The 121896-nt window shown below is 40.1% G+C and overlaps 3 protein-coding genes across 4 annotated transcripts; 1 reads left to right on the top strand and 2 right to left on the bottom strand.

The window, feature by feature from the left end:
• Nucleotides 1-1382: 1382 nt before the first annotated feature.
• Nucleotides 1383-6687, bottom strand: EXOC8 (exocyst complex component 8). Its single transcript, XM_003267260.3, has one exon. It carries the CDS (start codon nucleotides 6564-6566, stop codon nucleotides 4389-4391), a length of 2178 nt encoding a protein of 725 aa, XP_003267308.2. The 5' UTR covers nucleotides 6567-6687; the 3' UTR covers nucleotides 1383-4388.
• A 118-nt stretch (nucleotides 6688-6805) lies between these two features.
• Nucleotides 6806-24332, top strand: SPRTN (SprT-like N-terminal domain). Its single transcript, XM_012506610.2, has 5 exons — nucleotides 6806-7423; nucleotides 8592-8691; nucleotides 17101-17229; nucleotides 20599-20866; nucleotides 21915-24332. The coding sequence occupies exons 1-5, from the start codon at nucleotides 7203-7205 to the stop codon at nucleotides 22646-22648; spliced, it is 1452 nt and encodes a 483-aa protein (XP_012362064.1). The 5' UTR covers nucleotides 6806-7202; the 3' UTR covers nucleotides 22649-24332.
• Nucleotides 24333-33011: 8679 nt separating this feature from the next.
• Nucleotides 33012-91856, bottom strand: EGLN1 (egl-9 family hypoxia inducible factor 1). 2 transcript variants are annotated; one of them, XM_030812688.1, is made up of 6 exons: nucleotides 90545-91856; nucleotides 43255-43374; nucleotides 39886-40022; nucleotides 36832-36899; nucleotides 35642-35741; nucleotides 33012-33719 (listed from the first exon to the last, which is right to left on the bottom strand). In XM_030812688.1, the coding sequence occupies exons 1-5, from the start codon at nucleotides 91433-91435 to the stop codon at nucleotides 35677-35679; spliced, it is 1281 nt and encodes a 426-aa protein (XP_030668548.1). In that variant the 5' UTR covers nucleotides 91436-91856; the 3' UTR covers nucleotides 33012-33719; nucleotides 35642-35676. The 2 variants fall into 2 exon arrangements, with proteins under 2 accessions (XP_030668548.1, XP_030668549.1); XM_030812689.1 differs by lacking the exon at nucleotides 39886-40022 and having other exon boundaries at nucleotides 33012-35741.
• Between the last annotated feature and the right edge of the window lie 30040 nt (nucleotides 91857-121896).

Here is a 121896-nt window from a genome sequence, read left to right as displayed (position 1 = left end):
CCTATACTGTTGGAGAGAACTTAAAATGATATAACCCTCCTGATGAGCAATTGGTAATGCTTAAATTTAAAATGTAATTTGGCAGAGCAATTTCTAAAAATACATCCCATAGATATATTCGCATAAGCAAATATGAGGATGTGCATAGGTTTTCAGAATTTTTTTTTTGTAATCACCAAAACTTGAAGCCAACCAAGTAATTGGAAAACGCAAAATTATGATATATTCATTCACTGTGATTGACAACTACCCAATCACAGAAGAAAAACCCAGTGAGGTACAGCTAGAGGTACTGATGTGAGATGTCTTAAAAACACTGAACTGCTAAGTGACTAAAATCAAGATGCAGAACTGTATGCAGAGTATGATCCAATTTCTGGAAAAATATGTACATAAAATTCTTACTAGTGGTTATCTCTAGTGAGTGGGATTGTTGGGAGATAAGGACTTTGACTTTTTACTTTAACTCTTCTGCACATTGCATATGGATTGAAGCTTCCTCTGTAGGCAAGTGTGGCTTATTTACGCTTTTCCAAACTCTGCAATCTATCCAGGAAGGTATCTTCCTGTGACACCCACATTCCCACTTCTATGCCTTGGGCTCAGGTCCTACTCTTCCTTTTTCTTTGCACATTTAAGTCTTGTCCATTCTTCTAGGACCAGTTCAAATGCCAACAATTCCATGAGAACTTTCTTAACTCCTTAAAAGTACACTGCTCTCCTCCTTCTTGGTATTCCCACTGTACACAGCTGTGCATTTAATTATTCTCTCACTTATATTTGTTGACTTTTTCCAATTTCTAAGCATCTTAAGAGGACAAAGTATGTTTAAAATTATTAAAATTCTTCTGCACTCCCACATTACAGTCAATATGAAGCATAGCGTTCAATACTTTTAAATATGTGGTAGTTTCCTCAGTATATACATATTACTTTCAAAAGGGCAAGCCTGGCCAGGCATGGTGGCTTACACCTGTAATCTCAGCACTTTGGGAGGCCGAGGCGGGTGGATCACCCGAGGTCAGGAGTTCAAGACCAGCCTGGCCAACATGGTGAAACCCCATCTCTACTAAAAATAAAAAAATTAGCCGGGCATGGTGGTGGGCCCCTGTAATCCCAGCTACTCAGGAGGCTGAGACAGGAGAATGGCTTGAACCCAGGAGGCAGAGATTGTAGCGAGCAGAGATTGCACCACTGCACTCCAGCTTGGGCGATATGGGAAGACTCCCTCTCAAAAAAAAAAAAGCCGAGCCTTGTCATTTAGTTCCTAGGTCTTGTGGCCTACATTTTATTTTCTTTATTTAGAGATGTGCAGATGGTATAAAATCTACTTTTTAGAATAAATTCCCATTTTGTACCTCTGAAATTTTCATTCAAGAGAATTTTTAAAAATTGAGATCTGATTTATTCACAATTCTGACAGTAAGCAGAACAATTACTTAATTTAGCAAACAGCTTCCTAAGTATCCTCCCCATATAAATAAAACAAAAAACTAGGGTCTTCAAAGAATATTTCAGTAACAAGAATATAAAAATATTGAATACCAACTAAAGAGCAATAGATATAATATCGTAATATCACTTTTATCCAGTGTAAGACAATTTTTAAGCTTTATTTTTATGAAACATTTCAGATTCCCTCATATCACAGCACATCAATAAGCCATATGTACATAGACTGACTTTTATAGTACATGTCATGTCCCAAATTCCCAATCCTAGGTAAGATATCAAGTTACAAAATACAAGTGCCGATAATTAAACTATAGGTAGTATATTAAAGTGAGTTTTTAGCAATTATGTGAAATGAGGCTTTAATCAAAGTGAGACTTAGTGCCACAAGGTATCTTTTTTCCCAAGAGTAATTAATTCAGTCAAGCCCATGATTCCAAGCTCAAGTGACAAGTTTTATATTCTTGAAGCAAACAAGAAAAGGCAATCAATGCTTAAGTGGTATATTTTAGTATATATTATATTTTGGGACAATCTCTCGTTGCATTCAATTTTTAGAACTTGTCGTGGGTCTAATAGAACAAAAGAATTAGAGAAGAAAGCCCACTCCACTTTGAGGAATGGAACATAATTGTTTTGTCTGGGTACAAAGGTACGTTACAACACTGGGGGTCTTTAGTCAACTTCCCATACTAATTGACTCACCAAAAGCATACTTCCTTCAGCTACAACTGTAATTGGAACACACAGATTTTACCTGAAGAAAATCCTGTACTTCCAGTTTTAAAAAGCAGACAATTCTATGAAGAAGCAACCATTTAAATATCTAACTATAGACATGAAGTTTTTACAACTTCATGCCTTATGAGGAATTTTGATTTCAGAAGTATCATTTCACAGACTCAGCATTATATATTTATACATATTTCATACAGTATAGTATTAGAAACTGTAAATGGCACAGAATAATCATAATTATCACAAAATTTTAACAATTTCCAGTGATCTTAAAAAGACAAATTATAACCGCCTTTGCTCAGCTAAGATATCCAGTTATGGTTATAACTTTCGAAAATCCTAAAGTTATGTGAAAAAATTAGTCAAAGAAAATCTGTAAATCTGATACTTTCCAATATTTTAAATATGCATAGCTAAAGAGAAAATAAAGGGGTTGATCTGGCACATGAATAATTAAGTCAATGAATTTTACAACCCTGAGCCACTTTGGCAACTATTTTAGGTTTCACATATTTTTCACAGTCTTAGTACCACCACTTTCATTCAGATAAAAGAAATGACCTTTTGAAATCATGGGCATCAAATTTGGTGCTTATGGACAAGAACCACCACTAGAAGCTGGAGACAAAATGGATCACAGCAAGCAGTTTCTCTCAAAGTATAAGGAACGTTATAGAATATACAATAGAAGTGATAGTTTAGAAACCTTGGGAAGCTCGTATTTCTTTAGTTATTTTGTTTTACTAAACAATTTGAAGTAAGCATTATATTCATGTTTAAAAACAAAGCAAGGAAAAACAAAAAATGAAACAAAAATGCAGCATGGAACATTTTAGGAGTCACAGAAGGTTCTCTTCTTCCCTTTGTTTTGGGCACATTGTCTCACCTGTTTTCACTTTGTTACAAAAAGAAACAAAACCAAATCTCTGCTCAGAGTAGTCATAGTGAGAACACTGAGATTTGCATATGTTTTTCTGATTTCCCATCCATCTAGACCCTGAAATCTAAATATTTCAGTTAAAACCTTTTTTCCATTTGCATGAAATCTGGGTCACTATATATCCTACCCTGAATGGGGGAGGATGGGACAGCTATATCTTATACTGAAGCGGTGGGAGCTAAAACCTGGCAACTGCTGCCAGAGTCCCCAATGTGTCTTGCTTATTATTTTTTAAAATGTGACAAAGACAAAAGCTACAGCTGGAAACTCACACAATTTAGAAATATGTTGAAAAATTTTATTATAGTCCTTAGGATTTCCAAGTAAATGCTCCGAAATCAAGTATTACAAAGCTGCTAATTAGCAACTGAAAATTAGCCATTCAAATTATATTAGAAATATTTGCTGAATTGTTTTTATGAAAGCTTCCTCTTGGATTCTGTCAGGATCAGAGTATCTGAATCCACACACCAGCTAGTTTCAAGAAAGAATTCTTTTGACTAAAACTTACCCTAAAACCAATTTTCCCAATGCTTTTCCTTTTCCCAAATAGTCCAACGTTTTGAGGAGAAATATATGAGGCAGGGTGTTTTATAACCCATTAGGAAACCTAACATTTTAGTTAACTGGGAAACTTTCCACAACATACTTAAACTCTATGTATTTATAGATATTATGACTCTGCTGTATAATATATACTGTGGGAAAAAAAAGAAAAGACTAGCCTGGGCAACATGGTGAAACCCCATCTCTACAAAAAATACAAAAATTAGCTGGGTATGGTGGTGCCTGTCTGTGGTTCCTGCTACATGGGAGGCTGAGGTGGGAGGATTGCCTGGGCCCGGGAGGTCAAGGCTGCAATGAGTCGAGACTTTGCCAGTGCACTTCAGCCTGCGCAACAGGGTGAGACCCTGTCTCAAAAAAAAAAAAAAGAAAAGAAAAGAAAAGTGTTTTATCAAAGGATAAAACTGAAATGCTATAGTGTATAGTGTGACCATAATTTCAAAAGAGAATTAGCATAATTTAAAAGGATAGCTAGCATACTATATGTTTTAATAATTCCAGTATTTTTGTTATTTGGGCTTAATTTAACTTCTTTTCCTCTTTTTGATTTTTGTATTTTTAAGAGGACACTTTTAATTTTCAAGTTGTGTTTGAAACTATAAAGAGTATGCTAATACAACTTAATATAAATATAAATAATATATAAGCTCTCTCTCTCTCTATATATATATATACATATAAACAGACCCAGGCATTAGACCACTGATGCTGTACTTTCAGGATTCACACGAATAAGTCTAGATGCATTCCTCAGATCTTGGAGTTGCTTGGCAGGTTTCCCCACACCTTCTTCAAACCTTTTCTCCACCACAGGGAGGACTGTTTCATATAAAAAGGATGCATTCTGTCTGATAAAAGCTTTCTTCTCTGGATCCTGCTCACATCGAAGACTATAATCCACATGCTGAACAGCAACCAAAATGATTTCCACCAGGCTCTCCAAAAGTACCATGTGCAGCTCTGGGAAATACAGCTTCAGGGCCTCTTCTAAGAAGCCCATGGTCTGTTTGGTGAAAGCAACCACTGTGTAACTTAGGTTCACCCAGCAGTCATCCCCTGTGTACTGCTCAAAGTTACTTACCCCACAACTTTTCATCTCTTCTTTGAGCTTACCCAGGGCTTCTGGCGTCATCAAGTTCATCCTCCTCCACATCTCTTCAGAGTTGCGATGTTTAGTGGCTTCAATGATGATTTCTTTGTAACTGTGCAAGGCCCCTTGGATGTCTTTCACCAGAAGGGCATGGATGATGAAGGTGAGGTCCAGTCCGATATCACCCAGTTGCTGGCAATGCTCCTTAGCCACTTTTACACACTCAGCTGCTGTAGAGAGGCTCTCCTTACTATCAAACACCTGCTTGCTAAAAGCATCCACGAACATGCCCATGGCTGATCTTGCCCAGACCACAAAGGCAGAGTAGCAGCCGCTGTCAGTGCCTGCAAAATCGATCTCAAATTCTCTTGCAGTCTCGAGAAGGCTGGTAAAGAAGACATGGCACAGCTTATGAATATAGAGTAAAGTGGCACCTTCAATGCGAAGCTGACGAATTGCAGTATGAACAGCGGCTGCCCTGTTTCTCAAAAATAGCTCACAGGCCTTCGTGCACTGGCCCAGCCGGATCAGTTGGGAAACTGCTCTGCGAGTAGCCTTCGGTCCACCTCTCAGGGAACGATCTGGGGAGAGTTCGAAAACTAGCACCTCAGTGAGCTGTCGAACGCGCTCCTCCACTTTGGCCCTTAGTTCTTTTACAGGAGGTGGGCTAGGCTTATCTTCCAGGTAATGGTTCAATTTATCCAGCAGGTCAACGGCCCCTTCAAAGTCTCTCTGCGCAATGCAGACATCCAGGTCTTCCGGTAACTCCTGGATCCATTCCATGGAGAGGTCCACCTTCTCTTCCTCTACCTCAGGAACAGCTGGTTCTTCTTCTTCGTCATCCTCAAATGGGTTAGTGGCCTTGGAAGTCACTTGGGGTGGCCCTCGAGGGGCCGCTGCCTCCTCCTGCTCCCTTCGCCTTTTCTCACTGAGGGCTCTCTTGGTGTCCTCCAGCACTTCCAGCCACTCTCGTTTGATTTTAGCATTTTCGGCCTGGAAAATACGGCTCTCGGGGAACATAAGCAGCTTGAACATGTCCTTCATGGGCGGGTTGTCCTTGACATTGACTACGGCCAAACCATCTAGGGAATAGAGAGCGTTGTAGCGATACATCCCCCGCCGCTGAGGCAGCCAGGTAGCCACCAACAAACAATCGTTCATGAGAAAGCCGTGCACCCGCTGCAGTTGGGCCATGTGGTCCGCATCGTATTCCACTAGGTCCCCATTGTACACCAGGTACTGTCCCGGCGTCTCCAGCAGATGCCTGCAGCCTTCCACCTTCTCAAGCAGGGTGGTGAGAGTGCGCTGCTTTCCTTCCTCGCCCGGACCGGAGCCGTCGCGGGAGGCGCCCCCGGGGGTGGAGAAAAAGCCAGCCTGGCCTCGGAGGTGGTCTCGGCCCCCCGCCCCACCGACTCCCTCCTCCCCTCCAGAGGCGGCGGCGGCTCCGGCGGCAGCTGCGGCAGGCAGCAACGTAAGCGGGATGCTCTCCAGGCTGCTTTTCTGCTCGGTCAGCAAGTGGCTGAGCTGGTACATCTCGCTCTCCAGGTAGGAGATCTCGCGGGCCGTCTCTATGAACTGCCGGTAGTTCTGGTAAACGTTGCGCTTCAGGTTCTGCGCCGTCTCCTCCGCCAGCGCCTGGATGCGCTGCCGGTGCTCCTGGAGGTCCCGGTCCCCATCCGACTGCTGCGAGAGCTGCTTCACGTACAGCCGCGCCTCAAAACCCCCTGACTCCAGCTGCCGACGCAGGCGGCTCGCCCCACTGTCCGACATCGCCATCGCCATTTCCGTCCGGGTCTCACGCACTCACTGTCAGTATCGACGCCGCAGCCGCCGAGGCTGTCTAGACCCACCCAAGGCCAGCCGAGCTCCTGGGCTGAGGAAGCAGGAATGGGAACGAGACGAGTACGCCTGCGCCGGGTCTGAGCGCCAGACACTGCGCCTGCGCAAATAGGCCCAGCGCAGACATTGCGCCTGCGCAGGAATGCCATCGGTTAAAGCGCATGCGCAAGATGAGCTATTGCGGAAGTGGGAGGGAGAGGCCGAGAGAAATTTCGGTACTGCGCATGCACTGAGCGTGACGTTGAGGTTTGAAATAACCGGCAAAGAGTAAAGGTTGGAACTAGCTTCCTGAAAGCTTCGTAGGGCCCGAGCCCTGTGAGCCCAGGTTCGGCGCCCACTGGGAGGTGTCGTGCTGGCTGCTTTTTTTTAAAGCCCTAGAATCTTGGCTTCGGCGTTTGGGGTAAGCTCCGTTCTCGTTCTCAAGCGCGTTTCCGCGAACTATCGCGGGATTGACTGGCCGTCTCGAGAGCCGGCATCTCCTAGGAGTTAGTCCTGGTCCTCGGCTAGGCGGCTTGGGGTCGCGGCCTACCTCGGGAGCCAGCCTGACGCCGGCGGACCCCGCCTGTGATCCTGGCAACGATGGATGATGACCTGATGTTGGCACTGCGGCTTCAGGAGGAGTGGAACTTGCAGGAGGCGGAGCGCGATCATGCCCAGGAGTCCCTGTCGCTAGTGGATGCGTCGTGGGAGTTGGTGGACCCCACACCGGACTTGCAGGCACTGTTTGTTCAGTTTAACGACCAATTCTTCTGGGGCCAGCTGGAGGCCGTCGAGGTGAAGTGGAGCGTGCGAATGACCCTGTGAGTTCCGAGCCCCGCTGGGGAAAGAGGCGGGACTGGCAGCGGTCCTGCAGCCCCCGGCCCTGGTCTTCTCTCCTTTCTATAGTCCGACGGTCCCAGGGGGCGTTAAATGAGGGGGGTCTGGTTTTGGACCTGGCAGTTCCTGCCTTGGCGTTATTTCTGTCTTCCTTACCTTTTCTCCCACTCTAACAATAAGAAAGCTGTGTAGACCACACCACCACGGTTGGACTCAGGGCCATAACAAGAAAAGAGATTTTTATTTGAATCTCACTAAACTTGAAAATTACAAGTTCCTGATTTGCCTTATGATAGTGCTGAAGGACCCAGAAGGGAGAAGCAACCAAATCTGCATCTTAGAAAGTGCTGAGGACGCAGAGTAACCTCCAAAGGATGTGTGTTCTCCTCCTCTATTCCCGTTAGGAACCCACTTTAGTGAGCTCGTGTGTTGCATTGGGGATCTTCAGTGATGCTTTTAAAACGATTCTTTTTCTATACGCTAAATTTGAGAAATCCCTATTTGAAATAATAATCTACTCCTGCACGTGAACAGGGTTAAGTTTAAGATACAGTTGTATCCCAGCATGCTTGTTTTTGAGTTGATGGGAAACAACCTACAGTCAAACAAATTAAGATATGATATTAAATTGTGTTTAAAGTACCAATCTCCTTTATACAGGCGTCTGTTATGATTTTGGAGATATGCTACTGGAGATATCTGCTTGTTAATAACACCAAACTGTAATTTGTGGAAGGAGACTGGGAGTAGCAGAATAGGATTGCCTTTGAGCTGTTGCAGCCCAGCTAAGGCAAGGGGAGCTGCAGTTGGGCCATGTGGTCCGCATCGTATTCCACTAGGTCCCCGTTGTACACCAGGTACTGTCCTGGCGTCTCTAGCAGGTGCCTGCAGCCTTCCACCTTCTCAAGCAGGGTGGTAAGAGCGCGCTGCTTTCCTTCCTCGCCCGGCGGGGATCAGAGCCCTCGCGGGAGTCGCCCGCAGGGGTTGTAACTAATTAATTAGGTGAAATACAAGTATCTGCTAACCAAGGGGGTATACTTTCAAGAAAGCCATCTGCCAACTGAGTTCTCTTAGTGTAAACTGCCCAAGAATGTGTAAGGACTTGGGCATATTTGGTCAATGTAACACATTTTTATGGTGATTGTTTTCTAGGTGTGCTGGGATATGCAGCTATGAAGGGAAGGGTGGAATGTGTTCCATCCGTCTCAGCGAACCCCTTTTGAAGTTGAGACCAAGAAAGGATCTTGTAGAGGTATTTTTCATGTAAACTTGCTTCCCAGCTCAGTCATTTACAAATACTTGTCATTGATTTAGACTGCTGTGAATTCGCCTTTATGTATCTTTAAAAAAAGTCACTTTGCCCTCAGTGCAAACTTGAATTATGGGGCAAACAATAATGAACACCTTATGTTTTTTACAGTGCTTCATAGTTTTAAAAAAAAAAAAAAAATGGCTTCTAGGGGCCGGGCGCAGTGGCTCACACCTGTAATCCCAGCACTTTGGGAGGCCGAGGCGGGTGGATCACGAGGTCAGAAGACAGAGAACATCCTAGCCAACACGGTGAAACCCCGTCTCTACTAAAAAAAAAAAATACAAAAAATTAGCCGGGTGTGGTGGCGGGTGCCTGTAGTCCCAGCTACTCAGGAGGCTGAGGCAGCAGAATGGCATGAACGGAGGAGGCAGAGCTTGCAATGAGCCACGATTGCACCACTGCACACCAGCCTGGGTGACAGAGTGAGACTCTGTCTCAAAAAAAAAAAAAAAGTCTTCTAGGTATATTATCTGTTTTGATTTTACAACAGCCCTGTTTATGTTCATGTGTTGCTGTTTTCATTTTTATGAGTAAAGAAATTAAGGTTCAGAGAGGTTAAGTAACTGGATTAAGTTACTTATTTATAAGCAGAGAAAACAGGATCCAGATGTTCCTGTTGAGAAACACAAATTTTGATTCTCCTCAGTTGGGCTGCAACACTGCTGTGCTCTCAGGACACCTAGCTGAGCTGGCAGCAGAAACCAGTGTGAGGGCATGCTTCACATTTAGAGCTGGTACTTAACTTCTGCTAGCAGAATGGAGCAGTGGGAGCTGAGGCAGGAGAATCTCTTGAACCCGGGAGAGGGAGGTTGCAGTGAGCCAAGACTGTGCCATTCCATTCCAGCCTGGGCAACAAGAGCGAAACTCTGTCTCAAAAAAAAAAAAAAAAAGAAAGAAAGAATTATCTGTACAAAAGAGCACAGTGGTAGTTTCTCAGCATGGGGTGGGAAGCATGTTAAAGCATGCTTGGAGATGAGAGATGCTGTTTTTAAGGATAATAAAAGGCAATGGATTACATAACAGTGTGAATATACTCAACACTGAACTGTACACATAAAAATGGGTAAGATGGGGAATCTTGTGAATTTTTTTACCACAGTTTAAAAAGTAGCTACTAAATGTAAAATGGTACAGTAGAAATACTTGATTAATGAAAAAGAACAAAGCTCAGATGATAAAGAGAAAGGTAGGTGTAAACAAAATATCAATAAATGTAAATGGACTAAACACTCCATTAAATACATGGAATGGCATGCTAGATTAAAAGAGACATGCTTACAGTAAAGACACACTTATTTTAAGTTTAAAAGAATGAGGAAAAGTAATCATCCAGACACTTAACAGCAGAAAACTATTGCAGCTATAAGGTTGAGTACTCATTATCCAAAGTAGGACCAGAAGTGTTTCAGATTTCAGATTTTTTTTTTTAATTTGGAATATTTGCATTATACTTACTGGTTGAGCTTCCCTAATCCAAAAGTCCCGAATCTGAAATGGCTTTAGTAAGCATTTCCTTAGAACATAACCTTTAAGCATCTTGTAAATGCTCAAAAAGTTTTGGATTTTCGAGCATTTCAGATTTTGGATTGTCAAATTAGGGATGTTCAACCAATATTAGTATCAGAATAAAGACTTCAAGGGAAGAAGTTTTACTAGAGGAAAAGTGGGATATTTTATAATAATAAAATAATCTATTAAACAACAATACATAATGTCCCTAAAAGTAATAACATAACTTTAAATTTTATGAGGCATAAATTAGCAGAAGCAAAAAGAATGTACAATCAGGCTGGGTGCGGTGGCTCACGCCCATAATCCCAGCACTTTGGGAAGCTGAGACAGGTGGATCACTTGAGGTCAGGAGTTCGAGACCAGCCTGACCAACATGGTGAAACCCCGTCACTACTAAAAATACAAAAATTAGCTGGGTGTGGTGACACACACCTGTAGTCCCAGCTACTCAGGAGGCTGACACACAAGAATCGCATGAACTCATGAGGTGGAGGTTACAGTGAGCCGAGATCACACCACGGCACTACAGCCTGGGGTGACAGAGCAAGACCCTGTCTCACTACAGCCTCAACCTCCTGGGCCCAAGCAGTCCTCCCACCTCAGCCTCCCAAAGTGCTGGGATTACAGGTGTCAGCCACGATGCCCAGCCTCATACTTGCAGAATGTTAACACAACCTTCTTAGTAACCCAATGAATAAGCAGAAAAAAAAATACACATTTTAAAAAGTTGAACAGCATGATTAACCAAATCAGCCTCACAAGGAGCCCTAACTGGAAGAGTTGCTTAATGAATATTTATTGGGTAAATGATTACATAAACACATGAGAAAAAAATGTTTTTAAGTAGTGGGTGAGAAGAGAATGGGGAATGTATAATGGTATCAAGTGAGCGTTTCCTGTTGGCAGAAAGTTACAAAATGACGTTTTCGTCAATGACGGGCCCCATATATAACAGTGGTCCCATAAGATTGTAAGACCATGTTTTTATTTATTTATTTTTATTTTTTGTTTTTTGAGATGGAGTTTTGCTCTTGTTGCCCAGGCTGGAGTGCAATGACATGATCTGGGCTCACTGCAGCCTCTGCCTCCCTGGTTCAAGGGATCCTCCTACCTCAGCCTCCCAAGTAGCTGCAGTTAAAGGTTTGCGCCACCACACCCGGCTAATTTTTGTATTTTTAGTAGAGGCAGGGTTTCACCATGTTGGCCAGGCTGTTCTCAAACTCTTGACCCCAGGTGATCCTTCTGCCTCAGCCTCCCAAAGTGAATGGGATTACAGGTATGAGCCACCGCGCCCAGCCAAGACCATATTTTTATTTTATTTTATTTTATTTTATTTTATTTTTTTGAGACGGAGTCTCGCTCTGTTGCCCAGGCTGGAGTGCAGTGGCGCATCTCCACTCACTGCAAGCTCTGCCTCCCGGGTTCAGGCCATTCTCCTGCATCAGCCTCCCGCATAGCTGGGACTACAGGTGCCCACCACCACGTGCCAGGCCAATTTTTTGTATTTTTTTAGTAGAGACGGGGTTTCTTCGTGTTAGCCAGGATGGTCTCGATCTCCTGACCTCGTGATCCGCCCGCCTTGGCCTCCCAAAGTGCTGGGATTACAGGCGTGAGCCACCATGCCTGGCCAAGACCATATTTTTATTGTACCTTTTTTCTTCTTTATATTTAGTTGCACAAATATTTACCATTGTGTTGCACTTGCCTACGGCATTCAGTACAGTAACATCCTGTACAGGTTTGTTGCCTAGGAGCAGCAGGCTCTACTCTCTAGTCTAGGTACATATACTCTATAGCCTAGGTGTGCGTGTGTATATATATAGCATAGGCTATACCATCTAGCTTTGTGTAAGTACACTCTTAAGATGTTTGCACAATGACAAAATTGCCTAACAATGGATTTTTCAGAACATATCACTGTCAAGTGAGGCACGACTGTAGTTAACTAAATCATAGTGAAGGGGGTTCAGAAAAGAAACAGACTTTATCTGGTTGAGGAGGTCAAGAAAAGCTTTATAACTGTACGTTTTGTTACTACTATCACCACTCCTACTGCTCACTATTGAGCACCTATTGTGTGTCAGACTTTGGACTAAACGTAGTCTTTACCACAGCCATGCAAAATGAGGATATCCCATTTTAGGGATGAGGAGCCATTTGGAACCTGTCCCAGGTCTCATGCATATGATCGTGGGTTTAGGTTCCAGTTTCCCTGACTCTAAGGCTCTTGTTCTGTCCCCTTTACCATTCAACTCATCACTCCTGCTGATTAAAACATGCAGAGGTGAGCATTAAAGGACGAATTGTACCTTTGACAAGCAGAGATAGGAAAGGAGGCTACTCTTGGCAGAAAGAGTGGGAATAATGTGAACAAAAGTGAGTTCAGACAACTGGGGGCATATTTAGGACTAGAGGTAGTTCATTTTGACCAGATAGAACAGTCATGGAAAACAGAGGTATTTTGGGACTGTGTTGTATAGATCCTTGAATTAAGACTAAATGTGGAAAAAGATTTAAAAAAATGTTCAGTACCATTTTCAAGATGTTTTTAATGTTTAATTAAATTGAACCAGAAATCAGGAACCTAAATTTGTTTCTCCTTTATGAGAATAGTTCTTTTTTTTTTTTTTTTTTTTTTTTGAGACAGAGTCTCACTCTGTCACCCAGGTTGGAGTGCAGTGGCGCAATCTCGGCTCACTGCAAGCTCCGCCTCCTGGGTTCACGCCATTCTCCTGCCTCAGCCTCTCCGAGTAGCTGGGACTACAGGCGCCCGCCACCACGCCCGGCTAATTTTTTATATTTTTAGTAGAGACGGGGTTTCACCGTGGTCTCGATCTCCTGACCTCGTGATCCGCCCGCCTCGGCCTCCCAAAGTGCTAGGATTACAAGCGTGAGCCACCGCGCCTGTCCAAGAATAGTTCTTTATCATTACTCTGATTTAGAATGTTGAGAAACATTTGCAGTACCTTTCTTGAATTTGAGTCTTCTTCGTTGAGTGGCATTTACTTGAAAAATAAAGTTCTGGCTGGGTACAGTGGCTCATGCATGTAATCAGATAGATAGATTGCTTGAGCCCAGGAGCTGACCTGTCTGGGTAAGATGGTGAGACCTTGTCTGTACAAAAAATTGAAAAAAATTAGCCAGGTGTGGTGGTATGTGCCTGTAATCCCAGCTGCTCAGGAGGCTGAGATAGAGGGATCACTTGATGCCAGGAATTTGAGGCTGCAGTGAAATATAATCGTGCCACTGCACTCCAGTCTGGGTGAAAAAGTGAGACCCCGTCTCTGAGAAATAATAAGATAAATAAATAAAGTTCCTTTTAAGAGATACAGTTGATAATTTTTAGAGGGATATATGAATGACCAAGTTAAAATGTTTGATTCTCTCATTTTTCTGTTCAGCATAATTTTATAAGACTAAAATTCATTAATGACAATCTAGTTCTTCTGATGGAAATTCTTTTTTAAAAAAATTATGGAGGATCATGAAAAAGGTATGTCTTTGAAGATCTTTATGATTTTGGCTTAAAAAAATTATATTTTTTAGAGCAAAAACCCCAGCAATCTTTTTTTTTTTTGTTTTGTTGAGACGGAGTCTCACTCTGTCGCCCAGGCTTGAGTGCAGTGGCGCGATCTCGGCTCACTGCAAGCTCCGCCTCCCAGGTTCACGCCATTCTGCCTCAGCCTTTCCAAGTAGCTGGGACTACAGGCGCCCACCACCACGCCCAGCTAATTTTTTGTATGTTTAGTAGAGACGGGGTTTCACCATGGTCTTGATCTCCTGACCTCGTGATCCGCCCGCCTCGGCCTCCCAAAGTGCTGGGATTACAAGCGTGAGCCACCGCGCCCGGCCCAAACCCCAGCAATCTTAAATGCTTTTGTTAATTTTGCACAGAAACTTGTGCATCTTTGGTGTGGAATGAGCAGTAGGTATTAGTGTTTGTTTTAAAGTTTTCATGATCTCTGAATCAAAACCCAAAAACTGTAGAAAGCTATACACAAAGATGTCTTGTTCAATGTCCTCCTCTATCTTGAACTCCTTACTTGCTGTAGGAACTGTTAGTTTCTTTTTACTCTTTCATTCTTCTGTTTTGCAAATATTTCTATTCATTTTTATTCCTCCTCCCCACCACACAAAATTTTTCTTACACAAAATATTATGTACACTCTTCTGTACTTTGCCTTTTTCTTTTCTTTCTTTTTTGTTGTTGTTGTTGTTGCCCAGGCTGGAGTGCAATGGCATGATCTTGGCTCACTGCAACCTCTGCCTCCCAGGTTCAGGTGATTCTCCTGCCTCTGCCTCAGCCTCCTGAGTAGCTGGGATTACAGGCGCCTGCCACCATGCCTGGCTAATTTTTGTGTATTTAGTAGAGATGGGGTTTTAACCATGTTGACCAGGCTGGTCTTGAACTCCTGACCTCGGGTGATCCGCCTGCCTTGGCCTCCCAAAGTGCGGGGATTACAGGCGTGAGCCACCGTGCCTGGCCCCCTGTCTTTTTCATGAATATGCTGTATAGCTTTCTCCAAATCATTTCATATAGATCCTTCTCATTCTTTTTTATGGCTGCATAGAATTCCATTATATGGATGTATAAAACACTGGAGTTATTTCTCATCTTTTGCTATTATAAGCAGTGTCACAGTGAATACACCTTGTACATATGACCTTGCATGCTAGTCTAGGTATTGCTCTCTCAGAAGACAAATGCATTTGTAATTTTGTTAGATGCTACCAAATTTTCCATAGGAGAATTGCACTCCCACCAACAGTATATAGGAATGTTTATTTTCCCTTAGCTTTACTAATGGTGTCAAACTTTAGGAGTTTTACCAATCTTGATAAGCAATCAATAACATCCTAGTGTAGTGTTGGGTTTTTGTGGGTTTTTTTTTTTTTTTTCGAGACAGGGTCTTGCTGGGTTGTCCAGGCTGGAGGTAATCATAGCTGACTGCAACCTTGAATTTGTGGCCTCAAGCGATCCTCCCATCTCCGCCTCCTGAGTAGCTAGGACTACAGATGCACAGCTAATTGTTTTATTTTTATTTTTATTTTTTTGTAGAGACAAGGTCTCACTATGTTACCAGGCTGGTTTTGAACTCCTGGCCTCAAGCAATCCTCCCACCTCAGCCTCCCAAAGTGCTGGGATTACAGGCATGAGCCACCACGCCTGACCATCCTAGTGTAGTATTAATTCGCATTTCTCTTTTTATAAATAAATTTGGGCATTTTTTCTTTTCTTTTTTTTTTTTGAGACGGAATCTTGCTCTGTCATCAAGCTGGAGTGCAGTGGTGCATTCTCGGCTCACTGCAACCTCTGCCTCCCAGATTCAAGCAATTCCCCTGCCTCAGCCTCCTGAGTATACTGCTCGGACTACAGGCGGGCACAACTATGCCCGGCTAATTTTTTTTTTTTTTTTTTTTTTGTATTTAGTAGAGACAGGGTTTCACCATGTTGAGCAGGATGGTCTCAATCTCTTGACCTCGTGATCCGGAAGTTGGGCGTTTTTTCATTTGTTTGTGGGTCATTTATACGTCTGTGAACTCCATGGTCTTTGCCCATTTTGAAATTGGGTTGTCATTCCCTGTTGACATTACCTTGTATATTAGGAATAGCCTGTGATAAGAGTTATACATACATTTTTCTGAGTTTATCTTTTTACTTGGTGTTTTTTTCCTATAGAATTTTAAAGTTTTATCTGGGTGCAGTGGCTGATGCCTATAATCCCAGCACTTTGGGAGGCTGAGGCGGGCAGATTGCTTGAGGTCAGGAGTTTAAGACCATCCTGGCCAATATGGCCAAACCCCATCTCTACTAAAATACAAAAGTTAGCCAGGCATGGTGGCACGTGCCTGTAATGCCAGCTACTCAGGAGGCTGAGGCACGAGAATCACGTGGACCCAGGAGGCAGAGGTTGCCGTGAGCAGAGATTGAGTCACTGTACTCCAGCCTGGGCGACAGAGTAAGATCCTGTCTCAAAAAAAAAAAAAAAAGAATTTTAAAGTTTTTATGTAGTTCAATTCATTGAGTTTTATGGATTTTGATTTATAGTTTAAAAGGTCTTCCTAGAACAGGGAGTTCTTAACCTGTGATTTTCAGAGCTTCAGATGTTACGCAAATTTGAGTACCCCTTCTCTGAAATGCCTGGGACTAGAAGTGTCTTGGATTTCAGGTTTATTTGGATTTTGGAATATTTGTGTTATTCTTACAGGTGGAGCATCCCAAATCTGAAAATTCGCAATGCTCCAATGAGCATTTCCTTTTGAGTGTCATGTCATTGCTGAAAAGTTTCTGATTTTGGAGCATTTTGGTTTTCAGAGTTGGGACGCTCAACTCGTATGCAATGTTTTGTGAATGTGTGCTTATATAATTTTTATAGAATGAGGTGGGTTTTTTGTTGTTGTTGTTTTGTTTTTGTGAGACAGTGTCTCATTCTGTCACCCAGGCTGGAGTGCAGTGGCACAATCACAGCTGCAGTGGCAGCCTCAGCCTCCCCAGGCTCAGAGGATCCTCCCACCTCAGCCTCCTGAGTGTGGCTGGGATTACAGGCATGCACCACCACACCTGGCTAATTTTTGTATTTTTTTGTAGAGACAGGGTTTTGCCATGTTGCCCAGGTTGGTCTCGAACCCCTGGGCTCAAGCAATCCTCCCACCTTTGCCTCCCAAAGTGTTGGGATTACAGGTGTGAGCCACTGCACCCGGCCTAGAATGAGTTTTATCAGTTCTGAAGGAAGCCTGTGATACAGAAAAGGTAAGACTCCAGATAGAATAAGAAAATGTATATTTTCCAAAGTGTCATACAAACTCTAAAAATAATTTGATTATTTTATGTTCCAGACCCTCCTGCATGAAATGATACATGCCTATTTATTTGTCACTAATAATGACAAAGATCGAGAAGGGCATGGTCCAGAATTTTGTAAACATATGCATCGCATCAACAGCCTGACTGGAGCCAATATAACGGTATAGAAAGCCATATATATTTATGATATTTAGTAGTTGTTTATTCAATAACTCCTGAGATTTAATTAAAAGTAGAGAACTAGGTAGAAACAAATATCTCTGAGGATTTTCCACAGCGAACGAGAGGCCTAGAGAAGCGAATTGGCTTGTCTGGGACTACATGGTGGAATGGCAGCAGAGCCAGTGATATCCCTGAGGCCTCTGACCTCTTCTGAGTCAACATTTTACACATAGATAATTCAGGCCTGCAGTACCTCTCTTCTGGAATCATAATGATCTCTTAACTTTGTTTCCTTATTATTGTCTTCTTTAGTCCATCCTATATCCTGCTACCATTGCAGATGTCATTCCCTCATCAGAATTCTTCTTTGATTCATATCTCTGTATGGCATTGTAGGAGATGGCAAAGCCTCAGGTTCAAAAAGCTGGAGGTGTCAGGCTGCTTGGATTCAAATCCTGGCTCCACCAATTATTAACTTTTCTATGCCTCATTTTTTACCCATGGCAAATGACAGTAGTAACAATACCTATCTATTGGATCCTTGTGAGGAGAAAGGATTAAAGGAGAAAGCACATCAAAACATTTTAGCCCAATCTGACACTAATTAAATATTCATTTTATTGTATTCGTTTTATTAAATAACGTTGTTCCTTTTTTACTGCCTCCAACTCTGCTGCCTGTGTCCTGTTTCTTTAACTGCACTTTTGACCTCCCCGCCTTTCCTCAGGTGTAGCTTCCCTAAGGCGTGCCACTGCTCTGTTTTGTGTCCGAATGCTTTTCATCGTTCCAGTGGCATCTCATTTCTCCCTCTTTTGAATCCTCAGCAGATATTTAAGCTATTACAATTTTTTATGCTACTTTCATACTTTTGAACGCAGGGTAGGTCTTGCCCATCTTGATAATACATCTGTATAAGATGTATAATGTACTGAATTGAATATTAATAGGATAGATTAAATTATTTCTTATGTTTGGTATTTCCTTCCTTTAAAAGGCAACAAAATCCAGTGTGATAGAAAATGAACAGTGCTCAACCGCCATGTTTTGTTTATTTATTTATTTAAGATAAGGTCTTACTCTGTTGCCCAGGCTGGATGCAGTGGTGCATTCATAGCCCACTGCAGATTCAACCTCCTGGGCTTAAGTGATCCTCCCACCTCAGCCTCCTGAGTAGCTGGGGCTACAGATGTGTGCCACCATATCAAGCTAATTAAAAAAAAAATTTTTTTTTTTTTTTAGAGACAGGGTCTCACCATGTTGCCCAGGCTGGTCTTGAACTCATGGGTTCAAGTGATCCTCCCATCTCAGCCTTCCAAAGTGGTGGGATTATAGACATGAGCTACCATGCCTGGCCTCTCCATGTATTACTACTGTTTTCTAGCTATCAGTTTTAATTTTCTAAAGACCTCATTTCATTATTAGACACAGTTACTTCAACATTAGGAAAATGTCTTGCAGTTTTTAAAAAAATCAGACATAAAATCCAGGTTAGCAAGAGAATTGTAGAGTTGCTTGTATAAAATACATTGTTTCTTAACCAGAACTTATACTTTAAGCAAAGCCCTTGTATACGTCCCATTGTTCAGTTGGAAGAGTATCTGTTCTTTTATCTTAGATATCTGTGTGTTTTTATTTAGGAGAGGTTGTAAGGAGTGAACACTCCTTGCTTTTACAGGTTACATCCTGTTATAAGGAACTCCGCAGGGTATCTACATTGTAGGAGTAATTTTATTTTAGTGACAACATTGTTAAAAGTCACATTCCCAAGCTTTAGGAGTTACAGGAATTGGAAGCAAAACAGATCCAGGCTGGGTGTGGTGGCTCACGCCTGTAATCCCAGCACTTTGGGAGGCCGAAGTGGGAGGATCACTTGAGCCCAGGAGTTTGAGATCAGGCTGGGCAATATAGTGAGACCTTGTTTCCACAAAAAAATTCAAAAATTAGCCAAGCGTGGTAGCTCACGCCTGTAGTCGCGGCTACTCGAGAGGCAGAGGTGGAAGGATCACTTGAGCCTGGGAGGCGGAGGTTGCAGTGAGCCCAGATCATGCCACCTCACTCCAGCCTGGGCAAACAGAGCAAGTCCATGTCACAAAACAAACAAACAAAACAGATCCATTTGCCTGTCTTTTTTGGTAATGAATGAAGTGTTCTGAACATAATAGAGTGCGTGGTTTCCCATGCTGCTTTGCCTTAAAACCTATGTCCTTCAGTCCGTTCTGCATTTAATATAATGTGCATTCTTTGCATGCTTACCAAATAGAGATTTTTTGCTTAGGATGCAGCGATAGTTTAAAACTATCTATAGAGTTATGGAAAGCTTAGCATTCTTTTCCACAAGGGGAATTTATTAGAAAGCTAAATGTCTTTGGTAAAACACCAAAATCTTACATATAGATGCTTCTCACTCTTACACAGAGAGTTCCACTGAGAAGGCAGAAGAATAAAGTGCCCATAGTCATTTAGGAGTCATTTCAAATGGTGCTCTATAGTCCTCAGTGCCACCATGCTGGGAGGGCTGACCCTCTTTTCAGTCAGATCTTTTCCCTTACCTGTTTTCTGCTTGGGTTCTAAATAGGATTTTTGTCTAGAGGGTGAAAAAGAAGGCATCCTACTTAAGGCCTGAAAAGCACACTTCAGATAATTTTATTTGACTCAATGAATGATGCTTTTCTGACTGAGCACCTTCTTGGTGCCAAAAGCACTATATTAGCCACTAGGGACACAAAAAATTAAAACATTCAGATCCTGGAGAACTTTTCAGTCTGGTAATAGAAATATTTATAAACAGATAAAATGGTACCTCATGAGGCTTATTACAGAGACATAAGCACAGAACTTGGAGAATGTGGAGAGCAAGCTTAGCAGAAGCTTCATTGGGTAAGATATTTGTGTTGTTAGGGTCAGGCATTTATAGGGAGTAGTTTAGTCCTTTAGAACCCTTTGCTATTGTTACTTATAGGGAAAACTTCAATTTAGCAGTGGGAATGATTCTTATTTTAGTATGGTATTACATAAAATCTTATCTTTATCCTAATTTTTGATCATTTACAAATTTGATTTCTGAAACTTCTAGTGTTCATGAAGATTTTCTGTGGTTTTGTTTTTAAAAGATTTTTTTGTCCCCTAATCCCACGTGCATCTATCTTTACACAGTTTATGAAGTATTAACTGCTGCTGTTTCCCATTAAAATCAACTTTTGAACAGAAACTAAATATAGTTGCTTTCTCTCCCAAAATAGAACTTTTCAGAAAGCTCTGGGAAACAAAGTTTCAAAAATTAAAAAAAAAAAAAAAGACTGCTTATGTACATTGTTTTCTTGCAGTTGTTAACCTGCTTATTGAATACTAAAAATTCTCTCTCCACTCAGGTATACCATACTTTTCATGATGAGGTAGATGAGTATCGGCGACACTGGTGGCGCTGCAATGGGCCATGCCAGCGCAGGCCACCGTATTACGGCTATGTCAAACGAGCTACTAACAGGGAACCCTCTGCTCATGACTATTGGTGGGCTGAGCACCAGAAAACCTGTGGAGGCACTTACATAAAAATCAAGGAACCAGAGAATTACTCAAAAAAAGGCAAAGGAAAGACAAAACTAGGAAAGCAACCAGTATCAGCCGCAGAGAATAAAGGTACCTTCGTGTATATTCTTCTGATTTTTATGTGACCGTAGCTACCATGTGAAGACAATACTGTCCTTCAGAGAAGTGGTATTAAGATAAACTTAAGGATCGTTTCTGGTGTAAAAGTCTTCAAGTGTAGACTTAAGGAAAAAATCCCATTGTCCATGAAATGATGGTGGGAAAATAGACTTTGCTCTGTACAGAAGTAAGTAAAAGTAGGAATAGTTTCCACTGATATTTTTATTTTTATTAACTTTTTTCAGTTTCTTTTTATTCAAAGAAACAAAACTCAATCTCTGATATTTGAGGTAAAGTTCCTTTCCCTATCTTGACTCACTGAGTTATTAGGAAACAGAAGGCAAAAAGATTGTCAAAATAAAAACAATAATTCAAGTAACAATGCCCGGAATATACGTCCTAACTACACCCCTTCCTATCAGTTGGATTCTATCCAAGTGACTTCTATTGATGTATGTATGTTCATTCAAAGAATGGGAAAAGGATATGACATATACTTGCCAGTACTTCATCTTCAAGATTTACCCTTTTCCTGTGAAGTTCAGAGTTACTGAAGATGCTTCTTCCCTTGGGAAGTTGTTGATTTGATGTGGTAGAACCCAAGAACATAGGTTATATTTCCCAAATCTTTAATTATTGAGTGAAGGAGCTATAGATGAATTGATACGGAAAGACCGTATCTTCATTTTCGTGAGTAGAAGGAAAGATAAGAATGAGGCAGCAGATTTTCCCTCCTGGAATTACACATAAAGGACACTAAGCAATTTTCAAGGTAAATGTTGCCTTGTTACTGGTCTTTGGCATGATAAGATTCTTTATTTAAATATGAGAGAATTTTTTTTTATCCTTTATATTCTCTCAATATCAGAACTCCTGAATTCTGAAGATTGCCCTTCTCCCATTAATAGGATTGCATGGATGTAAGATAGAATAAAATATTATTTCTTCATTTTGAGAAAACTGTACATTAGTTTAATGTTTGTTACTGTATTTCTTTTGAATTGAGGCACTTACATAAAAATCTTTGCTGTTTTTGCAGATAAACGCAGCAGAGGTGAGGCCCAGCTGGTAATCCCTTTTAGTGGGAAAGGATATGTTCTAGGAGAAACAAGCAATTTACCTTCACCTGGGAAACTGATCGCTTCACATGCCATTAATAAAACCCAAGGTCTTTTAAATCAAAACCATTCAGCAAATGCTGTAAGACCTAATTCTAAAATCAAGGTGAAATTTGAACAGAATGGTTCAAGTAAAAATTCTCATCTGGTCTCCCCTGCTGTTAGTAATAGTCACCAAAATGTTCTAAGCGACTATTTTCCCAGAGCATCAGTTGCCAACCAAAAGGCTTTCAGAGGTGTGAATGGATCTCCAAGTGTAACAGCTGGCAACATCCCTAAAAACTCAGTCTCTTCTAGTTCTCAAAGAAGGGTTTCATCTTCTAAGATATCCCTAAGAAATTCTTTAAAAGTAATGGAATCAGCATCTGTGATGCCATCCCGGGATGTGAGTGGGTCTGAAGATACATTCCCAAATAAACGACCGAGGCTAGAAGATAAGACTCTTTTTAACAATTTTTTTATCAAGAGAGAGCAAATGAAAAGCAGTGGTAATGATCCAAAGTGTAGTACAACCACAGCTCAAAATTCCAGCAGTTCATGCAACCAGAGCAAAATGGTTAATTGCCCAGTTTGTCAGAATGAAGTTTTGGAGTCTCAGATTAATGAGCACTTGGACTGGTGCCTTGAAGGTGACAGCATCAAAGTCAAAAGCTGAAGAAAGTCTTTGAAAAAGATTTCAAAGTCTCAAGTACCACCTGTATTACCTCACTAATGTGCTATGTCAGCCAATCAGGAAGTTCTGGTTAATACTAAGATTTGTAGGTTATAATCTAGTTCACATAACCAATAGAAAATGTCCTATTTTATATATACATATATAAGATTGTAATTTTAAGATGTTTTATGTCTCAGGGTGCTACATTCACTCTTGCCTTAGGTATACTGTAACCCAGGTTCTGCCTGTCATGTATAATATTTAGGTACTTTTGTTCTTTCTTGCTCTTAAGGATTTTAAAAATCTGTTAATCTTTTTATTTGTATACTTTCCTAAAAAATATTCATATGGGGAATCCTGTCAGGTATTTGGTTATATTGACTATTTCTTTATTAATAGTATTAGAACTCATTCCCTGAACTGATGTAAATCTTCATAGTGTCAGACATACTGACCAAAACCACAATCTAGACTACAAAGTGTATTGTTTGAGTACTCAAACTGTATTATTTATTAATTTTTTTTGTTTGCAAAATCTTAACAGGAACTGTATTTTCTATATTTTAAATAATTTTATTTGTCCCACTTTTACTAAACGGTGGCAGCAGATTTTAAGTTAAAGAATATAGAATATAGTAAAATAAGTAATTTCTTTTGGAATATTTTTAGTAACCAATAGCCACTATAATTCTGTAGGCCAAATTTTATATTGAGTTTAGCTGTTTTCTCAAAATTTAGCAGAGTGGTTAAAATTCTGTGCTGGTAAGTAACTGATAACGTATAACATAAACATAACAAAGTTGCCTAGTTTATGTAACAGTGGAAAGTTATCTGGAAATAGTATTTTGAACTTTAAGCCAAGTTTAAACCATTATAATACAAGGAATACCATTTGTGCATTTAAAGTAATCTTTTTTAAAAAAAATATTTTCCATGTTATAGGGAAAGGACAAAGAGACTTTTATCAGTTTGCCTTTTGTCTTGTGGCTGTACATGCTGTTGGCATAGCCCTAACACAGTTGTTAACAAGTTTTCTTTTTTCTTGTTGCAGTTTTCCTTCACTTTGTTGTAATACAGGTGCATAACTCTTAAGTGCACAGCTGGGTAAACTTTTACAGTGTTCACCTGTGTAACTACTACCCGGATCAAGTTAGAGAACACTTCCATTGCCATGGAAGGCTTCCTATAGGTGTCTGTTCCCAGTTGATACCCATAACCCTCACCACCTCCAGAGGTCCCCACTGTTTTCACCCCATCATCGCAGATTATTTTTGAATTTTATAAAGTAGTATCTTTGTTCCTATGTGTAGCAGGAGTTCATTTTCATTGCTCTTGCATTTGTATGAATATACTAGAATTTATTCATCCGTTCTAATGTTAATGGACATTTGAATTATTTCCAGTTTGGGGCTGTTAAGCATAATGCTGCTAAGAACATTCGTATCTTTTCTGTTGGGTATATATACAGAAATGGAATTGCTGAGTCATGGGGTATATTTCTGTTTAGCTTTAATAAATTCTGCCAGTTTACTCTCCTGCCAGCAATGTATTAGAGTTTTAGTTGTTCACCATTCATAACACTGTTACCAGCCCTTTTCATTTTAGACTGGTTGGCTGTTCACAAGTTTTGATATTCCTTAAAGCATTAAGTTAAAACATTTTAATAAATATTTATAAATAGGTATTAAAATGTATATTATGTTCAATATATAGTTATATTTTCATAGAGGATCATTTTCTCTAAATAAATGTAACAAATTATGTGTAATTAAATGTTTCCTGAGCCAAAACCACACAAGGTTCTGGGGCTGTGAAGTAGCTAAGATGGTCCATGCCCTCAAGGAGCTTTACAGCATAGTTGGGGAGTAAAACAAATGCACATTAATCTCCTTAGAGTTTGCTGAGTGCTATGACAAGGGTTTTTGCTGGGTGCTGTGGGTAAACTGTAGCAAGAACAATTAGCTCAGCCCAGGACTTTGGGGGATGTTTCTTGGAGGAGACAACATCCAAAGTTGAATCATGTAGAGTGAGTCGAGTTAGCCTGGTTAAAGAAGGGTGGGGAAGAACCTTTCAAGGGGAAGGAGGAACACAAAGTCATGTTCCGAGGGAACTGAATGCTATTCCAAGTGAATACAGTAAAATGTGAGGGGCAAAATGGCCAAAGGAGAGAGGGCAGATAGGACAGATCTAGCCAAGCAGTACAAGTTTGAGGCCAGAAATCTCATGTTCCTCACTTTATGTCTGGTTTGTGTGGTAACTGCTGATAGGCATCTCTTAATTAAGGTGGGGCTTGGAAAGGCTTATAAGCCAGTCGAGGACATGTTGAGAAGTGTTTCCAATGGATTCTTCTGGGGACAGCATAGATGAGGGGGAAGGGTTGTGGCAGGGATGGAGAGGAAGAGACAATTTTTTGAGAAACAGGTAGTAAAGTCAGGAGTTGGTTTCAGGTTCTAGGGAATGATGGAAATAGTTGAGAAAATGGAATTCAATTTGAAATTAAGCCTTACTGCATCTGTTAAACACTTGAGAAAATCTGCACCCTAAGAATTCTGATACTCCCCCAAATATTCATAATAGAGACATAGTTTTGTTTCTGTTTAGGTTTTTCCTTTTAAAGCCAACTTCCCAACTTAGAAGCAGAGCTGGTAATTCTGGCTCAATCCTTAAATGCTATCCCCCTACTGTGGGGACATGGGGTCTAGATTCTGTTTTTATAAAACGGTGGGTTTTGGGTTTTTGTTTTGTTTTTTGAGATGGAATCTTGCTCTGTCGCCCAGGCTGCAGTGCAGTGGCACAATCTCGGCTCACTGCAACCTCCGCCTCCGGGGTTCAAGCAATTCTCCTGCTTCAGCCTCCCAAGTAGCTGGGATTAAAGGTGGGCGCCACCACACCTGGCTAATTTTTGTATTTTTAGTAGAGATGGGGTTTCACCTTGTTGGCCAGGCTGGTCTCGAACTCCTAACCTCAAGTGATCTGTCCCCCCTCGGCCTCTCAAAGTGCTGGGATTACAGGCATGAGCCACCGTGCCCTGCCAAAACAGTGTTTTTTAAAGTCAGTGTTATACGTTACCTAGCCTTAATTTTTACTTTAAAAAATTGTGCTGGGCAGCTGGGCGCGGTGGCTCACGCCTGTAATCCCAGCACTTTGGGAGGCCGAGGCGGGCGGATCACGAGGTCAAGAGATCGAGACCATCCTGGCCAACATGGTGAAACCCTGTCTCTACTAAAAATACAAGAAATTAGCCAGACGTGGTGGCAGGTGCCTGTAATTCCAGCTACTCGGGAGGCTGAGGCAGAAGAATCGCTTGAACCCGGGTAGCAGAGGTTGCAGTGAGCCGAGATTGTGCCATTGCACTCCAGCCTGGGCAAAAAGAGCAAAACTGTGTCAACAAAAGAAGAAAAAAAATTGCGCTGGGCAATGGTGGCTTACGCCTGTAATCCCAGTACTTTGGGAGGCTGAGGTGGGTGGATGACCTGAGATCAGAAGTTCGAGACCAGCCTGGCCAACATGGTGAAACCCCCGTCTTTACTAAAAATACAAAAATTAGCCAGGTGTGGTGGCATGCACCTGTAATCCCAGCTACTCAGGAGGCTGAGGCAGGAGAATCGTTTGAACCCAGGAGGCAGAGGTTGCAGTGAGCTGAGACTGCACCACTGCACTCCAACCTGGGTGACAGAGTGAGACTCTGTCTCAAACAACAACAACAACAAAAAGCTGGGCACGGTGGCTCACACCTGTAATCTCAGCACTTTGGGAGGCCGAGGCGGGCAGATCACGAGATCAAGAGATCAAGACCATCCTGGCCCACATGGTGAAACCCCATCTCTACTAAAAATTAAAAAATAGCCACTCAGGAGGCTGAGGCAGGAGAATTGCTTGAACCCAGGAGGCGGAGGTTGCAGTGAGCTGAGATTGTGCCACCGCACTCCAGCCTGGCGACAGAGCGAGACTCCGTCTCCAAAAAAAAAAAAAAAAGGAAAAATTTTGTTTTGCTTTTTGTAGACTATGGTTATGCATATGCATATCTTAACTGGAAATTCTAAAGTGGAAAGTACTATGACAAAACTTCATACTGTCCCATTGTCTGATAGCTCTGAGATCATACTTTTTTTAAAGCTTACAGGACTTTAAAATACGAACGTCAAAGTGAAACAACTGATGTACCTTCCTGCAAAACTAGCACCTAGCTGGGACCCTTTCTGGGTGCGTGCAGTGTCAGCTCTTTTTATGTTGTGTTTTAATTTTTTTATCCTGGTATTGTATTAATCATGATCCAGTGGTTTCCTTTTATTCTTTGTCTCAATTTTTTTTTTTGTCCTTGAGGCTACTGTGGACATTTTAGCAATTTGTTGTAGTTGTTGACTATTGGCATATTCACCAAAAGAAGTGAAATTCCTCATATGACAATTATAAATTAAAGTGACTAAGGAGTTGAAATTAGAAAAGAATGCAATGTGCAGATTAACTCTGGCTTTTTCCTAGTATCCCATTAGAATGTTAGAAGTTATATGATTACATATTTCATCATCACATATCTTTCGAAATGAAGAGTAGAATCTTAAATGACTCTGGACTGTGTAGTACAGAGGCAAGGTGCCGTTTGCTTTCTTCAGTACTGGTGCTAAATTTACCAAGATTTACCATCTTGCTTAGTGAACACTAGGTGGTGCTCTTGGTAAGCCAAACTTCTGGCTGAGCCAAGCCAAGTGGATAAAAGAAACTTGCCGACAACTGTAACACTAATTACCAGTTGATTCATAGATAGGAAAGAACAGGTGATGATCTCAAGTTCTGTGAGGGGACACAGCAGGCCAAGAATGTGTGCTTGTTCAAACAAAGACTGATCTACAGAACACTTTAGTCTCCCTAAACCTGTTTTCAAGCATTTCACCCTTTCACTCTAAACATGTAACATAGTAGTCTCCTGCAAGAAAGAAACCGGTACCCAGATACGGCAAAACAAGATCATGCTCAACCGGTATCTTCTAGACAAGGCAAGACCTGTAGTTTTGTACGGTTTCTTATAGTACTCTAAACTATGTCTTTGCCTCTACTTGAGAGGTCTGAAAGAGCAAACAGGCAGCTTTTGGATTCTTGGTGTTAAGTGAATGTTAGGGCTGGGTATTCTCACGTTCCACGGTTATACGCCTTTGCAAAAAAAAAAAAAAAAAAAAAAAAACACCTTAATGAACACTGACTCTTCTCTATACTTCTAAAGAATCAAAGTTATAGGCATATTTTCAAGCTAGAATACTCTTGAGACCCAAATCATTTCCAGGTTGTAAGCATTCCTGGTAAACTAAATATATGATAACCTGGATTTGCATGAAAGATGGGAGGGTATTTTTTTTTTAAACAAGATTCCTCATAGTACTCATGTATGTATTTGTATGCCTTTAAAATAATTCAATAGGTAAATATTGGCTGGGCACGGTGGCTCACACCTGTAATCCCAGGTCTTTGGAAGGCCGAGGTGGATGGGTCCCTTGAGGCCAGGAGTTTGAGACCAGCCTGGGCAACATGGTGAAACCCCGTCTCTACTAAAAATACAAAAATTAGCCGGGCGTGGTGGTGGGCACCTGTAATCCCAGGTACTTAGGTGGCTGAGGCATGAGAATTGTTTGAACCTAGGAGGTGGAGGTTGCAGTGAGCCGAGATTGCGTCACTGCACTCCAGCCTGGGCGACAGAGCGAGACTCTGTCTCAAAAAATATATATATATATATGTATATTTGTGTATATATGCATACCTACACACGTCTAAGTGGCTTTTTATGTGGACCCACATAAGTTTGTTGTTTTCTTAACAACAAATATTCAAACAGCCACCTTCATGGGATCCATGCACAGAGGCTGGAGCTCAGCTTCTCCACATGACCAAATTGTTGGGTTTGTAGATTGTTTGGTCTCACTGACGTACGGGATTTCATTGTGCAACTATACCACAAGGGAGCACGTGTGTGTGTCCTACTTTCTAACCCTTCGTAACTGTTCTGTTCTCGGCTGCTTCCCTACCTTTTTTGCAGTACCCTTCATTATATTTCCAGTTGGTCACCTTGTAGCTTAAATTGAGTTAATTCATCTTTTTCAATTTCTTTGCTGAGTTACTTCAACTTTTCTCAGCTTCCTCAGTGTTTTTCCCCCCCTTTGGTCCATTTTTGTTTTGAGATTTAAATTTCTAATTTCACATTAATTTTTATTTCTGCAAAGGCCTATTTAATTCAGACTAGATATTGGTAGTTTTCTTCTGCCTATGGTTGAGAATTTTCATCAGCTGTAATTGATTCTCATTTTTTTCTTCTAGTAGTTTTTATGGATGTTATCTTCCTTTTTCTGCTCACATTAAAAGGTTTTATTTTCCTTGTCTTGCAAAACCAGTTGGTTCTCTGCAGGCAGGGGCAAGGGGTTTATGTGGCCGAGTTCCTTGATTCAAGAATGTTCTGTTGATAGAGTTAAATGGTACCAGTTAAGTGCTGGCAGTACAGGTGCGAGCCACCACACCTGGCCTGTCTTTTCCTTTCTACTGCCATTCTAGGACCCTGCTGCCCCATGTCTTTACCCTCTAGTTTCCACCTGACTCTCGGCCCTCATGAGGGTTCTAACGCTGGCTCTAGTGTCAGATGTGCTTTTCTCTGCCTCCACATAAGTTGAAGTTTTTTGGCCAAGCGTGGTGGCTCAATCCTGTAATCCTAGCAACTTTGGGAGACCGAGGGGGACAGGATTGTTTAAGCCCAGGAGTTCAAGACCGGCCTGGGCAACATAGGGAGACCTCGTCTCTACAAAAAAGCAAAAAAAATTACCTAGGCATGATGACATGTGCCTGTAGTCCCAGCTACTCAGGAGGCTGAAGTGGGAAGATCGTTTGAGCCTGGGAAGTCGAGGCTGCAGTGAGCCCCGATCATGCCATTGTACTCCAGCCTGGGTGACAGAGCAAGACCCTGTCTCAAAAAAAAAAAAAGAAAGACAAAGTTGAATTTTTTTCTGTCTCATAGATATGCTGCAGACACAGATTATGGGTGACTGCTGTCTTTTGTCTTTATGGTTTTTGGAAGACTACGATAGAGCTTTAGATTTAGGAAGCAGCCAATATTCCTTGGAAAACCAGAAACTCAAGTACCTTCCTCTTAAATGTAAACACACAAGCAAAAAGTACCAAACATTTAAGGAAAACTTCTAGCATGAAAGAAAAAAAATTGAAACAGAAAAAAGTGTTAAATACTGTATCAATTAAGAGATTATTACATATTTTTTTTTAAAATTAGAGAACAAAAAAGAGCTCCTGAAACTTAGCAACCTGATAACAGACATGATATACTCACCAGAAGAATGGGAAAACAGATGTCCCCAGTCAAGACAAAGATACACAGTAACTAGAGAAGAAAATAATAGGTTCAAACCAGTAGAGGTCCTGCCCGGACAAACGAGTGCCAGAAAGAGAGAACAGAGAATGGATGGAGAAAGTTTTTTAAATGTCCCCAAATGGTGGGGTGATTTTACAGTCTGCATTCCTAGCACAGAGGTTGACAAATGGCACACATTAAAGCACACTATAAAACTATGGCGCCCTGGGGATAAGAATATTCTATGAGCTTCCACAAAGAAAAAGATTACACATAAAGAATCAGAAATAAGAATGGCTTCAGATTTCTCAGTATCTACACACTGGAACCTAGAACCAGTGAGGCAATGCTTTCAAAATTCTGGAACATGATTTCCAAAGTTACCAATGAAATGTGGTGGTAAAACAAAGATATTGGTCTCAGAAAATTTAACATCCATACATTTCTACAGGAAGTATTAGAGGGCATGCTCCATTCAGTAAACCAAGGAAGATGAAGACACGGGATCCAGGCAACAGGAGAGCTGACAGAAGAGTGGTGAAGGGAATCTCTAGAACACAGGTGAACGGTGACCCAAGAAAGACAGCTGTGCTCTAGGCATTAAGAGCAACCAGTCCAGATTGGTGCAAGTTAGAAGCCACAGGGAACAAACGAAAAATCAAGACATTAAGGGAAAAAGTAAGTTGTGGAAGAAAAGTCAAGTCAACATGATTTACTGTATGTCTCAGCTTTGACTAGCACAGCCGTAACAGGAACACGAACCTGATCTCGGTTACAGCATAATGACAGAAGGAAGACCAGGGGAGATGGATGTCTGCTTGCCTATGTGTGGTAGAGATGGTGGAGGAACCTTGGAGAGAGACCTGCCATGTGGAGAAGTTAGGAGAAAATGCCTAACACTGAAAAAAATAAGAGGCAGCAATCCAATTATATTATTTAAACTAAGGGGCGGGGAGATATCCAAAGAATCATTTAAAACAGTTGACACTTGTTTTCTCAGGGGAAGAATGTGAGGGACTACTTTTTTTTTTTAATTAAGAATTTTTAAAGGCAATAAATTTTTTTTTTTTTTTTTTTTTTTTATTTGAGACAGAGTCTCATTCTGTTGCCCAGGCTGGAGTGCAGTGGCAAAGACTCACTGCAACCTCTGCCTCCCAGGTTCAAGTGATTCTCCTGCCTCAGCCTCCTGAGTAGCTGGGACTACAGGTGTTGTGTCACCACACCCGGCTAATTTTTGTATTTTTGGTAGAGACGATGTTTCACCATGTTGGCCAGGCCGGTCTCGAACTCCTGCCTCAAGTGATCTGCCCACCCTGGCCTCCCAAAGTACTAGGATTACAGGCTGAGCCACCGTGACCAGCTGGGACCACTGTTTTTCTCAACAACCATAGACAAGTTGATTTAGCCACTCGAACAAAATTAAACAAGGAAAGCCCACGCTCAATTCCTGGCTCTCTACCACTTACAAGCTTTGTGACTGTGAGCAAGTCACTTCTCTGATCCTGTTTTAATTACAAATGGAGACAAAATTTGCTTTGCCTACACTTTGCACGTACTAGGAAAAAAAAGTGTATTTTGTAGAAGACATTTGGAATAATTTTGGCAGAAAACATCTTAATCTCAATGAAGACCTTATCCAGTAACTTTCTGACCCCAATGACATCTTGTTCAGAGCAAAAATTATCAATAATTTTTGACAACTGTTTAGCAATTATTCAATAAAAAGAGCTTTAGCTACTTGCAGCTGTTGAGGCTCTCCCCATCTTGTGAAGTGGCTTACATTTAGTGTGTTCTACTTATGAAACTATTTCCAGCTCATGAGGCCATGCCCTTCACACATCTCATTGGTCCCATGGTACATCCTTGAGCATCGCCATGGTTCAGATAAAATTCAAACCAAAAACAGAATCTGGGGGATAAATTCATGACCTGAGAAGTCTAAACAATTATCTTTGAAGCAATGGAGACTAGATAGTTACTTCTGAATATTTATAAACTAATTGAAAAAATCCAACATACAATTATGTTATTAGATATGACATAAATATGTATCATTGCAGTTCATACCCAAATACAGCTCTCTTTCTTGGATCACATGCACTTTGGGAAAATAATCCGACGAAGTGCCTTGCACCAGTGATTTAATTTAAATCTAAGCTATAAAGTAAGACCTGTCATTAATAAGACAACACTCCTGCTTCCAAATGATTCACATTTACAACTGATAAAAACCGTTAGCTATTCAAAGCTCATTAACTCAATTTTCTCTCTCTGCAATTATGCTATCATATTGTTAAAGGAAAGGGGAATAATCCTCGTTGAAGGCCTACTTTGTTGCACGCATTGTAAGGTACTTTGCACACTGTATGTCATTTAGGTCTCATACAACTGTTTAAGGTGGAAGATGTGCTTTTTGTATATAAAAAAGCACATCTCAAACTTCATCTAAACTCATTTGCCCTTCAATCCACCCAGCTATATTTCAGTGTAATTCCCAAATGTTCTAAGAAATGCTGGAAAATAACAAAACACCGTAGTAAATTTTTTTTTAAATAACAGATATATAAACAGGTATTTTGATCTCACCTTAATAAGAGCTCTCATATTTTAGTTATGACCACACAAATTAAACTTTCTTGCATATACACAATGGTACATCTATGACAATTAGAGATAAATGCCTAACCCCACTTCCTTTTGCAGCAGAGGGGTGATACAGATCTGTCAACAGCTATGAATGTTAAAATAATTTTTAAAATCCTATTAAAAGGGCAAGAATTCAAGTGCTAAGAATCCAAACAGAGTTCATGGATCCCACAGACAGTCCAGTGACCCCAGGGATGTTTCTAAAATTGTTGAACTCCTATGTTTACTGTTCTCTTTCCTTCATTATCATTTACAAGAAGTTATACCAAATGTCCTGGACTAAGCCAGAAAAGCTTTATCTGATGAAAGGGATCATTCGGAAAGCCAATGTATGATAAAGGATTAAAAAACAAAAAAGACAGCTGGAAATAACCACCATAATGTTTTCAAGAACATTTATACATCTTTTTAATTAGATTAGCTTTACAAGCAACTCGAGAGCTCTTTCATAATGAAACACTGCTTTTCAAATGACATGACTTTATAGTCTATCTGTATATGAATCCTGAAAATCTTTGCCTACTATTGATAAAGGTCTGTGTTTTACAGCTGGTTAATGTGTTGAATAAAAACAGCATTATGAAGCTTTATCTTTAACCAGGATTAAACACATATAGGCCACAAACAGTTTTAAATTTTGTTTGAAATAGAGTCCTGCTTGGTGACAAGTTAATAGTCCCACTAACATGAAATGAATGGATATTAAAGAAATGGACGTCCTGATTTCTTGATCTTTTCACAATGATTTCTAAGACAGTATATAAACTTTTCCAAAAAATATACAATTTAAGACCTGTCTGGCAAGCACAACCCACAGATAGTAGAATCTGATACTTTTTACAACTGTAGAGGTACACATTTGAATGACAACAGGGGCTCCCAAATTAAAAGGCTGTGGCTGTACATCTTGACAATCAAACAAACCTCCCATCAACATAAAACAATTTCTACTAACCCTAAAAAAGATAATGCTTTTGAGTTGTGGCCTAACGCCGCGCACTGTACTATAGACCAGATGGCAAAGACAACTTGCACTCCTGGGTTGGGCTGGCAGAGGCACTTACTGTAGAGATGTGATGTTATCATCTGGAAGGAAGGGGAGGAAGTAGAACAAAACTGAATATGGGCGAGGAAAAAACAAGAAGAAACTATCACTTTCTCCTGCAAATTCTCCTAAGTGAAATCACTATACTGAACGTTCAATCCCACCCTAAGTCCACACTGTTGGCTTCACTACACAATTTTTTTTTCATGTTTTACATGAATAGCAATGGCAATCTTGTAATAAAAATTACTGAGCTTGCCATAGAAAAGGTCTCTAATTGAATACAAACTATACAGAAGCTAAAAATGTCTGAAGTTGAAATATACAGAAAATTTCTGTATACTCACATTTTGGCAAAGAAGATCAAGGACAGAGATAGAAAACCTAAGTGGGCAAGGTCTTACACCCATAATTCATGCAAAATATGGATACCACCCTTTAGGTTTTGCTAAAAAGCCTAGGAGAGTGAAGTCTAAGACATCCGTCCCAATTCATTCTTTAAATAACAAGTATGGGAGGCCTTGTGTGATTTTGTAATATTCCTTCCTTGTTTAAAAAGTAAGAAAACCCATGAAACAAAATAAAATTATCTGATTTTGCACCTGTTTTGTCTTTTCTAAGCTAAACATCTGTCAGTACAGGTAAGAAGGCTGGCATCACATCTGGGAAATGCCTTAACAGATACATGAGGAGTTACTGCACATTAAGTCAGTAACACCACACACACTTCAGTTTCAATGTGTACATAATCTCCTCTTGATGCTCTGCGACAGAGACAAGGTTCTTGTCTGCATATCAGATAGATCACAGTATTAGGAAAAAAACATAACAGCAAATTTGGAAGTACAATCAATTTAAGGAGAAGCAAAAGGAAAACACTTAGAAATGGGACATTATTGTCTACATCTAGAGGAAACATATACCTGAAAGCTTAAGAAAGCCCTTATCTTAGGAACTTGAAGCTGAGGATAATCTCAAGTTCACTTAGTGCCAGTCACTTTAGTTTTTTAAAAAATTTAACTTAAACCCCAGCCTAGGCAACATGGCAAAACCCCGTGTCTACTAAAAACACAAAAATTAGGCACGGTGGTGTGTGCCTGTAGTCCCAGCTAGTTGGGAGGCTGAGGTGGGAGGATTGCTTGAACCTGGGGGGCGGAGGTTGCAGTGAGCCAAGAATGCACCACTCCACTCCAGCCTGGGTAACAGAGCAAGACCATCTCAAAAAAACAAAACAAAACAAAAAAATTTAAACTCTTCTTACTGTGTCTTTTTCCCTGTAAAACATTAACTAAAAGTTACTGGTAGTAAATTGTGACTGTTTTACAATTAAGTTTCGTTATTGACAATGTCAAAAAAAGCAGCAATCTTTAAGAGTTCAAATTAGTGTAAGATAGGAAGGACTACAAAACAATCTGATTTTTCAGTTGTAATTAAAGTGCTCCTTTTCTTATTTTAAGTAAAATAAAATTAATCATCAGTCACTGGCAACAATCACTAAGCGGTCTTTTAGGGCAAAATTTAATAGTATGAAGAGGTTTACAAAAATAGATTGATGTTATTTTGAGGAATAATACTGTAATTTTTTCTCAATTCAGTTTAGATAAATTGTACCTAATATAGAAAAATTATCCCAAATTCAAACTTGATATAAAAAAGGGAGAGATGAAATGAACTCAGCTAGATAACAGATCTGGCAAAATTTAAGAATGAAAAAAATTCTACACAGGGCACTTATTTCATATCCAGATGTAAAAACCACTTTCAATTAGTAGCTTATCTTCCTCCTGTAAGCAATCACAGATTCGAAGTTGATCATGCAGTACAAAGTCACAGCAGTCAAAATCTTCTGTTTGATGCAACACAAAAAGTTGTTTCTGTTTCCTTATTAAAATGCGAACTGGTTGTCTATTTTTCTTTATCCCATTTATTCGTATTCACAAGTTAACAAATAGTTAACAATTATTGTAGGTGAAGTGGGGTATTGCTGGATCAAAGGCTCTAGAAGACGTCTTTACCGACCGAATCTGAAGGTTTATTGAGTTCAACCCTCACACCTTTTTCACCTGCAAGGTAAAAAAAAAAAAAAATTCATTCATTCACTAAGCACCAGAGAGCTTCTGCTACTGCATTCCACTGAATTCCTAAGAGTATGGACAATATTTCAACTTTGCAAACATCATCTGAAAACTATCACACTTGTACTTCCAAAAACTTCCCTCAGCATTCTATTGTGATGAGGTTTCAAATAGTAAACCTTCAAGGATAAAACCATCCTCTACACAGAGATAATGATTTTGTCTTTTTATTTTAAAAGCCATTTGAATTTCTTCAACAGAGTGTTCAGTGTCTCTGAAAGCACACTGAGCTTCTGCCACAAACAATGGCTTTAAAAACACACAGAAAATGCATGAATATTCCATTTTTATGTAAGGTTGACGTGCAATTAGCAATGGCTCTGGAAAATACAGCTAATCAGTAATGTGAATACTCAGTGGATTTTTAGAGACAGAAAGTAGAGTTAAAGAAAAGAAGGTAAGTGGTCCATCAGATGGGAAACAGACCCCCTGCTCTTGGAGAGGCAGTCCATAAGTGGAAGAGAAGGGGAACTGGCATAATTGAAGGATCTTCAGGTTCAGTACAAGAGTGCTGACCTATGTACACCATTAGCAGATATGGAATCCACATGTCTGTGTCATTTACTGATTTTGGCATTTCAATTCACCTTCTTTGTATTAATTTTCTTCATGTCTATATTTAACATGGAAGACCTAGAGTACTGTTTAGAGCACATCCATTTGAAAAGGAAAGGGTATTAATTTAAGGAGTAAATGAGAGGAAACCATATGGCCGTTACCCAGTTAAGTGGCCTTTGACTGAAAAGGATAATCACAGAAAACTCAGTTTGTATTTGAATAATTTACTCAGACTTCTTTGCCTTAAATTTTCTGCATCCTTTGACAATTTTTTTGGTTAAAGATAACAATGAAGATGACTTATGTCTTCTTAAAAAATAAGGCAAATAAGAAATCTGATAAAAAAACAAGAAGTAAGCATTTGTGGTGTTAACAAAGACTATGCTTGAGTTTCCTGAAAGCATCACCTGATTGCAGGGTATTTCTGTACCAATATATCCTGGCCCCAAATGACGTTTACCTGTTAGATATTTTACTTTAGCTCGTGCTCTCTCATCTGCATCAAAATACCAAACAGTTATTGCGTACCTAAAAGAAAATTTAGAATAGGATAAGAATGATCACACTGAGGGGAAAAAGTGGTATTTTGCTGCAATGGTATATTAAAACTTGTAATGCCAAAATTATGCCTAAACTGGAATGATATCAAAGGATAAATTTAACAGCTTATTCATACAGTAACCTCGGTGCTAAAGAGTATAGCTGAGAACCAGGGGAGACTAAAATTGATGTCTGAAGTTCATGAGTTTTTGTGACTTTCTTAACACTTATTTCAACTACTTATTTTTTACAAGAGAACTGCAGATCAGAAAGAGACAATAGGCTGGGCACGGTGGCTCACGCCTGTAATCCCAGCACTTTGGGAGGCCGAAGTGGGTGGATCATGAGGTCAGGACTTCAAGACCAACCTGGCTAACAGGATGAAACCCCATCTCTACTAAAAAAAAAAAAAAAAAAAAAAAATTAGCCGTGCGTGGTGGCAAGCGCCTGTAGCCCCAGCTACTCAGGAGGCTGAGGCAGAAGAATCGCTTGAACCCGGGAGGCGGAGGTTGCAGTGAGCCAAGATCATGCCACTGCACTCCAGCCAAGGTGACAGAGTGAGCCTCCCTCTAAAAAAAAAAAAAAGAGAGAGAGAGACAGACAATAAAAGGGTAAAAGAATGGCTGTTACAGAAAAAGCATATTATCAATAGCCTAAGTACTAAAAAGAACAGAAAAGAAACATATAAAAGGACTCAGGGCATTGCAGGCTAACAGTTTCAACAGTCTCTAGGACATCACTACATTATAGCAAAGAGTAATGATGGATGTTTACAATTATAACCTTGACATTTAAATTACACTAAGAATTTTTAAGGATTTTAATCAAAACAATTATACTGTGTTTTGTGTTTCAACTTTGTCTAAACTTCATTTTTCTGAAAATCTGACTTACTTCGAATATTTCATTCCACCAATAAGTAAGGCATCTCTAGTTTATTAAGTACTACAAAAGGCATAGTTATACCTTTTGATACAAATAATGGGGAAAATGTACAAACGCTATAGGAAGTGAAAGTATGCCACAAATCACCAGTTCCTGGGCAGAATATAGCAATTAGTTCAAATATATTGTGGATTGTGACCAGTGGACACAGGGGAAAAAGCAACATTTATCAGATATAGAGCCAGTAAATATGACAGAATGAAAAATCACATAATATATTTTGAAGTAAAGAGTCTGGGAGTTTGGACAACTGGGAGCCTGAGGTGTACAGACCCCACCGCTGGTGAATCACAGAGCTGAAGTCTAAGGAGGCCTGCTGACTTCCAGACCAGACTCTGCTCTTTCCAGAGTTCCACTAACTTTCTTATCATGTGGCTTCTACTTTTGGGTGGCCTTGGAAATAGGAAAGGGCTCAGATACATAATTTTATGTATCTTTTGCCCATGCCCTAAACTTTTAGTCACTTAGCAATCAGAATTCTAATATCTGGATCAACAACTTACCTTATGTCATTCTAACTTTCCAGCCTTATCACCCATTCTAGATAAGATCAGAATAGGATTCTACTTCAAGAATCCTTTTCCTCGCATGATTTTGTGCCTTAACTTGAACAACTATGCCTTTTCCCCCAGAACTTTACTAACACGACTGCACCCCTTGCCTCTCCTCACCTAGGCCAGCTGAGCCTCTCCCTTCAAAGCGCACTTGCCCATCTCTCCAATGTAGCACCACCTTCGTTCCTCTTACCTCCTGTAGCACTTAGCCTCCATGCCATCTGGCACTTATTTACTATAAACTCCCAAATATCTGTTATTTATTCATCTAAAAAGGACATAACCAAACCAAACTCAAGATTTCATAAAAAGGAAGGTCTATGAGGCAGTTACTGCGTCAGAAAAATCTTTACAGAAGCAGCAGAGGGCAAAGACAGCACTGGGATGCCACTGGGAAGCCACTGGGAAGAGACATGGGATTGAAAAGGGCACATTATGTGATGTGACAGTCTTTCTTTGATTTCCATTCAGGATTTCTTACAATCTCTGGCTACAACCTGCTTAGCTTGCTACTCACTATGTGAATTAGGATGCAGGCAACACACCTCAGAAGGCAGGAAGAAAAAAGGCACAGCTGATAATCACGTCGTTAGAGTCAACCATCATTACTAAAGCCAACTCTCCACCCAGCACATCTAAGCCTGCACCTCTTCTCATCACCCTAGCATCTCCTAAGCCAGATACAGCAAATGAATGCCAGGAGCTCACTATCAGAATGTTCCAAGACCTTTCCATAATAAAAAATAAGTATTTTTTTAAAAATGTGCTATTTTTCTACAAATATTTACTTTCATGATAATGTCTACAATGTCTTGTTTTGACAGCCAGAGCATTTTAATTGAGTCAGGATAAATGGTTTTTAAAAAAGCATTTAAAATGAAGCACTAAGCATAATAGGTTGCAAATACCGTGTAGAAAAAGTATAATGAAACAGATGCTCATTATTTGTAAAGCTAATAGGATCATTTTTCTAACATTAACTCCCACACATGGTAACCTGTTCTCTACTTCTCTTTCTTCTGTTTTTCTCTTCACTTCTACTCTCTGGTTACCTCTGATTTTTCTAATCTGTATCCATTTTCCTATGTTGTCCCTCACCACCTTTTAAAAAACCCCTTTCCTTCTTGATCTTTCTCTCTCCCAAGTAAAATACTCTTACAAAAATCAAAGAATGGATAGCAGTTAAGAGGTGCACAAAGCAAGGAGAGAGTGCTAGAAAGATGGGAGGGCCTGTGCTTCCCTTTCTTCAGAGTGGCTGTGCAAAGAAAGACACATTTAGTACTAACTGTTAATGAGTCTTATATAATTATTTGAATTCAGAAGACTGTGCAACATAAATCTTATACAATTATTCAAATTAAAATGACTGTGAAAAGTACCTGGCAGGAAAATACTCATTAGAAAGCTTTCACGTTTACAGATTCCCTCCTGTCCTACCATACTCTAAACCAATTTTTTCTGAAAAGGAATACTACCTTGTAGCATATGCTGGTTGTACTTCATGAGGGTTGCGACGGTCAGACCAGAAAAACAGCAGTCTATCAAATTTGGGTTCAATGTCAGCAAACTGGGCTTTGCCTTCTGGAAAAATTCGAAGTATACCTCCACTTACCTAGGAAAAGAGCCAAATATGTAAGTAGGAGTAACCAAAAATGCTACCAGATTAAATTTAGGGGGAAAAAAAAGAGACAATTTCAATGTCTTAATTGGATTATTCACAAATATATCTCAATAAAGTATGAAGATGAGCTGCAATTTTAAAAGTATATGCACTGATGCAAGGACAAATTTAGTTCTTATTTTAGGGATATTTATTTATTTATTGAGATGGAGTCTCACTGTCACCCAGGCTGGAGTGCAGTGGCACAATCTCAGCTCACTGCAACCTCCGCCTCCTAGGTTCAAGCAATTCTCCTGCCTCAGCATCCCAAGTAGCTGGGATTACAGGCATGCGCCACCATGTCTGGCTATTTTTTGCATTTTTAGTAGAGATGGGTTTTCACCATGTTGGCCAGGCTGGACTCGAACTCCTGACCTCAGGTGATCTGCCCACATCGGCCTCCCAAAGTGCTGGGATTACAGGTGTGAGCCACCGTGCCCAGCCATTTTAGGGATTTTTATAAATATCTGATGAAACACAAGAATGTTATCTGAATTTAAAAGTCTTAAAATGATGCTTGAAAGTTTTTAAAACTACTAAACATTTATTTTTGTAGGCTAATGATTTGCTTAATCCACCCTTCAAATAGATAGATTTCAATAAATTTTGACAAAATTATTATTAGAAATAGATTATGTCAAATAAATAGTTTACCATACTTTAAAGTTCAATAAACAATAGGATAGTCACAAATACCTCTTATTTAAATAATTCAGTATATCAGTAGAAAGTGTCATCATTTATTATGACCATCACCATCACCATCAGCATATAGTTCATTAGAACCTGTGGCTCTCCCTTTCCAGACTGGGCTTGATGCACAGATGACTACCTGCTTGTGAAACTTGATTCTATCCATAAAGGATTATTATTTACCTAAACACCAACTAGGCATCAAATCGCACTGGGAACTGTGGTGGGCTCTGGGTGCAGAGTAGGGAATAATGCAGACAGACTTTGTCCTTGTGGTGTTTACGATCTCAGGATAGGCAAAACCCAACCAACCAAGTAGCTCCTTACTCTTGAATAACTACACTCCTAAGCAGGTAGACTCTTAAAATTTAAAGAAACTCTTAACACCTGGTCAGGACAGCATGGAGTTTGAGCCTAAACCTAGAATCTATAGTTAAAGAAAAGGTTTATCAGGCTCACTGTCAGGTAAGTTAAATTCTAGCTACTTTGATACCCTTGCCAACCTTCCTCAGGTTCCAGTGTTATTCAGAGTGATTCCCCAGGCTACTATGCAAACATCTAAAGAACCTCCAAACTGAGAACACGTCTTCTTTCCTTTTTTCCTGCTCCCTTCCCTTTGACTCAAGTCACTGGGAGTACCACAGGTGACCTGCTGAAAATGTTTTAAGTGAAATGGCTACGTGACACTTCCACTCTTCCTCCTCTGAATTCGGTGGCCCTCCTGTGTGCTCCATAGCAATCTGTCTTGACACTTTGCATAACTATCTGTAACTGTCAATCTTTCTGATCTGTATCCTCCAACAGTTCCTAAGCTCTGCCAGGGCTAATTCCATTTCTGCTATATCCCTAGCATCCAGAACATCTGACACACTACATATTGAGTGCAATCTTGCATGGAAAATTTCTACTCTACACATAAAAACACTAGGGACGTTTCTCTGCCTATGTCCTAATTTAAAACCTACACATTAATGACCCTAAGTCTTATAGAAATTATAAGATCAGCCTAGAAAAAGCCTAACAAAATCTAGAAGTTAGAAGCTGATGAAACACAGTTCTAGATTTCTAGCTATTTGCAAAATCTGAAAAAAAGTCAATTTTTAAATTTTAACTAAAGTTACACCAATCTGTTTTGTGCCTTGGGCTCAAATTCAATTACAAAATTTATTTCTCTACTTCAAACTTTGAAAGCCGTAACAGAAAAAACCATGCTTGTTGACATAATGCCTCAATATATACTCAGCAGAAAGGTTAGCTCCATTTTGAACCTGGACTAGGGCAGAGAAAACTCTTTAAATCAGTGTGTTTTAGAAAGATTACTGGAGCACTGTCAGCATATTCTAAACTTAAAACACTTTTTTGGTTGGATTAGGTTTTTGCACATTTAAGACTCAGGCAGTTTCCATTTGTGTGTTTTGGGGGATGCAGAGAAAGAGGTTTTTTAAAGGTTATTTGACTTAAAAACAACAAAAAAAGGCACCCTGGCTACACAGGTATGTTTACAAGCCACTTTTCTATTTGAATGTTATACTTAAGATTTAAAAAAATCAACCAAAAAATCAGTCTGTACAGTCTCTAGTGTAGTAATATATGACATATTTTTTAAAAATCATTTAAATTTAATGAGACTCAGGCTAATATTAAGGAAATATATATTTAAAATGAGAGATTAAATATACTGTACATTCTAATTGGTTTTACAGGGCTTGTCAGTACTGATAAACTTCCAGTTTTTTAATAATCAGGGAAAGACTGAATCCTGCCTCCAATATTCAATTAAACAACTTGATGCCATATAATATTTTTTAAAAAAGGAAAGAATAACATAGCAAATAATCCTTAACAATTCTCTATAGATAATCTCCCCCAAAAGCCATTATAAAACAACTGTTCTCAGAAATGTTTTTCTAAAAACTATTAAAAGGAAAATATTTTAATAAAGGTCACCTTTCTAAAAAAGTTAGATTTTAGATAAATGCTCTAACATCTGAAAATACATGAATCCACTTTTTAAGATATATCGGTACTTTTTTATATGGTTTTACTGAGGTATAACTGATACACAAAAATGCATATCTTTAACATTTACAATTTGATGAGTTTGGATATATATGCACACCCTCATGACACACCACAACCAAGGTAATAAACCTATCCATCACCTCTCAAAGTTCCGTTTCCCTTCCCTTAACCTCGCGCGTGTGTGTGTGTGTGTGTGTGTGTTCAGAACACTGAACATGGAATCTACCCTCTTAAATTTTTAAGTGCACAACACTATATTGTTAACTACAGGTATTATGTTGTATAACATAGAGTAGTATTTGTTTCATTTTACAAAAATCCACTCCTATTACCTGAGACTGAAACAAATTTAAGAGGAAAATTTTTAACTGTGTCTATGACAGTCTCATCTATCAGAAGTATGAAACTTAATGCTTTTGAGAAAAAGACACCTGTAAGAAAATAATAAATGCTCAATTAAGTTGCATACCTTGGCATCCCAGTCTTTATTAAGATAATATATACATGTCACACATCTTCCATCTCCATTTGGATTATCAACATGACGTACATAACCCGTCCCATTGCCCGGATAACAAGCAACCATGGCCTGTAATAATGATAATAATGATTATTAAAGTCCATGTATAAGGAAAAAGAGAGAACAGCTAATAAATCAGATCTTTGATTTTTGGCTACTGATTTACACTTAGATTCTTCTAATAAAAATAATATTTTATAGATAAGAAAGATAAGGCTATTCTACATTAATATTTATAGGGAACACAAGATAGGCTGATGAACAATTCAAGGACTGGTGAATTCTGCTTCACAGTGATAACTCCAAAGATCAGAAAAATTTCACGGTCCTACTTTCACAATCTTTATAAATACAGATAATCAAGATCCAGTAAGTTTTTGTCCTGCTCCATGGGAAATTTCTCTCTTCCTGGAGCTCACCTCAGAACACCTACTTTGCCATCTGATAGGTGAACCAACCCAGTCAAACACCCCATCTGACACTGTCTCTGAATGGTACCAATTTTTTTTTTTTTGAGACAGGGTCTGGCTCTGTTGCTCAGGTTGGAGTGCAGTGGTGCAATCATGGCTCACTGCGGCCTCAACCTCCTGGGCTCAGGTGATTCTCCCACCTCAGCCTCGTAAGTAGCTAGGACTATAAGCGCATGTCACCAGGCTGGTTAATTTTTGTATTTTTTGTAGATATGGTGTCTTACTATGTTGTAATAGGGATAATTCAGGAGGTCAACTCAACCCCAAACATTAACTCATTTAACGTCAGTGGTTTTTTTTTTTTAAAAGGACTAAACAAATCAGCTTATGTTTACCCTCTTTGAATCAGAAAGAAAATTATTTGCTCAGATTATAACAAGATATGGTTCAGAAGATTGCTGGATGTTAAGCTTAAAGGTAGAAAAGACGCCCAAAATAAAAAGCACAAAATAACTTCCATATTCCAGGTGTACACGATAATCAACTGAAATTGGTAATGGTATTTTTTTTTAAATTCTCAGGAATTATGAAGAAAACAAAGACGTTCAAGGTTATGAGCTATTCTTGTTTTTGTTTGTTTTTTTACGGAGTCGTGCTCCGTCGCCCACGCTGGAGTGCAGTGGCACGATCTCAGCTCACTGCCTCCACCTTCCAGGTTCAAGTGATTCTCCTGCCTCGGCCTCCCGAGTAGCTGGGATTACACGTGCATGCTGCCATGCCCGGCTAATTTTTGTATTTTTAGTAGATACGGGGTTTCACCATGTTGGTCAGGCTGGTCTTAAACTCCTGACCTCAAGTGATCCTCCCGCCTCAGCCTCCCAAAGTGCTGGAATTACAGGCATGAGCCACCACGCCACCCGGTTTGTTATGAGCTATTCTTGAAGTCCTTTATTTCTTCATATAATAAAGTCAATGAATTAGTATAAAGTTATCAAACAGTAACCGAATTGTTCTACTATCATATTAAAGAAAAATGCTAATTTTTAAAACTCACTTCCCATCCCTAAGAAACTAAGAGGCATCTTAAACCTAAATCCTTATTTAAAAATCCTGTTTTCCTAGACACTCTGAATTCACTGCTCTTTTTAAGAAGCAGAATTTCTGGAGAACATTATATATGTCTCTGTTTTTCCTGACTCCAGACAGACTTAACAAGTTCCTTCTTTCAGCACTGGAGGTTGGTAACAACCAGCAGTGTGGCATGGGCTTAGTGGGTTTAAGTGCTCAATAAATGATGAGCCCAAATGATTTTCTTGTCACTAGCTACCAGGGAAAGAAGTTTACCTTGAATAGTAACTGTAAGAGGGTACTAATTTAACAACGCAATTACTCCATTTGTGGTTAACTGAGGTAATTATGATGAATTACACGATATATTGTTATTCATGGGAAAGAAGGGGGAAACCTGAACTCTGCATCTCAAAAAAAGTTAATTTGGGCCTTTCCAACTATCTGGTAACTGCAGCATCTCTTGTGCAAAGAAGGAAGAGGAAAATATTTGTCATTCACTCACCCCATCGCATCCCATATATCTATTTAACAAATACCTCTTGAGCATCTACTATGTATATGAAAGGCACTGGGGCTAAAATGATGAACCAAAGAGACAAGGTCCCTGGAACTCATTTACAGTAGTCCCTCCTTCTAAGAAGTTTTGCTTTCTGTGATTTCAGTTACCTTCGGTCAACTTAGTCCAAAAAATTAAATGGAAAATTCCAGAAATAAAGAGTTCATAAATTGCACACCGTTCTGAGTAGTGCACTGGAATACCTTGCAGTCCTGCCCCGTTTTGCCTGGGATGAATCACCCCTTTGTCCAGCATATCCACACTGTAGATGCTATCCACCCATTAGTCATTTGGTAGCCTTCTAGGTCATCAGAGCAATCGTTGTGGTACTTGTGTTCAAGGAAACTTTATTTTATTTAATAACAGCCCCAAAGTGCAAAGTAGCAATGTTGGCATACTGTTATAATTGTTCTATTTTACTGTTGTTGTTAATCTCTTACTTTATAAATTAAGCTTTATTATAGGTATGGATGTACAGGAAAAAACATAGTATATATAGGACTTGGTACTATCCAAAGTTTCAGGCATCCACTTTGCTCTCGGAAGGTACTGCCCTCAGATAAGAGGGGACTACTGTACTATGAAATCTGGTCTAACGGCATAATTAGCCAATAAACATATATAATGTAATGTTAGGTAGTGAAGTAGTGAAAAGTTATATTTTCTTAAGATATGAAAAAAATTAAGTATATAGAGAACGATGACATGATATTCTTGAACAGTGGCTGACATTTGGGTTTAGACTTAAATGAAGGGAGCGGCAAGTTGGGCGAATCTCTGAAGGGAGAGCAATGGGGCAGAGGGAAAACGAGAGCTCAAAGGCTGAACAAGGCAGGAAAGAGCAGCAGGCCAGTGTGGCTGGAACACACCGAGCACAGGCCAATGTGATCAGAGAGGAACCAGGTAACCTAGAGCTGCAGGGCCTGGTAAGCCACAGGAAGGCCTTTGGATATTGTGCTAAGAAGGGACAGGAAGCCAATAGAGAATGTATCTGACTAATGTTTTAAGAGTATCAGTTTCAAGTCTGTATGAATCAAAACAATCACAACAACCTCAATATTGCTTACCATCTAACATTTATTGGACATTTACTGTTTGCCATGTCCTAAGTAATTTGTGCATAACAAGTTGTCTGACACAACCACGTGAGGTAAACAGTATCATTGTTCTCATCCTCATTCCTCTAAACTGAGGTTTAGAAAGGCTAATTAGTATTCGCAAAGTCACATGACAGGGAATCTGGTTCCAGAACCCAGATTAACCACTACAGTTTCTGGGCAAGAAACCAAAGAGGCTGAGCTCAGAGTAGCAAAGTGGGGTGTATTCTGAAGGCAGAAAACAAACATGATTTGCTAATGGGGGGAGAGTAAGAAGAGTCAAGAATGACTTTGGGGTTTTCAGTCCAGGTAAGTAAATGAATGGAGTCACTTGTACATGAAAATGGAAACACCAGGTGAAAGAGCGGTTTTAATTACAAGCATCGGGTAGGAGAGTATATCGGTAATTGTCAAAATGAGCCAGACATCCCGGAATAGAACAAAACTGAGGGCACCAGAATTATCCCCCAACAGGGGATCTGTTTGTATTAGTCACTTCTAAACTCTTTCCTTAGAGCCCTGGAGCCCTAGGGAGGTATCTAGGGGTAGGGGACTAATGGGGAATGAAGTGATATGAGAAGAGGCCAAACAAGCAGGTTTTACCCCAGTCTTCAACTAGCGGCAGTGCTTAGCTGTTTCCTATACAGTATTTGAATTCCAAGTTAGGATTGTTTGAAAAAATAAAAGGCACAATAAAGAAAAGTTTTAAATCTCACGTTTTGAAGAACAGTTTTAATAAATTTAATGTAATTGTGTTAAGTTCTACAATCCCCAGTATAGCTCAATTATCACCATCTAAATGTATTATTTAAAAGTGGCCATTATCACTTTAGTCTTATTTGGCATTCCCTAGGTCCCTTGTACTCTGCTCTGGTGACAGGAATACTGCAAAATGAGGAGAAAGGAAGAAGGGAGAGGGGATGAGTGCTCCACAGGGCCTGCATGGATCTGCCAACTCAATTAACTTGCCAATAACAGCCCCGGGAAAGGCAGCAGTTCATGATTATAATTGTAAAAAGGTAACATGAAAAACACCAACATAACCGTATAAACCAGAAAGCCTGAAAAAGAAACAATGCAATCCACCACTATATAATTCTGAGGTAAATTCCTAATTTGCCACCTTACAGAGACACCAACTTTAAATGTTTCAATTTCCCATCAAGAAAAATCTATTTATACCTAAAACAAAACAATACTATTCTTTTCTTTTCTGATATAAAAATAAATAGGATTTAGGATGTTCTTTTTTATGTTTTCAGAGACAAGGTCTCACTATGTTGCCCATGCTGGTCTTACCCTCCTGGGCTCAAGCAATCTGTCTGCCTCAGCCTCCCAAAGTGCTACGACTACAGGTGTGAGCCACCATGCCTGGCTGATTGAGAATGTTCTTAAGATAGGAAACAGCATAAATTTGTTTTTCACTCTGAGAATAAAAGGAAGGAAGAGGTCTGCAATGCCTCTGAGGAATCTGGAGACATTTATTTCTAGCATTAGAAGGCTTCAATATGAAGTTGAACCAGGAAACTTATTTTTCTTTTTTGAGTTGAATTATTTTAAAACAGGGATACAAAGATGAGAGAACTAAACTTGGATGGATTATAGAACTACTATTTTTACCCTGAATGAAGGGAAAAGGTTTACTATCTGAAAATTTATCCTATTAAACTATATTATCAAAGCACTATGCTTTGACATACCACTATGCCTTTTGTAGAGGCCGACAGCTAACATTTACTAATCACTTATAGGCCAGGCATGGGTTACCTCGGTCATTCTTTACAGCAAACCTTAGGTAGGCACAATTTCTCCCCCCTTTTTAGAGACCAGAAAACTAAACTAGAATGAAAAGAAAAAAATTGCCAAAGGTCAGTGACTGTAAATGGCAGAGGCAGGATATGAACTGAGGCAGAGAAAAACAACTTCCTTCTGTATTCTTCTTCAATTCCTTGCTCCAGTAAGGCATGTATATAGTCTGCCCAAGAGTTCAGATGAAATTGGTAATCCAGACTCCTAAGCGGCCCACCATCTGCTGCAGTGGCACAGGCTCATGCCTAATGCCCAATTCTCCCATGTCAAGATGTACAGTAAGTCCTCACTAACAGCCTTGATAAGTTCTGGGAAACTTTATGTGAAACAATGTATAATGAAACCAACTTAAGTTTCTGTAGCATATTTGTGGTCACAAAACATTGCCAAACTTCTAAATAAAGACCAAAACACTTCTAATGGTAAACCCTGAAATAAATGTGAGCTATATACACATTTAAGAAAGATTAATAAAAACAAGGTAATTATTTATGCCATTAGTCCAGTTTTAGGGTTGCAGGTGGCTGGGGCCTATCCTGGGAGCTCAAAGCACGAGATGGGAACCAGCCTTGGGCAGGACGCCATTCTACTGCAAGCTGCACTCACACACACCCATATTCACTCATACTAAGATAACAGATACGCCAGTCCACATTCCAAAGATGCACACATTGGGATGTGGAAGGAAACTGGAGCACCTGAAGAAAACTCTCACAGACATGGGGAGAACTTGCATGCTCCACACAGTCAGTGGCCTCGGCCAGGAATTGATTCTTTATCCCTCATCAATATTATAACAAAATGACACTGAATAAAATGTTATTCAAGAACCTGCTGTACTGCACATGGTATTTTTCAGTTCTACAGTTAAACCTTTTTAAGTCTCTTCCCTACCCACTTCCAAAGCACACATACACATCACTATCACTACCTTGGGGGTCTACAAAAATCTAGTTCAAATACGGAAGAAAACAGGTCATGCTGGAAGGCCACCCAGGTGGGGATGTTCAAAGGGCAGTTGGAAACTTGAGTGTGGAACTCTAAAAAAAAGTCATGACTGGAAATGTAAATTTAGGAGCCATCTTCGCATGGGATAGTTGAAGCCGTGTGCCTGCCACAGATTGCCAAGGGAGTATAGACAGAAGAGAACAGAGAACAGATTGTTATGAAATAAAGTCATTTAGAATAAGAACTCCTTAAGCCTTGCTGCTGTCTTGATCACAGTAAACAACTCAGTGGTCAAAAGTTGACTTATTATAAATGATTTCTAACTAATTTTTTGACTAATTCATTTCTAAGCGTAAATGAAGTATATATATATTTTTAAAAAGACGTATAAGGGCATATAGATTGTTTCCTTAAAAATTAGAAAAATGCTATTATAATAATATTGTGATCAACAATAGTTTTGGAGCTTAATCTTTGTAAATCCTTGATATTTTCCTAAAATTAAATTACTATAAGTGAAATTATTAGGTCTTAAAGCTTTCTGATTGCTGAAATGTTCTCCAGAATTATTGCATGAGCTTATATTCCTACTGGCTTTGTATGAGTGCACACATCTTTTTAACCATTTGCCAACCCGGCATAGTAAGTTTTAATCTTTGAAAATAGCTCAATTTGATACATAACATTTATCTTACTAATGTTTTAATTATATCATATTTTTAAGTCAGCATTTTTCATATTTTTATTGGCCATTTAATTCAACTGCTTGCTCATATCCTTTATCCACTTTTCTACTGGGTTAATCTTTTCCCTACTGAGTTGTTATTATTATTTTAGAGACAGGGTCTCACTCTGTCCCCCAGGCTGGAGTGCAGTGGTGTGATTATGGTTCACTGCAACTTTGAACACCTGGGCTCAAGCAATCCTCCCAAGTAGCTGGGACTACAGGTACAGGCTACCATACCTGGCTAATTTTTTAATGTTTTCTAGAGATGGGCTCTCACTATGTTGTTCAGGCTGGTCTTGAACTTCTGGTCTCAAGTGATCCTCCCACTCACAAAGTACTGGGATTACAGGTGTGAGCCACCACACCTGGCCCCCTACTGATTTTTAAGAGCTCTTTGGTTGTTAACCGCTGTCATATGACACAACAACAATTTCAACCTTTTTACTCTGCTTGTGTAGAAGAGTATGTTAATACAGTTTTTATTATCGGTACAGGAAGGCAGAATGTAATTATATTAATTATCAATGTAAAGTTTTTAAAAATCCAAGATTCTTCCCATGTTCATAGAAATATGAAAAATACAGAAAAACAATTAAAGATTATTGAAGAAGAAATAGCATTGATCCAAATCACTCTACAAATGGCCCAAGAATTATGAATTGTTTAATAATCTAACACCAAACTACTTTCCTTATTGGGCTCTAATTCTAGCCCATGACAAAAAAAAAACTTAAATATACACTTAAAAATCAACTTAAGTATGATGCTCCCGACAGTATAATCTAGAGATATATCATGATGCCTTAGTACTCTGAGCTTTCATTTCCCTTTTAGTGAAGAATTGATAAAGTTATACTTTACAAATAAATTCATCTGGTGAAACACATTATATTTTGAGCTGTCTAGCTCTGCTGTCAGAACAGAGATCTACAATTTGTTAACCTCAGCTATAATCTTACTAGCACCGCACAACTCTTCCTTAGATTCCCAAGCAGGGCTCTGTATTTATATCACACACACCACTCCCACTGCAAACTTCATGAGGAAGACAGAGCAACCTCTCTCCACAAGGAGACTGGGGATCCTGAGCAGGTCTCAGCTTGATCCCCACCCAGGGAATTATACGACCTCATTCTAGCCCATGCAAGGAAGTATCACTGTTAAGACAGATATTCTGACAGCTATGGCAAACTTGTTATATTATTAATATAATTCCTTGGGAGAGTCTGCAATTCGGCCTTAAAAACAAAAATACAAACAGAACACAACACTTAGCTGCTTGACATTACAAACATACATCTGGCACTTCTTGAGGCTCACTGAGCAGGTACTGCACTAGGCATGAGGATACAGAGATTAAAAGTTAAACATCTGTTTCAATTCCAGGGTCTAGAAGAGTTACGATTTAAATTCCTTAAGTTATTTTGGCACAAACAGTGTAATTATTATTTGTTTTAATGGACTAGAGGACATGAGTGAGAGGTTCCTGACATTCATCCTAGAGTACTTAGTTAACATGCAAGCCCAAGACTGGATATAAATAATCATCAGTAAATGAGGAAAGCTTGTAATCAAAAACCTTACTCCAGTGAGATAACTCAAGAAGCCTTATCTCACCTCAAAACCAGAGAGTTTAGTAATTAACACAGTGGATATTAGAAATTACGACAGTATTAGAAAAGAATGGTGCTCAAGAAAGGTGTTATGGCTACACACACTGTATAGGGACCACTGCTCTTACATGAACATATACATGAATCTAGTTAATCTAATGGCCTACTCTTAGGGACTTTACCCTGAGCCTTATGACTCCTGCTGGTTCTGTTAGTTCCCCAGAAAGGAATTCTGTTATTTGATTCCAATTAGGTTCAGCTGAATCCTAAAAGCACACTAGCATTTTTGCCTTAAATAAAACTTTCATAAAAGGTGCTTGGCAGGCCAGGCACGGTGGCTCATGCCTGTAATCCCAGCACCTTGGGAGGCCGAGGCAAGTGGATTATCTGAGGTCAGAAGTTTTGACACCAGCCTGGCCAACATGGTGAAACTCCATCTTTACTAAAAATACAAAAATCACCCAGGTGTGGTGGCACACGCCTGTAATCCCAGCTACTCGGGAGGCTGAGGTAGGAGAATCGCTTGAACCCAGGAGGCGGAGGGTGCAGTGACCCGACATTGCACCACTGCATTCCAGCTTGGGCAACAGAGCGAGACTCTGTCTCAAAAAAAAAAAAAAAAAAAGGGGGGCTTGTCAGATGTTCTAAAAGGATAGAGAGTAGGAATTTTATCCACCTAATAAAACAGTATTTTTGTGCTTGCTTGCTAATAAATTTTTTTTATGTGTGGCAGAACTCAGTGTGAGTTTTGCTTTCACAGTAACATGCCATTTAGAAGCTTGGTTCTAGGGGAAGAGATTTTTAACACTCATTTAACTGTAGCCTCCAAACGACAGCAGTACCTCTCAATAAAAACCTAATACCTGTAAACAACTACTGGCTCAGGTCAGGTCACAACAGGCAAACAGTTATGCAAAGGCACACAGCACAGTGTAATAAACACCAGAACAGAGTCTTACTTACACAAGGTACCCAGACAGCAAAGACATAATTAACTTTGTCACGGGAATGGGGATCAGAAAAGACTTTATAGAGAAAGTGACAAATGTGCAGATTTTGAAAGATAAAAATAGAAGTTTTCCAGAGTAGAAGATTCTGTTCTGCACAAGGAAAAGAATATTTGCGAAAACAGAATCAATATGGCGCCCTGAGAGAAATGCAAATAGAAAAACTGTTGGAAGATGAAGTGCAGTGTGGAGCAATAGGGATGGGGCAGGACAGACAGGCAGGGGCAGCTCAAAAAGGCTCTCACTGACTCACTGAGGAACTTTACCTTATAGGTCAGTGTTGGCCAACTGTGTTCAGTAAGCATCACTTGGGTTACTTCCTAAATTATAATGATTCTTATCCTCTCTGCTTGAAATTATGACTTATCAGGTATGGCATGAGGCCTGAGATCCTGTACTTTATTTTCTTGACAATTATTCCTTCATAAGAGATCCTGTACTTTAAACAAGCACTTCATTGTAATTGGCAAAAAGCCAAAAATAAAGAGTTTTGAATAATAAAATCATTTTTCCATTTTACAAACATCACTCAATCTACTTGTAGAGGATGGCCCAGATGACATGGAATAAAAGGTTATGGACGCATTGCTGATAGATGAGAGCCAGAATAAAGGGGAGTGAGAATGGGGAGGACAGGGCAGCTTAGAGCAACACTAAGAGTGTGAAACAGAAAGGATGTGGTGCTGGCGAGAGAGAAAGAACTTATTTAAAAAAATTAAACCCTAAAAATATACATTATGTGTTCATTCAACAAATATTTTCTGAGCACCTACTATATGTCCGGCACTGTTCTAGATCTTGGGGATACAATACTTAATAGAAAAGACACAAAATTACTGCCTTCAGGGAACATTTATTCTAGCTGGAAAAGAAAGAGAAAAAATTAAGTCAATATATAGCATAATATAACATATGGCAGAAGATAAGCATTACGAAGAAAAAAAAACACGGAATAGGGAATACAATGCTAGAATGTAATTATTTATAGGGTGGTTGGTCAGGTAGGCCTGACTGAGAAGTTGACACTTAAGAAGAAATGAATGTTCCAGGCAGAAGGAATAACTGGTGCAAAGAATCAGGTGGCAATGGGCCTGGCAAATCTGAGGAAAAAGAGGGTCAGTGTCACTGGAGAGGAGGGAGCACAGCAGACAACAGCGTAAGATGAAGTCTGACAGGTAAGGGGTTGGGGACACAAATCATGGAGGGCTTTAGAGAACATTATAAAGATTACGTCACCGGAAGGCACTGAGTAGTCTGGTTGCCATGTAGAGCAGGGGCTGGCAAACCACGGCCCACTGCCTGTTTTTATAAGTAAAGTTGTACTGGAATGCAGCCACACTCATTCAATTACATATTCTCTATGGCTGCTTTTGTGCCCCAACTCTGGTCTAGCAGCTATGACAGAGACCGTGCAGTCCACAAAACCTAAATTTTTAATATCTGGCCCTTGACATAAAAAGTCTGCTAAGTCCTGATGTGCAAAATAGATTGAAAGCTGGCAAGAGTGGAAGGCAGAAGAGTAGTTAGAAGGCTACCGCATAAATCAGGTGTGATACAATGATCACTTGGACCACAGTGGTAGCAATGGAGGTGGTAAGAAGCGGTGGGATACTCATACTATCTTAAAGGCAGAATAAAGCAAGATGTCCAGAAAGACTGGTATGAGATATAAAAGAAGATGACTCTAAGGTTTTGGTTTGAGCAATAGGGAAAATGTAATTACCATAAACAGATGAAGACAGCATATGGTGCAGCCTGAGTCTGGACAATGGGAGAGATCAGGAGTTCAGTTTTGAACATGTTCAGTTAGGGTATGTTTAAGGCATAGTGCTAGGAAGTGTGAGTAGAACAGAGAGGAAAACTGATCAGTTCCAACACCGATGACAATTAAAATGACCAGTCCATGCACTGACTACTTCACTGGGGAGAAGGTTGGGATCAGGAAGGACTATCTGAAAAATGAGTTTGAAAGAATATGAATTAGCCAGGTAAGGAAGGAGAGGGGGAATATTCCAGGAAGAGAAAAGGTCATGGTGTGTGTGTAGACACATGCTGTGTAAACTGCAAACAAGAGTGAACCTGACGTGTGAGGCAAGGAATGTGACAGGTAAGGCTGGACATAGCTCTGGCCCCTTCCCAAAAGCTTAGTAAGCCCCATTAATGAACTTGCATTTTAGTGGGTTACAGGGAGCCACTGAAGAGTTTTAAACAAAGAAGTGACACATTCAGATCTAGATGTTTTCATTCACTTTAGTAGGTGATTGAGTGGTACCATTTTTGTAGTACAGCTATAAAGCAATAAGTTGGTAAGACTGGCCGGAAAACATGTAAATCAGGCTCTTAAGAATTCAATAACTGCAATAAAAAGGAGCTGATTTTTTCTTTTTCTATTTTTGTTCTCCTGAGACACAGTCTCGCTCTATTGCTGGAGTGCAGTGGCGTGATCATGGCTCAATGCAGCCTCAGCCTGCTGGGCTCCTGCCTCAGCCTCCCGAGTAGATGAGCTAATTTTTAAATTTTTTATAGAGACAGGGTCTTACTTACTATGCTGCCCAGCTGGTCTCAGACTTCTGAACTCAAGTGATCTGCCTGCCTTGGCCTCCCAAAGTGCTGGAATTACAGTACAGGCATGAACCACCATGCCCGGCTGGTTTTTTTCAATAATAGTGTAACTCCCTTTGTAGGCAGATAACCAAACACTTCTGAAAAGTTTTTTTGTGGCATGATGGACAAAGATTCAAGTCACAACTTTCATTAAGAGTACAAGTTCTATTTGTATAGAACTCTAGTTCACAGCACTTACAAATAGTTATCTCATTTCAATTCTGCAACAACTCCATGAGGTATTCAGAGAAATGGCTATCTCCATTTTACAAATAATTCTATCTAGTCTTGTTTTAAGAGCTGAAGTGTTTAATCTTTGCATCCATACCACTGCAGGAGAGTGTGGTTAATGTAAGGACCAGATCCAGTCTTAGAAAATAATGATGAGTCTGTTTCATGTAACATTAACCTCATTCTACTTTGATCACTTTAAATTAGTTTAATGTTATTTGTTTTTTCACATCATTCTTAGAAAAGTTACTTAATTATTTATATATTGCCACACCTAAACACGCTCATATTTTTTTCTGGGTTTCCCCAACCAGACAGTAGACTCCAACAGAGCATGAACCAGCTCTTATTTATCCTTGTACTCCTAGTGCCAAACACAGGCACTCAAATATCTACTGAATAAATCAACTAATGATTTACCTTGAGAGAACAGAGATGACAGATTAGACAAAGAAGAGTAACATAAAACATCTTTAATACAATTTTAAAACAGAAGGTGGGTTTTACCATTCATTGCTAAAGATTGACAGAAGTACTGCTAACTTGTAAAAATATATATACATATATTTTAGACACAAGGTTTCATTCTGTCACTTAGGCTAGGGTGCAGTGGCTTGGATCATAGCCCACTACAACCTCAAACTCCTGAGTGGGAGTGATCCTCCTACCTCAGCCTCCTGAACTGCTCTACAGGTGTGCACCACCACACCCACCTAATTTTTAAAAATATTTTGTACAGATGAGGTCTCGCTATGTTGCCCAGGGTGGTCTCAAACTTCTGGCCTCAAGCAATCCTCCTGCCTCAGCCTCCCAAAGCACTGAGACTACAGGTGTGAGCCCCTGTGGCTAGTCAAAAAAAAAAAAAAAAAAAAAAAAAAATTGAAGTTTGACAACTTGCCACTTGAATGAGACGTCAAAATAACACAGGCATGCTATATATGTATACACACACACATACATATAATTAAATAAAGACAATACTAAATTATGCCTACAGATGGTTTTCATTCAGTACCATGTGATTTTATTTTGGCCCTAGATGCAACCTATTTTTTAATTTTTTTTTTTTTTTTGAGACAGAGTCTCGTTCTGTCACCCAGGCTGGAGTGCAGTAGCGCAATCTCGGCTCACTGCAAGCTCCACCTCCCAGGTTCACGCCATTCTCCTGCCTCAGCCTCCCGAGTAGTTGGGACTACAGGTGCCCGCCACCATGCCCAGCTAATTTTTTGTATTTTTAGTAGAGACGGGGTTTCACCCTGCTAGCCAGGATGGTCTCGATCTCCTGACCTCGTGATCCACCCACCTCGGCCTCCCAAAGTGCTGGGATTACAGGCGTGAGCCACCACGCCTGGCCGCAACTTATTTTTAAGAATGTTTAAGTATACCTAGTGAGTGGTTTAGAAAAACAGACTGAGTACAAGATTTTCATAACAACTATTAAGAAGTCAAGTTCTCTATATCCTTACATCCCATCAGTATCTTTCAGGCATACTGTCAGTAACTACCAATATCCAGTATGTCTCTCAAACGCTTGTTCCCACCACCCACCAGAACATCCATCTATACCACTCTTCTGCCTCTCGCCTATTCTTCAGAGCCACCTGTTTCTTTGATCCACAGTTTTCTGGTGGCCCAGGCTTAATCTTTATGTCACAATGTTTGCTGAACCCGTTAACCGATCTACCCTGCTCATCTGATCAATATCATTATATGTAAATCTACTGTAGGCAGATCTTTACAGATTGCTATACACTATTACATCTAAATGTCTTGTTGACAAAAGAGGAAGTTTATTTTGATTGTAGAGGGTGTTAGAACCCAGTGACTCTAAGCAAAGTGATTGATGGGCCATAAAATAAAAATTGAGTACCACTGCTAAAGAATATGACTAATTTAAAGGGAATGTTGCAAGAAGTCTAAGGACAGAGGATGGAGGCCTCACATTTGTAATTAAATTGAGAGAACTGTAAGAAAATTAATTAAGAGAGAAGAACCAACTAGACACATTTTTTAAAATCTTGAAAAATATTCTCACATATGTGGTTGATAAGATAGTGAAATGTGAGCTGGGCAAACTAATATTAATAGTTTCTCTATGAATCCTACATCCAGGCCTCTCTGCCAGCCTGCCAGGAGATTCTACTATCTTTAGCCTCTAGCTAGTGTCTGTCTCTATCTCTCTCTCTCTCTGTCTGTCTCAGTCTCGCTCTGTCACCCAGGCTGGAGGACAGTGGCGTGACCTTGGCTACTGCAACCTTCACCTCCCTGGTTCAAGCAATTCTCCTGCCTCAGCCTCCCAAGTAGCTGGGATTACAGGCGAGCACCACCACGCCTGGCTAATTTTGTTGTTGTTGTTGTTGTTGGTTTGAGATGGCGTCTCTCTCTGTCGCCCAGGCTGAAATGCAATGGCGTGATCTCAGCTCACTGCAACCTCCGCCTCCTGGGTTCAAGCAATTCTCCTGTCTCAGCCTCCCAAGCAGCTGGGACTACAGGCACCCGCCACCACACCCAGCTAATTTTTATATTTTTAACAGAGACGGTGTTTCACCATGTTGGCCAGACTGGTCTCGAACTCCCACTCTCAGGTGATCTGCCCGCCTCAGCCTCCCAAAATGCTGGGAGTACAGGCAGGAGCCACCGTGCCCGGCCCAGCTAGTCTATATTTTTATCAATGATTTTGAGTCACACAGATAAAGGAATTTTATTAATGTAACCTTTCTGAATAGGAAAATACGCAGCTCATACAAAGCTGGGAAAGGTAGCCAATATCACAAATAAAAGAAAGAAGATTCAGTGTTATCTCAATTGAATCAACACGATGAATTCTAATAAAGTTAAAAATAAATCCTACTTTCAAAATGGCAAAAATCAACCATACTATACAGAAGTAATAACCACCACCATTTACTGACAAATTACTATGTGCCTGCACTGTGTTAATAACTTTACATTTATTCTTTCATTTAATCTTTACAATCCCTGGAAGGCAGGTTTTATTCTCATCTTGCAGAGTAAACTATAAAATAAGGGTAAGACAGTTTGGCAGAACAGAGATCTTTGAAGCTTGTATCCATTTCTGGGGACACATTAGAGGACGAATGTTGACAAAATGAATTTTTTTTTTTTTTTTTTTTTTAAGAAAAGTGGCCAAAATAGTGACAGCAATATCCAGTGAGTAACAGTGGCAATAAATGAGTAGGTTTAGCCTGGAGAAGGCACATTCCTGATGGACTGTAATCTCTGGAGTACAGGGACAAAGTCAGATAAATATACCACATCTTACGTAGCACCTTGCAGTTTGTAAAACTGCTTTTCACCTTCACAAAAGAGAGCATGAAGTAAAAGGAAGAACACAAAGATTAAGAACAATGGGGCTCTGACCGGGTGCAGTGGGGCTCTGACCGGGTGCAGTGGCTCACGCCTGTAATCCCAGCACTTTGGGAGGCTGAGGCAGGTGGGTCACGAGGTCAAGAGATCGAGACCATGCTGGCCAACATGGTGAAACGCCGTCTCTACTACAAATACAAAAAATTAGCTGGGTGTGGTGGCAAGCGCCTGTAGCCCCAGCTACTTGGGAGGCTGAGGCAGGAGGATCACTTGAACCCGGGAGGCAGAGGTTGCAGTGAACTGAGATAGCGCCACTGTACTCCAGCCCGGCAATACAGCAAGACTCTGTCTCAAAAAACAAACAAACAAACAATAACAAAAGAACAGTGGGGCTCTGAAGCCAGATTTCCTGCACGTGAAGCACCCGACTCTGCCACTTACTGACTGTGTCACTTTGGGCAAATTATTCAACTTCTCTGTACCTAACTTCCCTTGTCTGTTAAGTGAAAATAACAACAGTATACCACGTGCAAAGCTAATAAACTAGTACATAAAAAATGCTTAAAATAGTGTCTGGTGCACTGTTTTAAAATAATGTGTATGGTAGGTATGACTAATAGCTATGGACCTTGGAGAAGTCCCAAGCCTTCAGAGCTGTTTCCTCACTTGAAAAATTAGGATATCACTATCTACCTCACAGGGGTATGAATCAAATAAGACAATACAGGAAAATGTTCCATAAGTCTTAATTCCTTCCTTCTTTCATAAACATCTAAGAGAGTCTACTATGTGCCACGTACTATGCTAAGTTTAATCTTTATCATCTCAATCCTCACAACTGTGTAAATATCTACTATTATTCTCATTTTGTAGACAAAGAAATGTGGCTTGGAATGGCTAACTTAACTGAGGTCATGCTGCTAAGTGGTCAGATAGACTGTGAACCCGAAGTTGTTGGACTCTATATTCCAGTTTTGGGCCTCCATATATGCACATTCCCTCATTTATACATCTTTGCAGCTAACCACATGCCTAGTAAAATGCCTGATAGATTGAAGCGATTCAATAAACGTTCCTTTAATCAAATAAATGAATGTTGTCTGTCTTCAACTTGCTAATACCGTTTTGAGGAAAGAAGAGCGTAAGGCAGCACAGGCAGAAATGCCTGTCCTTGCTCCACTACCTCTAAGTGATGGTGAGATCTTGGACTCTATCATTTGAGCCTGGGTTATCTTTATTATTATTAAATTTTATTTATTATTATTATTATTTTTTGAGACAAGGTCTCTGTCCCCCAGGCTGGAGACCAGTGGCGTGATCATAGCTCACCGCAACGTCAAACTCCTGAGCTCAAGCAACACTCCTGCCCCAGCTTCCTGAGTAGGCGCGCGCGCGTGCGCGCGTGCGTGCGTGTGTGTAGACAGGGAACTCATTCTGTTGCCCAGGCTGGTCTCAAACTCATGGGCTCAGGTGATCCTCCCATCTTGGCCTCCCCAAGTCCTGGGATTACAGGCATGAGCCACCATGCCCAGCTGGTATATCTTTAAAATAAGGAACCTGGACTATGCTATCTTCCAATCTAGCTCTAAGACTATACATCCATCAGGCAGTGCTTCTGATCTAGCAGAGATTTAAAACGAAAACACTAGAATTTTAAAACTGGAAAAGATCATAAAGGTTTGGCCCAAACTCTTTAGAGAGGGGAATCCCAAAGGACAAAAAGGGGTCTCCTGAGTCCAATCCTGCACTGCTTCCTTTATAATGACACAGATCAGACATTTCAGACAGGATTAAAGAAATATAATTGGCACCACATAGCCCCAAATCACGAAAACCAAAATAAAATGGTACTTAGTAACTTTTATCAGTCTAAAAACTCAAACGCTGTTACAAAACATATGGTTTTAATGCTTAAAATAAGCATCTTAAAAATAAGAGCACATGAGACTACTATCTTTTTATTTTTGTGAATAACCAATTTGAGTAAGTAAACAGGACAACCTCAGAATAAATTATTTTGATAATAAAAGCCTTAAAAACACAGTATTAGCTTTTTATAAAAAAGCATTTATAGAAATACTAGATAAGATTTTGAAACTATTATTACAAAGACTAAACAAAGATTAACAAAAATATTTCCATAATCTACAGATATACTAAAAATGAAATAATCCAACTAGAATTTTATATATACAAGTATGGTATAAGAAGTTTAAAAAAACAAAGACTTCTAGGACCAGACTGGCTAAACATAAAAAGCCACTTATAAAATTAAAATATAAAGCACAGGCCAGGCGCAGTGGCTCACGCCTCTAATCCCAGCACTTTGGGAGGCTGAGGCGAGTGAATCACGAGGTCAGGAGATCGACACCACCCTGGCTAACACGGTGAAACCCCATCTCTACTAAAAATACAAAAAATTAGCCGGGCGTGGTGGCGGGCTCCTGTAGTCCCAGCTACTTGGGAGGCTGAGGCAGGAGAATGGCGTGAACCCAGGAGGCGGAGCTTGCAGTGAGCGGAGATCGCGCCATTGCACTCCAGCCTGGGCGACAGAGCGAGACTCTTGTCTCAAAAAAAAAAAAAAAAAAACCACAAAACATTTTAAGAGAAAAACTAAGAACTTAATTTTAAAAATTTTCCACTATAATACTTAAAGTAAATGCTATTTAAGTCATATTAACAATTATTTATTAAGCACACTATGTAGAAAAATTGGTGGCCCAGGTCTGTCTGATTCACTATATGCTGTCAACCAGTGTAACTAGACAAAATGTGAAAACTACAATGAGAAAATTACAAGTAAAATGTTATGGTGGTAATAGAGAGGGTGAGCTAAGGAGCTGTCCAGCCTGAATTCAAATCTCAGCTCTACCACTTACTAGCTGTATTTGAAATAACGACAGTATACACTTCAAAAACCTATGGTGAGGATAAAAAATAGAATATACGTAAAAGACTAGCATAGCACCTGGTACCTAGTAAGCATCTAACAAATGTCACTTATTTTCATCATTACTGACAGTCTCATAATCTTTATCTTCATCCTCAAGCAGTCACAGGTGAGATTTTCAGCCCTGTCCACGTGTGGACAAGCAGCTTTTGTTTGCCTGGCATCCATTCCCCTTCTTCTCCTTCCAGGTGCCTCATTTACTTGGGAAAGCCTGACCTGTAGTCCTCAGTTCTCACCCCTGGGCAAGGTTCACTCTCTACCCTCCAGGGTGGACATGTGGCTCAAGCCTGGCCAGAAGTTGGTTCAGAAATGGGAAAAGGGCCTAAGCCAATCAGAGGCAATGAAGCTCAACTCCAGGATTTTTGTCAAAGCCCTTGGTAAACAGCAGCTCTCTTTCTGTACGTATCTCCATGATGTAATGCTGAAACTATCAGGGCCATCTTGTTGTCATATCAGGGAGCTTACAAGAGAATAACTAATATAGAAAAGAAAAGCTGAAGAGATCAAGTTTTGATAATACTGTTTCAGCCCTTGGTTCCAACTCTGCCAGTCAATCAGCAGACCCACAGATATGAGTACCAATACATTTTGTTCTGGTTTGCTTAAGCTTATTTGAAAGATTTTTGTTTTGTTTTGGCTATTTGCATCTGAGAAGCTCTATAACACGTCAGGTATCAACCAAGACCGAGAAGCTGGTGACCTAAAATATAGTAGAGCTTAGAAGGGCATGGATTTGGAATCGGAGAGATCTAGTTCCTAATCTTGGTTCTAACAATTACTAGCTGCATGGCCCTGGGCATGTGTCTAATCCTACTTCTTCATCTGTAAAATGGTTTAATACCTGCCTCAAAGGGTTGATGAGAGGATAAAACGACAATATCAACTGCTCAGTCTTCTTCATAACAATGAACAATCAATAGAAGCTATTATTGTATCACTGAATCCCAAGCTGATCTTTGTATCTGACCTCTTAAGTTCCATGTCCCTGTTTCCAGTGGTCTAAACAGCCATCTTTACCTACATACTCTCCTATCCAACCTCAAATTCAACATTTCCAAATCTCATCCTGCCTCCATGCTTCCCCATCACACCCTCTGCCTTTCCCTTTCAGAAAAAAAAAAAAAATGCTCACTGGAGGTCAATTTCTCATCAATTATTAACTATGTTCCCAGTAGTTTTTAATATCAGAACAGTAGGAGTCATCCTAGACTGAAACTTCTTTCCTGTTATCTAATCAGTCACAAAGCCCTGTTAAATATCTGCAGCCTTACAGGAAAGAATTTTCCTCTCCCTGTGGATAAAAACAAGGGCAGGATTCTTCCAGCTTCAGGATATGTGGCCTTTTCATTGGCTTGCAAGGAGAACTCCAATCCTTCTACTCCTTTTTCTCATCTCATCCTCCTTGTGGATTCATTTCTTTCCACATTCAGGATAGATTTTTGCTAGCTTATTTTTTCATTAACCTCAAGCTGCAAATCAACAAATGTAGATTAATCTAATTATTGCAGTTCCTACACCCAAGCTACTAGCACCACTGGAAAAAGTTATAATTACACAGATTGACACCACTAAAAGTTGTCCCTGACCTCACCTGGAGTCCACTTCAGAACTCCTTGGCAATTTCTGTATTTCTGGTCAGGTTTGTTGATGTTCCTCAAAATGGTTATTTAAAATCTCCATTGCTCACCTCTCTCAGCCATTATTTTAGTCCCAATTTTCTTTTTTTTTTGAGACGGAGTCTCGCTCTGTCGCCCAGGCTGGAGTGCAGTGGCGCGATCTCGGCTCACTGCAAGCTCCGCCTCCCGGGTTCATACCATTATCCTGCCTCAGCCTCCCGAGTAGCTGGGACTACAGGTGCCTGCCACCACGCCTAATTTTTTTTTTTTTTGTATTTTTAGTAGAGATGGGGTTTCACCGTGTTAGCCAGGATGGTCTCGATTTCCTGACCTCGTGATCCGCCTGCCTCGGCCTCCTGAAGTGCTGGGATTACATGCGTAAGCCACCGCACCCAGCCAGTCCCAATTTTCTTATTCACTAGATGGAGATATTTTCTATTTACTTACCTGAGATAATTAAGGCAAACAAGCAAAAACTTCCTCAACTTTCCACCCCCAGATTTCTGAATTTATCTAAATAAATAACCCTTGTCATCTCATTTCCCTCAATCAGAATGGCTAGAATGCAGTAAAGTACACAATATAGTGATGGAATAAATAAAAGGAAGTGACATTCTTTCTCCTATATAAGGCCAATCCTGCCTCCTATAGTGCCTCTGAAATTTTAATATGCATACCAATCACCTGGGGATAGTGGTAAAATGCATATTCTGATTCAGGAGGTCTGGAGTGGGGAATGAGGTTCTGCATGTCTTCCAACAAACCAATGTTGGTCTGGGAGCAATATTTAGAAAAAACAGATTCCATCCTTTCTCACCTCCTCAGAGATCTTTTACTCTAAGTCAACACTTGTTGCTTCTTTATCAGCTGCTCCCTCCCCCAACATATAACATATCTGTCTCTTTTATTTTAAAATAAATGCTCCTTTGTTCCTCTTTTAGCTACCGCCCAATCATCTCGGCTCTCTTTGGCTCCACAGACAAGTTTCTACGAAGAAGTCCTATGTCAACAGTTCCAGACTTTCTTGGCTCAAAGAATCTTTAGTGTCTCAGTGATCTTGCAGGGTAAACCTCGGCCACAAGAAGTATCTAACAACTGTACTTGCTTTTGTTAAGCAGTAAGAACCAAACCACTTAGTAAGTATTTTAAGTTCTAAAAACTGGGTATCTGTTGGGCACTGCATACTTTTCAAACCTTGGACTCTGATTGAACACTGACAGCCTCATTTCCTGTTCCACACTGATTTTCAGGCAGTACTTGCTTTTTATCAGAGCAAGCACTGAAAATCCAGCTTCCCAAAGCTATGACATCACTGAAAGGAATGCAGTGATCTAATATAGCAATCTAATGATGCTGGTGTATTTCCCTTGAAATTTTAAAATATTCCATGGCACCCTTGCAAGTTAGCTACAGTGTTCTGGGATGCATCGATGAACAACCTGGGATTCTCAGTTCAGGTGGTTGTCAGAACAGCAGCATCCCTATTGCTTGGGAGGTTGTTGGAAATGTAGAATCTGGGCATCCATGCCAGACCTACTGATTCAGAATCTCCACTTTAACAAGATCTCCAAGTGATCTCCCAGTGACTCATAGACACATTAACGTAGATCAGAAGTGCTGGTCTAAGGTCCCTGCTTATGTTTTCTCACATACCATTCACACTCAACGCACCGCTTTCTGACTTTGATCCCACAACTCCAGTGAAATTATCCCAGGAAAAGTCCCAAATTACCCCACTCCTTTAAAAAAAAAAAAAAAAAAAAAAAGGCAATAAATGTCTTTTAGTTCCAATCCTAATTAACCCTCTCTATAGTGTTTGGTACTATTTATCTTCTTGAACCTCTATTATTTCTTGGTCTCTAAAACACCCCTGTCTTCTGGTTTTCTTCCTTTTTTTTCAATACACATCCCCGCCCCCTTCCTCTACTGACCCAGGCGGTTTTTGTTTTTTCCTCACTGGCTGCTGCTTTTTTTTTTTTTGAGATAGAGTCTCGCTCTGTTGCCAGGCTGAAGTGCAGCGGCAGGATCTCGGCTCACTGCAACCTCTGCCTCCCGGGTTCAAGCGATTCTCCTGCCTCAGCCTCCCAAGTAGCTGGGACCACAGGCACACGCCACCAAGCCCAGCTAATTTTTGTACTTTTAGTAGAGACAGGGTTTCACCATGTTGGCCAGGATGGCCTCGATCTCTTGGCCTTGAGATCCGCCTGCCTCAGCCTCCCAAAGTGCTGGGATTACAGATGTAAGCCACCGAGCCCGGCCCTTCATTGGCTTCTATCATGGGCAATACCCTTGCTATAGACAACTTTTCCTCCAGAGGATTACACTCAATCTCATGCCCACCCCAATAATTCCAGGTTGCTCTCCAGAGCCTTAAGTCATATAAAACCAATTTCCATCTGGATGTCCATAAGCAAAGCAAACTTAACAGTTCCAAAGCAATTTATCTGTCTGTCTTCCCTGGCCTTCACATTGCTCTTCTTCATGTATTATTTCCTTTACTGAGTGGCATCCTTGTTCAGCCAGTCTTCCTAGGGAAACTCAGAACTATCATCCTTGACTCATCCTTCTCCATTTCCCTTGCCCTACACAATCAATCAAATCAAACCTTCTTGCTATGTCTCTAATCTGTATAAATCTCTCTACCTCCATTACCTACATCTTAAAAGAAGCTCTTATCTTTCGCTTCGATTCCTGTAACAGTCTTATCTCCCTCCCTCCAGAATTGCCATGCCCTTCTCGAAACTATTCTCCACACTCCATTCAAGTTAGTTTTCTAAAATTAAAATCTGATGTCACTGCCCTCCTCTAAATCCTTCCATAGCTCCCAATGCCTAGCAGTGCTTCTGAAACTTATCCAACAAATGTCAGAAGAGTTTGTAGTACAGATCTAAGAGGTTCGCTACAAACAAGACATTTCTTGCAAGGCTGTTTCATTTTAAATAGTCATCTTCATTTTATATTCTATTCCTTGGGTGGTCACTTATGTTATTAAAAGAATGTTTTAAATCAGTATCAGTCAAACTACTTAACTTTTTCTCCACAATAACTGAGTAAAATTACGTTCAAGGAAGACACACTGGTTACCTTGTGGCTTCAAATATCCCTTGGCACAATGCCACTAGACCGGGGATTGACAAACTATAGCCTGCAGGCCAAATCTGGCCTACCACTGATTTTTGTAAATAAAATTTTACTGGAACACAGTCAAGCTCAATCTACTGTCTATGGCTGCTTTCAAATTACAATAGCAGAGTTGAGTAGTTGCAACAGAGACCATGTAGCCCACGGCCTAAAATATTTATGATCTGGCCCTTTGGGAAAGTCACCTGACCCCTGCATCAAAACATGAGGATTGTTAAGGCTAGAACTGTGTTTTGTCTTTATGTCTTCAGCACAGTTCTAGAGAAGGTATTCAAAAATATTTAACTTAATAAATCAGAATGTTGCAAAAAGATCTCCAAGGGCACATAAGGAAAGTGTCCACAAAGCTGATACACAGTGCACCTAAACCCTAGGGAGAAATATACGGGGGCCAAATAAAAATGTTCCTTCATCACTCAGTGAAATCTGAAAGGCTGAGATAAGACAGATGAAATGGAATACTACTACACAGAGGTCAAAGCATGTTCTGAAGAAACTGATAAGCCCATCAGACCTAAAGCTACCTTCCCAAAGAACCACAGTGTACAGGACTGTATTGATAACACACGTACCTAGTAGCATCTAAGAAAGAGTCAGGAACTACTATTCAGGGCAAATGCTATGAGACTATTTCTGGAATCTTTGTAATTGCATAATTTGTACTTCTCCAAATGATGAGAAGCAAAACACTTAAAACCGAAATATTTTAGATGACAGTAGGAAAACAGGGAGCTAAAAGTTCATCCTACCTTGCAGTCAATATTTCAAAAAGATAATTATTTCAAGAAATACTATAAGGAATGGTAATTTAAAAGGAAAGAAAGAAAGGTAGGAAGGGAAGGGTCAGCAAACTATGGCCTGTGGGCCAAATCTAGTCCAACACCTTTTTCTTTTTTTTAGAGATGGGGGTCACATTATGTTGTCCAGGCTGGCCTTGAACTCCTGGGCTAAAGTAATCCTTCTGCCTCAGCCTCCAAAGTAGCTGGGATTATAGGTGCATGCCACCATGCCCAGACCACCACCTATTTTTCTCAATAAAGTTTTACTGGAACACAGTCACACTTACGTGGTCACGTATTTCTATGGCTGCTTTCCTGTCACAACAGCAGAGTTAAACAGTTGCAACAAGGACGGCAAGGCTCACAAAGTCCAAACTATTTACTATTTGACCCTTTGGGGTAAAGAATCTGCTGATCCCCACTCTGGGAAGATGGATCTGATTAAGAGAAAAAGATGAATGTAAAGAACAGATTAGGGAAAACAAAGAATAATGGAGGCAGGGAGATGACATTCATGGCTACTGGGGAAAAAATACACACACGATAAAGTAAGGCGGGTTTAACTATGTAGTGAGAACTGAAGCAAATGATGGATATTTGAGCCTCGGTGTGAGAACGCAGAGAGGAACCAGAGACAGACTCAAAGACAATGAATGAATCAATTCAATGCTAAGGTACCATGCCTAAAAGGAGATCAAGAACATGAGTAAAAATATGGAACACATGATAAACAGCAGGTTTCAGAAGGAAGATAATAGGGTAGGATTAGTCTGATATTAGGTGTGAAAACTAAAATGCCAGTAAGACATACAGAAAACATTTAATGGCAGTTTGAAATACACCTTAACAGTGCAAGAAGGAAATCCAACTAGAGAAATAGAGTTAGGCATCAACAGTTCAGTGATGGTATCTGAAGATACAGAAGTGGATGAGATCAATAAGCTAGAAAAGACAGCAGGAGCAGTAGATCCCATTACTCAGCAACTACAGTGTGTCAGACCCTATATCGGGCACTTTATATTATCTCTAATCCTCCCAACAATCCTGCTATGAAGGAATTACCCCTATTTTACAGATTAGAAATCTAAGTTTGGAAAGGATTGAGGAAATTTAAAATTCCAAGGTCATACAGCTAATATGTGGCAGGGGTAGAATTCAAACCCCAGTCTACCTGACAGGCCTATAATCCTTATTACATATAAAGAGAAGAATGTTGACACCAAAACCAGAGGGAAATACTATTTATAGTTAGTGAGAAGAAAGGAAACCAGCAAAGAAGGAATGGTTCAAGAGATCACAGAAAGCCATGGCAGTACAGTATCATGTAAGCCAACAGAGGAGAATAAAGCCAACAGGGGAGAGGCAAGTAGAAACAGGTGGTAATTTTAATGGCTATGTGCCAGGTACAGTGCTTTACATATATTAGCTCATTTAGTCCTCTCAATAATCATAAGTACTATTACTATCCTATTAAATAAATATGATAAGACAGATAACTTGCTAGCATCATACAACCAGCCAATGGCAGAGCTGGGTTTTGAATCTAAGCAGCCTGCCTCTGAATCCTACATTTTTGACCAATATATACCATGCTACCTGTGAGCACTACAAAATGGTTAAGGAGAAAAAGACAGGAGAGGGAAAAGGGCAGACCCTTTTACAAGGGGAATAATAACTTTCAAAAGTTCAGTTTTAGAACATCACTTGAAGGCACATGTCATAAGGAAGTTAACAAACAAGCAACTATCACGTAAAGGCAGATAGTATCATCTACTTTTAGAAGCCTTGGGGAAAAAGGTAAGAGAATATTAATTTATAGGGTTAAAACAATCAAGAAAATACAAACCAATTATTTGGGGTATTAAAAGGCCTTTTTGCTTTGCAAGCTTATTGGTTGTGAGAGGTGTTTAGAAGACTTAATAAATGTCCCTTGGGTATCTGAGATATAGGATTTAATATCCTTTAACAATGGAGAGTATGCCCTACACAAGAATTCTCAGACCCAAATGTGAATTAGAATCTCTACGAAATTGTCTTGAAATTTTTTATTTTTGTGCGAAAATAGTAGGTATATATATTTTCTCCATGGAATTTTAAGGAGCTCTGACTCTTCACCTCAGATTCAGAATCTCTGATTCAGAAGATCTGTAGTGGGGCCCTGGCATTAATGTGATCCTGATGCAAAACTTATATACTTACAGAAACTATGACACCCTCTGCATACATTGCCTGAGTTACTTGAAAACAGTATCTTAGTAAATGTTTAAGGTTAATATGAACTTTACTACTTGACCAATACCATATGTTATGATTTACATGAAAAAATTAACCTATTCAAAGATTTGTATACGATATCTGAATACTACCAAAATAATGTTCCTTTGAGTGAATGGCTGGGTTTTTCCTTGAGTGTGAGTTTGTACCTGCTGAAATTAAACATTCCAATGGTGCATTTCTGAAATTATTTCAATAAGGGAAAGACTCATTTAATAAATATTTGGCTCATCCTAACCTTCTAAAATTGAGAGGCCGTGTGTGGTGGCTCACGCCTGTAATCCCAGCACTTTGGGAGGCTGAGGCGGGTGGATTGCTTGAGGTCAGGAGTTTGAGACCAGCCTGGGCAACATGGTGAAACCCCGTCTCTACAAATAATACAAAAATTAGCCAGGCATGCTGGTGCACATCTGGATTCACAGATACTCAGGAGCTGAGATGGGAGGATCATTTCAGCCCAGAAGGCGGAAGTTGCAATGAGCTGAGAGATGGAGCCTCTGCAGTCCAGCCTGGGCAACAGAGTGAGACCCTATCTCAAAATAAACAAATAAATAAGTAAGAAATTTCTATAATGCCTCCAGCGAGATCAAGTAGGAGAACTGAAAATAAATACAATAACCCTCAAAAGATGCATAGAAACTTACTTCACGTGTCTTAGCTAGGAAGTTAAGCTCTAGAATCGAACTATCCTGGTTTACATAACTTTCTAGCTGTGTGATTTGAACAAGTTTTTAAATCTCTCTGTGCCTCAGTTATCTCAATTATAGAATGAGGAAAATAGTAATGACCTGCACCTCATAAGGTTGCTGTGAGAATTAAATGAGGTAATCTGGGTAGAAAGAGCACCTAATAGTGCTTAGTACACAATAAGCATTCAATAAATGTTGGCAATATAAGCATATAAAAATGTTCACTAGCCCAGCAATTATAGTTCTAGAAATTTTTCTTACAAAAACCTTGTTAAAATGTACAGAGATATATCTTTAAGAATATCTAATGCATTGTTGGCATTAGATTGTGACAGAAAAAAATTACAAATAGTACAAACTTCAACCATGAAGGGCTAATTAAATAATTTATGGTACAATTTTTAACTCAGCATGATGTTTCTGAGATTCATCCAAAGTTGCTGCACAAAAGACTAGTTCACTTCATTTTACTGCTAACTAGTATCTCATTGTATGATGAAGCACATTCTGTTTATTCACCAGATGATGGACATTTGGGTTGTTTCCTATTTTTTGGTGATAATAAAAATGTTCAAGTCTTTGTATGAACATGTTTTCATTTCTCTTGATAGATACTTAGGAGTGGAATTCCTGGGTTATATGATAAATTTATACTTAACTTTATGAGAAATGGCTAACCTGTTTTCCAAAGTGGCTGTACCATTTTGTATTTCCACAAGTAATGAATGTATGAGGATTCCACATGCTCCATGTCCTTGCCAAAACTTGGTATTATCAATATATTTAATTTTAGCCATTCTAGTGTATGTACAGTGGCATCTCATTGTGGTTTTAATTTTTATTTTTCTGGTAACCAATGATGTTGAGAATCTTTTCATGCACTTGGCCATTCCTGTATCTTCTTTTGTGAAATAGCTGTTCAATTTTTCTGCCTATTTTTCTTTTGGGTTGTTTCTATTATTAATACATTCTTTAGACATTCTGATACAAGTCTTTTGTTGAATATGCTTGTAAATATTTTCTCTCAAAAGGGTTTCTTTTCATTTTCTTAATGGTGTCTTTGGATAAGCAAAACGTTTTAATGTTGACACAGTCTAATTTATCAGTGTTTTTCTTTTATGGTTCATCTTTTTTATGTCCTAAAAAATATTTGCTTATCTTGAGGTCACAAAGATTTTTCTCTTATGTTTTCTTTTAAAGTTTTATGGATTTAGGTCTTAATTTTTTTTTTTTTTTTTGAGATGGAGTCTCACTCTGTCACTGAGACTGGAGTGCAATGGTGCAATCTCAGCTCATTGCAACCTCCACCTCCCAGGTTCAAGCCATTCTCGTGCTTCACTCTCCCAAGTAGCTGGGATTACAGGTGCACACCACCACATCCAGCTAATTTTTGTATTTTTAGTAGAGACAGGGTTTCACCATGTTGGCCAGGCTGGTCTCGAACTCCTGACCTCAAGTGATCTGCCTGCCTCGGCCTCCCAAAGTTCTGGGATTACAAGCGTGAGCCACTGTGCACAGCCTAGGTCTTACATTTAGGTCAGTGATCCATTTTGAATTAATTTTTATAAATGGTGGGATACAAGGGTCAAGGTTTATTTTTTCCACATAGATATCCATGTATTCCAAAACCATTTATAGAAAAAAAAAAAAAAAAAAAAAAAACCTAGCCAGTACTGAATTTCCTCAGTATCTTTATTTAAAAAAAAAAAAAAAAATCAATTGATATTATTAGTGTAGGTCTGTTTCTGAACTCTTTATCCTGTACCATTGCTCTATATCTATTTCTTCTTTGACCCATAGGTTATTTAGAAATTCGTTGTTTAATTTCCACATATGAGATTTTCAAAATTTCATTCTATTACTGATTTCTAATTTAATTCCATAGTGGTTAGAGAATATACTCTGTATGACTGCAATCCTTAAGTTATTAAGACCTGCTTTATGACCTAGCACCTGTTTTGGTCTAGTAACTGTCTCGTATGTACTTGCAAATAACATATTTTATGCTGTCAATGCAAGGAATATTCTATGGATGTCAATCAGGTCAAATTGGTTAATAGTGTTAGAATCCTTTATATCCTTGTTGATTTCCTATTTAAGAATTACTGAGAAAGAAGTATTGAAATTTCCAGCTATAATTGTAATTTGCTGATTGTACCTTTCATTTCTATCAGATTTTGCTTCATCTACTTTGGAGCACTGTATTATTTTTATAATCAGAAAATATAGAAAGTCATAAACAAAGCAGCAACCTCTTTCCCATGACATGTAAGATTTTTACAGGCCGGGTGCGGTGGCTCACGCTTGTTATCCCAGAACTTTCAGAGGCCAAGGGAGGTGGATCACCTGAGGTTGGGAGTTCGAGACCAGCCTGGCTAACATGGCGAAACCTCGTCTTTACTAAAAATACAAAAATTAGCCGGGCCCAGGGGTGCATGCCTGTAGTCTCAGCTACTTGGGAGGCTGAGGCAGAAGAATCGCTTGAACCTGGGAGGAGGTGGAGGTTGCAGTGAGCCACTGCACTCCAGCCTGGTCAACAGAGCCAGACTCCATCTCAAACAAAAAAAAAAAGAAAAAAAAAAAGATTTTTACAGTTAAAATATATATGCAATTCCCAAACTGAAAAGATAATACTACAATTACAAGTATTTAAGCTATATTGCTATTAAATTATTCAAAGTATTGTATAATTCAAAGTGTTTACATTTCTATATACCTAGATAGTATATATTTCTGTAAGAAAAACATAGGTATGAACACGTCGTTTAAGTTCATTTCCTCAATTCCTTATTTTCAAACAATAAGCTTTACTATCTTTGTAAATAACTAATTTTATACAATGTCAACACTAAAAAAGCTACTCCCTATTATAATACATACAGCAGTTCACATCTTAATGGTCTCATGTTTTGACTGTTAAAAATGTTAAGAATAATTAATTTTGGACAAAAGTGTGGAACCTACATGAAATTTCTTAAGAGCAGCACAGGCTGCTTAAAATACACTTTTTACTATGAGCACAATTACTACATGAGCCAAATTCGACAGCACAGACACCAAAGTAATTCTACATATTTTATAATGGCCACTTAAAAGACATTATTAAGGGTAAATAAGCCATAAAGCATGACTGAAAAATAGGCAAGCAGCCAAATACCCCCCATTATTTTAGGAGGAAAAGAAATTTTATTATTTTGTTTTTATTGCTACCTACTAAGTTATAGACTACACAGTAAATAAAAGAAATATTAAGCAATATCAACAAACCGTAAAACAAATCAAATATGGGCTTACATCAGTAAGACCTGTAAAATAAGGCCAGGCATAGTGGCTCATGCCTGTAATCCCAGCTATTCAGGAGGCTGAGGCAGGGAGATTGCCTGCGGCCATGAGTTCAAGACCATCCTGGGCAACATGGCAAGACCCTGTTTCTAAAAAAAAATTTTTTTTTTAAGAATAAACTCATTTGCATGTGAGAGTTGATCCAATCATTCTAGCTTACCATCCATCACTAGCTTTTAAAATTAGTTAACATCTAAGGGTTTCAATTTTTTAAATATAGCTTAAACAATTAAATTCATGATTATAAATAAAATATTTATTGCCACTTGACTTCATTCTACTAATGGAGAAGGCATGAGGAGAGAAAGATTTTTTAATCAAGGTGTTCCTCAGCTGGAGTTATTTCATTACTCATTAAGTAACATAACTATCTGAAATTCAGTTCGAGATGCCCTTATCAACTGAACACTATTTCCTTTCTCACAGTGCCAAATCTATGTGCCAACTGCCTAAGCAACAACAGATTCATTTTAATTAAAAATAAGGTTCTGACATCCCAGTAAAAGCAAGTCAAGAATTCTGAATCTAAAATTGAATCTGAACTTCTGATGACAATGTCAACCAACACCAAGAACAGAGTTCAGGGCAACCAAGACCAAGTCCTAATCTGAAAAGGCACTGCTGAAAGCTAGAAATATAACTACTTTTTATTTTTTATTATTATTTTTTTTTGAGACGGAGTCTTGCTCTGTCGCCCAGGCTGGAGTGCAGTGGCGCTATCTCGGCTTACTGCAAGCTCTGCCTCCCAGGTTCACGCCATTCTCCTGCCTCAGTCTCCCGAGTAGCTGGGACTACAGGCTACAGGTGCCTGCCACCATGCCCGGCTAAGTTTTTTTGTATTTTTAGTAGAGACAGGGTTTTACCATGTTAGCCAGGATGGCCTCAATCTCCTGACCTCATGATCTGCCCACCTCGGCCTCCCAAAGTGCTGGGATTACAAGTGTGAGCCACTGTGCCCGGCCAATATAACTACTATTTTAAAAAGTCTTTTACAAATAATCATCTATTCAACAACTCTTCTGTTAATTAGGTCAGCATTATTCCCATTTCATAGATGGAGAGACTGGCAGAGTTGTTGAGTGCCTTGCTCAGTAGTAGAGAGCCAGATGACAAGAAACCAAGGCAATACTGGCAGGTCCTGTTCCCATTCCTGGCTTCTGTCCACAAACACCTTCCCCACCCCACACTACTGTTCTCCCTTTCCCCAGACAATTCTAAGAGGAAGAAACACCAAGAATCTCTAGAGTAGGCACACATTAAAGAAAAAGCTTACAGTTACTATGCAACATCAAAGCATAGTTCCTGAAAATTGTCAATATGAACAAATTATTCTTCCATATTCTGCAGACACTTTCTACCAAAACTATCCAGAGATGTTTCAGATCTAACCATTATAGAAATTATTTTAATATAAAAAAACTAGCATGAATTCTAGCTTCATTTTAGTTAGTAAGCACCCCCCCTCCACCCCCACCATATTCCCCAGCCGCAGAGCACTACTATTACTAAGGCTTTTTTGTTTTTTTTTTAATTCAGGTAGGCTGAGGCAGGAGAATGGCATGAACCCGGGAGGCGGAGCTTGCAGTGAGCCGAGATTGCGCCACTGCACTCCAGCCTGGGCGACAGAGCGAGACTCTGTCTCAAAAAAAAAAAAAAAAAAAAAAATTCAGGTTAATATTACTGAAAATGCCAGTTAAAGGAAAAACAAAAACGCAAAACAAACATGCACATAGGCAGTGGGAGCAGAGAACAGGACAGCATAAAAGGACAAGAGTGATAAAGACTCTCAGTCCTTTATGGTACAACTGCACATCTAGAATTCTAAAGCAAGAATTAACCTAGCAAATGGTCTGGAGAGGTATGCCCTCCAGAGAAGACATTATCACTATATTGTAGTTTCCATCCTGGTATATACTGGTTAACTTTGTTTTGTTCTATAGCCAGACTGTATAAGGCATATATCTTCCAGAAGTCCATAGGATATACATACCATTATTTATAGGGGAAAAGAAACTCAAACTATAGTTCTAAAGGCAGGGAGGGAGCAAGAACTGAACACGCACAGAAACCTTATTCTACCATAATGTGATATGAAATGCTTTAAAATGTTTTGTTTTAGTTTGGTTTTTTGGAACTCTAACTGGGTTTTTAACGTAGGGTCTATGGATGGGCTTTATTACAAGTAGAACATTGTGTGTACTATGCTCATTTTGAGTGTGAGAAAGTGCACAGCTCCCACTACATTCTGAAAGGGGTCCACCAGCAAAATAAAGTTGTGAGACGCTAGCTTATGTGACTGCCTGGGAAAAAACTTGTAAGCTATTGGAATAGGGTGTTATTTTATTATCACACATGACTTTTAGCCCAAAATTTCTTTATTCAAGACATTTTATTCCAACATACTTTGGGTTGTAACCACCCAAAACTACAACCACTCTTTGCACATAAATCATCTGTGGTAAATATTTCTTAGGCTACTTTCCTTACCAACTCTGTAATCAGAGAATAAAAACAAGCATCAAAACTAAGCAAAATTGGCAGGTCAAACTGTCATTTTTGTTTTAAGGATAAAAATGTTTGAATGTGTGAGAAAACCAGATTCAAATGACCTTCACACTGCCAGATTTCTATTAACTACACTCCACCATGGCCCTCCTTTAATCTAGTTAAAGCAACTGCTTCTCCCACGTTGATTAAATCCTTGAATCTAGAAATGTGGTTAAGGCCAAAAGGTTTTCTAATCATAAAAGAAATATTTCTCAACTTGTTTAACTCATGCCCTCTTTTGTTTTGTTTTGTTTTTTTGAGACGGAGTCTCGCTCTGTCGCCCAGGCTGGAGTGCAGTGGCGCAATCTCGGCTCACTGCAAGCTCCGCCTCCCGGGTTCACGCCATTCTCCTGCCTCAGCCTCTCCGAGTAGCTAGGACTACAGGCGCCCGCCACCACGCCCGGGGTTTCACCGTGGTCTCGATCTCCTGACCTCGTGATCCGCCCGCCTCGGCCTCCCAAAGTGCTGGGATTACAAGCGTGAGCCACCGCGCCCAGCCCTCTTTTGTTAAATACAACTCTTACACCTTCTTCCACGTATTTGACATTTTGAGTAAATTACAGTTCGAAAACCAAATCAAATCCATGATAATTTTAGAAGCTTAAAATTTTGCTCTTGAAAATTTTACTCTGTACATCAACGTGGTATCAATGTTGAACTTTGCATCTGCTTTCTAGCTACAAGCTTTTTTCTTCTAGGTCTTGTAAGAAGGGTATATAAACAAGTCACTTTCAACATTATGTCTATTACACTGTTTTGTTTTGAAGGATTCACACACCGTTGGTAGGGGTGAGGGACATATGATATGCAGGCCCTCTCTCCCATTAGATTCATGGATGTGTAAAGTTCTATTGCAGTTCATAACCTGATCAACTGACTTTTGGCCTAAGCAACGTCATAAAACTTCATTTCACCTTTAGAGCAAACCTTTCTCCTAGTACTTGGAGTTAAAAATAGTTTAAGCCATGCTGACCTGGGCTATTTTTATCTGGAAAACAGGGACTAGAAACAGCACAGCAAGCAAAGAAAGGCAAGTTGACCACAACAGCATTAAAACTCTCACAGACTTTTTAAAAAGTCTCACTACAGTTTTAGAAATCGGATGGAAAGGTGGTAAAGCAGAGGTGAGGTACAGGGCAGAGGATTAGCTGAGGGCAATTCACTGAGTGTTAGCAAAATATGAATAATACTGTACATAACGAGCAATAATAAAAGTCCTCTGCTTAAGACAGAATAGTATAAAACCATTCCTTCCCCTGCCCTTACAGATTTCTAGAGAAGATAATTTGGGAATAAAAGGTATATAAGGTTTTTGAGAAAAGAGAGATCAAAGGACATTCAGAGTTCGGGAGGATATCTGGGAAGCAGACTTAGCTTAGATCCTAAAGGGTGTAGAAGATCTGAATTGCTGGGAAGGAGTGTGGGAGTGGTAAACCAGTCAAAGAATTCACAGATGTGCTGGGAGGAGGAGAAGGGGAGCAGAAGAAGGAAAACAGTCTGGTTGAAACAGTGGATGTATTTCAAAGAGCAGCAGCAAATCAGGGTGGATAAATGGTGTGGGCCTAAGCAGCTGGTGAGCATTAAATGTTTAAGAATCAAATTGTATCCTTAGCAAACCTCTGAAGATTTCTGAGTAAGATTTTTATGAGTGTTGGTAAATTTATATAGGATGCATATGGGTAGTACATGGAGAAAAATTAAGGGGAAAAAATTGTGTAACAATCCAGATAGAAAGTGATTTTTTAAATTCTAATTAGAGCGGTGCAGTGGGAATTCAAATATAATACTGAGTCCTCGATGCAAGATGCTGAGTACACCAATGTTGGAAATACAAGGGTTCTCGCCTCAAGTGGCTCACAATAATAGAGGAAATGGAAATGGAAACCAACCACAGTGAAGTATCCTATCACGGTGATGGGAAGTGCCATCACAGGACAGGACAGGACAAAGTTGTAGCTCTGCTTAGAGAAATAAGGGCAAGAAGCAAGTTAGAGAACCTTCTCACCACTTTCCAAATTGAGGAAATGCACAGCACTAGAAAAGGAAGGTAGGTTCAGGGACCGGCAAACAGGTTCCTGTGGCTGGAACAGAAAGTACATGGTAGTGAAATGTTCTTTATCAAAAAGTAGCAATAGACAGAATGAACTAGAAAGATACAAAAAGGGCCGGGCGCAGTGGCTCACGCTTGTAATCCCAGCACTTTGGGAGGCCGAGGTGGACGGATCACGAGGTCAGGAGATCGAGACCACAGTGAAACCCCATCTCTACTAAAAATATAAAAAAAATTAGTCAGGCGTGGTGGCGGGCGCCTGTAGTCCCAGCTACTCGGAGAGGCTGAGGCAGAATGGCGTGAACCCGGGAGGCGGAGCTTGCAGTGAGCCGAGATTGCACCACTGCACTCCAGCCTGGGCGACAGAGCGAGACTCCGTCTCAAAAAAAAAAAAAAAAAAGAAAGATACAAAAAGAAAAAAAAAAAACAGGCTTTTGTAATAATCCAGGACAGAGATGAAGAGTGTAAATGGGAATGAGGAACAAGAGACTAATAGGAAATTAGTTTTAAATAAATAAAATTTTCAAACTGATAAAGGAAAGTATGTTCCTCTAAAACATCATACTGTTTCCAGACTTGGAGACTTTCAATGGACTTAACTCCAACTTAACCTTTAGAAGTCTTAGCCTAATTTCTTCAAAACAAAACAAAACCTCTCCTGGCATGCAGACCAAGTTAGGTCTCCTCTTGTGTGATCCCAATAGGATCCTGTACTTCCATCTCATAAACAGCACTGGGAATTACAGTTTCAACGTTGTATTTCCCTCACACAGTTAAGACTCCAGAAAGGCAGAGAGAATTACTTTGACCTGGGCACTGTGGTACCCTCAGTGCCTAACAGATCAGACACTCAGTAAATAGCTGTTGAATAACTAAATGAAGTTCACAGGATCAATTTCAAATCTGTTCCTCCATCTCCCCCATCAGACAGGCTTATCAATCCTTATTCCAACAAAAGGAAACTTCAGTCTTAATCACACTGAGTTTGCAATACTTCCAGAAAATTCAGGTGGAAATGTCTATCAGTCCTCTACAGATGCCAAAGTAAGAGACAGACCAAGGAATCTTTAACAAATCCTAATAGCTGAAGTCATGATTGTTGTTATTACTATTGTGTTATTTGTTACAGTTACAACTAATACTAATTGAGCACTGATTATCTGTTGAGTATTTATTTTCTCATCTGTCCTCAAATAGACCTACTGGATTAGGTACTATTATTAACTCCTATCATACTGATGAGGAAATTAATGCTTTAGTTGTTAGAAAATGTGTCTAAAATCAGAGAGCAATTAAGCAGCAGAAGAAGAGTTTCAACACAGGCAAACTAGTTTAAGAACTTGTGCTTCCATGAGTGCATAAGATAACCCAGGGGGGAAAAAAGTGTAGACTAGAGGAAAAAAAAAGAGAAGACAAACCACAGATCATAAAGAATAGTAACATTTAAGGGGCAGACACAGCCAAGGAAGAACTGACGTAAGAACTGGTATTTATACTCTTGTATGATTCCTTATACATATGGAATGGAAAGTCACCTAGTGACTTGCTTCTTGCAAAAGAATATAGCACAGGTGATGGGATGTCACTTCCATCATCAGATTACAAGACTGGGACTTCAGTCTTGCCAGCAGACACTATTGCCTTTTTGGCTTCCATACTTTATTGAAGAAAGCTGCCATGTTAGGGAAGCCCACGTGGCAAGAAACTGAAGCCCTCAGTCCAACAACCTGCCAAGAACTTAATGCTGCCAATAACCACTGAGTGAGGCTAGAAGCAGATTCTTCCCCATTCAAGCCTTAGAAGGAGACCACAGACCCTGACCAATGTCCTGACTGGAGCCTGTGAGAAATAGTGAGGCAGAAGATGCAGCTGGACTAAGCCCAATTCCTTGTCTACAGAAAGTATGACATAATAAATGTGTGTTGTTCTAAGCTGCTAAACTTTGGAGTAATCTGTTATGTAGCAATAGATGACTAATACAAACTAAGAAGAAAAATCTAGAAATACAGATGTTCAAGTTCCTTCTACAAACACATCTTCTGACAGTCATGAGCAGAAAGTGAACTGAGCTTTAGGAAAAAAAACTACCATTGTAAGTTGAGGAAAAAAGAAAACTGAAAAATATGAGGAAAAACAACTGAAAGGATAAGACCCAGGCTAGTAAATGGGTAGCCAAAGATTTTAAGGTGGGGTGGTTAACAGAGCTATTGAAGCAGTAAAAATACCTGTTCTAAGGGGTGGGGGGTGGGGAATCACTAAATTTTTTAGCTAAAAAGCAATTTTCAAGGCATCCATTTCAGAGTAGTCCTAACAGAAATCGGTAGAAGATATCACACAGGTAAAATATGTCTTGAGATAGAATAAAGGGTAATTATATAATAAAACTATAGAAGCCAAGCTCCTAGTCACCATTTATAGAGGAAAACTGGAAATATCAATATTAATAAGAAAAAATTCAGAGAGATGGTTAATACGGTTTGGCTCTGTGTCCTCACCCAAATCTCATCTTGAATTATAATCCCCATCGTCAGGGGAGGGACCTGGTGGGAGGTGACTGGATCATGGTGACAGTTTCCCCCATGCTGTTCTCATGATAGTGAGTTCTCACGAGATCTGATGTTAAGTGTTTAACAATTCTCCCCACCTCCTTCTGCCACGTAAGACACGCCTTGCTTCCCTTTTGCCTTCTGCCATAATTGTAAGTTTCCTGAGGCCTCCCCAGCCATGTGGAACTGTGAGTCAATTAAACTGCTTTGCTTTATAAATTACCCAGTCTCGGGTCTTTACAGCAGTGTGAAAACAGACAAAACACAATGGTCAATCTTTTTATTCCCCAAACTCATGATTAGTCCTTTTCAATTTACTTCTTAGATCTGACATTTCCTATTAAGGTGTTATTACATAAAAATTAGCCTTAAATTGAATTGAGATGAGATTACAGGTTCCTGGGTTCTGGAGTTCATGTTTCACGTTCCTGGTTTTAATTTTTTTTTTTTTTTTTTTTTTTTTGAGACAGAGTCTCGCTGTCGCCCAGGCTGGAGTGCAATGGTGTGATCTCCGCTCACCGCAAGCTCCGCCTCCTGGGGTTCACGCCATTCTCCTGCCTCAGCCTCCCGAGTAGCTGGGACTACAGGCGCCTGCCACCTCGTAAAAATTATTTCATACCCAACAATCTAATGGTTACCCATACTTTTGTGACCCTCTCTCACTTTAGAATCAAAAGCAAGGCTTCCTATGCTTAAAAGTCCTGGATAGTAGGCCGGGCATGGTGGCTCATGCCTGTAATCCCAGCACTTTGGGAGACCGAGGCGGGCGGATCACGAGGTAAGGAGTTCAAGATCAGCCTGGCCAACATAGTGAAACCCTGTCTCTACTAAAAATACAAAAAAATTAGCCAAGTGTGGTGGTGGGCACCTGTAGTCCCAGCTACTCAGGAGGCTAAGGGAGGAGAATCACTTGAATCACTTGAACCCAGAAGGCAGAGGTTGCATTGAACCAAGACCACACCATTGCACTCCAGCCTGGGTGTCAGAGTGAGACTCCATCTCCAAAAAAAAAAAAAAAAAGGGGGCCTGGATAGTACATTCTGATTTTAATAGTATCAGTATTATATTTGGTACTTTTATTTGCAATTCCAATGCCAGGCTCCACATCAAGGGGATGAAAGGCTCATATATCACTGATATCTTCACAGATCATCCAATACAGTCCCTAAGCTATCAGTAACTTTCTTCTTCTTCACTACTTTAGGAAACTATCATATAGTCACGTGTATCGTACAGTCATGTATTGCTAAGTCAGTGGAACTATTTTTGATATTTTACGGTCATTCCATTCTTCCCAATTTTCTGTAACAGTTTTATTTTCAACAGTAGGTTTAAATGAAGATGTTTTATTTCTGACTTCATTTTGACATTGAATCTAAATCTATGCTTCCCTTATGTTGAACCATTCGATTTTCTCTAATGTTTCCCTAAAGTTCAAACTTTGTATATTTCTTTTTACGTGGATTCACAAGCCATCCTGAATGAGTGGTTCATGCAAGGAAGCACAGATATAGACAACACTAAAAGTGTTGCAAGGTTTCCTGCAATAATTCCTGTAGGCGGTTCCAGTGGTAGAGCTGATAAGAGCATACTGCACAAAGAAACCGTAAAACCTCTAGAGAACAAAGGATGGGGCTAGAAGGTCAACAGTAGTAGTAGCTAGCACAGCCAATTTGAACGAATGTGAAAATTTAGAGCATGTAACTTTTTTCTCATTGCTTGGCTGGGAAATAAGTGTCAGCAAGCTATCATAAATGGCAACACTGAAAAAGTGGGGGCAAGAGAAGAAAGGCAGAAGAGTTAGGTCAGAATAAAACAATAATTTCCTCCCAATCGCTCAAGCCAAAACCCTTTAAGTCATTCATGACTTTCATACCCCACATCTAATACATCAGCAAATCTCATCTGATTCTACTTTCAAAATATATCCAGAATATATCCTACACAAACTGATCTCATTTCCTATCCCACTACATCAATCACATATCCTTTACTCCTTCCACTATAACCACAGTGGTTTCCTTGCTGTTTTCTGTTTGTTTTTTTGAGACAGTCTCACCCTGCTGCCCAGGTTGGAGTGTGGTGGCATGATCTTGGCTCACTGCAACCTCCACCTCCTGGGTTCAAGTAATTCTCCTGCCTCAGCCTCCAGAGTAGCTGGGACTACAGGCAGATGCCATCACGCCTGGCTAATTTTTGTATTTTTAGTAGAGATGGGGTTTCGCCATGTTGGCCAGGCTGGTCTCAAACTCCTGACCTCAAGTGATCCGCCCACCTCGACCTCCCGAAGTGCCGTGCTTGCTGTTTTCTGAACACACCAAACACATTTCAAGTTAGGGCCTCTGTATTTGCTATTTAATACCATTCCTCAGAATGCTCCTCTTCCACATAACTAATTTCCCACTTCATTCAAGTCACTATTTAAATGTCACCTTACTTTATCAATCTTATCTAAAAGAGTACTCCCTAGTCACTGTCCTTACCTTACTTACTCTCCATCTTAATATTTACCACCAAACACGCCACGTATTACTTGTACATCTGTTTATTGACTGTCCCTCCCCACCCCTCACTTCCTCCAACTAGAAGATAAGGTCCCTGAGAAGGGGGCTTTTTGTTGTTGTTCAGGACACCCTAGCTCCTAGAACAGGGCCTGTATCTGGAGGGTACTCAACATTTGTTGAATGAACAAATGAGTGAAAATAGTATCAAAACAGGACTCAGAAAATACAACAAAGGGTAAAGAGTACATGTATTTTTGCTTTGGTAAAGAAATGGGACCTGGGACACTGAATAAGAAAAATGAGAATTCCAAACTCATGAAAACTTTATGGTGATCTCAAGTCAACAGATACTGTCCAAGCTCTTCAGAAATGAAACTAATTGTAAATTGGTTATGGAAAAATGTGATTATGAAGTACAAACGTGGCAGAAAAGTCGAGTTTTGACTAGGAAATAAGGCATGAAATAAACTTTTGTTAAGAGAAGATTTTGGTTAACCGTCTATATCAATTTTTTTTAGAAGAGATTTAGCTGAAATAAAAGGCAAAGACAAGCTCTGAAAATGGGCTTAGTAAATTATCTGAATGCCATCATGTAGTCACAGACAATGTTCCAACTGTGGAAACGAGGGCACAGTAGAAAAGAAGGTGGAATGTAAGCACAGAAGTAAAATCTAAGAAACAGAAACTGCCCAAGAATGTGCTAGAATAAAAGGGAGACTGAAATAGTTGGGGTAGCTTTAAAGGCCTAAAGTGAAAAATTAAACAAAAACAACTAAGCTGATAACATCAATCCAAAGGCATACCAGAAAGGCACAGGCTTCAGAAAACATGGAAGAAGAACAAAGATTTCAAGCCTGATGGGAGAAAAAAGGGAAAGTAAAACAGAAGTAAACTGTAAATCAGAAACACAGAGTAGGAAGACAGCTCCTACTAAAGAAACAAGAGAGGGTAGGCCTACTTCAGGGCAAACGGCTTTAAATAGTATCAGATGAAAGACAAATGGATAAAGAACATTTAAGGAAATTAGGTAGGAGAAAAAATTAAACTAGAATGTCAGATAAGCCAACAGGTAGAATGATAGAAGCAAAAGGGAGAACAAAGTCTCGAATGTTCAAGCATATACTCAAAAATGGCAGAGGCCCAGTGCGATGGCTCATACCTGTAATCCCAGCACTTTTTTTTTTTTTTTTTTTTTTTTTTGAGACAGGGTCTCGATGTTACCCAGGCTAGATGAAGGGCAGTGGCGCAATCACAGTTCACTGCAACCTCTACCTCCCAGGCTCAAGCGATCCTCCCACCTCAGCCCCTCAAGAAGCTGGGACTACAGACATGTGCCACCATGCCTGGTTAATTTTTGTATTATTTTTAGAGATGGGTTTCACCATGTTGCGCCCTGGTCTGGAACTCCTGGGCTCAAGCAAATCCGCCCACCCTGGCCTCCCAAAGTGCTAGGATTACAGGCATGAGCCGGCACTTTGGGAGACACCAAGGCAGGAGGATCATTTGAGGCCAACAGTTCTAGACCAGCCTGGACAACATAAGGAGACCCCGTCTCTACGAAAAAACTTAAGAAATTATCCGGGTGTGGTGGCACATGCCTGTAGTCCCAGCTACTACGGAGACTCAAGTGGGAGGACTGCTTGAGCCCAGGAGCTTGAGGCTGCAGTGAGCCATAACTGCACCACTGCACTCCAGCCTGGGCAAGTTAGACCGTGTCCTTTAAAAAAAAAAAAAAAAAAGCATAAAGTATGCCAACATTAGTTAAGTAGAAATATGCATAAAGTTACAGATATGAATGAACTGAATCAAAGGTCTGTTGATTTTGTCACCAGCTCTATGACCTTGAACAACTTAATCTCTCTGGGACTTTTTTCTCTTAAAAAAAAGTTATTTCTTCTCTTTTAAAAAAAATATGTGTAAATGCAGGAAAAGTGGTTAGGTAAAAAAATGGGTGATCATTCTAAGCCCTTTTTTCTCCAGTTTATGGGAGGAGAATGAGACAGGGAAAGCACAGAACTCTTAAAAGAAAGAACCGGAAAGACAGCAAATTTTTAAAACGGGAGAAGTGATAGCTAAGAACAGTTCTGCATAGCGCTTTTCCATCTAAAAGGTGCTTTACATGAAGCATTATATGTTCACCTCACAACAAGCCTGAGAAGCTAAAAAGACAGGTATCACTGGACACCATTTTATAAACGGAGCAACTGACGAGTCAAGAGATTAAGAAACTGGACTAAGGACACAGAAACCACAGCAGACCCAGGATCCAACCCAGATCTAAGGGCAGAACCAAATCCATTATCTTTCTTTTCTTTTTTTTTTTTTGAGATGGAGTCTCGCTCTGTCGCCAGGGCTGGAGTGCAGTGGCACAATCTCGGCTCACTGCAACCTCTGCCTCCTGGGTTCAAGCGATTCTCCTACCTCAGCCTCCCAAGTAGCTGGGACTAAAGGCATGCAACACTTATTTGCAAAAATAAGCCCAGCTTATTTTTGTATTTTTAGTAGAGACAGGGTTTCACCATGTTGGTTGGCCAGGATGGTCTCGATCTCTCGACCTCGTGATCCGCCCGCCTCAGCCTCCCAAAGTGCTGGGGTAACAGGCGTGAGCCACCGCACCTGGCCTCTTTCTTTCTTAATAATTTTTTTTTTTAATAGAGATGAGGTCTTGCCATGTTGCCCAGGCTGCTCTTGAATTCCTGGACTCAAGCTATCTTCCCACCTCAGCCTCCCAGTGTGTTGGGAATTACAGGCCTCAGTTACCACATGTGGCCCGGAATCCATTATCTTTCAAAGTTAAAATGATCTCTATTATCATCTCCTCCTCCTCCACCTAATTAAGGATTTGTGGGTATTTTTGTGGATTATTAGGTAGTAGATAAGAGTTACATCATACAAAAAAAAAATTTTTTTTTTTTTTTGAGACAGGGTTTTGTTCTATCACCTGGGCTCAAGCAATCCTCCCACCTGAGACCACGGGCTCGCACCACCATGCCTGGCTAATTTTTTAATTTTTTTAGAGACAAGGTCTCACCATTTGCCCAAGCCGGTCTTGAACTCCTGGGCTCAAGCGATCCTCCTGCCTCAGTCCCTCAAAATGCTGGGATTATAGGCGTGAGCCACTAAGCCCAGCCTAAAAAAATCTTTTAATGTAAAATAAAATTCCTTTAGAGGAGTTAGTTTACATGTAAACTACACATCAACTCACTATACAAAATGTTTTCGCACATAGTTGATCACAATCTATTAAGACTACCCTCTCAGTCCACATGTCCCTTATAGCTGGCAGAATTACTGAAGTTGTACTATTTTCAGCCTTTCTACATACAGAATAATTCACTTTTAACTTAAATTCTGACATAGTTATAAAATCATTAAACAAGTAACTTCAATTTGTGTATCCTGGATCCCAAGCATATAAAGAGAATGGCATAAGTAGACAAATGTTTACTTATGTATTTTGGTTTAAATAACATAAGTTTATTTTCTCACGGTTCTAGAAGCTGAAAGTCTGAGATCAGGATGCCAGCATGGTCTGGTACTGATGAGGGCTCTCTTCCTGGGTCAGTTTCATTTTTAACATCTAAGAGGATTGTCACCACATTTGTTAGTGATAATAAAACAGCGGCATTTTCCTCATCCTATTCTTTGCTCTAAAAGCCATAATCAGCCAGACCTAACTAATTAACTACAGTAAGAGTGAAAAATCTTAGTAATATAATCTGCTGCTTATTAGTCCCAACCTATTTTATTACTCCTTTATGTATGTTTTAACGGAACAGATGAAGTTTTGGATTAAATTCCAAAAATATTATGTATATGATTCTAGTATTTCTATTTTAATGGGAAAAATGTTTTCCTTCATAGTGGCTAAGAAACTCCAACAGAAAAGTTCAACATTTTCCCATGATCCTCACTCCTCTGCATTCCTCTTCCTCCTGTACCCCCAAGTCAAGGCACACTACTCTTCACAAAACAGCAGACCATGGTTTCTTTCTACTGGATATCACTGAGACTCTTCTTGATGAAAACAAGCATAAGCAAGGATATAGGATCAAAGGGCAGGGTAACGGCAAAAAGGGGAAAATCCCAAAAAGACCAGAGAAAGTGGAAACAGGAGCTTGGTTATATCAGTGGCTACAATTACATTTCTGTTTTTCTCCTGCATGACTTCATTTTTCCCTTGTGGTTCCTTTTTTAAAGTAGATGCAAAAACAGCGGCCAGACAAGCATGTTTGAAGTAGAAATTCAGGGGAAAACAAAGCCTACACTGAATGGGCCACAGACAATCATGTATCATCTGATTACCACGCCCTGACATAAAGAGCATGCAATATACATGATGTAAATAAAAAAGAACATCAGATTCTTAGTCAGAAAACCTGAATTTAAGTCCTAATATGCTGCAGAATTTCCATCAAGTGAATTAACTTTTCCTGAGTCCCACTTTTCTAATCTATAAAAAAAAAGGGATACAACACCTGCCTACTGCTGTGAAAGTTGAAATGAGAAAAATACTACACATTTGCTGCATATAACTTTTAAAATCACTATAATATTATGAAGGATAAAATTCTGAATTGAAGTCTCCCTCTGCAATCACAAAAAAAAACCATATTCTGACATCTCAACAGTATACTGACAAGCACATAATTCAGGTGGATAAATACAAAAGTGGCTTTTAAGCCACTATCTGAAATAAACATTGTATAGTCACCTAATAAAAAGTTTTACACAGCCCAACCATAGAGTATGATTACTCACATATAAAGCTAGTGCGCTATTCACCCACTTTCAACAAAATATATGTATCAAATTGCAGTTCCAGCAGTGTGCTAAATAATCTACATCTCCTAATGTTCTACCTATAACTAGCGTAGTTAAAAAAGAGCATGGGTTTGATATCTGAATGACTTAAGTTTGAACACCAGCTAGAGTTATCGTAAGTGGTAGACCTTTGCCAAGTCTGAGCTGAAAATCCCTCAAATGTAAATTAGGAATAACACCACTCGCTTCATAGAATTAAGATTATTGTGGCCAGGTGAGGTGGCTCAAGTCTGTAACCACAGTACTTTCGGAGGGCAAGGCAGGAGGATCACCTGAGCCCAGGAGTTCGAGATCAAATCATCAGCAAGACCCTGACTTTACAAAAAAATTTTTTTTTTCGTTTGGCCGAGCATGGTGGTGTGTGTCTACAGTCCCAGCTACAGGGAAGCTGAGATGGCAGGATAGCTTGAGCCCAGGAGGTGGAAGCTGCAGTGGGCCATACTTACACCCTTGTACTCCAGTCAGGGCGACAAAGGAAGACCCTGTCTCAAAAAAAAAAATTACATTGATTGTATCTGTATTGACCCTAATCTGATGCCTAACACACTGTGGTTGCTCAATATACGGTGGGTGGTTATTTTGATTGCCTTCTCATTTCCACAAAGCAAACACCCTTGTTTTTTAGGAACACTTAAATTACATGTTCAAACACGATTACCAAAACCTCTTTCAGCCAAGAAGTACAATGAAAAGGAATTCCTGAATATCATTTATAGATCCTGAAGTTGTGTCCCTAAAATCAATATAAGCAGATCAAATCCAAAGAGTTTAAAGGTCATCCCTCCTTCATCCTGTCCCTTATTACCTGCTAATATGTACAGTTAGGTGACTTAAAACCCCAACAACTAGAACTCTTGAGGAAGGAGGTAGCTATTTCCTAATAGCATCCCTATGAGAAGCGTTTGCTCTAAGAGCCAGGCTGTCTGCTGTCCCTTCTCTAAGGACAGGTGAAAGCAGGAAGACAGAAAAGAGGTCTCAGCTTAACTTGGAAAGCTAAATTAACTAAGGAAAGCAGATCAAGAAAGATTTGGGACATCTTCTTCAAGAATCCAATTTAAGCTTATGTCCCAACTATATACTTTGGTCAGTCTTCATAGCCCTATTCTCTCAAACTAATTTCTTTCCTGCTCTGGAGCTCAGGACTTTATGTTCAGATGTGATCCCTGACAACTTTCGTAAAAATGTCAATGAAAATCTAGTGAAAGACCAAGGCTGAGATTTCATCAGATCCCTTCCAGTTTAATATTATTCAACTGTTCCTTTTTAAGACTACAAGAAATTAAGACTTGTGCCTTCATCCAGCAATGAAGTGGCAATACGTAAATCAGACTCCACATTATATTTTTCCCCACAAAATTTTCATGTTTATAACTTTCTCACTGTCTACGTTCAGCCTTTCGGGCAGCCTGAGAATCACATGTAATGACTGTCAAAGTAGATGATCTGACACACACATACAAAAGAACCACTGGTTAGAGTCAGCGTGTGTGTACAAACATGCAACTGTGATGCTCTCCCAGGTCAATCTCTCAAAACTCACAAAATCAGAGACTGATGGTGGAGGAGGGTGGCCTGGGAGCAGCCACAAAGAAGAGATCAAGATCTGAGAAGTAAAATGAAAAAGAGCTGCAAGAAAGTTAGTGAAGGACGAAAGAGTCTACTGTTTATCACGAGGGAGGAAAGAGGGAATAGACTAGGTAGGAAGTGAAGAATCTGTGGAGGAAAAACCGCAACAGTAAAAACAAAAAGATCTCACCAAATTGGAAGGATAAATAAAACGAGCCCTCCTGCTCCAATTCCGTGTTGCTGTTTTGTTTTTTTTTTTCCAGGAAGTTACAAAACAGTTTTCAACAGAAGGATTACATGAACAAAGCAAATAAAGGAAACTTATGCTAAAAATGTAGCCTACCTACACTGAGAGGTCTGAAAACGGAAATACTTCTTTCCCCTTTTTGTAATGGGTTTCAAAACAGTAGGAACAGGGTGAGGAATAAGAGCTATAAGAGGGGGAGGGGAGTAGCCAAGCTCTTCCTGAATAATATAGTCTTTCGACTAAATGCTTATTTTAAATTTACCTTTTTGTGGTCAGCCGGCAAATTCATAACTGAACACAGCGTTTGACTCTCAATCAAAATATGATGAGTGGTTCAGACACCATAGGAAATTTAAGAGTTATGCAAACACAAGGCAGAAGCAGAACCAGGACTTGCTTTGGGTGGTACTCTAACACTCCTTCACTGGGTGGCTAAAACGCCACTAAGGTTTGAATTGTGACCAATAGTGGAATGGAAGAAAGAAAACAGGAAAGTTAAAGCGCCTACGTTTAGCCAAAAAACCATGCAATTAGCCGGAGAAGTTTGTGAACGGGCAGTAAGTGGAAAACAGTGGATACAAAGGGGCTAACTAGATAAACAGCTACTACAAATTCTGTCCGTCTTCCTTACGGGGAGCTACACAAGGAGGAGTGCGTCCCTTCTATACAGAGGAATGCTGCTTCTCAGCCTAGGCAGTTACAGTGGCAGGCAGGGGCTGCCCGCCGAGAATGGCCTGTCCAGCACAAACCCGCAGCACACTTACTTTCGTCCGGCCATTGATTTTGTAGCTGCCCAGCTTCCCGTTACAGTGGCGGATCAGGTCGTCCATGCTGCTCATGAGCAGCCCAATGGTTTCGCAGCCGGGCTCCTTGCCCTCGATCCAGGTGATCTTATCGCCTCGGATGTCCTTGGACGAGTCACTTTTCTGGCTGACCAGCTGCCCGTCCGTGAACTTCCCGGTGTCGTGCAGGGCGCGCACCTCGTCGCCGATCTGCTGTCCGGTCTCCTTGCCGAGGAAGTCGTCCACCACACAGATGCCGTGCTTGTTCATGCACGGCACGATGTACTCGAGCGCCAGCTTCAGCGCCGGCAGGGGCTTCGTCTGCCCGTTGGGCCGCAGGCCGCCGCTGGGGCTCAGCGCATCCCCGGGCGTGTTGCACGGGGGGTACAGGTTCGCCTTCTCCTGGAACAGCGATGAGCGGGCCGGCGGCTCCTCCTTCCCGAGCTCGGCTTCGGCAGCTACCGCCGAGCCCTGGCCGCCGGGGGCCGCACGAGACGGCGACGCGGCCGCCGCTGGGTCGGCCGGGGGCTTGGCCTTTGCTTTTCCCTTGGCCGCGTCCCCGGAGGCGTTGTCCCGGCGCGCCGCTGCCTTCCTGGGCTCCCGGGCCCCGGCCCTGGACGGCGGCGCTGCAGCCGGCGGCGCGGGGCCGGAGTGCTGGTGCGGGCCCACTCCGTGGCCGACGGCGCCCTCGCTGCCCTGGCACACGAGCTTGTGCTTCTTCCAGTCCTGACGCTGGTGCTCCTTGCAGCAGTAGAAGGAGCTGCGGCAACGGCTGCAGCGCAGCAGGTTCTCCATCTTCCCGCACAGCTCGCAGTACTGCCGGTCTCGCTCGCTCGGGCTCGGCCCGCCGGGCCCGCCGCTGTCATTGGCCATGGCGGCGGCGGCGACGGCGACGGCGGCGGCCGAGCAGGAGGAGTGGCGGCCGGACGGCCTTGCCTGAGGCTGGGGAGCGGGAAGAGAGATAGGGCCGTTACTGCGCCATGCACCCGCTACCCTCGCCTCAGGGAGGCCGGCACCCCGCGCCCTCGGCCCGGCCGCTTCCGAGTCCTAAGCTCCGGCGCAGCGCCGGCGGCCGCCTCAGCGCCTCATCGCCGCCGAGGGCTGAGAGAACGCGGCCTGTGTGGCGAATGGCAACCTGGACTCAGGCGCGCGGACCTGGGGAGCGCAAGACCGGCCCCCTCGGCCGCCGCCGCCGCCTCAGCGTCCCGGGCGGCCCGGCCCAGGCTGTGAAGGAGCGCAGGGCATGCGGGCGCCACTCGCTCTGCGCGCTCTGCACGTACACCACGGCCCCGCGGCGACCCGGGCGGGCGGCGCGCGAGGGCGGAGGGGGCGGAGGGAGGGCCGGGGGGAGGGCCGAGGGGCGGGGGCCGCCTGCGCTCCTCCGCACTTGGCAGGGCCGGGCCTCGGCCTCGGAGCTGGGTAGCCCGCCCTCCCTCCGCCCGGGGCGGGACTGGGACGCCGAGAGGCCGGTGCGCTACCTCAACCCGCAGCGGCCTCCTCCGGGACGCCCAGGCGCAGGCCCGCGAGAGGCGGAAAGGCGTGGGGCAGCGCGGCAGCGCCTACACCTGCTGGGGGAGGGCGCCAGTCGCAAGCGGGTAGCGGAGCGAAGGCGGCGTAATCATGGCTGCGCTTCCTCCAGGCCGGCGCGGGGTGTGCGAGGCTCGCTCCAGTCAAGGTTGCAAGGTGGCTATTGCGATCCTCAGTTTGCAGAGGAGGAAACGGAAATTCAGAGAAGTAAAGTAACTTGCCCAAGGTCACGCAGAACTGGGACTGAATCCAGGAACCAGTCTCCCAGATTCCAAGGCTGTTTTTTCCATTACACCATACAGCCTCTATTTCAAGAAGCCCTGAAATGGTTAAGAACAAAATAAGTATTACTATGGTGTTAATCCAATCTCTTGCGCCCCGTTTCGACCTAATTTAAAGGTAATGAAATTTGAGGGTTTTTAAAAAAATCAAAAACTCATTTTTAAAACTTTTGAAATCCCGCCGAGTTCAAAACCCCATGAAAAAATTTTGGGCTACCAAGTTAAATGTAATCAATGCTCATTCCAATATCCAATTTAAACTGATGGGATTATTCCTGAAAAGTGAATTTTGGTGGTAAATGAGCAGTACTACATTAACGACTCTCACATTTATTTTTAATAGACTCTGTGCTGCGCGGATGAATACAATTCTTTGTTTTACAGAGCATAAAAACCTTACCAGAAATAAGCCAAAGATGTTTCTTTCTGCTGCTATTTGTCTTAAGAATTAAAAGGCCTGTGATTTAGAGTTTAACAATCTTTATCGAACACTACGTGGAAAGTGCGGTGCTAGGGCTTGTGCATCACTTGAGTATACTGTAACTTCAGTCCTTGAAATACAGCCTTCCAAACTTAAAAAGCTGCAATATGTATTTCAAAAGCAGGATATAAGGAATTATTGTAAACCACATTGTAGAAGTTTAGAAAGAGGCTTGAATCCAAAAATATAAAACCTCTTCATCAAATATGCAGAATTTAAAACTGTTATAAAATTCTGCTGCATGCGTAAATGGCATTCTGGAGATCCAATCGAGTGAAAGAGGATGATAATTCCAATTAGCTTGTCCTTTGGGAAACTGAGATAAATATACTTACATCTTCAAATTTCAAACCGAACCAAAAATCCAAGTTTCTGTAAAGAATTTAGACCTGGACCTGTCTTATGTGTATCCTACTTTCCCAGAGCTTTATTAAATACAGTAAAATGTCATTGTTGCAGACATTACTAATTAGGCTGTTCAACAAATGTATTGAGAGTATACCATGTGCTAGACTATCCTTGACAAACAAATGAATTAGTCATACTACACTCAGAGACACATGGTCCAATGCAGGAGGCAGGTATGTAAACAAGGACAATCCAGAGTTCAGAGTTTCCTAAAAGAGGGACGAATAGGATGGAATGGGAACACAGAAAAAGAAATTGCTAGCTCTGCCATTTGCACTAATAAAATCCAGGCAAATTAATCAAGAAATTCTTAAAATGTAAAGGAGCTATCTCATGGCTTACAAAAATAAGCTTTTAAAACATTTTTCATACACATAAATTATGTAAAGTGTAATTTAAATACAAGTAGAGTCTAATACTTCTTAGGCTTCCTTTTACTATAGTAATTATACGTGATGCGTAATTATTCACAAGAGCAGGAACTCATTCCACAAACACTTGATTATTCCAACAATTTCTTTTAAATTTACTATTTCAGTCTATGGTGTGTCCACAAATTATTTACATCTCTATATGCTCTACTCATATATTTTCATTGAAGTTTACTTGAACAGATGTCCATATCAAAACCTTTATTAGCTTTCTTGTTCCAATTAAGTATACAAAATCACAAATTGAACATGTATATCCTAAATATACTTAATCCATCAAATAGAACACTTGCAACACTTTAATGAATACAACAGGCAAATATAAAATACTGATTTCAAATAGTTCCAAAGATCCTTGATTTCAGGATTTTCACCTACTCATCAGGCTTAATAATCTGAACTAATTCCAAGTTAGTGAGTTTTCACCACACCATATGCTGGTGAACAATCTTGTCACCAACAAGATTCTGGAACTCTAGTAGCATTGTCGCAGCCGCCACTTACTCAGATGTTATAGAGAGACTTCAAAATGTCATGCAAGTATTTATTTAATTTATTTATTTACTTATTTAAACTTTAACGGAAGGCAGCACAAAAGAATTTATCTTATAAATACATGTGGTGCTTGCTATTATGTGCCCAATCTGTGTTCTAAGCATTTTAAAAATATTAACCAATTTAATCATCATACAATGCTATGAAATGGGTACTATTATTCTACCAATTTTACAGAAGGTGAAACAAATAGGGAGGCAATGAATGTCCCTCCCAATCCTTAATATTACATGATTAGGAGCACTAGGTGGGTTAACTAATACTCTGGGGCGAACAAAGGCTTGTGTCTCTCAAAGCCATTATTACAAATGTTTTTTCTGCCCCTAACCTAATCAAGAGCAACTGTTCTAGAAACTGAAGAATGAATTAAAGTAACAGTGCTTTCCTCTCCATATCATACCAACTTAGACAAAGCTAATTGACCACCTATTTGGCTTCCCTTTGCTCTTGTGGCAGTACTTACTTAAGCTATAAAGCAGTAGCCACTGTGAACTGACAAGAACTAAAAGAGGCAAAGCTTATGTTAACTACAAGAACAAAGTTGAAGGAGGAACTGAATTTAGAAACGACTGTGTTGACTCTTGAGGAAAGCCCAGTGAACAAGAATCTGCCTTCCAAGGAGTAGCCCTATTTCTCCTTCAAAAATGTTTTTAAAACCACAACAGAGTATCTTTTCTGCTCAAGAAATCGAACATCTGATTGTTAACTAATGACCTCTTGTTTCCCCATCTGCGACAGTCTTGTTTTAATAGGTTACAGAGAACAGAAAAATCACAAGTATAGCATAGGCATTCCACCAAGATAAACAGGAAGACGATCTTTGAGTTCTGGGAAAAGCAACTCAAAAATCTGAGCCATTTTCTAACTATAGTATTAGGACACACACAAGTAGGTGTCATTGGAAAACAGCACCTGCTTGTCTCTGTACTGGGGGTTCTGCCAGATGCACACGTGAGCTATGTGCTTCTCCTTGTACATGGAGACAGCTGTACTTTCCACCAAGGTTGTTCCCTTATGAAAACAAAATAATTGAATAGATTTTCTATATATTGGGGCGATTTATCAGTCATCAAACTTTATCAGCTTATGATTGAAAAATTACCACCAATCCTGTTAAAATTGATCATCTCAGAAATATAACAAAAATTTATAATCATCTCTCATTACAGGGAATTTTTTAAATAAATGCTCAAAAACCTGGGATACTAAATAATGTGTTGATCTAATTTTTTTCCTAACAAACATTACCTTAATGTTGAACCAACTTTTGGGATAGTCACAATCAGTAACTTATACCAACCCAGGTTGGAGAAAGCTAAGTAATTTTTCCAGTAACATTTTCTTGTGGGAAAAGTTAAACATATGCAAAAAGAGAGATAATCAACCTCAGCCCTAATAAGTTTAACAGTTATCAGCTTCAACAATCATCAACATTTGTTGATAGACAGTTCTTCCCTACCCTCCTCCCATGTCCCCCACTTTTTTTGCTAAAGTATTATAAAGCATATCCCAACTTCAATATGCACATCTGATAAGAACTTTCAAAAATCATATCCACCATGCCATTATCACACAAAATTAAGAAAAATCTCAATACTATCCATCATCCCCCAAGTATTAAATTTTTTTGATTATATCAAAGATTCTGTTTACAGTGCTTTATTCAATTCAAGATCTAAACAAGTCCATACATTGCACTTAGTTGTTTCTTCCCCCACCCCGCCCCACCTAATACCATCACAAATTGTCATATTTCTTAAGTCCCTTTTACTCAATTTTACCAGCATCTCACCCTTCATACTATAGATTTACTGTAGAAACTAGGCCATTTGTACTACCGAATGTCCCATATTCTGGATTTAGCTGATTACTTCCTTGCGATATTACTCCTATTTCTGCAAATAGGTAGATCTAGGATTTTTATTAGATTGAGGTTCTATATTTTAGGTAAGCATACTTTGTGGTAGTTGCCGTGTATTTCCTATTACATCACATCACGAGGCACATATGTCTGATAGTTCCATTTTATGATGAAATATTGCTGGCCGGGCGCGGTGGCTCACGCTTGTAATCCCAGCACTTTGGGAGGCCGAGGCGGGCAGATCACGAGGTCAGGAGATCGAGACCATGATGAAACTCCGTCTCTACTAAAAATACAAAAAATTAGCCGGGCGTGGTGGCGGGCGCCTGTAGTCCCAGCTACTCGGAGAGGCTGAGACAGGAGAATGGCGTGAACCCGGGAGGCGGAGCTTGCAGTGAGCTGAGATTGCGCCACTGCACTCCAGCCTGGGCGACAGAGCGAGACTCCGTCTCAAAAAAAAAAAAAAAAGAAATATTGCTCATGGGTTGAGGTGGTGTCAGCCTGATTCCTATATTACGTTTTTCATCAAACATCACCTGGTTATTTTAGCATCCATTAATTGTGACTCAATCCAGTATTTCATTAGAGGTTGCAAAATAATGAATTTCTAATTCTACCATTCCTCCTAAATTTATTAGCTGGAATTCTACCATAACATTTTTCATTAACTCTTTGGTTATCCCGAAATACAGTTTGTAGATGAAAGATAGGGTCCACGTTTGTTTCTTTTCATTTACCAATTTTCAAAATAATGAGTTAGTGCCCTAGCAACTTCTAATGAGCTTTTTAAAAAATATATCATGAATATATGTATTTTCACATATTTGAAATGCATTAATTATTCTTTTTGATGCTCAAATTGTCCCGCTTTTGGCCAGTGAGAAATTATTTGAGTTGGTTCCTATGTATTGTAGATGTGGTCACATTAATCTTTGATAATTTTCTTGCTTTCTGGCACAAAATGGCCCAAACTTATCTTGTGCATTTCCTGCCCCTGACATGGAATCAGTCATTCCTCCAAAGAGCCTCAGTTCCTTTAAGTAGGAAATGGCAGTCAGAAACCATAATCAGGAGTACTCATTGCCACTGGGCTGTCATTACTTCTAAGTCTTTCTAATAGAACTGGAAAATCGATAATTTTTTCAAGAGAAAAAAATCTTGAATTCATACTGATATTTCCAATTCAAATTTAAGATTACAGAGTTTTAACTTAATTTCTTTGATTTTATATTTGTAATTTTTTTTTCTTGACGGGTTGAGCAGCCTTTATCCAAAATGCTTGGAACCAGACGTGTTCCAGTTATTTTCAGATTTTGGAATATTTGCACATACATAAAGCAATATCTTGGGGATGCAACCGAAATCTAAACACGAAATTCATTTATGTTTCATTTGCGCCTTATACACAAAACCTGAAGGTAATTTTATACAATATTTTCAATAATTTTGCGCATGAAACCGTTTTGCCTGTGTTTTGATTACAACTCATCACATGAGGTTAGATGTAAAATCTTCCACTTGAGGTATAATGTTGGCCTCAAAAAGTTCCAGATTTTGGAGAATTTCAGATTTTGAATTTCTGGATTAGGGATGCTCAACCTGTACTAAAAATTTTGTTTCCTAATGACATTTACATTATTGCTTATCTGCTATATTCTAAAAAATAATTACGATAGTTTCACGATACAATATCAATGTTACTACTACCAATAAGACTAATTACTGAATGCAGTTTAATATCTTACGGCATTCTTTTTGTCTACATAATATATCCCATTAAGAATGGATGGCCAAAATACTGTGTTTTAAAGTCACCTAATTCTTTTCTCTGTGTATTAGTCCATTTTCACACTGCAATAAAGAAACTACCCAGCACTTTGGGAGGCCGAGGCGGGCGGATCACGAGGTCAGGAGATCGAGACCACGGTGAAACCCCGTCTCTACTAAAAATACAAAAAAAAGTTAGCCAGGTGTGGTGGCGGGCGCCTGTAGTCCCAGCTACTCGGAGAGGCTGAGGCAGGAGAATGGCGTGAACCCGGGAGGCGGAGCTTGCAGTGAGCCGAGATTGTGACACTGCTCTCCAGCCTGGGCGACAGAGCGAGACTCCGTCTCAAAAAAAAAAAAAAAAAAAAAAGAAACTACCCACTTGGGAGGCCGAGGCAGGCAGATCACCTGCGGTCAGGAGTTCGAGACCAGCTTGACCAACATGGTAAAACCCCGTCTCTACTAAAAATACAAAAATTTCGCTGGGCGTGGTGGTGGGTGCCTGTAATCCCAACTACTTGGGAGGTTGAGGCAGGAGAATTGCTTGAACCCAGGAGGCAGAGGTTGCAGTAAGCTGAGACCATGCCACTGCACTCCAGCCTGGGCAACAGAGCGAGACTCTGTCTCAAAAAAAATAGTAATAATAATAATACAGAAAGAAACTACCAGAGAATGGGCAACTTATAAACAAAAGAGGTTTAACTGACAGTTCCATATGGTTAAGGAGGTCTCAGGAAACGTACAATCATGGTGGAAGGCAAAGGGGAAGTAAGGCACCTCTTATATGGCGGAAGGAGGTGGGAGGAACTGCCATACACTTTTAAACAATCAGATCTCGTGAGAGCTCACTCACTATTACGAGAACTGCATGGGGGGAACTGCCCCCATGGTCCAGTCACCTCCCACCAGGTCCCTCCCTTGACACATGTGGATTACAATTCAAGATGAGATTTGGGTAAGGACCCAGAGGCAAACCATATCATTCCACCCCTGGCCTCTCTCAAATCTCATGTCTTTTTCACATTTCAAAACCAATCATGCCTTCCCAACAGTCACCCAAAGTCTTAACTCATTCCAGCATTAACTCAAAAGTGCAAGTCCAAAGTCTGAGACAAAGCAAGTCCCTTCTGCCTATGAGCCTGTAAAATCAAAAGCAAGTAGTTACTTCCAAGATATAATGGGGGTACAGGCATTGGGTAAATATTCCTGTTCCAAATGGTATAAATTGGCCAAAACAAAGGGGCTCCACAGGCCCCATGCAAGTCCACAACCCAGCAGGGCACTCATTAAATCTTAAAGCTCCAAAATAATCTCCTTTGACTCCATGTCTCACATCCAGGGCACAGTGATGCAAGGGTTGGCTCCCAAGTCCTTGGGCAGGTCTGCCGCTGTGGTTCTGCAGGGTACAGCCCCTCGGGCTGCTTTCCTTGGCTGGCGTTGAGTGCCTGCAGCTTCTCCATGGATCTGGTGGACAGTGGCACTCTTTTTTTTTTTTTTTCTGAGATGGAGTCTCACTCCGTCACCCAGGCTGGAGTGCAATGGCATGATCTTGGCTCACTGCAACCTCTACCTTTCAGGTTCAAGCAATTCTCCCTGCCTCAGCCTCCAGAGTAGCTGGGATTACAGGCGCCCACCACCATGCCCAGCTAATTTTTCTATTTTTAGTAGAGCTGTGGTTTTGCCATGTTGGCCAGGCTGGTCTCAAACTCCTGACCTCAGGTGATCTGCCTGCCTCGGCCTCCCAAAGTGCTGGGAATACAGGCATGAGCCACCACACCAGACCAGCCCTCTTCTTACAGCTCCAATAGGCAGTGCCCCAGTGGGGACTCTGTGGGAACTACAACCTCACATTTCCACTCCATATTGTCCTAGTAGAAGTTCTTCATGAGGGCTCTGCCCCTGCAGCAGCCTTCTGCTAGACATCCATGCATTTCCATACATCCTCTGATGAAACCTAGGTAGAGGCTTCCAAAGCTCAGCTTTCGTCTTCTGCATACCCACAAGCCCAACACCATGTGGAAGTCACCAAGGCTTGGGGCTTGCACCTTCTGAAGCAGTGACCCAAGCTGTATCTTGTCCCCTTTTAGCCACAGGTGGAGCTGGAGCACCTGGGATGCAGGGTCCCATGTCCCGATGTGTCCAGAATTGGTGGGTTCTTGGTCTCACTGACTTCAAGAATGAAGCCACAGACCCTCGCGGTGAGTGTTACAGTTCTTAAAGGCGGTGTGTCCAGAGTTTGTTCCTTCTGATGTTCGGATGTGTTCGGAGTTTCTTCCTTCTGGTGGGTTCGTGGTCCCACTGGCTCAGGAGTGAAGCTGCAGACCTTCGCAGTGAGTGTTACAGCTCTTAAGGCAGCGTGTCTGGAGTTGTTCATTCCTCCTGGTGGGTTTGTGGTCTTGCTGGCTTCAGGAGTGAAGCTTCAGACCTTCACAGTGAGTGTTACAGCTCATAAAAGCAGTGTGGACCCAAAGAGTGAGCAGCAGCAAGATACATTGCAAAGAGCAAAAGAACAAAGCTTCCGCAGTCTGGAAGGGGACCCAAGCAGGTTGCCACTGCTGGCTGGGGCAGCCTGCATTTATTCCCTTATCTGGCCCCACCCACATCCTGCTGATTGGTCCATTTTACAGAGAGCTGATTGGTCCGTTTTGACAGGGTGCTGATTGGTGCGTTTACAATCCTTGAGCTAGACACAAAAGTTCTCCACGTCCCCACTAGATTAGCTAGATACAGAGTGTCAACACAAAAGTTCTCCAAGTCCCCACCAGAGTAGCTAGATACAGAGTGTCGATTGGTGCATTCACAAACCCTGAGCTAGACCCAGCGTGCTGATTGGTGTGTTTACAAACCTTGAGCTAGATACAGAGTGCCGATTGGTGTATTTACAATCCCTTAGCAAGACATAAAGGTTCTCCAAGTCCCCACCAGACTCAGGAGCCCAGCTGGCTTCACCCAGTGGATCCCGCACCGGGGCCGCAGGTGGAGCTGCCTGCCAGTCCTGCGCCATGCACTGTACTCCTCAGCCCTTGGGTGGTCGATGGGACTGGGCACCGTTGGAGCAGGGGGCGGCACTCGTTGGGGAGGCTCAAGCCACAAGGGAGCCCACAGCGAGGGGGGAGGCTCAGGCATGGCGGGCTGCAGGTCCCCAGCCTTACCCCGCGGGAAGGCAGTTAAGGCCCTGCCAGAAATTGAGCACAGCAGCTGCTGGCCCAGGTGCTAAGCCCCTCACTGCCCGGGCCAGCGGGGCCGGCTGGCCACTCCGAGTGTGGGTCCCGCTGAGCCCACGCCCACCTGGAACTCACGCTGGCCCACAAGCACCACATGCAGCCCTGGTTCCCGCCCGCACCTCTCCCTCCACACCTCCCCACAAGCTGAGGGAGCTGGCTCTGGCCTTGGCCAGCCCAGAAAGGGGCTCCCACAGTGCAGCGGCGGGCTGAAGGGCTCCTCAAGCACAGCCAGAGAGGGTGCCAAGGCCGAGGAGGCACCAAGAGAGTGAGGGCTGTGAGGGCTGCCAGCACGCTGTCACCTCTTATGGAGGCTGCACAGAGAAGCAGGGCCATGGACCCTACCCAGGAAACTGTTTTTACCTCTTAGGTCTCCAGGCCTGTAATGGGAGGGGCTGCCTTGAAGGTCTCTAAAATGCTCTGGAGACATTCTCCTCATTGTTTTGGCTATTAACATTTGGCTTCTCTTTACTTATGCAAATTTCTGCAGCTGAAGGCTTGAATTTCTCCCCAGAAAATGGGTTTTTCTTTTCTATGGCATGGTCAGGCTGCAAGTTTTCCAAACTTTTATGCTCTACTTCCTTTTAAACATAAGTTCCAATTTCAGATCACCTTTTTGTGAACGCAGATGACTGCACACTTTCAGAAAAAGCCAGATCATATCTTGGAACACCCTGCTGCTTAGACATTTCTTCCGCCAGATACCCTAAATCATCTCTCTCAAGTTCGAAGTTCCACAGATCTCTTGGGCAGGGGCAAATGCCACCAATCTCTTTGCTAAAGCCTAGCAAGAATGACCTTTGCTCCACCTCCCCATAAGTTCCTCATCAATAAGTTCTACAGAAGCATTTGATGATTATCAAAGGAGGCAATTTATGGTTTCTGTATTTAGTCACGAATAGACTATTTTTAAGCTTTTGTCACCAGTAGTGGGTTGTGACTGCAAGTTGTCCAGGTTCTTGGTGTTTTCAACAAAGAATTGGACAAAATGCCGAGCAAAGCAAAGAAAGAATGAAGCAGCAAAAGAATGAAAGCAGGGGTTTATTGAAAACAAAAGTACACTCCACACTGCGGGAGTGGACCCAAGCAGTGGCTTGAGGGCCCAGATACGGAATCTTCTTGGGTCCAAATACCCGCTAGAAGTTTCCCATTGGCCACTTCACGCTCACCTCATGTAAATGAAGTGGTAGCCTGCAATCAATCTGACTGGTTGCAGAAAGCAGCCAACCAGAGGCTGGAGTGAAGTTACAAAGGTCACACTCCTGTGCAAACATCTAATTGGTTGCATTCAGAGGCTAGGGTGAAGTTACAAAGTTGCAAATGAAGACTCTACCGGCAATCAGTCTGATTTGTTACAGACAGCCAATTTCCCATCTGCTAAGCAGAAAAGGTCAAAGGGAGGGGTTTCCTTTCAATTTAGTTTTAGGAAGTCGATGTGAAACAACCTTAGGTTCCTTGCCTCCAGGCACTATTCTCCTGCCTCACTTTTATTTTGAAAGAATCGCAAAGTTCTAGAAAATTTGCGAGAATAAAAAAGAACTTCTCTATATCCCTTACTTAAGTTTACTAATTTAAACCTGTTTTATCATTCCCTCTACATATATATCTCTTATCTGTATTTATATTATTGTTTATTTTTTCTGAACCATTTGAGAGTAGGTTGCATGCATCATGCCCTTTTACGTCCTAATACTTCAGTATCTATTTGCAAGGATAGTCAGACAAGCAAGTAAAAATAAATTTTAAAAACCACTTAGAATCATACGTTCAAAGACAATACTTAACTGATGAAAGTCTCCTCCCAGGCCAGGCATGGTGGCTCACACCTGTAATCCCAGCAATTTGGGAGGCTGAGGCGGGAAGATCACTTGAGGTCAGGAATTTGAGACCAGCCTGGCCAACATGGTGAAACCCTATCTCCACTAAAAGTACAAAAATTAGCCGGGTGGTGGTGCATGCCTGTAATCCCAGCTACTTGGGAGGCTGAGGTAGGAGGATCACTTGAAACTGGGAGGCGGAGGTTGCAGGGAGCCTAGATGGCACCATCACACTCCAACCTGGGTGACATAGCGAGACTGTCTCCAAAAAAAAAGAAAGAAAGAAAAAGAAAAAGAAATGGATCAGGCAGAATGTGATGGGAATGGAAAACAGGCATCCACACAGAATACAATATACATATAATTGAAGTCTCCTGAAGAAGATAAATGAAACAATGGAACAAATCCAGAGCAACATACAAAGCTATTTAAAGCTTCAAAAAAAGATATAACTCCCTACCAGAATAAATCCAGCTCTCTTTAAGAAAAGACAACAAAATCTGGCACTCAACAAAAAAAATTCACAATTTTCAACATCCAATTAAAAATTACTAAACATGCACAGAAGCAGAAAAATGTGATCCACAAGCAAAGAAAAATTGGTCCACTTGCAACAGACCCAGAAAGTATGGAATTAGTAGCTAAATCCTTTAAAATATCTTTTTTTTTTTTTTTTTTGAGACGGAGTCTTGCTCTGTCACCTAGGATGGAGTGCAGTGGCTCCATCTTGGCTCACTGCAACCTCTGTCTCCGGGTTCAAGTGATTCTCCTGCCTCAGCCTCTCCAGTAGCTGGGATTACAGGTGTCACACCAAGCTAATTTTTTGTATTTTTATTAGAGACGGGGTTTCACCGTGTTAGCCAGGCTGGTCTCGAACTCCTGACCTCATGATCCGCCTGCCTCAGCCTCCCAAAGTGCTAGGATTACAGGCATGAGCCACTGCGCCTGGCCTAAAATATCTTTTATAAATATGCTCAAGGATGTAAAGGAAAATGTAGGCACAATGAGTTGAGAAATGGAAGATACAAAAAGAAAAGCCAAATGGAAATTTCAGAGCTGAAAAAGACAGTATCTGAAATGAAACATTTCACTGCATAGAATTTTTAGCATGTTAAACATTATAAAAGTAAAGATCATGAACCTGAATATATAGCAATAGAAATGCTTTTAGGGCCAGGCGTGGTGGCTCATACCTGTAATCCCAGCACTTTGGGAGGCCAGGACAAGCAGATTGCTTGAACCCAGGAGTTTGAGAACAGTCTGGCAACATGGCAAATCCCCATCTCTACAAAAGGTACAAAAAATGCTGAGCATGGGCCGGGCATGGTGGCTTACGCCTGTAATCCCAGCAATTTGGGAGGCCGAGGTGGGCAGATCACTTGAGATCGGGAGTTTGAGACCAGCCTTACCAACATGGAGAAACCCTGTCTTTACTAAAAATACAAAATTAGCCTGACGTGGTGGCGCATGCCTATAATCTCAGCTATGTGGGAGGCTGAGGCAGGAGAATCGCCTGAACCTGGGAGGCAGAAGTTGCAGTAAGTTGAGATCGTGCCATTGCACTCCAGCCTGAGCAACAAAAGCGAAGCTCTGTCTCAAAATCATAATAATAATAAATGAAAAAGAAAAATGGTGGTGCACACCTGTAGTACCACCTACTTGGGGGCTGAGATGGGAGGTTTGTCTGAGCCCAGGAGGTCAAGGCTGTAGTGAGCTGTGATCATGCCACTGCACTCCAGCCTGGGTGACAGAGTGAGATTCTGTCTCAAAAAATAAATAAAATAAAACAAAATAAAAAATATTTTTTAGAAAGCTTTCAAGCAGAAGCATTCAAGAGGGAAAAAGACTGAAAAGAATAAAAGTGACCTGTGGGACAGTACCAAGTTGTTTAATATATTTGTAATTGGAGTTATCAGTATAAACTGATGACTTCCTAGCTCTGTCAGTTGAAAGGAACTAGAAACAATGACACTCAGTTGCAACCAGCACACAGTATCAATTAATAGATTTTGGTTTCCCAGATAACCTTTACCCACTAAAAGGATGCAGGGTCCTTGAAGAAATGACTAATCCCAGGTTTGGGGCACAGAAGAAATGACTAATTCTAGGCACAGATGAGCATGGAACATCTTGGGCCAGAAAGTAATAAAGTGTTCAAACAAAAAAAATTATGGCTCCCATTCCAGTCTATCCATGAATAGACACAGAAGTCAGCTCAAAGGGGCTCTCATCATCCAAGTCTGGGACAATTTGAGCATCACAATAAATAAGGATGGTAATAATATATAATGTATTAAGTTCAATTAAATCCACGAGTCTATACTGATGATTAAGTAAATAAAAGGGCCAGGCACGCTGGCTCACGCCTGTCATCCCAACACTTTGGGAGGCTGAGGAGGGCAGATCACTTGAGGTCAGGAGTTTGAGAGCAGCCTGGCCAACATGGTGAAACCATATCTCTACTAAAAATACAAAAATTAGCTGGGTGTGGTGGCACGTGTCTGTAATCCCAGCTACTCTGGAGGGTGAGGCAGGAGAATCACTTGAACCCGGGAGGGGGAGGTTTCAGTGAGCCAAGATTGCACCACTGCACTCCAGCCTGGGCAATGGAGCAAGACTCTGTCTCAAAAATAAATAAATAAATAAATAAAAGAAGGCCTGTACTTAAAATTCTAATTGTTAAGTTTGGAGTGAGTGGTGGGGCTGGATAGATTCCATTCTGGTTTGGGCAAGAATTGTCAACGAATGATACGTCTACTTTGATGAGGTCTTAAAGTGTCTTCTACTTAGTTGCACAGTGGAAAATAGTAACTATACAGTGCAGAAACAAGACAATATCTTGACTAGGTCATCAAAATTAATATTACTAACCAAGGGCCAATTTATGTCATGTGTCTCCAAGTGTGATATCCTGAGAAGGACACTACTTATGTGGTATTTGGGGCAGAGAATGCATAACCTGAATTTGAATCTAATCGTGAGGAAACATTAGACAAACATGAAGTGAAGAACATCCTATAAAATAACTGAAATATATTCTTCAAAAATGTCAATGTCATGAAACACAAAGGCTGAGGAACTGTTCCACATTAAAGAAGAATAAAGAGACATAACATACTACCCAAAGTAATCTACACATTCGATGCAATCCATATTAAATACTAATTGACATTTTTCATAGAAATAGGAAATACAATTCTAAAATTCATATGAAACCAAAAAAGAGCCCAAGCAGGCAAAGCAATCCTGAACAAACAGAAAAAGCTAGATAAATCACACTATTTGACTTCACGATATACTACAAAGCTATAGCAACCAAAACAGCATTACTAGCATTAAATCACATAGACTAATGAAATAGAATAGAGAACCCAGAAATAAATCCACATATGTACAGCCAACTGATTCACAACAAAGGTGCTAATAACACTGGCTGGGGAAAAGACAGTCTCTCCAGTAAATGGTACTGGGAAAACTGGATATCCATATGTAGAAGAATGAAGAAACTAGACTCCTATCTCCCACCATATATAAAAGTCAACACAAAATGGATTAAAACTTAAATGTAATGCCTGAAACTATGAAACCACTAGAAGAAAATAAAGTGAAATGCTTCAGGACAATGGTCTGGGCCACGATTTTATGGATAAGACCTCAAAAGCACAAATGGCAGCAAAAGCAAAAATGGACAAATGGGATCATAACAAACTTAAAAGCTTCAGCATGGCAAAGGATATACTCAATAGAGTAAACAGATAACCTGCAGGATGGGAAAAAAGTATTTGTCGTAGAATAGAAGAAACTGTTCATCTGATAAAGGATTAATATCCAGAATACACAAGGAATTCAACTCAATAGCAAAGAAACCCAAATAATTCTATTTTAAAATTGGCAAATGATCTGAATAGACATCTCTGAAAATACACAAATGGCCAACAAGTATATGAGAACATACTCAACATCACTAATCATCAGGGAAATGCAAATCAAAATCACAATGAGGTATCATCTCATTCCAGTGAGAATGGCTGTCTGGCTATCATCAACAAAGACAAAAAAACAAAAAACAAAAACAGATGTTGGCAAGAATGTGAAGAAGGGGGAAACTCTTATACATTCCAGTATTGGTTGGAATGTAAATTAGTACAACCACTATGGAAAACAGTATGGAGTTTCCTCAAAAAACTAAAAATAGAACTACCATATGATCCAGCAATCCCACTACTTAGTATATATTAAAAGCAAAGGAAATCAGTATGTTGAAGAGATAGCTGCACTCCCATGTTTATTGCAGCACTGTTCACAATAGCTAAGATAAAGAATCAACCTAAGTGTCCATCAACAGATGAATGAATAAAGAAAATATGTATATATAAACGTATATACATCATATACACAGTAGAATAGTATTCAGCCATAAAAAAGAGTGAATCCTGTCATTCAAGCAACATGGATGAGGCTGGAGGACATTATGTTAAGCGAAATAAGCCAGGCACAGAAGGATAAATGCCACATGCCATCACACATATGTGGAAGCTAACAAAGTTGATGCCACAGATGGAGAGAGGAGGATAGTGATCACTAGAGGCTGAGAAGTGTAGAGGGGAGGTGGGTGGGAGAAGTTGGTTAATAGATACAAAATTACAGCTAGATAGGAGGAATAAGTTTGAGTGTTCTATATAGCACTGTAGGGTGACTATAGTTAACATTATTATACAATAATTTATTGCATATTTAAAAATAGCTGGAAGAGAAGATTTTGAATGTTTCTAACAGAAAGGAATTACAAATGTTTAACGTGATATATTTGCAAATTGCTCTGATTTGATCATTATACATTGTACACACAAATCAAAATATCATGCTGGGCCAGGTGCGGTGGCTCACGCCTGTAATCCTAGCATTTTGGGAGGCCGAGACTGGCGGATCACTTGAGGTCAGGAGTTCAAGACCAGCCTGGCCAACAGAGTGAAATCCAGTCCCCACTAAAAATACAAAAAAAATTATCGGGGCATGGTGGCCGGCGCCTGTAATCCTAGCTACTCCAGAGGTTGAGGCACGAGAATCGCTTGAACCTGGAAGGCAGAGCTTGCAGTGAGCCGAGATCGCCTCACCACACTCCAGGCTGGGCAACAAAGTGAGTCTCCGTCTCAAAAAAAAAAAAAATCACACTGTACCCCATAAATATGTACAATTATGTGTTAATTTAAAAATAATAAAAATAAGTAAATAGTTTGTTTTTAAAAAAGACATGACAACTAAATGCAATATGTCATGCTGAACTGGATCCTATACTGAAGGGGAAGAAAATACAATTGGCCCTCTCTATTGGTAGGTTTCCCATTTGTGGATTAAACCAACTATGGATTGAAAATATTTTGGAAAAATAGCAACAATACAACAATAAAAATAATAGAAAAATTTAAAAATACAGTATAACAACTATTTATATAGCATTTACATTATAATAGGTATTATACATAACCTAGAAATTATTTAAAGTATACAGGAGGAGGTGCATAAATTATATGCAAATACTATGTCATTTTATACAAGGAACTTGAGCATCCATGGATTTTGGTTTCTGCAGAGGTCCTGGAGCCAATCCCCTGTGGATACCAAGGGATGACTATACTATAAAGACATAGAGACATTTGATGAAAATGGAATGTGGACTTCTGTTTTTGTTTTTGTTTTGAGACAGGGTCTCACTCTGTCACCCAGGCTGGAGTGAAGTGGTGTATTAATATCTCACTGCAAACTTGAACTCGTGGGCTCAGGCGATCCTCTCTCCCCAGCCTCCTGAGTAGCTGGAATTACAGGCGTACACCACCATCATGGCTAATTTTTGTATTTTTTTTTGTAGATATGAGTTCTTGCTATGTTGCCCAAGCTGGTCTCGAACTCCTAGGCTCAAGCAAGCCTCCTGCCTTGGCCTCCCAAAGTGCTGGGATAAAAGGCATAAACCACCATGCTGAGCTGGAATAGGACTTCTGATTTGATAAAAGTATTGTAATTTCCTAATTTTAACAAGTGTACCATGGTTATATAAAAGAATATCCTTGCAAATAGACACTGAAGTACTAAAAGGTAAAGGGGCACGATGCATGAGATCTACTCTCAAATGGTTCAGAAAACAAACAATAATATGAATATAGATAAGATATAGATATGTAGAGAGAATGATAAAACAAGTTTAAATTAGTTAACTTAGGTAAAGGATATAGAGAAATTCTCTTTGTTATTCTTGCAGATTTTCTGGAACTTGGCAGTTATTTCAAAATAAAAGGATAAAAATAGTCTATTCGTGACTAAATATTTGCCTATTTTGGTGATCATTAAATGCTTCTGTAGAATGTTGGGTCTGGTGACCATATCACCTAACCTTAGTCAGGTCTTGATATAGCAGGAAATCAAAATTCTTGGTGTTCAGGTTGGTGAATCCTGGAACAACTGATTTCTTTCTCCTACAGTCTATTTCAAATCTTATGGTTTAAATTGACTGAGACAAGAGCAAAGCAAAAAATAAATTTCCTGATGAATTTCAAATCAAACACGACTAACTCCATTGGAATGCTAAGAAGCCATATGTCATTTGGCACAATACGGTTGTAAATAGCTGTCGACCATTCCTCTGTATATAACTTCTTTCCAGTTTTTTGCTCACCACAAGTTTTTCCTTTTCAAATTCCCCATATTAATTTGCCTTTCTCTATAACCAGGTGAAATTTCTCTCTCTACATTTTTCAAATCAATTTATAAAATGCTTGTATATATTATAGAGGGCATAGCATCAGAGCATACAGATAAAGTCAAACCCACCACTCTTCTAGAGACTCTTCTCCATACGTTAGCTGGAGAAGAGTCTCCAGCATCACCGTGACCATTTTATGTGAACACAATAGAAGGAGGTAGTTTGCATGTTTGAATGCATGAATCTGCAACTTCCTTTGCCACTGGACCTTGAATGACCCTCTTCTTTCTTGCTGGCAGAATAATTTGGACTCCTCAGATCTTTAAATGCTTGCGTAGCATCTATAACAACTTCTTTTCTCTTGGTCAGATTTTGCTAATGCATGGTCCTATGGTTTGAATATTCGTCTCCTCCAAAACTGATGTTGAAATTAACTTTAAAGGTGGGTCCCACTTAATGCTCAGCACAAACTCACTAAGACACATGACATTCCCAGAAGCCAAAAGAAGGTATCTTTTGCGGATAATGGCCTCTAAATGTATTTTTGAGCTCTTGACTCTTAAGTGAGTCAGTGTAATTATCTAAACGGGGCTTTCACAATAGTAATGCCAAAATTAAAGTAAATATTATTAGTACTAAATTTTAGGAATCACCAGCAATGACCTAGGAAAGATTAAGAAAATAATTAATCACATTAGCTGGGCACTTAGCTCATGCCTGTAATCCTAGCATTTTGGGAGGCTGAGACAGGAGGATTGCTTGAGCCCAAGAGTTCAAGACCAGCCTGATCAACATGGCAAGACCCCATAGCCAGGTGTGGTGGCACACACTTGTGGTCCCAGCTACTTGGGAGGCTGAGGTGGGAGGACTACTTGAGCTCAGGAGTTTGAGCTGTCACTGTGACACTGCACTCCAGCCTGTGTGAAAGAGTAAGAACTTGTCTCTAAAAACAAGTTAATAGAGTTAATAGCATTGGATGCTTTCTTCTTTGGGTTTCCAACAAAGTCCATTCTTTTGCAGTAGCTGGAGCTCTGGATCACTTCTTTTCTATTCTTGCAGTCATACAGTGGCTGAAACAGCCTCAATGAAAATTAAATTCTTTTTTGTACTAAATGAATTTCAACCAGAGTTCAAAATAAAGATGCAAAAAAAGGAACAGGCAAATTAATACCAATGATCTGATTGTAGTTAACAATATAAAAATGATGAGAACTTCATTGCTATAGAGAAAAGACTTACTTCTTCAGGTGTTTAAAATGAAAATTTTAAAAAGAGTTTTCTTGGCCACTTATGTTGCATACATTTCAGAAAATCAATTTTTTAAATTGGATTTTGAAAATTATTTTCTAACCAAAATATTTCAAAACTCTTTAGGAATATTTGTGTCATTGAGATCAGTATGACATTTCCCATACTCTCCGATAAGTTATGTTTCATGGGTACTTCAAACATTTCATAGGAAAGTGGAAATATAAAGTTTTCTTAAATGGTTCTTAACTAACCCATGAGTAACAGTGTAACAGTGAAATGATTCCATTTTAGAAATATTTTATAAAAATAATCTGTATAAAAATTAAATTATGTATAAATATGTCATTTTATATTAAGTACTTTTTTATATTAAGTAAATTTTAAACAGAAAGAGAAAGACCAACTTCATCAAACAAAATTGTTTTCTGACATGCTAAGCATCCTTATGTTTAACTTATATGGAGAAGCAAATAAAATAGCATTATAGTTTCAGAGGTAATATTAATATCCTAATGCTATAATTTTGAGGGTTTGCTGGGTAGGACATAAAGCAATTAATTATAATTTAACTTTCACCCTTAAGTGTAATTATTAAATAGATCTGGAATCAAAGGTGGGATAGTCATTGTTTTGACAAATATAAATATAATTATTTTTATAATTCCATTCTTGTGGGTCTACTTGCTAATGGACATTAGCTTTGAATATATATCAAATGTTTTTAAAAATTTTATTCACTCATTCTTTCATTTATTCCACACATTTTTTTTTAGTGCCTACCATGTGTGAGACACTGTTCTAGTCACTGGGGACACAATGGTGAACAAAACAGAAAAATAATCCTTACTTACATGAAGCATTTAGTGAGAAAAACAGCTAATAACAAAAGTAAGTTAGAGCATATTAGAAAATGATAATGGCTAGCAAGAAAAATGAAGCAATGAAACTGAATAATAGTTAGGAAGATTGAACGCTCTTAAACAGAGTTAAGAACACTCTGTTAAATAGAGTGACCAGGGAAGGCTCCACTGGGAAGATGACTTCTGAATAGAGATCAAAGCCAGTGAGGAGCTTGCCATACAGGTGTGTGTGGGTGAAGCATCCCAGGCAGAGGGAAGGCCAGATACCAAAGACAGCTCTTTGGTACAATCATACCTGGTGATTCAAGGGACAATGAGAAGGCCAGTGTAGCTACCGTCAACAAAACAAGGGATAGACTTTCAAGAACTCGGGTCATAGAGGTAAGTAACAAGCAGCCAGGCCACACAGGGCTTTGTGGCTATTAGAAGGAAGTTTGGCTTTTACTCTGAATGAGATGAAAAGTCACTGGAGGGTTTTCAACAGAGGAGTGACATGATCTGACTTATATTTTAACAGGAACACTGGTTGCTCGGTTGAGAATACACTGTAGGTAACATGGGCAGACATAGGGAACATATCTACAAGCCTACTCTAATAATCTGGGCAAAAGACAGTGGTGGACTGGACCATGGCAGTACCAATGAGATTGGTGAGAAGTGGCCTAATTATTTTGAAGATGGAAATGACAGCATTTGCTAACAAATCAGCTGTGGGGTGAGACAGAAACAGACGGAAGGAGGTAGAAGGGAGAGAGAGAGAGAAAGAGAACTACAAGTCAGAATACGCCAAGGGCTTTTGTTTGTTTATTTGTTTTACCTGAGTAACTAGATGAATGGAGTTACTATTAATTGAGATTGAGAAGTCTGCTGGAGATATGTTTGAGGAGGGTGGTTATCAAGAGATCAGTTTCAGACTTGAAAAATTTGAAATGTATATTATTGATCTAAATGGTGAAGTCAAGCAAACAATTGCATATACAGGTCTGGAATTTAGGGGAGAGGTCCAGGCTACCGATATAAACTTGAGCATTGTCTTCTCCATTTTGTGCCGTCGTAACAGAATACCACAGACTGGGTAATTTATAAAGAAAATGAATTTATTTTGCTCAAGGTTTTGGAGGCTGTGACATCCAAGATCAAGGAACCACATCTGGTGAGGATCTTCTTGCTGAGTCACAACACAGCAGAAGCCATCACATGACAAGGAAGCATGCAAGAAAGAGCAAGCCATTGAACTCACAGCCTCAAGTCCTTTTATAATTAGCATTAATCCATTCATGATAGTGGAGCTCTCATGACTTAACCACCTCTCATTGGGCCCCACCTCCCAACACTGTTGCATTGGGGATTAAATTTCCAACACTTGCTTTCTGGAGGGTACATCCAAACCACAGCAGGAGTTGTCTGGATATAGATGGTATTTTAGGTTATGAGAGTTGATAAGAAACCAAGTGAGAGTATAGACCACAGAAAACAAAGAGGTGGACACATAATGGGTCCACTTCCAGCAGCTTTCTCCCCAGGATCAGAGGGTGCAGCCTGAATGTGAGTACAAAGATTCTCTTTCTGGCTTAGTACAGGAATCGTGGGAGATAAACATCTTTGCTCAACTTCACCATGAAGATAGAAGGGACTGCAACACACATCCAACAAGCTAAGCTTTTCAGCTATGTCTAAACAGTCTTGCTCCTACCATACTATTCATGAGGGTACTGACAGAACATAACACATTCCAAGCTCCAGTGGGCCACAAAAAGGAGATATAGCAATGTGTTTTTGAGATTTGAGAAGGACCTTAAAATCTCTGGCAGGATACATTGTTGAGATCTTTCTCCTATATGAGACCAGTCTGACAAGACTGGGAGAGGTGGTTGTCTTATCTGATGTACATAAATCACCACAGACCATGAAGGAAAATGAAGACATAGGAAAATATATTTCAAATAAAAGAACAAGGTCAATTTCCAGAAACTGACATGAGTGAAGTGGAGATATGTGATTTACCCAACAGAGAATTCAAAATGATGGTCGTAAAGTTGCTAAGCAAGGTCAGGAGAACAATGTAAGAACAAACTGAGAATGTCAATAAAAAGAAAGCTTAAAAACTACCAAACATAAAGCAAAAGAATAACATAACTAAACTAAAACATTCAATAGAGGGATTCAACAGCAGACTATATATACCAGAAGAAAGGATCAGTGTACTCAAAGACAGATGTCAGGAAATCATACAATCTGAGAAGAAAAAATAAAACAGAATGAAAAGGAGTGGGGATAATTTAATACACTTATGGAACACCATCACATGTAACAACTTATGCATTATCAGTGTACAAGAAGGAAAAAAGAGAAAGATACAAAAAAAAATTTAAAAAAATAATGGCAGAAAACTTCCCAAGCCTAGGGAATGAAATAGAAATCCAGATTTACAAAGCCCAAACGATACTGAATAATAAGATGAACTAAAGAGACCCTTGAAACACATCATAATCAAATTGTCCAATGTTAAAGACAAAGAGAGAGTTCTGAAAGCCAAAAAAGGAAAAACAAATTGTTACATACATGGGAACCACCATAAAGTTATAAGTAGATTTTTCAGCAGAAACTCTGCAGACCAGAACGGAGTGGAATGATATACTCAAAATTCCAGTCAACGTGAGAAAGCCAATTTTTAAAATCCTGAAATAAAACAATTGTCAGCCAAGGATATTATACTCCACAACACTGTCTTTCATAAATGAAGAGGCGGTAAGGATTTTCTAAGACAAACAAAAGTAGTTTATCACCACTAGACCTGCCTTATAAGAAATGATAAAAGGAGTTCTTCAAGCTGAAGAAAAAAATGCTGATTAATAATATGAAAACATATGAGAATATAAAATTCAATGGTAAAAGTAAATGTATTGTCAAATTCAAAACACTCTAATACTCTAACAATAAACCAATTATATATATAGTATAAAGGCTAAAAGGCAAAATCACTATAACAACTAGGGCTACAATAACTTCTTAAGAATAAATATTATTTTTTCTGAAGGAAAGAATCTTAAAAGCTATGAGGCAAAAGCATCAGATAACCTACAAAGGAAAACCTATCAGATTAACACAAGATCTCTCAGTAGAAACCCTACCAACCAGAAGGAATTAGGGTCTTATCTTTAGCCTCCTTAGGCAAAATAATTATCAATCAAAATTTTGTATCATGGAAACAAAGTTTCATAAATGAAGGAGAGATAAAGTATTTTTCACACAAATAAATGCTAAGATAATTCACTACTAGCAAGCCAGCACTAAAATGTGAAAAGGAGTTCTAAATCCTTTTTTTTTGGAAATGGAGTCTTGCTCTGTCGCCCAGGCTGGCATGCAGTGGACGATCTCGGCTTACTGCAACCTCCACCTCCTGGGTTCAAGTGATTCTCCTGTCTCAGCCTCCCAAGTAGCTGGGACCACAGGTGCGTGCCACCACGCCTGGCTAATTTTTTGTATTTTTAGTAGAGATGGGGTTTCACCTGTTAGCCAGAATGGTCTCGATCTCCTGACCTCATGATCCACCTGCCTCAGCCTCCCAAAGTGCTGGGAGTAGAGGCGTGAGCCACTGCGCCCAGCTGGGGTTCTAAATCTTAAAACAAAACCTCAAAATACACCAAAATAGAACCTCCTTAAGGCATAAATCTAACAGAGCCTGTAAAACAATAACACAGGCTAGGGCTGGGCACAGTGGCTCATGCCTATAATCCCAGCAATTTGGGAGGCCTAGACAGGTGGATTACCTGAGGTCAGGAGTTTGAGACTAGCCTGGCCAACATGGTGAAAGCCTGTCTCTACTCAAAATACAAAATTAGCCAGGTGTGGTGGTGCATGCCTGTAATCTCAGCTACTTGAGAGGCTGAGGCAGGAGAACCCCTTGAACCTGGAGGCAGAGGTTGTGGTGATCCGAGATCGCGCCATTGCACTCCAACCGGGGCAACAAGAGCAAAACTCTGTCTCAAAAAATAAAAATAAAAATAACACAGTCCGGGTGTGGTGGCTCATGCCTATAATCCCAGCACTTTGAGAGGCAAAGGTGGGTAGATAGCTTGAAGCCAGGAGTTCAAGACCAGCCTGGCCAACATCTCTACTAAAAATACAAAAATTAGCCAGATGTGGTGGTGCATGCCTCTAGTCCCAGCTACTCTGGAGGCTGAGGCACAAGAATTACTTGAACCCAAAAGGCGGAGGCTGCATTGAGCTGAGATAGTGCCACTGTGCTCCAGCCTGGGTGACAGAGTGAGACTCTCTCTAAGTAAACAAATAACACAAAGAAAAAAAAACAACAAGGTATTCAGGCAACAACCAGTATGATGAATGGAATAGTGCCTCACATCTCAATACTAATATTGAATGTAGATGGCCTAAAAGATACAGAATAGCAATAACTGTTAAAAAATACAAAGAGAGACATTATATAATGATGAAAGTCCTTGTCCAATAGGAAAATACCATGATCCTAAATATATATATGCATCTAACACTAGAGCTCCCAAATTTGTAAAACAATTATTACTAGACCTAACAAATGAGATAGCAACACAGTAATAGTGGGGGACTTTAATACTCCACTGACAGCACTAGACAGGTTATTAAGACAGAAAGTCAACAAAGAAACAATGGACTTAAATCATACCTTAGAACAAATGGTCCTAACAGATATTTACAGAACATTCTACCTAACAATTGCAGAACATACATTCTTTTCATCAGCATATGTAACCTTCTGCAAGACAGATGATATACTAGGCCTTGAAACAAGTCTCAGTAAATTCAAGAATATCAAAATTACATCAAGTGCTCTCTCAGACCACAGTGACATAAAATTGGAAATTAACTCCAAAAGGGAACCACAGAACTATCCAAATATATGGACATTAAATAATTTGCTCCTGAATGATCTTTGGGTCAACAATGAAATCAAGATGAAAATTTAAAAATTCTGTGAACTAAATGATAATAGTGACACAACCTATCAAAACTTCAGGGACACAGCAGAAGTGGTGCTAAGAGGAAGGTTCATAGTATTAAATACCTAGATCAAAAAGTCTTAAAGAGCACAAACAGACAATCTCAGGTCAAACCTCAAGGAACTAGAGAAACAAGAACAAATCAAACCCAAATCCAGCAGAAGAAAAGAAATAACAAAGATCAGAGCAAAACTAAATGAAGCAAAAACAGAAAAACAATACAAAAGATACATGAAACAAAAAGGTGGTTTGAAATGATAAACAAAATCAATAGACAATTAGCTAGATTAACCAGGAAAAGAGACAAGATCCAGATAAGCTTAATTAGAAATAAAATGGGAGATATTATAACTGATACCACAGAAATAAAAAAGATCATTCAGGGCTACAATGTACACCTTTATGCACACACACTAGAAAATGTAGAGGAGATAGATAAATTCCTGGAAATATACAACCCTCCTAGATTAAACCGGGAAGAAATAGAAACTCTGAACAGACCAATAACAAGTAGTGAGATTGAAACAGTAATAAAAAAATAATTACCAACAAAATAAAGTATAAGACCAGGCATATTTATAGCTGAATTCTATCAGGCATTCAAAGAAGAATTGGGACCAATCTTACTGAAACTATTCCAAAAAATAGAGAAAGAGAGAATTCTCCCTAACTCATTCTATGAAGCCAGTATCACCCTAATACTAAAATCAGGAAAGGACATAAACAAAAAAGAAAACTACACACCAATATCCCTGATGAACATGGATACAAAAATCCTCAACAAAATACTGGCTAACCAAGTCCAACAGCATATCAAAAACATAATCCACCATGATCAAGTAGGTTTGATACCAGGGATGCAGGGTTGGTTTAACATACACAAGTCAATAAATGTGATACACTACATAAAGAGAATTAAAAACAAAAATCACATGATCATGTCAATAGATGCATAAAAGGCATTTGACAAAATCCAGCATCCCTTTATGATTAAAACCCTCAGCAAAATCAGCATAGAAGGAATGTACCTTAAGGTAATAAAAACCATCTATGACAAACCCACAGCCAACATTATACTGAATAGGAAAAAGTTGAAAGCATTCCCCCTGAGAACTGGAACAAGACAAGGATGCCCACTTTTGCCACTTCTATTCAACATAGTACTGGAAGTCCTACCCAGAGCAGTCAGACAAAAGAGAGAAAGAGCATCCAAATCAGTAAAAAGTAAGTCAAACGGTTGCTGTTTGGTGATGTTATCATTGTATACCTAGCAAACCCTAAAGACTCATCCAAAAAATCTCCTAGATCTGATAAATAAATTCAGTAGTTTCAGGATACAAAATCAATGCACACAAATCAGTAGCACTGCTATACACCAACAGTGACCAAGTGGAGAATCAAATAAAAAACTCAACTCATTTTACAACAGTTGCAAAACAATTAAAATACTTAGGAATATACCTAACCAAGGAGGTGGAAGATCTCTACAAAGAAAACTACAAAACACCGCTGAAAGAAATCACAGACAATGCAAACAAATGGAAACACATTTCATACTCATAGATGGGTAGAATTAATACTGTGAAAATGACCATACTGCCAAAAGCAATCTACAGATTCATTGCAATTCCCATCAAAATACAATTACCATTCTTCACAAAACTAGAAAAAAAATCCTAAAATTTATATGGAACAAAAAAAGAGCCTGCATAGCCAAAGCAAGACTAAGCAAAAAGAAAAAATCTGGAGGCATCACACTACCCAACTTCAAACTATACTACAAGCCTATAGTTACCAAAACAGCATGGTACTGGTATAAAAACAGGCACATAGACAATTGGAACAGAATAGAGAAACCAGAAATAAAGCCGAATACTTACAGCCAACTGTTCTTTGACAAAGCAAACCAAAAGAAAGGACACCCTATTCAACAAATGGTGCTGGGATAATTGGCAAGCCCTATATAGAAAATGAAACTGGATCCTCTTCTCTTACCTTATACAAAAATCAACTCAAGATGGATCAAAGACTTAAATCTTTTATGGCCTGAAACCATAAAAAAATCTAGAAGATATTGGAAAAACTCTTCTAGACGTTGGCTTAGGCAAAGAGTTCATGACGAAGAACCCAAAAGCAAATTCAACAAAGATAAATAGATGGGGCTTAATTAAACTAAAAAGCTTCTGTACAGCAAAAGAAATAATCAGCAGATTAAACAGACAACCCACAGAGTGGGAGGAAATCTTCACAATCTATACATCTGACAAAGAACTAATATCCAGAATCTGCAAGGAACTCAAACAAATCAGCAAGAACAAAACAAAACAATCCAATAAAGAAGTGGGCTACAGACAAGAATAGACAATTCTCAAAAGAAGATATACAAATGGTTAACAAACATATGAAAAAATGCTCAACATCGGCCGGGCACGGTGGCTCACGCTTGTAATCCCAGCACTTTGGGAGGCCGAGGCGGGCGGATCACGAGGTCAGGAGATCGAGACCACAGTGAAACTCCGTCTCTACTACAAATACAAAAAAAATTAGCCGGGCGTGGTGGTGGGCGCCTGTAGTCCCAGCTACTCGGAGAGGCTGAGGCAGGAGAATGGCGTGAACCCGGGAGGTGGAGCTTGTGCTGAGCCAAGGTTGCGCCACTGCACTCCAGCCTGGGCGACAGAGCAAGACTCTGTCTCAAAAAAAAAAAAAAAAAAAAAAAAAGAAAAAGTGCTCAACATCACTAATTATAATGGAAATGCAAATCAAAACCACAATGCGATACCACCTTACTCTGCAAGAATGGTCATAATTAAAACATCAAAAAATAATAGATGTTGGTGTAGATGTGGTAAAAAGGGAACACTTTTACACTGCTGGTGGGAATTTAAACTAGCACAATCACTGTGGAAAACAGTATGAAGATTTCTTAAAGAATGAAAAGTAGAACTACCATTTGATCCAGCAATCTCACTACTGGGTATCTACCCAGAGGAAAAGGAGTCATTATATGAAAAAGACACTTGCATATGCATGTTTATAGCAGCACAATTCACAGCTGCAAAAATATGGAACCAGCCTAAGTGCCCATCAATCAACAAGCGGATAAAGAAAATGTAGTGTGTGTGTGTGTGTGTGTGTGTGTGTGTTGTGTGTGTGTGTGTATAAAGTTGAAAGCATAAAGTATTCCCCTTGAGAACTGGAACAAGACAAGGATGTCCACTTTTGCCACTTCTATTCAACATAGTACTGGAAGTCCTAGCCAGAACATTCCCCCATATATATGGTACATATATACACTATAGAATAGTACTCAATCATAAAAAGAATAAAATAATGGCATTTGCAGCAATCTGGATGGAGTTGGAGACCATGATTCTAAGTGAAATAACTCAGGAATGAAAAACCAAATATTGTATGTTCTCACTTGTAAGTGGGAGCTAAGCTATGAGGACACAAAGCCATAAGAACAATATAATAAGCTCTAGGGACTTGGGGGGAAGGGTGGGAGCAGCGTGAGGCATGAAAGACTACACACAGGGTGCCGTGTACACTGCTCGGGTGATGGGTGCACCAAAATCTCAGAAATCACTGCTGAAGAACTTATCTATGTAATCAAACACCATCTGTTCCCCGAAAACTATTGAAATTTTAAAAAGTGTTGTCATCAGCTTAAAATAGATTATAAGTATAAATGCTTTATGCAAGCCTCAAGATAATGGCAAAGCAAAAGTCTATAACAGATACACAAAATATAAAAACAAAAGATCTAAAGCATATCATTACAGAAAGTCATCAAACCACAAAGGAAGAAAGTAATAGAGGAAGAAAGGAACAAAAACTCTACAAAAACAACCAGAAAACAATTTTTTAAATGGCAATAGTAAGTACTTACCTATCAATAATTACTTTAAATATAAATGGATTAATTCTCTAATCAAAAGTCATAGAGTGGCTCAATGGAAAAAAGGCTCAACTACATGCTGCCTACAAGAGACTCATTTTACCTTAAAGGATACCCATAAACTGCATGTGAAGGATTAAAAAAAAAAAGATATTCCATGAAAATGAAAACAAAAAGAGAGCAAAGGTAGCTATATTTCAGTCTAAATACATTTTAGGCCAAAAATGGTAAAAAGAGACAAAGAAGGGCCGGGCACAGTGGCTCATGCTTATAATCCCAGCACTTTGGGAGGCCAAGGCAGATGGACCACGAGGTCAAGAGATTGAGACCATCCTGGCCAACATGGTAAAACCCTGTCTCTACTAAAAATACAAAAATTAGCTGGGTGTGGTGGCATGCACCTGTAGTCCCAGCTACTCAGGTGGCTGAGGCAGGAGAATTGCTTGAACCTGGGAGGTGGAGGTTGCAGTGAGCCAAGATCATGCCACTGCACTGCAGCCTGGCAACAGAGCGAGACTCCATCTCAAAAAAAAAAAAAAAAAAGGAGACAAAGAAGGGTATGATATAGTGATAAAGGGGTCAATTCATCAAGAGGATATAAAAATTATAAATATATATATATGCACCTAACATCAGAACACCTAAATATATAAAGCAAACATTAAGAGAACCAAAGGGAGATATAGACTGCAAAACAAACATAGTAGGGGATTTTAATATCTCACTTTCAATAGTGGACAGATCACCCAGACAGACAATCAATAAGGAGACATTGGCCTTCAACTACACTTTAGACCAAATGGACCTGACAGGCATATACAGAATATTTCACACAACAGCAACAGAGAAAACAGTTTTTTTCAAGTGCACACAGAACATTTTCTGGGGTAGATCATGTTAGGTCACAAAACAAATCTAAACACATTTAAGAACATCTAAATTATATCAAGTATCTTTTCTGACTGTAATGATATGAAACTAGAAATCAGTAATAGGAGGAATCAGAAAAAATGAACAAGTATATGAAAATTAAACAATATGCTCTTGAATGACTATTAGGAAGTAAAAAAAAAAATCACAAGACAAATGAAAATGGAAATACAACATACCAAAACTTACGGGGTGTGGTAAAAGCAGTTCTAAGAGAGATGTTTATAGCAATAAATGCATATATGGAAAAAGAATAAAGATAGCAAGTAAACAACCTAATATTATACTTCCAGGAATTAGAAAAATAACTAACAAAGCCAAAAGTTAGCAGAAGGAGGGAAATAACAAAGATCAGGGC

The sequence above is a fragment of the Nomascus leucogenys genome, chromosome 5, assembly GCF_006542625.1.
Source record: "Nomascus leucogenys isolate Asia chromosome 5, Asia_NLE_v1, whole genome shotgun sequence".
NCBI lineage: Eukaryota > Metazoa > Chordata > Mammalia > Primates > Hylobatidae > Nomascus > Nomascus leucogenys.
Note: the sequence above shows the minus strand (reverse complement) of the source record. Positions and strands in the feature narration are given on the sequence as shown.

Excerpts from the sequence above, each read along its gene's own strand:
- EGLN1 (XM_030812688.1), bottom strand. The coding sequence starts at position 91,435 with ATGGCCAATGACAGCGGCGGGCCCGGCGGGCCGAGCCCGAGCGAGCGA. Across the intron at positions 40,023-43,254 it reads ATAAAGACTGGGATGCCAAG|GTAAGTGGAGGTATACTTCG; the intron begins GTATGCAACTTA and ends CTCTTTTCCTAG. Across the intron at positions 36,900-39,885 it reads CAACCAGCATATGCTACAAG|GTACGCAATAACTGTTTGGT; the intron begins GTAGTATTCCTT and ends ATTTTCTTTTAG.
- EXOC8 (XM_003267260.3), bottom strand. The coding sequence starts at position 6,566 with ATGGCGATGGCGATGTCGGACAGTGGGGCGAGCCGCCTGCGTCGGCAG.
- SPRTN (XM_012506610.2), top strand. The coding sequence starts at position 7,203 with ATGGATGATGACCTGATGTTGGCACTGCGGCTTCAGGAGGAGTGGAAC. Across the intron at positions 8,692-17,100 it reads CAAGAAAGGATCTTGTAGAG|ACCCTCCTGCATGAAATGAT; the intron begins GTATTTTTCATG and ends TTTATGTTCCAG. Across the intron at positions 20,867-21,914 it reads ATCAGCCGCAGAGAATAAAG|ATAAACGCAGCAGAGGTGAG; the intron begins GTACCTTCGTGT and ends CTGTTTTTGCAG.